The sequence below is a fragment of the Panicum hallii genome, chromosome 5 (assembly GCF_002211085.1).
Source record: "Panicum hallii strain FIL2 chromosome 5, PHallii_v3.1, whole genome shotgun sequence".
Lineage (NCBI taxonomy): Eukaryota > Viridiplantae > Streptophyta > Magnoliopsida > Poales > Poaceae > Panicum > Panicum hallii.
The window spans coordinates 2,254,245-2,377,554 of NC_038046.1; the positions used below are offsets into that span (position 1 = coordinate 2,254,245).

Sequence of the window (123,310 nt, forward strand, 5' to 3'; positions counted from 1 at the left end):
AAGGCGCGGCCGGATGATGGAACGGACGGCCGGAGACAACGCGGATGGACGCTGACTTGCCGAGTCTCAACTCTCAAGCGCAGGCACTCCTAATCGAGCCACCGTGGTTTCCTGGTGCCACATCACACTCGAGTAGCATGAGTATGATGATTGATCGGTCTCGGTCGGGTGCTGCTACGCAGCTCCTGCCTCCGGATCGGACGGCCCATCAATTCCGCTGCTTCAGTTCATCACCAGCAGTCTGTGATCGATAATTGGCAAGTGCCAGCCCGTGACCGACAAGGACGATGCCCGACCTAGAAAGCGACCATGGCGGCCCTGCTGCGGTGCCGTTTGATTTTTCCCTCGCCGCCCTAAAAATAGAGAGGAGACTGAAGAATCAGGAGTAGAGTGCTGGCATGCAACACAACATCTAATCACCTGAGCTCATCCACAGCCGGGTAATAGGCTGACAGGGATACCGGATGCCGCTGCCTGTCCAACGCCAAGCGTGTCTCCGCTGCACGTGGCCACGGTTGGTTCACCACTCTCCAGCTCCGATCAGCGCCACCGCCACTCCACCCCCCCCCCTCCCCCACCCCCCCGGCGAGCAAACATGACCTCGCCCTGCTCCAATCGGCAAACACGACTCGTAAAGATTCCCTCTCCTTTAGTCCTTCGGTTCCTCCATGTCTCCGTCGTCTCAAGCCTTTCTCATTTCTCTCCACTTGGTTGATCACTTGATCCCGAAGCAACAAGCCAACAAGGGGATGGGATAAGGAGGGGGGAAAAGGAACGTTCTAGGCTTCTAGCTAGTGCAAGTGCGGACACAACTGTTAAAATTTGGGATTTAGCTGTTGGCAAATGTGCAGTCACACTTGAACATCATGATGACAAGGCACTGATTATGGATACCTATTTTCTGTCGTTTTGGGTTAACATCATGTTGCTGTATATTGAGTTTCCTTCCTCGGTTTGCAGGTTCAATCAGTTGCTTGGTGCCCACAGTCACCTGAAGTTCTTCTGAGTGGATCATTTGATAAAACAGTTGCCATGGTAATGCATGTGCCAGTTATCATGGGTAATTGATTATTAAGGATTATTCTTTCTTGACATTTGATCCGAACATTTTTATCTACAGAATGGTATGAAAGATGGTCGACAGAGTTGCCACAAATGGTCTGTTGAAGCAGATGTGGAAAGTTTAGCTTGGGATCCACACAATGAACATTCTTTGTGGTGAGTAAATGAAACTCATGGTTTGTTTTCTGCATATCTGAACTCTGTTATCTGTCTAGTCCGGAACATGTGAAATGAAGGACTAGCATAAGCCTTAGGTAATTCATTTAGTGAATCTTCCATCAGAAAACAGCTTAGTTGAAATGTATAGAGTCAGAGTGACATGTAGTTCTGTTGAGAGTTTAGTGTTGAAAATAGGTGTAATGTTAGCAGGCAGGCTATGGTCTCAGATTCATGATATAGTGAAAATTGTTTAGATCCATCTCCTGTGCTTATGCTAACAATACAGGCTACTCACTGTTTTTGGACCCTATAAGAATGACCTAGTGTTGGTTTTGCGAAGGCATTTGATCTGCAGTTTTCTTGCTATATCTGGTGAGCATGCTTAGTTGATATTATGAAATTAGCACGCGCCCTTTTTGAATGTTTTGTATGGTTAATGCTCGAGTCAGTCTGGGGCTCTCTAAGTCAAAAGCTTTTGTTTTCCAGGTAAGTCTTGAAAATGGGATGGTTCAAGCATTTGATAAGCGAACAGTTTCATCAAGTTCTTCTGGCCGATCCACATATACTCTTCATGCACACGAAAAGGCTGTTTCATCCATCTCCTTCAGCCCGTCTACCCCTAATGTACGTTTTCTTTTTTCAGTATGGTTGTGTAGTAAAATAAGAAAGAAACACGTCCATGTGACTAGATCGCTGATGGTACCTTCTTTTCTTGCAGTTTCTTGCAACAGGCTCGACTGATAAAATGGTAAGGACCTTCCAATAGTTGGATGACATGTAGATACTGTTCAGCCAGTGGCTAAACTATTTGTAAACACAGGTGAAACTCTGGGATTTATGAAACAATCAGCCATCATGCATTGCCTCTCTGAATCCTAAGCTTGTATGTTTTCAAATCCAATTGTTCTTTACTTTCAGAAGTAATTGCTTTAAACATCTCGCTTATACACTTGTTTGTTCCAGGGAGCTATTTTCTCGGTATCATTTTCACATGACAATCCCTTCTGGTTAGCCTGTGGAGGATCCAAAGGCAAACTAAAAGTAATCCACCAGGCTCCTCTCTATAAGCTGTCAAAGGTCTGCCTGCGGTGTATAACTGTCTTTATTAAACATTGTTTTGCATGTTTGACAGATCTGGGATACACTAACGGAGCCAGCGGTAGCTCCAAAATTCGGCAGACAGAAGTGAAGGAAATTTCGTCGGTACTGAGAAGCAATGTTTGTGGATCCACGAGCACCATAGCAGCCAAAGTTTGCTGGCACATGTTGTTTCCGGCGTATACATGTTTGGGTAGATTGAAGTCTGAAAGCCCAATTTTGGTGAATGAATGAAATCAAAGCAATTATGGGCTAAACTGATGGGCCTAAAGTCCCGACCTCACTGAGCACGGTGCAATTGACTGCACGGTTGCTGCACAGAAAAAAGAAGTCAAGTGCCCTACTCAAAATCGATATTGCAAAGGCATTCGACTCAGTTAGCTGGTCGTTCTTACTGGCGGTTCTAAAACACCTGGGTTTTTCTAGGAGATGGCTAAACTGGGTGAGCATCCTGTTATCCACCGCGAGTACAAAAATTCTGGCCAATGGCTCTCCAGGGAAAAGGATCTGCCATGCGAGGGGCCTTCGGCAAGATGACCCTTTGTCGCCGCTACTGTTTGTGTTGGTCATGGAAGCGTTGAACGCCTTGATCACGGCTGCTGAGCGCCATGGTCTTCTCCAGGAGCTCTGCCCACAAGTTCTGAACAGAACATCTCTTTATGCTGATGATGTCGTCGTCTTCGTAGCACCCGAAGAACAGCAGCTTGTGGCTATCAGAGATGCCCTAGAGCTCTTTGCTGCAGCTTCTGGTCTGTGCGCCAACCTACACAAGAGCCAAGCAAGCCCAATTCAATGCAGTCTTGAGGAAACCTGCACAATCATAAAGTTTTTCCCATGCCGGCTGGCTGCTTTTCCTTGCAAATATCTGGGAATCCCTCTCTCTATCTACAAACTAAGCAAGGAAGATTTACAACCGCTGGTCGACTCGGTTGCTACTAAGCTACCTTCCTGGAAGGCTGGCTTATTGACGAAGGCAGGTCGTCGAGTGTTAACGCGTGTCACCCTTTCAGCGATGGCGGTTCATACAGCCATTGCGTTGGAACTGTGACCATGTGCAATCAAGTCTATCGACAAATGTAGGAGAGCTTTTCTCTGGAGGGGCACTGAAAATGTTTCACGCGGTCACTGCTTGGTCGTATGGACAAAATGTTGCCGCCCAATTGAATTAGGAGGACTGGGAATCCCGGACTTGAAGCTAGTGGGAATTTCCTTGCGGCTACGTTGGGAATGGTTACGACGGACTGATAACTCTAAATCCTGGGCACTATTACCTGGACCGGTGGGTGCAGTAGCAAAAGCTCTCTTCGATGCTTCAGTCATCATTCAGGTAGGCAATGGCAGAAAAACCCTTTTCTAGACGGATAATTGGCTAGATAGATCATCAATAAAGTTCCTGGCACCTTGCTTATTTGAGGCTGTGCCGGTGAGAATGAGGAAAACTCGAACTCGCTGATGCATTGAGTAATAATTCTTGGGCAAGGGATGTCACGGGCGCACCCACTGTGCAGGTAATCTTGGAATATCTGGCCATCTGGGATTTGGTTCAGACCTGTGAACTCTCAGATGCTGATGATTCTGTCCTGTGGTGATGGACCTCGAATCAACAATACTCAGCCTCCTCGGCATACAAGGCCCTGTTCATCGGTCAGTTTCCCGTCCATGGGGCCAAGGTTCTTATGAAGACTAAAGCGCCACCTAAATGTAAATTTTTTGGATGGCTCGTTCTACACGATCGGTGTTGGACTGCGCACCGTAGATTCAAGCACAATTTGCAAGATGTGGACACCTGCAACCTTTGTGACCAAGACTCTGAAACTCTGGATCACCTGCAGGCCCGATGTTCCTATAGTCGCGAGGTCTGGCATCGTCTGCTGCTGCCCCTTGGTCTCCAAGCTCTGGTTCCTCCGTCGGACACCTTCAGTTTCGTCGATTGGTGGGTTACTGCTCGTAAACGCCTACTGGCCAACTCTAGGAAACATTTCGACTCCTTTGCTCTACTTGTGATCTGGCTACTCTGGAAGGAAAGGAATGCAAGAGTGTTCGACAAAAGAGTGGTAATGCCGTGGGTGCTTTCGGAGTCCATCCTTTCAGAAGGTCTGCTGTGGGAGTTCGCTGATTTTATCTGTGTGGCAAACGGGGTAGCTAGGTCGCAAATTGAAATCATGTAATAGTTTCATGCGTTGTGTTGCCAGGCTCAGTTCACTTTCGCCCTCCTAGCGCTGCTTTGATGGCATGAACCGGACGAGCTGTAACCCTTCTCCTTCTTCTTAAGGCACATTCTCAAAAGTAAATCAAAGCAACTATGTATCCTAGAGCTTGTACAACAAATGATTCCAGGCAAGGCTTTGGAATGGAACTTTCAAGTAATATCCTGTTGCGAATTGTGTGATTCCCTGTTCTCTCAGTTATAAAGAGCTAGCTGTTCTTACAGTATAGTCTTACAGTGAAAGGATAAATGAAAGCTCTCGCTGAATTTCGCGTGGAACAGCTCAGGTGATAAAGTAAAATAGTAAGTCGGTATGTCTTGTGAAACCTAAGTTCTCGCTGAATCTTGTTTGCTAGTATACAAATGTCAGCTGAACTGCAACAACAAAAAAGAATAAATGAAAGTATGAGCATTATCAACAGCAACATGTAGATTCTACTTCTGATGGGGGTTCTTGAAGTTGAAGGTGAGCAAACTAATAAGCTAATGTGCATCTTATTGTCAGAGGCAGATTGACGTTCGGTGAATCCGATGCTAAACAAATTGCAGTAAAAAGCAACTACATCTCCATAAAAAGAAGAAGAAGAAGAAGAAGAACTATCTCTGCCACAACCATCTTTTTTAAAATTGTTCTGGGAAATGCTACACCTATTTTTTTTTCTATACTGATGAGGCTCTACTTTCCACGTTCTAAAGAAGTCCACTTGGAGTATTCTACGTACGCACAGTACGCTAATCCGATCACCTCTCCGTGGGCATGCATTCGTGCACTCTCTTTTCCCACCATTTTTCACTTTCTAATTTCATTTTAAATTTCCTTTTATCGCATCAGCCTCGGCGCTCCTAGTGCGCCTTTTTCGTGTCATGTCGTGTGGCTCAGAAAAGAATAATGTGATCTCATCTCGAAACGGCCGGCAGGCAGAGGCTTCAGGCATGCATGGGACTGACGCCGATCCGATTCAGCAGCCGCAAAAGCTAGCCGAGCCCGGGGACAAATGGTTCCGACTGTTCGTGATAATCTACTCGCTTAACTAAAGTAACAATTGGATTAGTTTTGCAAGCACGTATCAATTTTTAAAATATTCGAGTGAGTGTATAAGTGTTCCTGCGTGTATGGCATCATTTCACAAATATAAGCACGGCGTGTGTGCTAGCCTTTTCATCTTTTTCGCCTTTTCATGCATGAACATTCAGCATTGCGTGTGATTGATCCTATTTTATTTGATCCAACACATGCGACGTTTTTCATCATATGAAAGTATTCGTGTGGAGTGACGAATCTAGAAAACTTCAGAAGGTTACATACAAATTTGTACATGTACATTGGCGGCTGAGAAAAATATTCCAAACACCGGAACTGTGAATTTGCCAGCAGTGTATGGAATGCATCAAAATTTTAACCTCATTAAACACAAAAATTACCATCATAGATATGCCAAGTTTAAAGTGAATTGCTTCAAAAAGAAGATTCAGTAAATCTTTAAATTAAAAAAGTTTTATAAAATTTCAAATAAATCCATATAGACCTTATCATGAAAATGAGAAGATCTTGTGTTGATTTTGTATTATGTAAAATATCGGCATTCAAAACTTTGAGGACTCGAACTTGGGAGATGCGACACCTCCGACGTCCTGATTGCTAAAATCTTTTTAGTGCAAAAGGTGTACATTCATGTGCAAATTTTTGAATTCCAAGTTGTCGCTTCATATGACTAGGCTTTGATAAAGAACCTAAAAAGTAAGCTTAGAAATTTTAAGAATCAGCTAAAAAAAGCCCGAGTAAATTTTTATGTGCTTCTAAGCTAAAAGTATAATTAAGGATTGAGTTGGATTGTTATAAGGAATTAAAGCCATGATCCATTACCACCCAAGTCATCATCCAACTCTCTTAATGCATCAATTTCTTTCAGTTTCAGTGATTAAGTTGTGGTATTGGTTACCCGACAACTTTATAAACATCAGGTTGAGAGTACAGAATCTCTTTGTTCCCCAGCACCGAAGTGCTATAATCATCATCATGGCAGCAAGCCAATCGAGTCTTGACACAAATCAATATAAGAGAAACACACCATGCATCACTTTTCTTCCTTTGTACTTTTCTCAAAGATCACACACATTCCATGTCTCTCCTTTCCCTAATACTTGCCATGGTTACAGTGACACTGTAACTCCTACATTGGAACGGGTTCATCTCCTGACCTCCTCCTTACCTTCGATATTTTAACTAACATAACAAGACATGATCAAGGATAGCAGCACAAAGCCTTAAAGATCTTTTTGGATGCAATCTTGCTTTAATTGGCAACTTCCGGACATAGTTATCGATCAACATCGAAGAAGCTCTTGGCCTCCAGCTTCCTTTGCTTCTTCACCCTTGCAATGAAGTCCTCCACTCTCTTGTGCAGCTCCTCCTCTTCCCCTTCCTCTTCCTTCACCTCCACTTCCTTCCCCAGCCCCACCACTCCTAGAGAAGCACTGTGGTCAGCCACCACCACCGCTTCGGTTGTTGCCTTTGCGACCATTGCCATGTTCGTCTTCACGTGCTCCTCGTGTATCTCATTCACCAAGGAAGGCTGATCGTCGTCCCTCCTAGGTGACAACCTAGATTCGCCAACCAGGAAGGCGACGATGAGGTTGCCGACGACGAAGAGGCACTTGGGGCTGAGCAGGAAGGCTGTGACCAAGCCAGGGAGGGTGGTGAAGAAGAAGAAGCTGAGGAGTGAGCACAGGCTAGGGAACCAAGCAGGGCTAGTGAGCAGCAGGCAGGTGACAGAGGTGGCCACCGCATAGATTGAAAGAGTAGGAAGCTTCTGCAGCCTCCTGCTCTCGCTAAACTTGTTCATGGCCCTGATCTTCTCTATGCTGCTCATGGGATCCATTTGGGCACCAGTTGAACAATCGGGGTCTTGCGACGAACAGCACAGGAACTACTCGATACACGAGATCTGCACAAGAATGTATGTACAGAGAAAGACTTCAGGGGGGTTCTAGAGGCCACAATGAGATGGGATGAAGGGGGTGAGAGGGTTTTATATTTGGAGGAAGGGATGGTAGGCCATGGAAAGTCAGGAGATGTGCAGCGCCCAGGCAAGAGGGCTCATATAACGGTGAGAGGAACAAGACACAGATCTGCCACTGGTGGTAGAGAAGAGATGCAATGCAGACACATGCTGCTTTTGCAAGGGGCATCTGGGATTTGGTAGTGCTTTGTGGGTTGTGGGTGGGGGCAGCTGGTTGTCAGAAAAAAAGGTACTGTGGCTGCTTTTTACCTCAAATACCTTTTTTGCTTTGGGTCCCTTTGCTCTTATGATCCTGATCCTTGACTCGATGCATGGTCTCCTATTTGGAATTTGGATGCCTGAGTGGGCAATGGATTCCATTTGGCGGCCTCAGCACTTCGTGTTTGGGCGGCTGCATACTTGTGACTTGTCTATCTGGTTTTGGCGGCAAACAGCTTACCTTCAAATCTACAGCTATAAACTGTGCCCAAACCACAGAAATGCCATGCATTACGTCTTAGTGTAGCAACTGTTGGTACTTGACAGCAAACCAAGCACTATGTTCTTAGCCTGGCATTGACAATCTTGTGCGGCTGGTTCTATTTTTCTTTCCTTTTCCTTAAAAAAACACATGATAAGTATATCAATGTTATTTAGACACCTCAAAATTATGGCCTTATGGGCATATGGTGGATTCACTATGAGAAAAAAAAATCATGGTGCATGCGTGCGTGTGTTATATAATGAAGCAGGTTTGGCTTTGCATTATCGCGGTAGTCAGGGCAAGGGCGCCAGTAATCAGTTTGGATTCTGTTAAATATGTCTCTGTGTCGGAAGCTGAAGCGCTCACCAGTACGATGGACTGACACATCTGTTTGCTCTTAGAATGGTATGGCAATCTGGAACTTGAATCCAGAAGGTTTGTACTTACTCTTCAGGTAATTTGTAACAAAAATAAATTGTAATACCAAGTTCAAAGATGCAATGCCTAAATACCTCCTTTGACTGTAAGGTTCAACAAAAGGGTGATATCTTTTCATCGAGTCAATCTGAGGATTAAGAAGTCAAGATTAACACACAACAGTCCACACATTAAAAGTTCCTACCAGAATATATGTGTGCACTGGGGGGGATCTGAACCATAGACTTTTAGAATCACAAAGTTCTATCTTTTCCCCTCTTATAGATTAATGTAACATCGGAATTAAGTTCCATCCTGAAATCCATATTTTCTCTGAATTCTAAGAATAACTTTAAAATTATCGTTGCAGCAGCAAGTGGTATCAATACTCAACATAGATTCATCAACCGAGGAACCATTGCTACATCAACTAGCCAAAGACTTAAGGACTAAGGAACGAAGAGGTTAAACTCGGCCCAGTATGTCCAATCCAACAAAACATAGTGCAGTAGTGGCCATTATCCTCTCCCAAGGACCCAGCCTACCACTTGAGTGCAGTGTAGAACTTGTCAACCTTGAGCAAGGCAATCACAAAAGTTTCTCTATGTCTCTGCAAATTGCCTGTCATGAAAATGTGTCATGCATTGAAAAGACAAGGAGGGCTGTAGAATTATGGCTCAGACCAACAGAATATGCTTTAGGATAATAATTGAGCAGAGAAAAGAGATCACAATTGGATAAAAAAAGGGTTTCGTCACCAGTTGGTTGCATCATAGCTTTACTATTATATGGTGTGGACTATGAAGTCTAAGCAAAGGCATAACTTGTGATAAGCATGGCTGCATGGGTCATGGATGGACGAGTCTATTGGTTCTTTCTTGGTTATGAACACATTTTCTTTCTACTGTCCATTCATTTAAGCTTTGCTGTATATTAGGTTTGCCCACTCTCTATGAATAAATGAAGCTTTCTTTTTCCAATCCAAGGCAAAGATGTTCTCCACCAAAAGAGATTCCTTATAAAGATCTCACAAGCTTCTTAGAAACTCTACTGCTCTTGTTTCACAAAATCGAACCTAATAGACGATTTTCCATATGAGGCGTAAATGTTGGGGGAAAGGCTGCAAACCTTATATATATTTTTAGGTTTATGCTATATGAACATGCAAATTATTGTATAACAAGGGAAAAAAGTATTAGAGCTTTTAGGAATTGCATACAGGCTACACCTCTAAAGTCCAAACAGCAAATAAATGTGATTGCTCATATGAATTTTATGTTTAACATGTATTACTGTCAGCAAGCAATAACTGGAAAATGTCTCAAAATCTGTATCCAAAAGATTGACAGGCAATGGCAATGGCTTTTACAGCACAAACAAATGGTTCATTTCAAGCATGCCAGGTCAATTCTGATCTTTGAGGAAAAAAAGGATATTCTTTGAGAAGATCTTAGGCAATATTCTACTCACCTAATAGGGTTAGCAATAATTAAGTTAAAGGCACCCGATGGCCATGACTTACAGCAATCAAAATCACATGAGAAAAACAATTGGAAGGTTCCAAGAAGTGAGAAGGGAAGAAAGATATGACACAAGGTACTCAGTGAGTCTGTGGTACAACTATTTCAGACATCATGCACATGCTTAGCCACCTTACCTACAGCTATTGGTCTCTTAAGGTTAGTGAACAGATGTATGGCCTCAACTATTTAAGCAGCATTACTTTAAATGAACTTTGCAGGTAAGATTAATGGAGCAGTATTTCTTATCCTGCAAGTTGCATCAACATCAAAGAAAAATGGAAAGTAAGTTCTTTGGAAGATAAAATATATTTAAAATGTTTAAGGTGATGCCCCCACCCCCGGCATGGTAAATACTTGATGTCAAAGAGAAACCACGGCATATGAATTTTCACTTCAAGTAGAATGAAAGCTGCGATTGCTGATCTCTTTCAAAGACTCCACGGCACAAAAAGATTCAGCTTCTTGGGAACATTGAAACAGAGGATGATCTAGAATCTGGCATACTTTCTACCTCTATCCACGATTCCACTTGCACAAAGCATGAGGAAAAACAAGGTGGGCTCTCAATAATGTTTGACTTGGCCCCATCATTCATCAGTGCTACCAGCTCCTCCATTGCAGGATGAGACATGGAAGAAAAAGTAAACATGGATCATGCTTCCTGATCTTAATTGTTCTTTTCTTCTTATTGTGTTTCTTGATGAGGACTTGTTGCATTAGAGTTGAGGGGCCAATAAAAGGTCTCAATTATCCTCCGGTAGGCCAGTTTTATTGGACAAATGACAACCTGAGGCTCATGCTCCTATTTGCTTTGCTTAAGCAAAAGCAAGACGACAGAAATCATGAGAAAGAAAACTAGGACCAAAACACTATAGAAATGCCCCCCTTTCCTTTTCTTTTCTTTTCTAAAAAGATGATATCAATGTCTAATCCACAAGGTTCATCAACGATGAGAATTTCTTTCTTATGTGGATTTTAGAAAAGGCATAAATTTTGTTCTTAGCTCCAATAATAAGGATGTTATTCTCCTTGTTTAAGCTGAATTGGTGTTCGCTACTATTTTCATAATTATTTAGGTGAAGTGATATCAGAAAGTATCAGTATTATTTTTTGGTATGACAAAATAGGATTTAGCATCCACACATTGTAGCAAAATTGCATCTTCTGCCTTTTCTTGTGCAAAAATTGAAGGAAATAGAAGAGTCTGGTAGTAGGCCTGCGCCCACCAATTAAACCTAAATCCCTTTACAGCCCTAAAAAAGGATCTTTTTTTTTGCTGAAAAGAAGGTTGCTTCTAATAAGACCTGAACCACATAGCACACCCCGAGTGATGATGACGTTGTTCATCAGTTGACGGCTTGATCTATTGCAACAATGTGGCATCTCTTGGATACCACTAATATCAAGATTCGGGTCAGCTTGCGACAGCATCCATCACACAATTACATGGAGTTTGTGGTCCAGGAAGCTGGAATAGACCCACTGTGACTCTTAAGCATAACAGCCAGAAAAAAGGCACAACAGATAGAACATATCTAAACAGCATCGCGTAATATGGCCTTGTATGGATCATGCAGTCTTACACTTAGAGAGGAAATATCAAATATGGCTTGTGAAAAAGAGAAATACTACACAAGAAGCTTATCAGCAGTCTGCGCTGACCTCAGAGTTTTCGTCTACAGAGGCTAAAACCAATTGAGGCTCAATGGCTCCCTCTGCTCTTGCCCTCTTGCGTTCACGCCGCATGCGGAAGTACTCTCTCTTTCTTGCTCTGTAACTGTTTGGGTTTTCAGGCTGTTTCTCATATGGGTAGACACTTACCTATAAAAGAAAAGCTAGTTAGATGAACACATATATGGCATAAAACAGATGTCAACAAGTAATAACCAAGATACAACTACCTTTTTCTTGTCTGGTCCATATTTCTCAAACTTGACTAGTCCATCAATCAAAGAAAAAAGTGTATGATCCTTGCCCATTCCAACATTATTTCCAGGATAGACCTGAAATGTCCAAAACAAATGCAAGAAAAACTTTAAAAAGAAGAAGGCAAGAACAGGAACGGATCAATCATAAAATGGGTGCACTTCATATACCAAAATGAAATTCTATAAAGGGCACAACAGTATACACCTTATATTAACCCTAATCTATAAATACCTATAACATTGGTAGCAGGCTGCAAGGGTGCCAATTAACTTATGCTGCTTTATGAGGTTGCGTGGTACGTAAGACTATAAGAGGGACCTATCAAACCACAAGCCCATCACATGGTATTCAACTGTCAGCAATGTTGGTTCGTGCATTTTTTTTTCCTTTTACATGACACACATCTGAGTGACTTCCAATACACCTTGTATCGAGAAGTTGTGTCTGATCATGCGTGCAGGGGAAGTTCATCACCAGTCTCTCTAGTGCATAAAGGTGACAGTGTAAATAATTTTGATGCAGATAGATATCCTATATATGAATACAGAGGTTGGTTGTTCCCCTCCCGCTTTCTGAGAAATGCAGAAATGTCAATCTTTTCTGCCTTTGCAAAGTGTTAGAAATATCCAGCGTCGGGAAGTGCAGAAATTGCAATATCCAGCGTGTCAAGCACTATCCTCACAGGCCTGTATTTCTAGGTTCATCATCATACTCCCTACATACAAGTCTTTATCCTTATGAAGCTAGGTAGTTAATTCAGGCTAAAATAGCAGCGTTAGCGTGTAATGCTTAATGCTCCGACGTTTACACTACAAAACTTGCCCGAATTCAACAGTAATTGAACACTAAACGAAGTTATATAAATGAATGATAAAAAAAAACCACAAGCCCTAAGCAAGCGGGAAACCAATAGCTCAGCTCCCCCTGATCCAGAAACAGTAATGGGGAAGCAGAGCAAGTGGAGGGCAGGACCCTGGTGCCGCGCTGGCGGATGATGATGGCGCCGGGCTTGGCGACCTGGTCGCCGTATATCTTGACTCCCAGCCGCTGCCCCTTGGAGTCACGCCCGTTCTTTGTGCTCCCGGCTCCCTTCTTGTGCGCCATTTGGATGGTCAGCCGCCGCGCCGGCACCGGCACGCCCACCGCGGCGCCGCCGACGGAGAGCGCGGGGCGGTCGCCGCGGAGGAAGGACGGGCGCATGGAAGAGGAAGGGGACGCGAGGGAGAGGCCCTTGAAGGCTCCTGCCAGTGAGAACGCCATGGACGCCATGAGCGGAGAAGGCTGGAGGGAGGCAACGGCAGTCTTGAGGAGAAGTGGGAAGGAGATGAGGTGATAACGGAGGAGTGGAAGGGGAGGTTGGGGTTGGAGCTATGGGCTTCTAGTGGGCTCAAATTTCGGGGTTCCGGTATTTTGGGCCTTTACAGATGGGCCTACGGTGCTTACAACGAGTGGGAAAATCTGGTATGGGCTCCTAAGGCCTAAGGGAGATCGATCACTCAGCATGTTATTTTAGGCCCATTCCGTTCTTGTAGCCCACCTGGTAAAAATTGGCATTCCATCTGCAGTTTCTTTCAGAAAGCTGGAGGGAATTATAGCCAGGCAAGCACCAGTACTCATTAGATTTGGATTTCGAAGGCGACAGCAGGCGAATCGAAAGCTGGAAACGTGTGGCGCGAATCGATGGCTACTTCCAACTAGCTGAGGTGAAGTGACGGCAAGGTGAGAGAAGTGCAGTGGAGTGGAGTTTGGGCCACCGGCATGTGAGATGGCCGGGGAAGCTACACGGGCTCTCCTCTCCTGTGGACGCGGGGGGAGCAAGGAGAGCCAAGAGCATGATGATGGCCTTGACCGGATTCCGGCAAAGGCAAAGCTGGAGGAGAGGACCGATTCCTTGCATGGACACGGAGCATCATTGAGATCCTTGACCAAAGCGTTTGGAGTCGAAATCATGCCCCCGAACCCCACCACCACTACCTCGTAATCTTCCGTCCTGTGGTTCCTGCTGCTGTTGGACTCTTGGTTCTCTGTTCTATACGAGAATTTTTTTCTTTCAAGACTTGTGATCGGAGGCATGGCTTGGAAAACCTGTACGTTTAGTTTAGTGCGAGCACTACCTGACAGCGATTTTCAATTGGCGGCCGGTCTCTGAAAGCCAGGTCTGATGAACATTTTTTCTATGGACACTTTGACTGTCAGTCGGCCTGAATTTTTTCAGCACTTGGGCAAAGACCTGAATGAAACCCTGCACTTGCTGCATTGCTCATCTCGCCTTCCTGCTGATGGATTCTTGAAAAAGGAAACCGGAGGATTTCAAAACCGAGGAATGCAGACTGCAGCCATCAGTCATCGCCATCATCAAGATCTCGGTCGAAACGAGGCTCCATCACCTCGCTCGCCCGCTGCCTGCAGCGGGGCACGTCTCTCTCTCAATCAGTCAGCCATTCAGTCATATCAATCCGTCCGTCCATCTGTTCGCGTCCGCCGTGCAGGGCCGTCCATCAGCTTTACGGTACACCCTCCCCGCTGTTTTGACGGTGCTGCCGGCGGTGGGTCGCACGCTCGATCACAGCGCGGCAACAGCGACATTGACCGGCCGGGAGGGTGATGCGACGCCGGCGATCATTGCTTCATCCGACGATTAGCCGGCGAGGCCCGAGACGAACAGGCAAAGCTTCAGGTCCTTCTAGCACACGCGGTCGCCACCGACGCGTCCGATCCGCTCGGTGATTCTTCCGCCACCGAGTTTTTTTTCTCTCGTTTTTTTTTACCGTTGTTGAAACATGCTACCATGCGGGGCTGCTGATCCTACTTGAGTTTCATTCAGCTGTAATAAGAGCTAAAACAGCAAAAAAAATTTACAGAAACGTCGGTGAAAAAGAAGGATCAATCATCTTTGACGGTGGATTGGAACAATGATCGTCAAAAGGCAATTAAAAGGCGTGGGCGAAAAGGAAAAGGCTGTCTCTGTCTGGGTCTAAATGAGAATGATGGGGAATCAGATAATCGAACCCGTGGCTGTAAAAAAAAAAAGGATCAGGTAAACAAACACTCGATGCGTGATGGGTTTGCACTGCACCAGCCTTTATTTGGTCTCTCGGCGACATTAGTCACCGGCCATGATGGTCGATGTGATCCCCCGCTCCATCTTAATCACTGTCACTGAGGTTTGATAATTCCTCTGGGCTGGCATTTCAACCTCTTGGTTGGTGTACCAAGTTGTTCAGTAATTTGTAGAGAATACTACTACTATGTTTTGAAATCCTTCGTTCTAAGGATCCTGTGATAGCACAGCACTAGGGACCAATCATGTTGCTACGAGGTCCGACCGAAGCTCGTCTCGGCCCGGCCCGGCCCATGTCTTTAAGTACCCCTAGACAATCACCAGCAGTTCAACTTTTTTTTTCTTTTTTTTTTTATAATGGCCAACAGTTCAACCTGGCCTTTGCGTATAAGCTTGAGAGATCCCCTGCACCCTAGAGGGTGCCTTGTGTGTACCGGAAAACATTTCTGCACTCATGCTCTTCTCTTCTTGTGTATCGCTTACTCACACGTGAAAATAGCTTTGGATATGTCTGAACTAGCAGTGGCAGTTGGTTGAAGAGGATCATGCGTCGGATTACGTTCCTCGTGTCCTTCTAGACGCGACGGGATGCACTCTGAAACGTGACGCAAAGCAACGGTTAACCACCAGAGAGGGTGGGATGGCCACCGGCACCCATCGCAACCAGATGACAAATTTACCTACCGAGACCACAGCTCCACCATATGTTTTCTCTGGCAGGGGGGAGATTGGTTGGGTTGGCTGATGCCTCCTCCTGCCTTGGTTGGGTTAGAGGAGGAGTAGAGAAAGAATAGAATAATGGAGTGTGCTTTTGTTGGCCTGGCCATCATCATGATCCATCATCACATATCCATGGTTAAGCCAGTAGGAGAATCCTGTGAGTTGGAACCACTGCTTACTACTCCGGTTTGTGTTCTCTGGTTGACAGGTTGAGTTTTGCCCAACCCAAATTTTCTGGTCGGACTCAACCCACCACCAGTGTTAGGAGCTAGAGAGACTGGTAGATTATATGTACAAAATAGTAGCAGATAGACTTCAACTTTCGGTAGATGAAACATCTATAGGTAGGAGAAAAAAATATATGCTATGTGTTTCTCCAGGTCCAGGGTAAATTATGGTCATGTTTTGATCAATAGTAGTAATCCAAGCGACTTTCTTTAATTGTCTTTCCAATGACAATAATGTGTCATGAAGACATAGGCCCTGTGAAAGAAGTACTTTAGTAAAAGGAGGAGGAGAATTATCATTGCTAATTATTATTACCACACGCTAGCTCCCTAGGGGCGCAAGGCAAAACCTTCAAGAATGCAATGATCCAAGGCATCCATCCAGAGGGGAGATGTCACAGTAGATCATCAAAGGGGCAGGGGAAAAGGTAGGGAAGAAGTTCCCAGGAAGAAATAAAAGGGGGGGGGGGGGGAGAAAATGATAGCTGGCCATGAGAGTGAGAGGGAGGGAGTACTGAGAGCGAGCTGAGGTTCAACAATGCAATGATCCCATCCGACCCAAAGCTAGCTAGCTCTCGGCTGTTAGATCCGAGCAAAAAGGAGTGCTGGTATTGAGCAGCGAAAAGAAGAAGGCTTTAGGGAAAGTAATCTTTGGATCAAGCCCTACTAATTAGCAGCCCGGCCGGCCGTGGTTAAGGAAATCTACCTCTTCATCAACCGGCCGGGCTGGGGCGTGTGAAAAGAATAAAGCGGGAAATAAAAGGGCTTGCACGTACTGTTGGGGTCACAGCTAGCTGATGCTGATGGCACACCTCGGCCTCGGCCTCCACACGTGTGAGGGCCACCGTGCGGAACTCCTTTTGCTTTGCGATGTCCCGTCCTGCATTCCTCTTTAAATTGCACGAATCTATCGAAAAACTCTCTGGGGCAAAAAAAAAGAAATATGAAAGAGTGGCACTCCAAGCATGGACATGCGGTGACTGTTTATTTGATATTGCAGTGGTTTACTACTCCCTATGTCCTAAAGTATGGCTACATTTAGATTTATCCTAAATTAAACTTTTTTTAACTTGATTTTTAATTACCCCTAGGTGTACCTTTCCTTAATTAGTTCCAAATTATTCATAGGGTTGAATGATATGCTAAATTAAAAAGGAAGGTTGTGAATCGAACGAAACTATTTAGAATAATTGCACTTGATTATCGCGTAGACAAATGCGATGGGGTCGACACATTATGTATAGGGTCGGAGCGTACACTAAACTAAAAGAAAGGTTGTGAATTGAGAACAACTATTAGTAAAAATTAGAATTATTACACTTAATCAACGGATAAGAGAAATGCGATGGGATGGACACAACATTGTGTATTATGAATTATGATGACAATGCCATGTACGTATCATTGTATCTTGGCTACCACTGCATCCGTGTGTGTGCGCTGAATGCTTGGATTGTCGTCGTTGGTATTGATGATGGTGTATTATGCGTGGCTCGTATTATATATACACCCCTCCTGCTGTCATCTTCTAGCTAATAATAATCTATACGCAGCGCTGATGGATGGTGTTTTGTTCGTTGCGTGGTCGATGGACGGATGGATCGTATCAGATGGGCTTGATGATGATGATGATTACGTTGAGCTAGCGGGGAAGTTACCGCTGCGGTTTCATTCCAATCTGCCATCATGGCGAATGAGTAAATCCGATGCATCCGCAACGGCAGGCGTTCTCTTTATTATTTAGCTGATGCCTGCCGCTTTCCTCATCATGGAAAGCTCCCTTGGACGCTAGAACTTGGCCATCGGATCAACCACCTCCTCGTGTAAATGCATTAGCATCTGCCCCATCTGTTCTAAATTGTATATCATTTTGATAAATCTAAATACGTAAATTTTATTATGCATCTAGATAAACACTATATCTATATACATAACAAAAACTACGTATCTAGATTTGCGAAAATGATTTATAATTTGGAACGAAGGGATCAGTACATATCCTTCTAATTTACTATTAGGAATAATTGTATGTGAAATCAAATTAAAATCAAATTACGGTATGGTAGCATCGTAGCATCCATCATGCTGAAATATGAAGAAATAAGAAACTCTTTTGTACATGATGTGTTATGAAAGTAAGTCTTGGGAGCAAGTAGAAATTGCTCTGCTCGTCGTTGTTGGTTTTTTCCATACGATCTTCCCCACCGGATCAAAATCCTAGAGCACTTTGAAGTTGTTGATGGCCTTGATTAGGCGCGCGCAGAGGATCAGGCTGGATGGAGACAAGTCTCTCACTCGATCGAATCTGCTCGGTCGATCGAAAGCACTCAAAGCTACGCAACGAAAGATCGCCACGGGGTTGCCATCTCCCATCATTGTGTCCATCGATACCATCCATCCAACACGAACAACAATAATCATGCTATTCGACTATTTCTTTCCTCTCGTGCATCGATAACATTATTCGATAATGGTTAGGATGTATTAGTAGTTAAGTTGACATCTCCAACTATATACTATAATTATTATTATCAATAAATTATTGTATTATACTGCAAAATTTTCTATTACTTACTCGTGAAACCTTTATTAATTACTCGTGGAACCTTTTATCAATACATGTATTGATCACATTACCTACACCGTGGTCCAAACAAACAAAAGCAAGCAAACAGATAACACCTTTGTCTATTCTACACGATGACGACACCCTCCAAAAGACCATGTCTACAGCCGTTTTTCTATCAACCTACATAGCCAACACATTCGCAATTCCGCATTCTAATCCCTCCATCCCCATTTCTAAACCTCCACACAGTCCATCCATCCATCCATCTATCCATAAAACAAAAAGACATGCTGCTTACTTAAACCGCACCACACCCAACCCAACCCAGCAAGCCGAGCGACGGACCCGACCCCGACCAACCGCAACACAGCAAAGCATATAGCCCAGGCGGAGGCGGGCGCACACGCGACGCACGCGCTTCATCAGCCTCAGCGGCCGTGTGCGTCAGCTGCGGCCGCATTTAGCGAGGCGGAAAGGGGGCCGACCCCGAGCGGAGCCCAACCCCAACTCGACCCGGGAAGGAGGGAGGAGAGAGAGGGAAGAGAGGGGGCGCGGCGAGGAGGCCGGCGGCGGCCGGAGATGGGGGAGGTGGCCGCGCTGCGCCAGCTCGTCGGCCAGGTGCAGGAGCTCTGGGACCTCTACGGCGCCAACGCCCACCCGCTCCCCAGGCAAAACACCTACCTCCTCCTCGTCCCTTTGGTTACTACTCCGCTCCCCCCCCCCCCTCCCCTCCTCTCTCTCCCCCCCTCCGCCTCTCGTTCTCGTTCGCGCCCTTCGTCTCCCTCCCCCCGCTTCGCTCGGATCTGCTTGCGGCGGGGTTTACCCGGCGGGTGCCGCGGGAATTGGCTGGCCTTGCGAGTTGTTGTTTCTGTTTGTTGATCTATCAGAATCGGATAGGCACCTCGGTTTTGTTCTGGGGAAATTCGGCCGCGCAGATCCTTGGCTAGTATGTTCAGCACGCAAGCTTTCTCTTGCGTCTTTGTGTCGCACGCGCTTTACCTTTCCGATTCCCTGTTTCTACAAATTTGCCTACCTGTGTTGCCTACTTTGCTAGATTTGTCCGTCCTTCCCGGGTAACTTGGAGGAACATGCCGTGCGCCGTAGAAATGGACAATCCCGTGGCTCCTTTAATTGTAGACTTGCTGTTACTAGTTAATTATTACCCGGTTTCCGCGGTCACAAGTTTTGGAATTACTTACCCGGTGTCACGGTTTCCGTGGTCACAAGTTTTAGCATTGCCCCAGGCATAGGACAAAATTAATTACGCATACCCACCCGTGGAATAGGGCACGAGAAAGTCCACAGCCCGATGTTATGCTAGGGTATGCGACACCGATAATAATGTTAATAAATCCTGGTCAGTTTGACTTTGGGGCGCGACGTTTGCACAGCTTTGTTGGCAAGCGACCAAAAGAAAGGAAACGAGGGAATCAACTTACCTAGTGTGTAGTTTTTAAAGGCGGACCTGGTAAACATGGTCACTAGGCTTAGCCGGAAATGCGGCGAGAACATGATTAGTCGTGCTAAACTATCCTTTCCACTGCCGAGGCTGATTCTGGCAATCTGGCTCTTATGTCACCACTATTGTTCTTGTGTATGTTATGTTTGTATGTCAAGCAATTCATGCTATGCTTCATTATGCATTGTACCTGCATTACTCCTCTTTGCTAAATTGTATGGACATGTCACATGAAAGATTACACGCCAATCTGTAGCGTATATATCCGTTTTTTTCAATAAAGAACTCATACTCCATAAGAAGTTTCAGTGATGGTTGAATGTCTGCTTAGATTATTCTCTCACTGCATTTCTTATTGAACCATAAAGAACATCCTTCATTCCCTTCATATAAAATCCAGTCTGTTAAGTTTACATTTCCCCTTACTATAGGATGTATGATTCTCTGGATAGCAATTCTAGACCAGCTGAAAACATATGATTGACTTCGTGTGGTATAGCTTTGGTTTAATCAGGTTCCCTCTAATTACCATGGCAGATAATATAAATATTATATGTAGGATTCAGAGCGACATGATGGATATTAGTGGGAAAATGGACGAGTAGTCTGATAGTTGTGCACTATAGAAAGCCAACCAGTCAATCTGTTTGTATTTCTTGTTCAACAAGCTGGAGGAAACCGTTGCAATGCCCTTATCTTCCGTGCGTTGCTACTTCTACATGAATGGATCATACATGCAGTCCTTTTTTTTGTATGTAACTACATATGCATGAATGAATTGTACATGTAGTTGGTGTTTTTGTTGATATGCAACTATACGTAAAAAGGTATTTTGCTAACTTGGTGCTTTTGTACTGTTATGCCCATTTTTGTCTAAAAGTAGTGCTCAAATTTTAGTCTGGGAAATGGAGCTGTAGCTTCATCTTATACCCTTTCCTTTGTGGCTGGCCAAAATTTCTTGTTCAAGCGCTTTCCAGAACTTTTTCCCCCATAACCATGGTGGACTGATTGGGCTTATGCATGTTTTACAGATGGTATTTACTTGACTTTGAACATGGTTCAATCAAAGATGATTATTGTGGAGGACGGACTGGATACAACTCGGAATTACTGAAGATCATGGAGACTAACCAATCTCCTCCTCGCAAACGACCGCGGAGGGATCGAAACCGCGAGAAGGCGCCCTGCTCAAACACAACTGAGGTAATGCAACAGGAGATTTGGAAAGAGTTTCCTGAAGATCTTTTCGAAACTGTCATTGCAAGGCTTCCAGTTGCTGCAATTTTTCGATTCCGCACTGTCTGCCGAAAGTGGTCTTGTCTTTTGGGCTCAGACAGTTTCTCTCATCAGTACTCTGAAGCTCCACGTGGACTGCCATGGTTCTATACAATCACCCATGAGAATGCAAACAATAATGTTGCAGTGTATGACCCTTCACTGAAGAAATGGCACCATCCATCTGTTCCTCTTGCTCCTACAAAGATAGTTATTCCAGTGGCATCTGTGGGTGGCCTTGTCTGTTTATTGGATCTGAGCCACAGGAATTTCTACGTTTGCAACCCTCTTAGGCAATCACTCAAGGAGATCCCACCCAGATCAGTCCAGGGATGGTCAAGAGTCGCGGTAGGGATGGTGTTGAACGGAAGAAGTTCTAGTCATGGCTACAAAGTAATGTGGTTAGGAAATGATGGGACTTATGAAGTGTATGACTCTACAAAGAACACGTGGTCTTGTCCAGGAGTTTTCCCTACAAGCTTCAAACTGCCACTTGTTCTGAATTTCAGGTCGCAGCCTGTGGCGGTTGGCAGCACGCTGTACTTCATGTGTTCAGAACCAGATGGTGTTTTGTCATATGATGTAAGCACCGGGATTTGGAGACAGTTTACCATCCCACTGCCACTGCATCTGACTGACCACACACTTGCCGAGTTCCAGGGAAGGGTCATGCTTGTGGGTCTGCTGTGCAAGAATGCAGCGACCTGCGTCTGCATATGGGAGTTGCAGAAGATGACTCTCCTCTGGAAGGAGGTGGACAGAATGCCAAATATCTGGTGCTTAGAGTTCTACGGTAAGCACATGAAGATGACATGCCTGGGCAACAGTGGTTTGCTCATGCTCTCCTTGAAGGCGAAGCGGATGAACCGCCTTGTTACATACAACCTTTTTAAAAGGGAGTGGCAGAAGGTTCCTGATTGCATGCTCCCATGCAGCCGCAAAAAGCAGTGGATAGCATGTGGCACAGCATTTGATCCGTGCCCCTCTGCCTTGGCCTGACAGGTCTTTTACCTTCTTCAGCCAAGCACGTTGAAATTTTAGCGATTTCATATCATTGGCCAATGTTTAGATATTTCTATGTTATTATGACAAGGTTCTGTGTTGCATACAAATCCATGGCACTGTGGTTTGTTTTGTATCACGCTCAAGCAATCAAACTGTTTCTTTTATCACCTGTCAGAATTTGGGTCGGGAAGCTACGATGTCAACTGGGCAAGCTGACCTGAATATGTTAAAGGTTATTGTTGTCGAAATTGGGAGTCATGGTTTTTGTATGTTTGGTTATCATCTCGTTAAGTTTGTAATGTTTCTGGATATGCAGTCATCTGCCCAGAACTGAGTTTATACAATAATAACCGGGATATTAATGTTTTGATTCTGGTGCATGGAGATGTCAGCCTGTACCTGTTGATTAGCTGATGCAGTTTTAGTTTTGGCGCATGAGATGTTTGGTGAAATATAATACAAATTCAGCGGTACCATTTTAAAATCCATCAGCAGCTCCCATGCCAAAGCGTCGTGGGAGCTGCTGTTACTGCCAGAATTCAGAAGTGCAGGACTGGACTATCCCTGAATTAACCTTTTGTCATAAACTATTTAACGAGCGCAGCAGAAACCAAAAAATGCTGGAAAGCCCGCTCTACAACTAACCGAAGCCGTGGAATCGGCATGTAATCAAACTGTGCTCTTTATCGACTGATACAACGATATGCAATTCTACATGATCAAGAAAAAAAATGCAACTAAACGAAACGTATTTCAAACTGGGGATAAAAAACAAGCGCACCTTTTTACCCACTGCAGCAGAGATCAATACACGGAAACAGTTTAACAGCATAATTAGCAGTTAAAAGAATGTGGAAAAATTCGCAATTGTGTCTAGAAGGCATATTTGTCATGGATTTCTTCAGCTTTGATGCTTAAAGCATCGAGAACGAGAACTGAGCACATTGTACATTTAAGTCTGCAAACTCTTGACAGGAAGCTGCTACATCAGCACAACATGGGCTGTATAATGTACATTTCAAAAGACACCAGCATGACCCAACTGATGACAGGTTCAAAGAAGAAAACAGTTCCTAACAAAAAACAAAAACACAGAGGGAGCGCCAGCTTCAAGGGCAAACTTATTTAGCATCACCAGACGGCTGAACCACTTGAAGAAGTTCCTGTGGAGTTGAGCCTGGATCCAGTTCATAGCACCCCTTGGGAGCATTAGGAGCTTCTTCTCCGGTAAGGACATGGAATGGCACTTGGTGTGAAAACCGCAGCATCTCCTCCTTCAGAATCCTCCAGGATTTTTTTGCATCATGAAAGGGCTTAAACACCGACACAAACCCAGGAACTTTCACAATAGGAATTACAGAAATGCCTTCAGCTGGGTTGTAGCTATCAGTGACCTCTACCAGTTCATACTTGTACATTGTATCATCAGGTGTAAATTCATCCCAGTCAGGGGACCAGTTCTGGTACAGAGCCCAGATATCACCTTTTTTAGGAAAAATTCTGATGATGCCACCAGGACCTTTGTCACACTTGACCTTATGTGAGAATATATTCACTTGGTCAGTACCTCTGGACGCACCAACCTTGAACTCACCACAGGTCTTGGAGTATCCATATGAGATCCAATTGGAAGATCCAAATTCATTGCAGTCATTTGCTTTGAGGTAGGCCAGTCTAGCTTTAAAAGGGTGAGTGGAGAGAACTTTTCTAATCAAAGCATAGTAGCGAGGCATACCATCTTCTTCATCATACATGGCCCATACTTGATCATTTTGAAAAGAACTTTCAGAATGATCACCGAAGTTGAAGAAATCAGCATCAGGAACAGACATTTCACCAGAGCCTTTATCAGGAGATTCCTGGTTCAAACAGCCATTTTTGTCAGCCACATGGTGCTCTGTTGCTGGATTAGCACAAGTTGCGTCATTCCCTAGTTCTTTCTCTTGTGCCTTGCGGTTTCTCCTTGTATAAACTATATGTACTTCACGTGACCTCCACTGCCATGACGTCAACTTTTCTTCTAAGCCAACCTGTTTGCTGCACTTCTCCCTCTGCTTTTCTTCTGAATCAACTCTTTTGCTAACCAGCTTCATGAAATCATCTTCTTTGGGATCAACTGAACTGATGCTTGGTTTCATCTCAATTTTATTGACATCAATTGCTGTGTTGCATACGCTTTTTGTGCTGCTTTTCTTGCTATTCTGGATCTTTTCTTTATTTTTCACATTGGCTTTCTTGTTGTTCAACTCTTGCAATTTCTCCCGAATCTGAAGCTTCCCACTTCCAACCAGGATGCCACGGACATCTAACTGCATCAGCACTCTGCCAAAACTTGTCCTTCCAGCAGTACCAGAGGATTCACAGTTAAGATCAGCAGAAGACACTTTACGTTTCTTGGCACCTGAGGTTTGAGCTGTGGAGCGAGGCCCTCTTTTTGCTGCGGGGATTGGTTTGCATCCATCACCATCAGGACAAGAGCTTGCTGACTGCCCGATTGCTTGCTTGCCACCATTGACACGTTTTCTCTTAGCAGCTTCATGTCCCCTTGTCGCTGCATTTGCTCGTCTGACAGAAGGGACTGCAGGCGCATGTTTCCTTACATCCTGCATAACCTCTCTGGAATCTGCTGCTTCATTTGTGACTATATTAGCCTCACCTGCATCCTCTTGGACTGTATATCGAGTACGATTTGCACAGGTTGTAGATTTGAGCACTGCTGGATAACCATTCTGGTTGCTACCTGAAATTCCTGCATGTACTCCTGGTGTTGCCATGCCAGGAACTGTATTGCCACCAATGTCATTATTAGTAGCCATTGCCATTGGCCCATTAGGGTAAATCGGAGAGCTTGGAGGTGGAACTTCAGCAGCAACAAACACCTCATTACAAACTGGACACTTCAGAAGCCGGTTGACATATTCCCTGGAGTACTGAATGCTCCTAAAACATGAACCGCAGTGTGTCCAGAATGTGTCTGGCACTTGGTGGGAGAGGTGGGGTGCCACCTTTCTAGGTCTGTCGCAGAAGCCATTTACACTTGATGTAGAGGAATTGGAAGTGTTACGAGCACTTGCTTTGTAGTTATTCTGCAGGCCACACACATGCCTCTTACGGTCATATACCATCCTCTTGGTAGTATCGGACAACACACTCCAAGCATCTGAGATGAGGTTAAATGCAGCTTCAGCGCAGATAGAGGTGTTCTTGTCAGGATGAGTTTGGAAGGCCAACTTCTTGTATCGCTTCTTGATTGCCTCCTCATCAGCCAAGGGTGATACTTCTAAGATCCCATACCAGTCATTCTCCCCTCCAATCTTTTGCTGTGCCCTTATGTGGACATCCAAAGCTGCAATCATCTGATCAATTCCCTCAAGAGGCTTAAAAAGAGCCCTTGCTTTCAGGGCAAACCTCTTGGCACCTGCAAAATCATTCTCCCTGAACTTCCTTTCAGCAATACTCTTTGATCGTGCAGCGTCATCTCTGTTGCACTCCATATCTGCAGATAATTTTATGAGTGTCGTTTCATAAGGCTAGAACACATCGAAAAAAATATGACATGACATGGAAATCAGGTCTCAATCAGAACGAAGAAACAAGTGGGTTCAACACGCAATGAAGGGGTTGACAAATGTTCAGTACACTGCACATACATGATTCTCAATAGTGTGAAATCCAACATTCACAGGAGCTCCACATTTAAGGAATATAACCAGGCTTTCACACTTTTCACTGAAATAAGATTCATGTTGCCATTAAAATCGATTCCGTTTCCATTATAATCAGCAGAAACTGGATTCAGACATCAACACACACGTTTGGGTGCCATCTCGAATTTTAGGAAGAAATTGTTTCCCCAAATTCACGATTGAAAAGAACAATGCAGCAACCGGATTAGAAAATACTCAACTTCCAAACAAGATCGAAGTCCAAACAGACTACATATATCAAGATAAGCAATGCAATTTGGATCGCAACGAACCGAATCGGTGAGGAGCTGAATCGCCTGCGCGGGTGAGGACTCCTAACATCCGACGGGACCGGCCTGGGCGCCCGCACTGCGCGACGGCGCAACAACAGTGGTCGCTAATGCGAGCGTGACTGGGAGGGCGGCGGCAGGGGACGACCATGAGGTCGCCGGAGCGAAGGGGGAGGAGGGGTTGCGCTCACCTGATCACCTCGTCGGCGATGAGGAGGGCCTCATCGTCCGGGAGAGGAGCACTAGGGCGCCCGCGTCGCGGGGCGAGCGCGCCGAGGGCGAGATCGATTTTTCAGACGAATTGTGGGGAGGTATTGGGCTAACTGAGATCGGGTCGTTCCAAATTTAGAGGCTAGACCATAGGGGGGCAAACTAGGTTTTGCAAATAAGAACCACGGCCTAGGGAGAAAACATCTTGCGTGGAGTTTTCAAAATTCTAGAAAATACTATTACTCACACCTTTCTAAAACTACAAAATTCGTGACTTCCAAACAACTCCTGGTCTTCCACAACCGAAATCTAATAAAACGGAAATGGCATTTCATTAATTGTGTGTTGCGTCATGCGAAGTTATTCACTAGGCAGAATATTTTCTTGTGTTTTCCATGTGGCAGTCCAATGACACTTTGGCACTTTGTCAAGTAGGCAGCATTCTTGGTACAAATGATGAGCACACTTTGATTAAAACCATTTATGGTGTTACTACGGTTTCTATCCCACTTCGGCAATTAATCACTTTCAATTTTCATAATGTTATCTGTGTACTCGGTGAGAGTGTGAGATGTCTTGGATCATGAAATTAATCACTTTGTTAAGAAAGAAAGTGCAATCAAGCGCAACCTTTTCTCGAAATCAGAACAAGGAATGCTAGAATTCGCTTCAAGTGGGCTCAATTAAAACCAAATCAAATTCCACCCGGCCTGTTGCTGAGTGAACTCCTCCAGAAAAATAGAAGCGACTGAGTTCGGTTTTCAGGCACATGGTCACATGGACAGTGCGTCGTCCTAGCTAGGTTTCTTGCACGACCACCTGCTTGTTGCTAGGGTAGCCCGCGGTATTGCCAGAGACAGGCAGCGTCGGCAACCTGCGACCTTTCCGCTGGCGTAAGCGTCGGCAAGGTGCGCGCGCAGTAGCCCCACGACGAGGAGGACGGCACGGCCACGCGCGAGAACGAAATTGGAGAAGGCGTTGCAGGTTGCTGCAGCGTGTACGTGCGCGATCTGTCGCCGCAGTAGTAGTACATGCCGCGCATGTGGTGGTTCCGCATGAAGACGGCCGGCCTGCCGGCCGCCTGCCTACGCGTGCGTACGGCACAAGCAGCTAGCTAGCGTCGGCGAAGGCGTGCCAGCCCCAGCCTGCTGCATAGGCGAGATGAGATCGACCCGGCCGGAGAGGAAGATCTGGGCGGCCGGCCGGCATGGTCGATCTATCGAACCAGCCGCAGCAGCAAGCACTGTGTCGAGTGTCGTCGGCCGGGGCAACAGCCGGCTCAGATCAGCCTGCTGAACCCCTGCACGTCGCACCGTGTCCGGTGTCCCCCTGTTTGTGAATTGCGATCGATCCATCCGTCCGTAGTACGTGTTCGTTTTATGCCTCCCCATGCAAATGCGCAATGCAACGCCCGTGTGGGCCGGGGGAATACGAGAGAAATAATGAAGCGCGCGCGTGTGTATACCGGTCCTGTACGTATGTACGTATCCGGTGTGTGACAATGCATGCATGTAAGTCAACAACCCTTACTTGAAGGACGGACGACAGATCACGGACACAGATGGAAGCGTGCATAAATTACAGTATGCATACATTCCTGCTATACGCCAGCGAGATGAAGAAATGCTAGATAGCTACACTAGCATTCCGACGAGCTAGGACGGACGGGCAGGTGCACTAGCTAGCTACAAGCAGACACGGTCGATCCCCTGCCGTCGGTTCTCGGCCGGCCGGTCGATCACATGGCGGCAGCATGCGTACACATTCGTGTACGCACGCGTCCGGTAATAGCCGCGTGTACGTATATACGAACAGCGCCGTAATAGCTGCTGGGTGCACGCGTCACGGCGCGCAGCTGCAGCACCATACGTACGTACACATACAGTATTCGCACATGATAACCCGGCCGCGGTCGCAGGCATCCATGAGGTGCAGCGGCGTACGGCCGGGCTGCCTGCTCCGGTGCGGTGCTCCCTCCACGCCCCGTCCGCGTGCGCGGGCCGGGTGAGCGCCATGCATGGATGCATGCGCACGGCCATGGCTTGGTCGCCGCGCCCGCGGGGAGGCCTGCCTGCACGCATGCTGGGCTGCCTGGCCTGCTGCCCGGCCCGGCCCCCTGTACGTGTACGTATCGATGATGCCTGCTGTATTGTACAGGTGCTACGTACGGCGCTACATCGCTGTGCCAACCAGCAGCAATAAATGACGACCAAGAGGAACCGGCTCACGCACCCTGGACTGGATCAAACTCGTCTCCAAACCGGAGGAGGAACAGAACAGATCGATCGAGAGGTCCAAATGTCCGATCGATGCCGCCGCAGTTGCGAGCCTGATCGCCGAGACCCGAGATACTTTTGATTTACTCCTCACCCTGCGTCCAGACGCAGCAATCATGACCGACTCCATCCGATTCCGAGCGCAGGCCAGGCGACCATGGATGCCGCTGACGCTGTCTCCAACGGTGCTCTCTAAATCGTTCTCTACCCTATATATAGAGAAGATTCCGTTCTCTATTGCTTCGGCAGCGTTCTCTAAATGGTCCTCTAAAATAGAGAAGGCTACAGGTTTTCTCTATATATAGAGATTCTCTCTCCTCTTCTCTATTTTTCTTTACATTTTAAACACTGAATTAAATAAAAATAAAATATGTCCATAGCATTTGAGGTATGATAAATACGTACGTACAAAAATTTGGAATAAAATATATTTTTAATATAGGGTTTAATGTATAGAGAACGAGATTTAGAGAACGTTGTTGGAGAGAAATGAGATAGCCAGTGCCTGGGCGAGGCCTGAAAAGCGGACCGACGGCACTCCAGGCAATGCTCATCGCTCTGTCAGAGATCGAAGAGTGGCAGGAGCAGCTCTAGCTCCCTCGATCGGTGCAGCGGAACGGCCAGAGATCCACGCCTAGCTAGCAATCGAGTATGGCCTTGACTTTCAGAATCTTCTTCAATTCAGTCACCACGGGCTGCTGGCATTAACGAGGAAGATGTACAGTGGTTACTACTGCTCTGACTCGAGATAACTACTACTGTATATCTTTTCCGGCCTCTCTCGCTATCTCTCTCTCTCTCTCTCTGCAAAGATCCAATGAATCGCCTGCGCCGTATGCGATACTAGTACTAGCTTACAGTTACTTGGCAGATCGATCGTCCTCTCTCGATCAGTTCGAAACGGGATGTGTATGGAGGAGCGTGGCATGCAGCATGCATGGGAGAGTACCCTGTCTCCGGCCTGCCAGCAGTCGGTGTACTCCTACCTGTAGCCCAGCTGGCTTGTTCCCTATCGAACTAACCATAAAACGCACCAACGGAATTAATCAAGTCGAGAGATTCCAAATTCCACATAAATTTGTCGGTTGCACAAGCGATTTGAAGTGAATAATGGAGCAGCCATGTCCGTTCTGAAATTAACCTGAATCCAAGCTGCAGCAAGCTAAGCTAATCATCATTCATGTGTGCTCCACTGCTCCCATCTGGGAGGCAATTAGCAAATACCCTGCAGCTACCAGGAGGCCATGCATTATTGGTCAAAGCTCGAGAAGGCAGCGCGCTTAGTTTACACACGCGATGCCTCCCTAATGCGCGCGGCTTGGATGATGCTCGGTCGGCTGGTTGGTATACGAACAAAACTGACAGGGATACACACACACACATGATCCATGCATGCATGATGACGAGATGATATGAGGAATCTCCGGCCCTGGATTGCCGGAGGGATGCCATGCATGCATTGACCCGATTGTATAATGGTTGGTATTCGTACACGCGCGCGCGCTGGATCAGATCACATCTCTCGAGCAACCAAACCCAAACGTGCGTGTCGTCTGATCTCCCGTGTTCTTTATGCATAAATATAATGGTCGACAGGAGTTGCTTAATCTTATCCGCACAGATCGACTAGAGTAGTCACCAGCAGGAGCAAAGATAGATGCCACCGTACGTACACATCATGTGCCAAACAGCAGCTCCCGGCTGAATCACTGTCAGCAAGTGTTTACCATCGATTTTTTTAAGATGATCTGTGCATCTAGCTAGCTGTACGCGTGTGCGTCAGTGTGTGGACGACATTAGATGGACGAGAATGCATGGTGGTGATCAGAAGGTCTTCTTCTATGCATCAGTTGCATCAAGGTGCTGTGCTGCATTATATATTGGGCATCCTGTTTGGGTGGTATAGGACACACTATATATCTAGTAGTATAGCTACAGTTGAGCTGCACAAATAATGTACGCTATTTGTTTACTCCTTTTCCCCACAAGCTGCTGTCCTAGTGCAATCCTGCAAACTGCAATGCATTTGTTCGGAGATGGTACGTGCTACTGACAAAGTCTACGAGCTTGAGAAGGACTGATCTTTTTTTTTTCTGAAAGAGATCGAGGAGGACCCAGCAGACTCACAAGCAAAAGTCCAGAGCAAAAGGAAGCTACGGCGTGCAGCTACGGCATGTTGCATCTGCCCGGGAAGAGAGCAAACTGAACTGGAAAAGCATGCATTCAGCAGGCAAATCAAAGGAAAGGAACTGAGACAGTAGACGAGCAGGTAGGCTCGTTTTGGTTCGGAGAGCTGAACTTTAACTCCACAACAAAATCTTACTATTTAGAAGTATTAAATAAAATATATTTACAAAACTTTTTCACAGATGGGTGCTAATTCGCGAGACAAATTTAATGAGTCTAATTAATCCATAATTTGCAACAGTGGTGCTACTGTAAACATCCGCTAATTATGGATTAATATACCTTATTAGATTCGTCTCGTAAATTAGCTTAGGAAATCTGCAATTAATTTTATAATTAAATTTTATTTAATATTTCTAAATGATAAGATTCTCTCAGGATCAAACAGCTGTAAGCTCCCTCGGTCCTTGCCATCGTTGCATTGGATCGACTCCATCATCGATCTGCCTGCTTTTCGGTTGCCAAGCAGTGAGTGGTAGATGGATGGATAGGAAGGCCGGGTCTGAGGGGGATGCGGCTGCTGCCTGCAGAGAGATCGATGCAGAAACACATATAATACAATGCAATGAAGCTAGCTAATAGCAAGCTGAATGCTTTCCTGACCTAAAACTAAATGGTCCATCCAATGACCAAACTCCCGGCCTCCCTCCCATCTTTAGGTGGCTTGTCCCTGTTCGCTTCACCACACATGCATGATATAAAAAGAAAAGGCCAAGGACGGGAGTGGAGGGACCCTCTCTCACCTCCCGACCTATAAACCCTCGGCCTTTTCTCCCCTCTCCCATCTCTATCGCCGTCTGCATCTGCATCCCCATCTCTTTCTCCGCATTATTACCTCCACCGCGTTGAGTTGCATGATCCTGTTGCATCTATCACGCATGAGAATTCAGACCGGAAGGAGCAACTAGCAAGGGGGATGGAGGAAGAAGAATGCAGCATGCAGGGTTGCAACCTGCACTGCATGTCCTGGGACGACTCCATCGATGAACATTGCTGGTGCATGCACATGTGCTTTGCATGGGTTTATTTGCGTGGCCGGGGCCCCGGGATGACGAGGACAAGCTAGCTACATGCTCGCTCGTGTACTTCAACTATTTGTCTCACGGCATGCAATAATCCAGAATGATAATCATGCACAAAAAAAGCAACATGATGCTTGGGTAATTAATAAACGCGTCAGTGCATCGGTCACCTTTTGCAAGCGCTACCTAATGCTGCTGTCACTGTAATTTGTGCTGAAACCTTTCTTATCCTCCTCTAGACTGCATGGGATCATCATCCATCATCTAGTTGAGTTGTGTGTGGAGCTCGATCTCTAATCTTATCCGGTAATGTATATTTGTTTTTCAATCTGCTGCTTTTTGACAATGTCCCCTGGGTAATAATGTAATACAAACGAGCCTCTAAAATATCCGGGATAGATAGAAATGGTTTGTTTTTCCTTTACAAAGGACACATGATTAGAACTAGCAAACTCTCCTCATAATTTGATGCCTTCTCCTGTTACTTTCACACTATTAATCTTTTGGACATCACATCACGCCATGAAAGCAAGCCTAACTTGGGGAAGAAAACTAAGAAGAAGAAGAAAAAAACATGCTAATGCTTTGTAGACCATAGCAGCAGCTACTTTATGACAAGTTAGGTACTGGAAGGAACATTCTTAATTCTATTGTAGTGGGCGAGTAATGCAAGTAATCCATGACCACGTGTCATAATTCCTGTCGAATGCGTGCTTTTAAGTAATGCTTTACATCTCTATCACCACTTGGGCATTAAGACACGTACTTAATCCAACCGCTCTCATGACGTGTGCTCTAATGCTTGCTGTCGAACGGATTCCATTAACCCAGTGGGCACTTTATTTTCTTAAAATTCAAACACCATCAAGACAAAAGCAAATGCTAGAAATTTAGTATGCAGCTATATATAGGTCTTGAACAATTCTCGTGAGTGTATATATTTTACTAATTGGTAGTGGTAGAATAATGTTTAGGACCCTAGGAGGTTGCATATGTGTAGGTCTCCATTGCAAGCCAAGGTTAGGTTTGATAAATCTTGTAGGAAGTAGTCGCCCCATTCGTTTTCAAATTTATGCAAAGACGCGGGACGGAAGGCAATGGTCTTGGATCCACTTGGTGTCTTGATTGTGGCCGGATCAAAGTAGCCTTGTATCCTCATGGATGCTTGTGAAAGCAACCAGTATGGGGCTTTAGGGATTAACAACATGATTAGCACTAATTAATAGGGCTTTCTTGGAAGTGAGGTCCCTAACTTTAGCATCAACATCTTGAAAAGACAAAGGGGTTGGATCAATAAATAAACAAGTGAGGGGGGCAAAAGACCCATATGCGTGTTTATTAGCTAGCTAGGCCTAATCAGCAAGTAAGCATCATGAATGGCCCAAGTTTTTCCAAGCCAAAGAATATTGTTTCCGTGCTTTGCTGTTGCTTCCTTGTGAAAATCTGGTTCCAAACGCACCAAACAGCTTGGCCCTACAGGAGAACAAAAGCCCCAAACACCACTGCTTGGATGGAGCAGAAAGAATGAAAAGGAAAGGGAGATGAATGGAATGGTGTAGCTAGCTAGCCCAATAATACGATAAATCAATGCCTAAAGTACATTAGGAATAAAGTTGAGCCCTTACAGCAAGCTACATATGTATACTCAAAATAAGAGCACAAGTTTTATTGTAAGAAAAGAATGATCATGGTTCAGAAAGAAATACATTATAATTTTACGGTATCTCGGAACTAGCGAGCAAGGTGGAGCGCACTATCGTTATGTATCTATTAATTCTTGGGCTCTTGGCAAGGGAAAACAAGAAGAAGAAGAAATTCAGGAGCATTAATTAGTTTTAGCAAAACCAAGCAGACTTTAGGATTGATAGAGGAAGCAGGCATGACACAAAAGCATGCATGCTTTGGTAATGGAAGAATCATTGTCCCTTGACATGGATTCTTTCAGAAGTATCAATCTTCCACAAGCATAAATGCCATGGTAAAGCTTTTGTGCTAATGCGTGAATAGCAAATAACAGACATCTATCGATCGGCATCGGTGGTAAAGGCGCGTGCGTGTTTGGGCATATAATGGGAAACTGATATGGATCTCGGAATTCCCCCTACTAGTTCACTGCAAAACGCACACAGGCAGGTAGCAGAGTAGAGAGAAGCAGGATGCATGCAGGTCAGTTTGGTGGATAGATCGTTCCTGTGGCATACTACTATGGAGCTTTCAACATCATGTCACTGATGGCCTCCTCTCGCAATTAAATGCCTTGCAAGGGACTCAATCATCACGCACAGCAATTGGCGGGAAAAGAAAGCAGCTAAGGTGTAGCCAAGGATGCCACCAACCATGGCGGCAGTGCCGAGCGCATAAAGCTAGCAGGGCCTGGGCTAGGGCCAGGTCTAGGGTTCTTCTTCCTCCTCTCCGGCCTCCTCGGGTTCCATTGGGTTTGAATCTCCGGCGGCGCCGTCCTTGTTACGTACCCCTTGCCGGAGAGTAGATAGTATATATCCTATCCATCGATATATCCCATCGTGCTCACGATGCGAGTTCACATTCGCAGGGGCGCGACAGGGACGCGAGAGAAGCCACTTGGAGGCCGGACAACGAACCAGATAAGCACGCCGGCCCGGGCCCGGCCTCCGTCGACGACCGTCTGTCCCTGTCCGCGTCAAACTAGATAGAGGACCACACGGCGGGGCACAGGGGCTCGGCGGCGCAGCCGGGATCAGCGGATCCGTCCGGCCGGGGTGGTGGCGCCACGCGTCGCGAGGCGAGTGGGCGGGGAGGTGGTGCGGGGAGCCCGCGTGGAGGCATCTTTGCGGCCGTCCGGGGGAGTCGCTGTCTGTCCTGGATCGGCTGCGATGAGCCGAGAGCTGAGGAGGGATGAGGAAGATGGATGGATGGATGGATGGGTTGGTGATGAGCTAATCATGAAGCAGGACCATCAGCTCCCCCAACATTTATATGAAACCTAAAAAGAGAGGCTTTCTGGAAAGGTGGCAGAATTATGCATGCCGTGAGCAGGGGTTGACAGGGATGATCTCATCTCATCCATCGGCCTCCACAAACCATGTGGTCAATTCTAGTTGTCCAAATTAGATTTGGTAGTCTATGTCGCGCCTTTGGGTTGAGTTTTAATATAGGTTCTATGTTTACAAGGAAAAAGGAGAAATGATAATAATTATAAAAGGTTGGTTATTTTACTCCAGATAAAATGAAAGACATCTTCCTATTGTTATAGATTCTGTGACGTCAAAGTCTAAACCTAACTATTTACACAAGATTTGAGAAAGAAAATTGATAACAGTAACTACTAAGGCATCAAATCCTCCAAGGTAGTAGTTTGAAGAGATGCACATATTTTAAAGGCCTTACTCCAATGGTTCGAAATATAGATCGTTTGGCATTTCTTCTGGTCACGTTTTTTAATTAGATCGTTAATATATTTCTTTAGTTGATAATATAAAATAGATATTACTAAAATTTTAGGTTATTTTCTATATAATACGGGCAGATGTTGGTGATTTACAAGCAAATTAGGTCCGATTAATGTTGTTGTGAACAATGATTAAGCCTACAAAATTAGTCGCAAAATGTTTTTCTTTTTTGTTGGTTTTTTTTTCTAGACTAGATCGATGCTCTTATGACGATTAACTCCTTCAATTAATAGTTGTAGTAAGATGTCAGAATAATTTAAGTTGGTACTCTTTTTATAAGAAAAATAATAAGCTGGTACTATAGTTCACTTGAATAATGAACATGCCTTATCCAGCACTAAACCCCTTCACCCCATCCGTCTATCTTTTTACTATTCCCGTCAGCTTTTTTGTGCATGGTACTACATACGTGTGCAGGCCGCGTACCATGCTTGCGTGCTTTCGCTTTTGCCTCGCACCCCGGCAACCTTATCCACGCACCAAAGCAACGCACAGGAATCCAGCGCTGCATCCACCTGTTGCCGATCCAGTGGACACACCACACGCCGGCCGGCCGGCCGGCCGGAGGAAGCCGCGGCCACACCCCGGATCCATGCATCTCCGCCCTCCGCCTCGCCCCCCGACCGCCGGCACGGCGGAGGATATATAGAACGAAAGGTTTCGTTCCCGGCCGGCGGCCAGCCAAGCCACAAGGCACGGCACGCACATTCAGGATGAGGAAAGCACAGCACACAGACGATGTCGTGGTGCGCGAGCGCTGAAAACGACCAGTCCGGGCAGCCACGCACGCACGGGCAGAGGGGAGGCGTGTCATCTTTGGAGGCGGACGTACACATCACACATGCGGCCATGCCGCTCTCCTCCGCCTCCGGGACCCTTTTGGTCTGGTCGCTTTCCCAAGTTACCTTGTTGCCCCCGGGGGGAGAGGGCGATTTACGACTCTGCCCTCAACCAAGCAGCGTCTACTAGACTCTCGAGGAAGAGGACGGACTGGGACGTTGAACCAAAAACTCGCTGGTGCGCACGTGATGGTGCTGCCGAACAGTTCCTCAGTTCCTCTCTCTCTCTCTCTCTCTCTCTCTCTCTCTCGCCCCCCCCCCCCCCCCCCCTCGATTCTGAGGAAACACCGAACCCTCCTCCTCCTCTCCTGTTCGTTCGTTCTAGCCTGTGATGATGTGATCACAAGACCCTGTGAAAACTACTGTAGCATTTCGTTTCGCCTATATTTTTCTTTCTTGTATGGTGTAGTGTATGGTCTTGGATAGAAAATAAGCAGCATGATTAATTACGGGGAGCTAGTACATACGACATTTTCTGCCTAATGTAACTGTATATATAACCGACTCTGATCGGGAAGTGCTGAAATTAGGCCATGCATGACGTGCATCTGCCATTGACTTTCTGCGCTCCTCCAACACATTAAATCAAATCATCAGGCAGACTTCCATCATGGTGCAAGAGAGAAAGCACTCGGTTCGGAGAGTTCATAACACGTCGAAACAAGATGAGCTAGGTGACAACGACTTCAACCTGATGAATTCTAATTCTAATTCTACGGCACACCATGCGCACGGATCACTATATTGAAGTAGTACTAGTTTCAAAGTCAACGAGAAATGAGTACTCCGATCCGTACGATACAGCCATTTTTTTTTCTTTCAAAGCATTTAATATAATTACATATCGTAAGAAAGAGTATTACAATAATTCTATCTTAAATTTTTCTCAGCAGAAAATAATTAATTAAACTTCTGTGGAACTAAGGTTTTCTCCTGAGATCGATCCTAGTCTAGAGAATCATCGTGCAACGGAGGAAGTGCTTAAATTATCGTCGTTTGATGAATCACATCTCAAATTAAGAAGCCAATAAATTAAGAAGCAAGCCGGCCTCGTATTCGTCCATGCGCGCCATAAATTATGCTCCTAAAGCACTGTTGGTACGTCCGGGCCGGGGGAATTTGACGCGCTCCAACAATAAATCAATCCTCTCGAATTTAAAATCGGCACGCCACTGGGGACGGCCGTCTTTAATGTTCGCTTCTTTGTTCCCATTGTTAGGTTTGCCCATCCTTGAATGTTCTTCCGTGATTTATTTTATTGTTTGTTTTATTTTCGCTCGCTTATTCTGCCATGTGCGTGTTTGCGGGCAATGTTGATTAGGCGCCACGTCCGCTTCGTGCTTTACCTTTTACTACTCTACTACTATATTTTTACTATTTTGTAACTATGACTTTAACTATGCTCCAGACTCGTGTATTTTTGAGACTGCTCGTTAATGTGAACTAGAGCATGCAAATGATGCACCAAGTGTATTTATCGGCTCAGTCTTCGAAGATGCTTATAAGAGTAGGGTTTGCGTACGTGCGTTCATAGAGGGAGTGTGCCTGCGTTCTGAGTTGTATTGTATAATTTAAAAAATGATGCACCAAGTGCAGAACCTCGCAAAAAATATGTTTATTTAGTAGTCAATAAAAATGTGTTCCAAATCGGAATTAATTTACTCCAATAAAAATGCTGTTATTTTCCCACTACCATCATTCAGTGATGTGTGCTACCACCTTATCTCATTTCCATGCATTAATAACCATCATATCATATGAAAAAAAGTCGGAGAAAGGGAAAAAAAGTTCAACAACTTGTTTTATTGGTGCAGCCAAATATACTAGCTAGTGTCGATTTATCAAAGTTGTCACACCCGTGTAAAAACTCAAGCTTTTCAGTTATAGGTATCCGATCGGTGCGCCTAGTGAATGCGACTTCTAGAATCTAGCCGTGCACTTGCACGATCCATTTCCACATGTTTTTTTTTCTAAAGAAGAGAAAGGAGCGAGGGCGCGGTGAGATATTAGCAAAGACAATTATTCCCCCCCATGGCAAGTGATTCCTGCCCAAAAGAAAAGAAAAGAAAAGCCAACCCTGGGTATCTATCCATCCATCCATCTAATCTATCCTGGGTTGCCAGAAGTGACCAAGAGATAGGCTTAAAAAAGGGCAGTGCTGGTATCATCGTCATCGATGAGGCAGAGCTATCAGACTGGTGAGCAACGAGGGGTGCGTGTGCAAATTATGCAGCCTGCCGTTTGGTCCGGGCAAAAGGGGAAACGAGAAGGAAAGCAACAGCCCCGGCCTGTCCTCCTCCGATCCCCAACAGGATAATGTGAGGGGATGCATGCATCTAATTGGAGGAGCAGGGCAACACCAAAGCCTCCACAAAAGCTAAGGCATCCATGATTATTCCACTCACATTACTTTCTCTCTCACACACACTAGTACAGAAACCGGATTTAATCCTGCTTGGTAACCCCCTTTAGTCCCGGTTGTAGCTCCTACCGGGACAAAAGGCCGGGACGGGACTAAAAGGTAAGTGACGCTTAAAATTTTTCATTTTGGTTGGTAGCTCCTACCGGAACTAAAGATTTGTTCCGGTTGGTAGCTCCAATCGAAATTAAAGAGCACTTACGCCCCTTTAGCCGTTGGATCCAGAACACAACCCGGCCGGAAATAACGAAGTGGATGAAAGACCTTTTCTGTCCCGGTGTGTCTCTCTCTAACCCGTCCTGATTTACTAAGTAGTATCTAGTTGGGAGCCAATTCTAGATGCCAAATCCTTCACAAATGCTAATGAATTTGCATCATTGATCCTGTGGCACACAAGCAAGTACTGGTACACTCCAGTCTCCGGTGGCCGGCATCATCTCACACATCAATTTACCGCGCAGCCTTATTTCCTAGCTACTCCCTCGTGTGCTAACTTTTCAACGCCTTCCCCCCCTAGCCTGCTGAACAGAACCAGCTGAGATAGAGAGGCAGTAATAAACCCAAGATGAACAAGGGGGTAATAATGGTAAAATAAACCCCGCGTTAATTACTGCGCGGAAGAGTAGGAGCAGTAGCACCCTGCAGCAGTTAATTTTCGGACTAGTAGGAGTGGTAGCCTTTTTTACCGGATCTTAAGCTGCAGCGGCGTGAGACCGTATGCTGATCCTGGTTACAGAGGGGTAATAATAATCCCGGTCTCGTGTCAAAAGCTGGCGAGCTCGAGCGCTTGATTAATAATGACCGAGGGGGGGGATTAATGCAACAGTGCGCGTCCTTTGAACTTGCAGGAAGGGCCCAGCAGGCTGCGAATCACAAGCTCGGATCGGCTGCCGAGCACTGTGCACTTCACAGGCCGTGAGATAGCAAATCAACGACGCGGATCGGGTCGTTGACCGTGGTCGGATGGCAATTTTTGACTTTTGACTCGTGCCTCGCCCTGCTCTGATCGAGAAGGAAGTTAATAAATCCAGCATTATAATTATTATCTCAAGAAGTGCTTGAATTTGAATGGATCCACCCCTCCTGTACTGTTCCGGAAAAAAAATATTGCAAGGGGAGAATTATATTTAAGGTGAGCCATAATAATGCGCAGTACTCCAACTATATCCTATGCAACTTGCATTGTTTGATGATGCAGACAGAGCTGAGAATAATGGCCCATACATGTTATCTAACTCCAGCATGGTACTACTAAGGTTACTAGATTCCGCACACATGTACATGGCCTTGCGAGACGTCATTGGCAACTGTAACGAGCGGCACCTGATGCTAATACAAAAGACACCCAAAAGCACGACGCCTCCCAAATCAGGTGCCAACACACAAACCCTAAAAAACACACGACCCAATCCAAAACACTGTTGACTAGCTAGAGAGAGCCACAGGGGCAGCCTTGATTGCATCATCCACGCGCAGCAGCAACCACACACACACGCTACAGGGTTAGTAATATAATATTTAATGGCGGCTTGAGCCTTCCTTGGCACGGCGCGCTCAAAACTTAGCCATTGGACGGGCACCCAGCCGAGGAGAAAGCTGGTTACGTTAATCACTTCCGGGGCATGGGCATTGATGAAGAACAAATCCGGATGGATCTTTCGCTGCTGCAGTGCGAGCAGCCAAGTAACTCGCCCGGTCAGCTTTTGTCGTAGCCTGCGCTTCCTTCCTCTGTGGAGGAGAGTACTGACTGGGAGCCATGAACAGAGGCCTTTTCTTCTTCCTTGTTGGAGCTCGAACAGCGACGCCACCACGTCACTGATGGTACGATTAATCTTCCTGGTCTCGTCGTGGTTAAATGAATAAATGATGTCAGGAGTAGATATGTGTGTCCATATATATATATATAATTCTACATCTTCTATTACTAGCAAAAATAATCGTCAAATTACTGGACTAAATTTACCAAGTTACTAAACGATGTTATGATGTTCGGTAAAAGCTCGCCGATTACTCAACTAATAAAAATCTGTTCAGTAATTCTGTTCTGTTTAGTTATTGGTGTAGAATAAACTGCTGCATCCAAAGCGTATAATATCAGGTGCATATATATATATATAAATATATAATAAAGATATAAGGTTGGTGTCCACATGCGCCGCAGCACGAAGGGGAGGAAGAGAGGGCACATGTGGCGTCCTGCGCGGAGGAGCAGTTGCGCTCCTTGTGGAGGAAGCAGGTGGTCTCGTCGGCATTCAAGCCGCGGGAGGGTACTCGGTAATAATTGTAACTCGGGGCATTGTAGGATATTACATTACTGCTCGTGCTCGGATTTGACGTGCCATGCCATCAAGCGGCTGCTCGTACTGCAGCGGCGCAGATGATCTCCACTGCCGCCGCTGCAGCTGGCGGGCCTTGTTCGTTGGGTTCCCTTGACCGTCCGAGCTGGCGCTGTCGTGCCACGTCAGGGAAGGAAGGAGGGAAAGGGTAGCAGTTCTAGCTAGGTTTCCTCCCGTACACGAACCAAGGCCCTTGTCGGCACATGTCACGGTCCGGCCGGCGCATGCCCATCCTCTTGTTGCTGCATCCATCCGGGAACCGAAACCAGATGAGTAGGCGAGAGCTCAGCTCGGAGCGATCCACCATCCATCCTTCCACGGATCGGTTTCACTTCACCCTACGCTACGATCCCCCCCCCCCCCTCTCTCTCTCGTATAATTTGGGGAAGACGGCGGGGGCAGGGTAGCGTCCAACGGGGGCGGGTGGCTTCTCCTCCGGCGCTAGGGTACAAGGCGGCCGAGCTCAGGGTCGTCAGGGATGGGGGCGACGGCTGCCTGCCCGCGGCCCAGACGGCGCACGGATTGGAGGAGCCCGAGCTAAAGCTAGAGAGGCGGCCAGGCAGGAGAGGAGTGGAGCAGCCAAGCCAGCGGCCGGCAGCGGCAGCTGATCGGCGTCTCGCCGTCTCCTCCTCCTCCTCCGCCTGTGGAAGGAAGACAACAACTTGTCCCCCAGTGCTGGCGGCCGTTATGCGGGGCCCACCCGCCCTCCCCTTATCGTCTCGTCCGCTTCCTCGCCCCGCCGCTCCGTCCACCACCGCGCTCTACACGCGTATCATCCTCTCAGCTCCTGGCCTGACGCTCTCACACAGTCACATGGATGGCTTGCTGGCTCTCTTCTCTGGGTTCCGTGCGGTTTCTTTGGTTTACGATAATCAGTTTACGATAAAGGCTCCGTTTAGATTGCAAAACTTTATAACATTTGGAACTGTAGCGTTTTCGTTTGTATTTGACAAATTTTATCTAATCATGGACTAACTAGGCTTAAAAGATTCGTCTCGTGATGTACAATTAAACTGTGCAATTAGTTATTTTTCTTACATACATTTACTGCTCCATGCATATGTTCTAAAATTGATGTGATGGAGAGAGAGTGTAAAAATTATAACATTTTGAGTGCATCTAAACAAGGCCAAAGTACGGCTGTGCTGTAAAAGAGTAAGAGTTTGATCACGAGACGTGTTATACGTGCCATAGAGCACACCAATCGTACTTTAGCTTTGTTTATCGCTTTCTCTTTAATATAAACAATGTCCTTGTGGTCAAACATCAGCATAAACTAGAATTGCTACTTATGTAACGGAAGTATTGTTATTTAGCATGTGGTGTATCAAAAGGAATGTTTATAATAAACGTGAATGGATAAATCTGGCGCACAAACTCGAGTTCTTTTAGAATTACAATTTATAAACGCGTTGATACTTTTATTTGAGAAATGATACAACAGCTTGATATCTCATCTATGGCTGCATATATTTTTACGGTACAATTTCTTAAACATCTACTTTCATGGTATGTTAACGTATGATAAACTTAGATGTTAAACCTGTTAATTGTCCTCCGAGTTACAGACTCGTAGATTTCTCAATGCGTCCACGGTTATGTGAAATTTGATCTAATAATATAGGTTCTAATAATGATACTAGAAAGAATACGGCACCGAGACATTAGATCGATCACTTGTTGATGGAAGAAGCTGAGCTGTGAATGGAAACCACTCGGCCTTTGTTTTGAGGTGGAAGTCATGGAGTGAGATTAGTGAGAGAGAGGAGGAAGGGGATAGAGCCAAAGGGTGGTGGGAGGGGAAGAGGAGGCGGCCCACCCCACGGAGAGGAGAGGAGCCGCCAGCCACTTGCGTGCTGGCCTCTCCCACTGTTGCGAGTTGTGACTGGTGCCACCTCCCCTTCCTTTCTTCCCCAATCCCACCCTCCCTCCCCTCTCCCCCCTACCGGCCTACTGCGGGCGGCTGCTCTGCTCCCCCTGCTGCTTTTCCACCTCCCCCCACCCTCCCCTCTCACCTCACCTGCTTTTCTCCTCCCGCTTCCAATCAGCCCAATCTCATCTCCCCCCAATACCATACCGTCCCCCCCGTGTCCCTCCCTGTTCCGGTGTTCCCCTCTCCCACCCCTCCCTCCTAGCTTAGCTTCCTGTTCAGTTCTACTTGCTTGGGTGCGTGGTTCCTGTTGCTGTTCTCTCCCTCCCTGCTCACCTCCTCCTGCCGCTTCCCTTCACAAGGTCAAAGCGCGCGCCTCCAAGATTAGCTGCTGCTTCCTGGAGGAGAGGAGCCCGAGCGGCAAGAATCAGGTCGAGAGACAGGAGGGAGAAAGGGGGGCAAGAGACTACTGCTGCTGCTGGTGGTACTGGACAAGGGAGAGGCCGGAAGCGCTCGCCTGCTCGCTCGGGGCATTCAATTGGAGGCAACAGTGGGCGGGTAGGCGGCAGCTACAGCACGGCGGCATCCATAAATTAGCGAGCTCCCCGCGTCGGTCCTGCCCTGCCCCTGTCCGTCGACTCCGTCCCGATCGACTCCTCGATCACGCGGACGCCCGCCGGAGCATGCGCGCGGCGGGCCTCGGCCGCCGGAGCAGCCGCACCACCACCACAGTCAGGAAGGCGATGTAGCTCTGCGACCCGCGAGGAGATGACCGGCACAGCTCGCGGGGGCAGGGGCGGCGGGGCGGGGATGGAGGAGAAGGGCGAGGCGGCGGGGCTGGGCTTCCTGGGGCTCGACAGGATGAGCCTCCTGCTGCCGCTGCCGCTGCCGGAGAAGCTGTCGGCGAGGACGCTGCGGGCCCACCTGTGCAGCTACTACCTCAACTGGCGCTGGGCGGCTGGCGCTGGCTGCTCCCGCTCTGGGTGCTCGTCTGGGTAGTCGCCTCCTGCTGGATCCTCTGGTTCATGAGCAACCAGGCCGTCGAGAAGCGCCGGGAGTCGCTCGCCAGCATGTGCGACGAGCGCGCGCGCATGCTGCAGGACCAGTTCAACGTCAGCATGAACCACCTCCAGGCGCTCGCCATCCTCGTCTCCACCTTCCACCACTCCAAGAGTCCGTCCGCCATCGACCAGGTTGATACCTGGTTCTTCAATCCCCCCCTTGGCAGCGCGTTCTTGCTACCCCCTCACTTTCCTCGGCAAATCGATTTGATTTACGCCATGAATTTTGCTTATTCCTGCTGCAGATGACGTTCGCCAGGTACGCGGAGAGGACGGCGTTCGAGCGCCCGCTGACGAGCGGGGTAGCGTACGCGGTGCGGGTCACGCACGCTGAGCGGGAGCAGTTTGAGCGCCAGCAGGGGTGGAGCATCAAGAAGATGTACTCCTCCAAGAAGCAGTCGTCGCCTTCGCCGGGGCCGGGGGACGCCGAGGTGCGGGAGCCGGCCGAGGAGTACGCTCCCGTCATCTTCGCGCAGGACGCCTACAAGCACGTCATCTCCTTCGACATGCTCTCCGGCAACGTGAGCACCCTCCTCTCCGCCTCCACCCCTCTCAAGATTTCATCTTTTTTCACAGCGCAGGCCCAGGGCCGTAAAAAAAGCTGCAATCTTTGGTGTTCACCATGTGCTCACCAAATTTTCAAAAAAAAGAAAAGATGTGCTCATCAGTCATCTTCTGTTGCTACATCCTTTTTCACCACAGATTTTTGCCCCTTCTTTGTACTCCGGGACAGAATTACTGATGGTTAAAAAAAATAGTTGTGTCATGAGCAACAGGGTTTGTCCAGCAACTAATCCTTTGCCCTTTACAGGAGGACCGCGAAAACGTACTCAGAGCAAGAGAATCTGGGAAGGGTGTTCTTACTGCTCCTTTTAAGCTGCTCAATAATCGCCTCGGAGTAATCTTGACCTACACCGTGTACAAGACTGAGCTTCCCCCAAATGCCAGGCCGCAAGAGCGCATTCAGGCTGCTATAGGGTAAGCTTTCATGAGTCTACCTGCCCTCCTATCACGATTCACGCAGCTGAATTCCCATTGACTTCTTTTTTCTGCAAACAGCTATTTAGGCGGCATATTTGACATTGAAGCACTTGTTGATAAGTTGCTTCACCAGCTCGCAGGCAAGCAATCTATCATGGTGAACGTGTATGATACTACTAATGAGAGGCCAATCAGTATGTACGGTTCGAATGATACTGGCAGTGGCATGTACTATAAGAGCACACTGAACTTTGGTGACCCATCAAGGAAGCATGAGATGCACTGCAGGTGATTTATTTGTTCTTCTATGAATCCTGTAGATGGAATGCGTTCAGCATGGCACGTTGTCTGTGTAGCCTGTTGTTTGAAAGACTATGTGTCTGATCCGGTTCTCTTTAACAGGTTCATGCAGAAGCCACCATGGCCGTGGTTGGCAATTACGTCATCGTTTGGAACTCTTGTGATTGCTTTACTGATTGGATACATATTTCATGCTACTGTAAAACGGATTGCCAAAGTTGAAGATGACTTTCAAAAGATGACTGAGCTCAAGAAGCGTGCAGAGGATGCAGATGTTGCCAAGTCACAGGTGATTAGCCTCACTGCACATAATAGCTACATGTGTTACTGTTGCTCCTCATGACCAGATGATTACATATTACTTATCTAAGTTAAAAGGACATCTTATTAATTCCATGTCATTGTTTGGATGCAGTTCTTGGCAACTGTTTCTCATGAGATCAGAACTCCAATGAATGGTGTTCTAGGTGAGTGCTTAATCTATCATCCGTACAATAATCTTCATTGTTAGATGAGTACAAGGATATGAATGATTCCAATTTTTCAGGGATGCTCCAAATGCTCATGGATACTGATTTGGACACAACACAACAGGATTATGTTAGAACTGCGCAAGCTAGTGGAAAAGCGTTGGTTTCACTCATAAATGAGGTTCTTGATCAGGCGAAGATCGAGTCTGGTAAACTTGAGCTTGAGACGGTGCCTTTTGATCTTAGATCAGTTTGTGATGACATTTTATCTCTCTTTTGCGGGAAAGCTCAGGAGAAAGGACTGGAGGTAATCAAGAGTATATCCATGCTGTCATGCACTGCAGTTTTACTCTATTTTTTCATAATGGCACTGACTTTATATTTGCTGTTTTTTTACTATGGCATACGATGGGAGCAGTTGGCAGTGTATGTTTCTGATCAAGTTCCAGAAACACTAATCGGTGATCCCGGCAGAATAAGGCAGATAATTACAAATCTTGTCGGGAACTCCATAAAAGTAAGATATTTGCTCCACATGGATAGTAAATGGAAATATGATCCGTTTGTATATTTGTATCTATATTTTTATTGATTCTTTGTTGGCTAAGAGTTTTATTATTTTCCACAGTTCACAGAGAGAGGTCATATTTACTTGACAGTTCATGTCATTGAAGAGGTCATGCCTTCTTTAGATGTTGAGACAGGAATTCAGTACGCAAATACCTTAAGTGGCTACCCTGTGGTGAACAGGAAGCGCAGTTGGGAAAACTTTCGATATTTTAATAGGGAACTGAACTCATGTGAGATGCCTTTTGCACCCGGGGCATCTGACTCAGTAAGCTTGATAATATCAGTTGAAGATACTGGTGTTGGTATTCCGTTTGAAGCTCAGTCCCGTGTCTTCACCCCTTTCATGCAAGTAGGTCCGTCCATTGCTCGCATCCATGGGGGCACTGGCATTGGATTGAGCATCAGCAAATGCTTGGTCGGTCTAATGAAGGGAGAGATTGGATTTGCAAGTAAACCCCAAGTTGGTTCTACTTTCACCTTCACTGCAGTGCTTACGAGGGCCCGTTCTAGCGGAAATGAAAATAAACCATCAGAATTTAAAGAGATCAGTGCATTGGTGTTTGACCATAGACTGGCTCGAGCCAAGGTTACCAAGTACCATTTGCAGAGACTGGGAGTTCAGACTGAATTGACAACTGATCTAGATCAGTATATTTCTAAAGTAAATTGTGGATTACGGGTTGCAAAGCTTGTGCTGATTGACAAAGAAACCTGGCTGAAGGAATCCCATTCCATGCCTATGTTGGTTAGTAAATTGAGGAACAAAGATCAGCCAGACTCTCCGAAGTTATTTCTTTTGGAGAACCCTAAAAGTTCTGTCAGGAACAGTTCACATATATCCAGGGAATTCCACTTGAATGTAATTATGAAGCCACTTCGTGCGAGCATGCTTCAGGTCTCTCTACAGAGAGCAATGGGTGGGATAGATAAAGTCAACTGCAGGAATGGAGTAGTTGGCAATTCAACATTGGGCAGCCTTCTTCACAAGAAGCAAATCCTCGTGATTGATGACAACATTGTAAATCTCAAGGTTGCTGCAGGTGCTCTTAAGAAGTATGGTGCAGAAGTAACTTGTGCTGACAGCGGGAAGAAAGCAATCACACTGCTGAAACCTCCTCACTGTTTTGATGCTTGTTTCATGGACATACAGATGCCAGAAATGGATGGGTGAGTCTTATCCTTGGCTTCTCGTCATGTCACCCTACTTTAGCTATTCAGTTGATACACATTATTTGCTCTTGTCATTGATTGCTTAGGTTTCTTGCGCGACTCCTTTATCATGCATGTGGTACCTTTTGCAGATTTGAAGCCACGAAAAGGATTAGAGTGATGGAAAGAGATCTCAATGAGCAAATAGAGCGCGGAGAAGTTCCGCTAGAATGTGCAGACGTTCAGCGATGGAGAACTCCAATATTGGCCATGACGGCGGATGTTATCCAAGCAACGTATGAAGAATGCTTGAAATCTGAAATGGATGGTTATGTTTCCAAGCCATTTGAGGGCGAGCAATTGTACAGAGAAGTAGCCCGTTTTTTTCTAAATCAAGACCAAGTTCAGTAGGTAGGCTCATATGGAGTGTAAAATAGTGGAGGATATCACCAACTGTTCACCCGTCGAGGCACAGAGAATTTTGTCAAAGATTCCGTGTTCTCAAGAGTAAGTGCTTGACTTCTCCGTGCCTCAGGAGTTCATTTCCCTAGTTTCTTTTCTTTTTTTGCTGTAACATGTCTGATTGCTGAATGCTTATACTTAGCACAATATAATTCATAATATGCTGTGGAAAATGCTTCTCTTTTTATCTGTTTCTTTTCTTTTCACTTCTGTTTTTAAACATAAACACTGACACAGTCACAGTGCATGCTAAAATATAAATAAGTAGTAAACATTGTTGCTTAATATCGTTAAGTTTTTGCATCACCGTGGCTTCACATTGCTATACAGGTGGGCAGCAATTTGCAGAGTTAGGGGCCCTGTTAAACGCTAGAATGCTGGGATGTGGCCTGCAGTTAGGTAAACTTATTCAAAACCACCGTTTAATAGGCATGTCATGGTGGATATTAAGCAAAAACATGACTTCATCAATTTAAGAATCAAAATAGTGCTGCTAGACAATTATCAAGATCTAAAAAGCTTAATATATCTTAGCACCACCTTTTTTGCTGAAGTTGTTGGTAGGGGTTCTAAAGAAATGTGATGCTTTCTTAAAGCAAGCTCTGGTGTTGATATTTTTGAGCTTATTGTTATGTTGATATTTTTGAGCTTATTGTTATAAGTGCATGGAATGTAAAGTCCAATGTCATGATTTTTCTCGTCCTTTCAGGTGGAAAGACTTCAGGCTGGAGATGAAACCACCCATGTTCAATTCCATTGTGCACCATCGGACCAAGCTGCAAAACTGAGTGTACAAGCGACGCATCCCATTCCACCGACAAATCCGGAGGAAGAGTATATGGCCAAATCAAACTAGCAACCATATCCTCAAAAATTTCACCTGAAAACAAAGCCACAAGCAAGGAGTATATTAATACTCAGTAAGGCTTACCCGACTAGTGGTATATACTTAGCCGACTTCTAGATATGCAAAACTTTTGGCTGAGGGTTGTTTTTGCTAAAAAGCATCTAAGAGTGAGTCCTTACTTTCAAGTTTTAGGATCAAGCTCTAGTTGATTAAGCAATCTAGGTAAGCAACTATCCAGATCACGCATGGTGGAAATGATTAATTGAGCATCTAACCAGATTAATCATCATCATTGTTCCTCTTCTTTCTCTACGTGGTAAAAGGATTAAGCAGTTTCAATGCTGCGAGAAACAGACGATTAATGAAATCAAGATGCATGTGCAGCAGTTTACTCGACAATTTCTTGAAGTCAAGGCATGTGAAAAAGTCCAGCAGCATTCACTAACTGCAGATGTCCTCTGCCGCTGTAATATAGCCGTAGGGAGAGAAATTTTCGTTCCACTTTTTGCCCGGGAACTTACAGCTGTACATAGTAGGTGTTAGTTGTTTGTGCAGGCATTTATTGGCATTTTTGTATGCATCTTCTTCACGATGTATGGGGTCGAAACTGTAAAATGTAAATGACATATTCAAAGATGGAGGTTTTGTTTGACGAAAACATCGGTCGCCATCGTCGTCCCTCAGCTTGTCGTCCTGAAGTTCTCACCAGCCGATTATTCTACTGAAAGCTGCCTGTTGGTGTGGCTTTATCTGATGAAATGCCTTTTGCCTGATGTCACGGAGCTTGTTTAATGTGTGGCCTGTAGCGTATTGCGACGGTACCTAACTGCTGCAATATGTTAATCGCCCCGAAAGGTCCAAAGTGATGCACTGATTGCTGCTCTTTAAACTAATGCCAGTGGTTACAGGCGCCTAATCCTCTGGTTCCTGCACCTTCAATGGAGCCTGTCAGTCGCCTTGTGTTTGTCTGTCCAGTCCAGCGCTTACACCAGTGGCTCGCACCCTGCCTGATTGTTTATTCTGTTGGTAGTTGCTTGAGCCATTAGAATTCTGATCAGCGAGACAAGTTTAATGCGACGAGTCCTCGTTGATCGTTGCTCCATTTGAAAGCTGATGCCAAAAGCACGAAACCACTGGTGTTGAACTGTTGGCATGTCATTGTCTTGAAGAACTGGAGTGGGATTAGAGTTTAGCATATTTAATTTTATTAATCTGTAGTGAAAAAAAATGCAAAGGTGATCATCGTTCATCATTTGATCCCATGTGTAAAAGGGATGGGAGAATTTCTCGTTGGCAAATGGTAACTGAGATTCCTTACATGATTCATTGTGCTACAGCAGCTTTGCCCATATTTACTACTACCATATAGTACGAAGTTACTGAAAACCTACTCGTGAACACACGGTATATACACGATACGTCGACCTTCACCCTTCTCGACTTTCAGCCGAAAGTCAGCCGTTTTGCACATGACGCTGCTATGTACACTCAGAGCGTTCAGCATGAATTGGAGACGGTACTGAATCACTTTCAGTTTTTTCCTCGGGATCCACTGTCCTTTCAATCACCACGGGTTTACTCTTCACCAAGGCAGACTGTTATTTAGATCCTTCAACACTGGAGATAAGAGAATAGTGGGTGGCTTGTGCGTTGCTCCATCACTGTAGGCTTAACACAAGCACTACTTTTCATGGTCACCCTGCAATCGGGAAAACCTCCCTAGTTAGCCCGAAGTGAACAATAAAGCTACCTTTTCAATTCAAAAATCGTTTCACAGAACTTCTCATGCAAGTTTGTAATGGCACACCATTAGTAGATTTCAAGCTTGTGACTAGAAATTCACCTTTACTTGTTGGAACCTCTGAAGCATCCTTTGGTATATTCACCTTTGCTTGTTGGTACCTCTGAAGCATCCTTCGGTACTGCTGCATTGCTTTAGGACTCCCGATGATGCATGATACCCTTGAAACAGCTTCATCAATCGCTGTTTCCACTCTTAGCTTCCGGAAAACTTTGGCAACGTCTTCTTCCACCTCTTCATCAACTGGCATTGCTCCAGAATTGAATCCCCGCAAACCAACCCCTTTTCGGTACCAACGAAGCATCACCTTCTCAAGGACACCAACACTTCGAATTAGTTCCTTGTACTTCTTTCTTTCTTGATGAGCTCTCACCCGTGCCTATCAGGATAAAGATAAGAATTAGCCTATCAGATGTACAAAACCTTTTGATGTTTCAACCAAGGTAGTACATAAGGTGATTCCTTTGCGCATGTTGTATTGTGCAAACTTACCTGTATCTTGATCACATTTTTTCGCAACTTCAGGAATTCTTTACGTTTTTTCCAGCACCTGAAGTTCTTCTGGATAGATAATGCAGCTCTCTCCAGCATACCATGTGAAACTGCAACTGTCTCATGAACGGACAAGCAGCTGTTCTGAAGAGCCGTCTCTTTCTTTTTCTTAAAGGAAAACACTCTGAACGCGGCTTGTATGCGCGCAGCAGCTTGAACAGCATTTCGGACAGCTCCTAGGGAATCCTTAAGCGCAAGCTGATCATCAGTTCCACCATGCACATGGGTGCTTTTATCCGATATTCTGTCCACAGCACTACGTATTCCACCGCCACTAGCATTGCCTTCGCACTTTCCATTTTCTTTGGATTCAATAGAATCAAGATGAGTTGTTAATTGTTCTTCTGAAAGGAATGCGGAAAGGCCCTTAAAACCAAATGCCAAAGCTATTGAAGCAGGTGTTTTGGCAGCGGGATCTTCTGACGTTGGATGTGAAAGTGCACCAGCTGCAGCCCCGGCAGTAAGAAGAGCCACAACCATATCCTCCCTGTTTTTTTTTATAATTATGACAAAGTCAGGGTGAAACACAGATTAGAGAAAGCCATAACACAAGAGATCAACTGCCTAGATTATGCAAGGAATATTTTGTGTCCACTTGCAGAAGTAAAAAGGTTACTGGCAATTGATACATGGGAATGGTAAACAGCAGGAAATATGTAACCAGCAAGACCCCGCTTGAAACTTGACCATGAAAATAAGAAGTTAGCATTATACCGCATATGATGTAGAGAGTTTTGTATACCTGCCAAATCTTGCAGCCCAATGTAGAGCAGTCCATCCATTTCCATCACGGTAGTTTATAGGTACTCCAGAACTAAGCAGTGGCTTCAAAGCCAAGTCATATCCCAAGGCTGCAATTGTATGTATAACACCATGGTATTGCTTAGGAAGCAAATGATTTCCATCACTATTCTGTTCACATTTGGATAACAGCCACTGCTTAAACTTGTCATTAAGCAATACTTCCATGACACTATATACTGTCTTCTCAGGGTCCAGCTGCTCATATGTCTTCCGCATAATATCCATTTGGTTAACTAGGAATCCACAGCCAGGATTTGGGAGTTGCGGGCTAAATTTTGAAAATACGTCACAACCATGACCAAAAAGGATCTGCACATAATTGAGCAGCAACAATAGCTCATCATTACTTTTGGTAGGTGTCTTATGGACTTTGATATCTTGTGCTTCATTGCACGGTTTCTCATTTCCATCAACCATGCTCTTGGTAGGCTTCTCATGGAATTCGAATTCTCGTGCTTCACTGCAGGGTTTCCCGTTCCCATCTATCAAGCACATTGACACTTTTCCAGCATTAAGGCATGGAGTGTGGCAACGGATGGCACCTTGCTGGATAATTTCCACGGGTACCTTAACATCACCAAACAGCATTGCCAATGAGCTATGAGAAGGATTGCAAAGGAAGTCTCCTAAAACAATAACCTGCATCAAATTTACATAAGTCTCCAGCCATTGTAGTAATATCACTGCGAAAATAGTCTTGATGCAGGTTTGCCCTAAGTAACAAATTCTTCTTTTTCATGTCCTTGAAGACCATAGAATAACTTAGGCTTCAAGCACACTAAGATCATGATAGTTTATATATTATATAGTATTACACCATCCAATTCTAAAAGCAAGCCATTTTTTACTTCAGCACTCCTGTCTAAATGTAAGACATTATAGCATTGTAGCACCCTTGCTAATTAAGTGCTATCACTCTAACGAACAAATGATGAATCCTTTCTAATGTATCATAATCGCAATACCCAATAAGGTTCTTAATTCCTTTGTACAGGTCTAAAATAACTTACATTTTCAATCAGAGTATACAAATACCACATGAAGATGCATGAACAAATGACCGCATTTTCAATATCTAGCCAATAGAAAAGAAGAAAGGATTGCATGCTGCAGTATTTAATCTAGAATATCTGCTTATAGTTCCATATGGTACCTTTGTAATTTCAGAAGAAAATGCCGATTCTGGAGAAACCTCATGGATATTGAACCATAGGTTTTCGGTCGGTGCCATAGAAGCTGGATGCAGAATTGCCTCAAGTTGATCCTCCTCCAACCACGTGTCTGATAATCAAGAAATAAATGCAAAAGCTACCAATTTTAAGAAAGATTTCAATTATCTCTCAGCCAGTTCTTAGCAATTAAAGAATCGGAATGCATGGTGTTTTACTAGCATATGAGATTACTTCACCTGAATTTTTTAACACATCAATAGCACTGGGACATGGGTCAGTTCCATTTTCTTTGGTATGATCTCTACTAAAGTCCAGTACATTAAAGATATCCTCAAAATTTGCAGAACTGCCTGGCTCCCCAGTCTGAATTCCAGGGACAATAACATGCTCAATATTTGTTGGAACTTCCTCGGCTAGAACATTGGAATCTTCTTTGTCTTCCAGACTCAGCTGCATTTCAAGTTTCCGCAAGGCTGCCTTATGTTGAATCCAATCAGATCCACTTCTATTTGTTTCATTGTTTATGGTCACAGTTCGGGAACTAACTTCTTCTGCAGATCCTGGACTGGATGAATTGGGACATGGCAAAACAAACTCACTTGTCCAACCGGGTGAACTGTGTACTTCAGCTCTGCTAGCACTGCCATTCTGATTCGATGTTGAAGAATCATTTCGTGCTGATACTGAAATGCTTCCCTGGTAAGCAATCAACAAATTAAGGTGAGACGTCCAACAAATCATTTCGTGCATGATGCATCCAATGCAAGTCTTGATCTGTAATATTGTTGACTACCAAAGTAGAATCTTGTCTGGCTAATAGTGCCAAAAACGTCCTAATTGTTAATGATTGAAATTGCATATTTGCATTGACAAAAGAAAGAGAAAAGGAGTCAAACCTCTAGAACATCTCTATAGTGGACAAGAACAATGTGTTCATAAGCCCTGCAAAGATGAATTGCTCTTATCAAGAGGCAAATTGATTTACATACTGGCCAATGAGTTTCAACAAAATAAAAGGAACAGATCATAATTAAAAGTAGAAGTCATAGGTCATAACAACTCAGGTATAATACTATCATTTCAGCACTGTATTATGACTGGTACACTACCATCAGCGCCTGGAATTTGTTAGTTCAGGAAATGCAACAGCTGGTTGGCAGATCCTAATGAATGTAGGTTTTAGATTTTCAAAAACACAATCTCCACATCATTTTGCAGCACCCAAAAAAGTGTAAAAAACTGGTATAATATTGTATAAATCATAACGGTTCTACAAGGAGGCACATAAAGGTTTCTTCAATAAAATGGACTCAGGGCGATTTCTAGCTCTTGGGAATCTCAGATGTAGAAGTCCAAAGTAACACAAGCGCACCAAGTCAACTAAGCCATTGGCATGAATAACTTGTGAATGTGAGTTAATGCAACAACATATAAGACTCGAATATAAGTACTGTGTGGATTTATGAAAAATGTAAATACTGCATGTAGTTATGAAGACGAAATGGTCATATATTCCTCCATGAGTGAAAAGACCCAGAGGGCAAGAAACATCTTTATGAAGACTTTCAGAACCAGAAAGAACACAAAGAGAAAAGCGACTAAATAATTCTTACGGATCAAGCATCCAATATATCCGCCTCTGAAATGTGGGATTTTTGTCTCCACGAGCATAGTAGCAATTCAGCGCATCCACGTTATCAACCTGAAATTTCAAGCATCAAAACATAAATGGTCTTAGCTAGAAATTTTAGTATGGAAGTGCCTATTGCCTGCGTAATTCATTTCTAACCACAAACCTATTCCCTGCCTAATTCAGAACCACAAACACCTATCAGTAACCTATCCTCTTATCAAGCTGATTACTCCTGAACATACTGTTATTAGCAAAAACACATCTATTAACTTTATGAAAGATCTTTAACATAGACATGACCGTGGGTTGGTGTTCAACAAAAGATAAATGAACGAACCTTGAGGCGCTCATGGGCTTCATTAACGGTCTTCCCATTCTTCTTCTTTTGCCATTCATATCCATCATTCCGGAAGTACCGAAGTACTCTTCGGTTGAAAAGAAACCAAGAACCACCTGCAGTATCGGGAACCGGGATTGGTTCGATGAATCACATTCAGGATTAAAGCAACCAAGCACAGGCTTTGATCATATTTACAGGCTAAAACCAAAGGATGCATTTATTACTCGGTGGCTTCTGTGGGGGCTTATGTGAGACCATGAACAGGTCATGATTCCGTAGTATCTGCAGAACTTCTTGAGGCTTCAGCCAGCGGGTCTTCACTACCTGTTGTAGCTTGTGTACGTCTAAGCCTGAAACAGTAAAACCATAGGCAAAATTTGCTGATAAGAGATAGGAAATGACAGCATGCCATACGCAAAGCAACTAAATGCTATCACATAGAGGCGTCATTAAGACTACAATTCAATTTGGTACATTAATTGATGGACAAATTCATAACCCTAAATCCTATCACTACTTCATAATGGCCACTTGACAAGAGAGGCGCCCACCACTAAAGTGAGCGTCAGAAGTCCATCCCAAAACCACCCCCGTGGTTGTCTTCTCTCAGAGGCGACTCGGGCGGCACCCCCCTCCCTCCCCCCCGCATCCTCCTTTCCACCTCGCCGCCGCCGGAGCAGGGTGCTGGAAGCCCGTGCACCTGCTGGGAAGGCGGCAGCGGAGCCTCTCTTGTGACCAGGGTGCTACTAGTCAACGATGCTCCTGCACCGGTGCCGGGCATGGAGTCGCCGGCGGTGGCCCGGGGCAGCGGATCCGGCGTCCTAGGGACCGGATCCGGCGCCCCCAGGGCTGGATCTATGCGGAGCGGCGGCGGCGGCCTCCCCCATGGCGGCTCGTGGCGGTAGGCGTCCAGGAACCAGCGAGCTTCGACGTCACCACCAACAAGGTGTCGTGGCGAGGATGCTGAAGCAGCTCACTGCGTGCAAGGCGGTCTTGGAGATGGCGCACCTCGCGGGGCCCCTCTGGGCGGCGGCCCTCCTCTCCCTCCTGCTCAGCTGGGACTGGCACCCGCGCTGGGCCGCCGGCCTGGTCGCCACCGTTGACGGCAACGCCACTGCAGCGGTGCTGGCACAACCGACCTTCGCCACGCTCGACTTCTGGAAGGCCAAGCTCCCCGCCCGCCTCTGGGCGTGACGAGCGGCGGCGCTGCCCTCTAGGAAGGCTTCCATGGTAGTCGCCCCAAGTATGCCGGGTCTGAGTACATGCAGGGAGATGCTCTAGGCAAAAGCCTTTGCCGGCGATCTTGCTGGTGCCGATGGCGGCGGCATCCTAGGGCGTTGTTCTCCCCGTTGGGGGCGTTATCTTCGAGCCCGATCCCTACTGCACGGGGGGCTCTGGGTCAAAACCCCGTCCATACCTGGATAAGCGATGGCGGCGCCACCAGCGTTGTCCCCTCTTTGTAGGAGTCGTCTCTTGAGATCCAACTCGGCCACCAGTGGTAGTGGGGTGGCGGCCAGGGGTTGTCTCATCATTGTCGGGTTGGCTGCTTGCAGCGAACTGCGGAGGTTGACGTTGCTTAGCAACTGTCAATGCGGCGTGAGGCTACGTCGAAGGACGGCGCTTGTAGCACCAGCATCACGGAACGACTAGGCTTGCAACGGACTAAGGCGGTTGGCTTAGCTTTGCTGGGCTCTTCCGGTGCAGTACATCGTCGGAAGACGGCGCAAGCGACTACCCTAGCTTTATAACACCTGTGTTGTTGCTATCGGTGGTTGTGCCACATTCCACCCTTATGCCGGGGTGCAGTGTTTTTCTATTCGTGGTTATGCCACAAATTTGCCCTTGTGCTTGGGCTTGTGTTGGTTTAGACCTAGTTTAGTTAGGTTGTTGTTGAGGTTTTAGCCCGGTTTTTCCAAATTAGCCTAGCAATAGGGTTTTGTCTCATTTCTCCTAAAAATAAAGCCTTTAGTCTGTGGTTTGCTACACCATTTCAATACAATTCAGGGCCGGTGACCATTAAAAAAAAACACCACCGTGGTCTCTCTTAAATAAAAGAAATAGATTTTTTTTCTGTTTCACAGCGACTACACTTACTATCATCGGCCGTCAAGAACTCAACTTGTTAAAAGCCACATATATTATGAGTTATAGCATTCCGCTCCTACTAATAGCATAGCCACAAAATCCAAGACAAATCGGTTGCATTTTTTGGGGCCTGGCTTAATCTCCCCCTTCCCCCATCTCCTCAGGCCCGAAATCGCACTCGAGGATCGCTCAAAAGCATCGAAAGGTTGCAACTTTGAAGCGAGGCGCCACGGGATTCGGCCTTACCTTGCTGCTGCATCGCGCTGGCCCGACGAGTCCGCGCTCCGCCCCCAGCGAATCCAGCAAGAACTCGCGGCGGTTCGGAAATCTGTGGCGCTCCTCAGTTGGGAGTCAAGTCGGAGTCGCCGAGTGGCAGTGCCGCCTGCCAGCGATTAGTTCCCGCGACGCGCAAACTTATTGAACGTCCCGCGACAGCAACGCGCACCACTGGCCGCGACCGATTGACGGGGGAGAGGAACTGGGGGCGGAGCGAGAACCAACGATGAACACGTGAGCCGGCGTAGGAAAAGGGGGGGAAGTGCCCGACAGATTCCTCCCTCCCGGCGCAACGCGGCGGTTGCTGAACATGTGGGAATTTCTTTTTAGCGGAGGCGGATAACTATACTAACAGCATCGATCTGCTGCTGGTGGTTAGGCCCCGTTTGGCATAAAACAGCTTCATCTGACAAGCTAAAACCGGTGAAACCTGAAAAAATTACTTCCTATGGCTTCTTATTTATTTTAGTATAAGTTTATAAAATACAGCTTCACGCTACATTATTTCAATTTGCGTGAGCTGAAGTAAAATAAGCTTTACCAAACGAGTACCCTACCGCAGGCTCGCGGCACGCACGTCGCCTTCTGAAGCACAGAATAATTGCTGGTCGCCTGCCCGCTCCAGCTGGAGGCGAGCGCAACCCTACTTGGGCCATGGCAATCGCCATGAGAAGGACAGTAGGTAAGGTGACGGGCATGCTTTAGTGAAACTTTATTTGCAGGTGTTATCCGGTGCATGATGTCTTTCTTAATCAGAGAACAGCATTAGCTTTTCTTGACAGAGTGTGATCAAGTAGCACACTAAAGCTTGTCGAAAAGAATGAAGTAGTATACGAAAGTGGTGGACAAGGTGGCGGCGGCGGCGGCGGCGGCGGATAAAGTTGCGTTTGTGGTTAATGATTTCACAGTTCACACGGGGATGCGCTTAGCCGTTAAGAGCTTCGTGATGTTTCAGATCCATCCTCGTTGCACTGATTCCATGTAACCGCGTGTTTGCGGCGTCTGAATCCATCGCGAACACGAGCAAACGCGGTGTCCTTGGCCGAGTTCGACGACTTGGCATCTCCCTCTCTGTGATGTACTAGACTCTGCTAGTGGTCTTGAGGGCTGCCTGGAGCCACGCACGCACACACGACGAGACTAAAATGCATCAAAATGTATTCTCTATACAAAATATATTGATCCTGCAATTGCAATTGAGAGACTACACTGATTGCAACCAATTGTAATTGGATGGAAATGATTGCAACTGGGCACGAATCAGTTGCAACTCAGACCGATCCGGTTGCAACTAGGTTGCATCACGAACTGATCTAGTTGCAAATGGACACAATCATTGAACAGAATTGATTGCAACTGGGTACAAACCATTTACAACTCAGACCGACCAGTTGCAACTGGACGTGAACCGGTTGCATCACGAACCGACCTAGTTGCAAATAGACACAATCCAGTTACAACTGAGAGGGTGAGTGCATTCTCTGTACAAAATGCACCCAAGTATATTATAACAAAACATTATATATGTACATCATTTTCTTATTTTTACTGTAGTATAGCTTAATTATCCTGGCATACATGCATATATGTACATCATTTTCTTATTTTTACTGTAGTATAGCTTAATTATCCTGGCATACATGCATGTATAGAAACCGCAAAATGAGGTGAGACTGCATGCCTGCGGTCGATTTCAGCAAACTCTCGGCGTCGTCGTCTCCACGTACGTACGGCATCACTAGCTAAGCAGGAGTACTAACTACGGCTAGCGTTTTACTTTTACCTTGTCGCCAGCCCCTAGCCCCGCGCGCGCCTCTCAGCGCTGTTCGTTTCCTACCCTCTAAACTTTAGACCCATCACATCAAAAATAATCTTGCTATTTAGAAGTATTAAATAAAATCTGTTTATAAAATTTTTTGCACAGCTGGGCGCTAATTCGCGATACAAATTTAATGAGCCTAATTAATCCATAATTTGCCACAGTGATGCTACAGTAATCATCCGCTAATCATGGACTAATATACCTTATTAGATTCGTCTCGCGAATTAGCACTAGGATTCTGCAATTAGTTTTGTAATTAGACTTTATTTAATGCTTCTAAATGATAAGATTCTCTTTGATGTGACCCCTCGCCTCTTTGACGTGACCCCTCGCCTCAGAAAAGGAACACACCCTCGGACTCTCGGTATACTCTGACGATCGTCCGAGTCATGGTCGATGCACGACCGTATTCGATCGTTCCGTTATCGCCGTACGTGCGTATACTATGATAGTATTAGTATAGGATGCATGATGGGACGGCCGGTGGTTACGATTGTCAGTGGTTAATGGATCGGAATGGCTAAAGTTAGGCTGGTTTCAGAGTACTGAAGTTTAGTTTTATCACATCAAAAACAATCTTATTATTTAAAAATATTAAATAAAATTTATTTATAATTTTTTTCAGATATGGGTGCTAATTCGCGAGACAAATTTAATAAGCATAACTAATCTATGATTTGCTACAGTGACAGTAACCATCCGCTGACTATAGATTAATATATATCTTTAGATTTATCTTGTAAATTAGTCTAGAAATTCTGTAATTAGTTTTGTAACAGTGGTGGGCCCTGGGATCGAAAAGAGCTTGGGCCAAGTTTGAGATAATTTTATTGTCATCTCCGGTAGAAGAAGATTGCGATCACAGCCGATCAAATTTGAACAGTTAACTATTCGAATCAACCTATTCTAGTTATCAGCCACTCTCTTCCAATTTTCTGATCTCTAGTGTTTTTTTTGAACACACGTACAAACTAGTTGCATTTGCCTTGCTTCTCTCTAGGGGTGGTCAAAGCATATAAGAACTTCACCCATACTTTTACCATTGTGATTTGCTAGCACGAGGGGTGTAAATTGGTGATCCTTAGGTGCATCTTCAATCCTGTTCAGTTCAAATATTTATACTAATTTTTTAAATTAAAATTCTATTTTAAAGAAGTAGTATAAATATTTGAACTAAAAAAAGTTGGAGGTGCATCTAAGGATTATTAATTTACACTTCTAGCTAGTTTCTTAAATCTTAATGGTATGGCAATGGGCGACGGAGCCCGGGCCGTTGCCCAGGGTGGCCAGACCCTGGGACCGTCCAGTGTTTTGTAATTATACTTTATTTAATGTTCTAAATGATAATGATAAAATTCTTTTTATGCGCCGCAACCAAATATCCCCTACTAATCGTGGATGTGATCACACCATCGTGCTAGTGCGTGCCCGCCCGCCACCCAGCTAGTAGGGCTGCATGCAGCACTGCGGAGGCTTGCTAGAATAGCTAGCTTTGAATTCCCCGATGATGCAACATGCATGGGGGCGATCGGAATTCATGGCAAAAGCTCTGCATAGCTAGCTAGGGACCATTCATGCATGTAGAACGATCGATCGATCGCCCAGTCGCCCACTAGCTAGCGCTCCATTTGCATTGCATTGGTCCCGTAGATTTCGGATCTGTTCATAACTGATCGTCGCCCAGTGACAGAGTTCCAACAGCTAGCTCGGTCGTCTTGTCCGTCGTCGTCGCTGCGTCTGCGTGATCGCCGATTACTGATCGACCAATGGATCGGAATGCCGCCAAATTGGAATCCAATTCAAAGTGTTGCTATGCGCGCGCAACGGCCTTTAGCTAGATTCCTGGCAGCTGGTATATAGTACGGTTTATAGCACACGGCAAGTGAGTTGCCAACACGACACGACACTGCACGCACGGCCGGACCACACGACGTACGGAAGCGGAAGTAAAGAGGGGAGATCCGGATGCTGCGTGGCTCCGATCCGGCCGGCGATGACGTCATGGGGATGGAGGCGCATGCGCATATGACATCAGCAGACGACAAGCAGCCGGTATACTAGAAGCGGCGCGCGTGCACGGCGGGTGGCGCTGGCAAGCGGCGCGCGCGGCGGCGGCGTTCGACAAGCTAGCGCAGCATACGGGCGGCCGGCCGGCGGCCGAGGCGCACACGCCCGCGCACAGCGCGGTGACCGGTGAGGTGGGCACACGCGCAGTTCGGGTATATGGTGGCCGCGTGCATTCAAGGAAGGCTAGCTCGGCCAGCTAGCTTGCTTGTATTGTCGCCAGCGACACACGGATAGATAACCTGAGATGGCCGGGCACGGCCTGCTCGGCGCCAGCGATCCCGTAAGGCCGTAACGGGAGCGGCCGTGCCAGCAGAGGATATGCATGCCATGTGTGGCGCTAGCTAGATCCGGGGACCCGGCCATGCTGCACGCAGGCGCAGCGCCTCCTCCGCCGGCACACCCAGCTCGGCCTTGTCTTTCTCGCCGTCGTCAAGCTCTCGACCACTGACCCGGCCGGCCGCAGTATAGCCGCCGCATAGGACCGTGCCCACCCTCTGAATGCTCCTGCGCTGCCAGAGCATGCAGCACACGGCGCGACCTGCGCGCGCTCTCGGTGATGAGCAACCGTGCCTGCCCCCCTCATACATGTGGGTGGTGCCGGATCTACGCCATGGTCCCCTGCCGGCGGCGGCACATGGGTCTGCACTTCCGGTCGTCGATCGGCCGGGCCCCGGCCAGGCTCGTGCCGTTTTGCTGGCCGGATCGTGTGGAGCAGGCGCTGTGGCGCACCGAAACGTAGGAGGATACGCGTGCCGGCCTGACCCTTGCCGGCGGGCCACGCGCCGAATCGTACGCCGATGCCAACTTGAGCTAGTGGAGCTGCTGCTGCAGCAGCGCCGTGGCACCACCGTGCCGCTGCCGCACGCCGACTGCGCGGGTCGTACCGCGCTGTAGAGGGATTGAATCAACCACGCATTGTATTGATTCAGAGTGTAGTATTTATACACGTTACAAGCATGCATAAGGCTAACTAATCTCTGCTAGATTACAGGAGAGTCGCGGGGAGCCATGCGGAGCGTGGCGAGCGCGCGCGGCGCGTGGAGCATGGAGCGCGTGGCGCGGAACGGAACGCGTGCAGTTGCATGAGATCCAACACCCCCACCCCCCGCAGTCTCAGCTTGTCGATCCGACGCAGAGGCTGGACCTGAAATCTTCAAACAACGCTGTCGGGTGCCCTTTGGTGAAAATGTCTGCGAACTGGCGAGCGCTTGGAATCTGTAGAACGCGGAGTTCACCGATGGCCACCTTGTCCCGAACGAAGTGTATATCAATCTCGATGTGTTTGGTTCGCCGGTGATGGACGGGGTTGCGAGCCATGTACACACTCGAGATGTTGTCACAGTACGCCACCGTCGCCTGAGGAACAGCACATTGGAGCTTGCCAAGAAGCTGCCGGAGCCAAGAGCACTCTGCCACTGCGTTGGCCACGCCGCGGTACTCCGCCTCGGCAGATGATCTGGAGGAGACGGTGGTCTGTCGCTTGGACGACCATGAGATGAGCGTGTCGCCGAGGAAGACAGCGAACCCAGAGGTAGAGCGGCGACTGTCGGGGCACCCTGCCCAGTCGGCGTCCGTGAACGCGGTGATCCTTGGTGTCTTGGTGGCATGGAGATGGAGCCCGAGCATTGTCGTTCCCTTGATGTAGCGAAGAATCCGCTTGAGCATCGCACCGCGACACTCCATGGGCACGTGCATGTGCAAGCATACTTGTTGAACGGCGTAAGCTATGTCGGGCCGTGTCAGTGTCAAGTATTGGAGTGCACCAGCCATGCTTCTGTACCAGGACGCGTCCTTCATAGGTACACCGTCAGTGCTTGAACACTTGGACTTGTTGTCGGCTGGGGTCGTTGCTGGTTTGCAGTTAGTCATGCCGGCGCGTTCCAGGATGTCCAGAGCATAGGCGGACTGGGAGAGAGTGAAGCCGTCTGCAGTGCGCCGGACGTCAACACCGAGGAAGTAGCTGACGGGACCCATGTCCTTGACGGCGAACGTAGACTTGAGGTTGGCGATGATCTGTTGTAGCAGTGTCATCGTGGAGGCAGATAGGATGATGTCGTCCACATACAAGAGTAGGTACGCCATGGATGTGCCGTGGCCGTAGATGAACAGTGAGGAGTCGGAACGACATTGCCGGAAGCCAAGAGAGATGGCATGCTCCGCAAACCTGGTGAACCAGGCACGAGGTGCTTGACGGAGACCGTATAGGGAATGGGATAGGAGGCACACGGCATTCGGATGCGTCATGTCCTCAAACCCCGTCGGTTGCTGGCAGTGAACGCGTTCCGTGATGTTGCCGTGGAGGAACGCGTTCGAGACGTCCAGCTGGTGCGCGGGCCAGTTCTTGGAGGCAATCAGCGTCAAGACGGTGCGGATGGTGGCTGGCTTGACGACCGGGGAGAAGGTCTCGCCGAAGTCGATCCCCAACCGTTGATGAAAGCCACAAACCACACACCTGGCCTTGTAGCGTTCGAGGGTGCCGTCGGACCGGTACTTGTGGAGAAACACCCATTTGCCGGTGATCACCTGGGCGTCTGGAGGTCGGGGGACCAGTGTCCAGGTTTTGTTTCAAAGAAGGGCGTCGTACTCGAGCTGCATCGCCGCACGCCAGTTGGCCTTTTTTGAGTGCTTCGCGCACGGAGCGCGGGATGGGAGAGATGGCCGACGCAGTACCGGCAAGGGCGTACTTGGGGTTGGGCTTGTGGATCCCTGCTTTGGCGCGAGTCACCATGTGGTGTTGTGGTTGCTGCGGTGCGTCGCGCGCGGTAGCGGGTGTGAGTGACGGCGTGGCCGTGACTGCGGCCGGCGAGCAGGTGGGGGCGAGCTCTGGCTGTTGTGGTGCCCCTAGAGATGATGGCAACGAGCCGGTGTGGACTGTGGGAGGCGACCCCGCCGCAGGCGGTTGCGTGTGGCGATGGGTGCGCACAGGCCCAGGCACCGTACAGGGGCGCGGGTCATCATCGTCGATGGGTGCTGCCGTGGACGTCGACGTCATCGGTGTACAGGCCGGCGTCGCAAGCCGGAACGGGAAGACGTTCTTGACGAAGGTAACGTGTCGAGAGGTGTAGACACGGCGCGTTGCGATGTCATAGCAGCGATAGCCACGATGGTCGCCGGGGTAGCCGAGGAAGACGCACGCCACGGAGCGCGGGCTGAGTTTGTTCGCGGTCGTTGGTGTGAGGTTGGGGTAGCAGAGGCAGCCGAAGACGCGGAGCTCGTCGTAGAGGGGTGGGGAGCCGAGGAGGAGCTGGTGGGGCGTCACGGTTCCAGTGGCGCGGCAAGGGCGCCTGTTGATGACGTACGTCGCCGTGTTCAGGGCCTCCGCCCAAAACGAAGAGGGAGTTGCACTTTGGATTAGTTGGAGTCGAGGAGGTCGAGGAGGATGGGGACGTGGTTGCAGATGTTGACCATCTGAACCATGGCGAGGGAAGCAGGTTGAGGCGCGCCGAGAGGGAGGCCGGAGTCGCCAGAGTTGGAGGAGGAGTAAGAGTGTGCCGGTGAGTGCGCCATGGCGCTGGAGCGAGCGGAAGATGGGATGTAGGATCACACGGTAACTGATACCATGTAGAGAGGGATTGAATCAACCACGCATTGTATTGATTCAGAGTGTAGTATTTATACACGTTACAAGCATGCATGAGGCTAACTAATCTCTGCTAGATTACAGGAGAGTCGCGGGGAGCCATGCGGAGCGTGGCGAGCGCGCGGCGCGCGGAGCGTGGAGCGCGTGGCGCGGGACGGAACGCGTGCAGTTGCATGAGATCCAACACGCGCAGTGGATAGGAGCAGGAGCAGCAGCAACAGGGCCATGAATAATGGCCGATCGGTGCCCAGGGCTAGTGCAGGCCGCCATGGTGACCGACCGGTGGTCCGTGCGGAAAGCGTTACTAGGTTCACACGGTGAGAGCTGCATGAAGTTTTCAGGGTCGGGAAAGGGACGTTCCAAGTTGGGCCATATGGCAAATGAACCCACCGGAGTTCGCATGATGATGGGTTGGTCCTGCTTGGGCTGTCATGGTAAGCTTGAATCTTTTCTAGAGAGAGGCCCAGTTCCGGTACTGCTCATGCGACTTCACGCCCATCTTGAGTTTCCCCATTTACAGTTGCTAGAAGTAAGCCAGATGCGACCGAATTTGAAGTCAGGTTCAACGAGACCCAGAATTGCAACCGAAGGAGCACTTGCCACAGGAAGGTCAACCACAATTTAAGCAAACAGATGTCTTCACTTGCCACAGATAGATCAACCACAATTTAGGGTGCCTTTGGTTTGGTTTCCAACCGGCCGTGGCTTTCAAAGTATTAGAAATGAAATTGTAGAGACAAGAGTGCTCTCAATAGGAGCTGTGAAAATAGAGAATTACCCATTTTCTCATTGATCTCAAGGTCCCTTATATAGGAAGATTACAAGCACACTAATTCTAGGTATCAGTGTAGTACATCAATTCTCTTTATAACATCAGCAATAAGGTAGATTCATGGCCTTAACCATGGCTGTTATCATAGTCTTAACTCCATGACTGTTGCTCACTCCATGGCTGCTGCATTGACGAGGATAAATAAAGATGTTATGTAACACTCCTCTTTTGACCGATGTCAGATCCGGGGCTACGGGACTGTGTACATAACGTAGTTTAAAGAGGTTTAAGAGATTAAGTCCATCTTATCTCTTATTTATCTCGTTTATCTCTTATTTATCCCGTTTAAATAGGAGATAAAGCTAACCGATACAGAAGGAATCTACTCGAGATATGTTCTGGTACGATTTCTTGGTTGGTGTTGGTTAGGATCCTTGTAACCCTGACCTCCCGGATATATAGAGGAGGACAGAGACCCTCTCAAAACAGGATCATCAAGATCATTCTACACCCAAGGGAATACAAACCACCATACATGACGTAGGGTATTACGCACCTCACGGTCCGAACCTGTCTAAATCTTATGTTTCTTGCACCTTCGAGTTCCTGATCTCGGCGTCTCCTTACCTAAACTTACCACCTTGGTTATACCCTTCGATGGGCAGCCGGAAAAACACCGACAGCTAGCACGCCAGGTAGGGGAGCGCATCGAAGATCCATCGGCGAACTCGATGGCATCTTTCCAGTTCACTAGAAGGCCGTGCTGGCGCCCACCGTGGGGCACCTTGACTTCGCGAGGACGATCGGCGGCCCGCCGACGAATACTTCGACTACTCGCCTCGACTTGAAAACTAGTCGGAATCGACTCCGACTAGTCGAGCTTCATCAACAAATCATCACAGCTCCATCAATGAGCTCCACGGCTTCATCGACATTTGCCCACGAATCAAGATAAGTGACTTATACCTTTTCCGACTTGTTCTTCACAGGACCGGCTACCTTTTTGGGTACGCCTCTCGACAGGCATGAAACCCTCGGGGGCTACACCATGATCGGCTACCTTTCTGGGTACGCCTCTCGACGGGTATGAAACCCTCAGGGGCTACACCATGATCGAATACTTATCTATGTACGTCTCTCGACGGGCATGAATCCCTCCAGAGCTACACTTCGTCGACTACTTTTGCACACTGCGCATCCTCTTTATCGCATGATGACTACTTTCTGCTCGTTGTCTCCTCTTAATGGTCGCTAATCTACTTGAGTAGCACATACCTTAATCCATGAAACCTCGGCTCTTTTGTCACGCCTAATGCCTCTACGCGTACACGAGAGAAAGATCTCATACACGCTAGGAGCAATGGCTAAAACAGGACCAGGTGCTTAAACGTAACAGGTGGACTGCTCGGGAGATTTAAATGGCCTAAAAAAGAGCTCGACACATCAATTTTTATACCGAATAAATTTTGGTGTCTTCACATTATTACTGAGTACTACTCGGTATCTTCGTATTATGCTACATAATGTATGCATTTTCTTTTTTCAGATCAAGCTTCGGCAACAACCCTCCAGGCAGCACGGTGTGCCATCACAATTCCGCTAGTTCCTAGGCTCGGAGGCTGGGCGATGCACACTACTCGACATGGCTCCTTCGGCTCTCATGGCTCGTAAGCTCGGGGGCTGGACGCCGCAAAACTACTCGAAGACGACTCATATGAAGACTGAGAGTGCATGTGACATTCAGGTATTAGGATTATAAACACACTAAATTTTAGTATAAAGTATGCATGTTTGGTCTCGTATATGGGTGTTCAAATTTGAATACAAAAGGAAAAGGATATTTAAGTAATTATGAGAAATTTAGGTCCTTTAGTGCTAAATGGGAGAAAATGGGAGGTAAAAATCAAAACATATGAAGGTTATTTTGCAAAAGTCAAAAACTTGCTTTTAAATCGCAAATATAGGTGAAACTACACATAGAATGTAAGTGTAGTGTAGTTTTATGTTAGTTTCAAATTCTTAGATCTTTTGCAACTGAACCTTAAAGAAAAATTGTAGATCTTGCTAAATCCTACACTTTTTCTTTTGGGAACTTTTTCATTTGATTTATGGTTTGAAAGTTATCTAGCATTACAGAGAAGTCCCTGCACTTTTGGAAAATAGCAGATCAGTCCCCATCGTCTACCTCCAGCTCCCTCCTCCTCTGTTTTCTCTGCGCCCGACTGCCGCCGCCCTCGCCGGCCATGTGCCGCGCACCGGCCGCCCCCGCGCCGCTCTAAGCCGTGCCACGTGCCACCCCAGCACCCGTGCCGCCGCTCCCCGTCCTCGCGCTGGCCTGCTCCTACATCTCCACGTCGCGGCGCCGCCGCCGCCCGAGCCGCCACGCGTGCCGCCGGCATCGCCAGCTCCTGCTCACGCACGCTGTGCCTCTCCCAGCCTTAAGACATGCTCAGCTGCTGCTCTGTGATCTTCTTTACTCACCCGAGCACCTCTAGTCCACATCATTTTCTCTTCCCGAGCGCAGCCCCTCGCCGGACCTCCGCCGCAACCCCTGGTCGCCGTCGTCAGCCGCCCACACCGCCTCCCAGCCACGATCCAGTGCTCCTAGAGCACCACCGCAACTCCCTGCAGCTCACTGACCCACCCAATTTCCCTTTCCCGCATCTGAGCATCGCCTCTCGCAGCGCCGGTGAGCTCAAGCTCCGCCGCCGCTCGGCCTCGCCGTCGACCCGACGCGACACCGCCCCTCAGCCCCAACCAAAGGTACTAGCAGCACTGCATCATCCCGCAGAAGCGATCTAGCTACTCCTTCACTGCCCTTTGACACCCCAGCCAGCAGAACGCCGTGCCGCCATCGCCGCCGGTGAAAACCCAAGCCGCCTCACCGTCGACGACTCCCTTCCGCCCCACCTCCGGCCAAATTAGGTATGGTAATCGCACCCCCACACCTCCAGGGTGCTCATGCGCGTCCCAGCCACCCACGTTCGCCGGCCCCTTGCCGGGAACATGTACCCGCCGCCACGGCCGCCGCCACTCCTCGCCGTCGGCCATGCTCCACCACTTTTCCTGGTGCACATCACCCACCTTTGAGAACAGCAGGTCATGTAGGACCTGTTCCTCCCCGCCATAGACCTCGCCGCCGGCGAGAACATACCGGACAGACACGCCGGCCGCCGTCGTGGGCTGTCAAGGACTCATTTGCAATTTAGTTTTCTATTTTAGGGACCTTGATGCTTAAACCCAAGGGCCTCTCTGTAAACCCCTATTTCAATTCGTGTTTATAAAAGCTGTCAACTTGTAAAATCCATAGGAATGTGTAGAAAAATCCAAAAATTGCCAAACTAGTTTTGTTGGAATCCAGAAGTCTAATCCTACAACTTTTATTTATAGGGTCTGGTTTGAAACTAAATAATTTGTGATTTATTTTAAACTTTAGCAAAAGGGTATCTTGAATGTAACTTTTGCATATTAACTTTGTTACCTGTGAAATTTGGTGAGTAGCCTATTTAAGGTATAAGTAATCTTGTGTGAAAAATTAAACTATAGTGCTACACTCTAGCTTAAGTTAATTTAAACTATTGCAATTTAAGCTTGAAAGGGTTTAAATTTAATTAAGCATGTTACTAAGGATTTTATACCTAGATCTATTTACCATGTAATGATCTACAGTAGAATAGTCTATAGTAAATATTTTAGGAATTTACAATACTGTTTTGCTTAAAATTTGCATTTAAACTTGAAATTTGAATCTAATTCAAACATCATAACTTTTGTTTTCAGAAAATTATAAAAAGTTCAAAGTAAGCTTATCCACTAGAAATAAGCTTATCCACAAAAATTTAAGGCCATAGCCTTTATGAATCTAAAATTAAAAATCAAACCTGTTGATCCAATTCAATTAATTCAACTAATTAAGGTAATTGGATTAGAGAACCCATAATGAGTTTATATTTAACCCTCTTGCTTTATGAGTTTGAGTGTATTAACCTGTTGGATTGCAACTTTATTGTGAAATAAAACTCTTAACTCGAGAACCAATTAATTCAAATCATTGCATATCATGTAGAGTCAACGACACTCGACGACGGAGACTACGAGCTAGCCCCAGAACAAGAGCAAGGGTTTTCTGAAGATCCAGTGAACATCGTCGAGACTCTAACTGAAGCTCCGAACCAAAGGTCGGAAATCCTTGACACTCGTGGCCCCAGCCCCGCTCAAGAAGGCAAGCCCCGGTGCATAACCCAGTATTTCAATTTACTACAATTCTATAATTATATATTATATCTTGCATCAAGTCTAGGAGTTGAAATGGAACCCTAGATGCATTGATACTAGGAACCTATGTATTGTGCCTAAGTCCTTATCGAATAGATGCTCTGCTAATAGGACCGGCAGAAGTCGGGTGATTTCCTGTCACTCGCGCGATATAGGAGTTGAATGTTTACTATTCTGCAATCACTATAAGGATGATGGACGGGGTCATGTGCAGTATCATGACTCGGAAGGTTACCCTGTCTGTGTTGATAAAAGCGATAAGGTCGTAGTGTGTGGTAGTAGTGGCTAAGCGTTTGAAAGTACTAGCCACATACCGCGAAATATGGTAAAGCGGTAAGCCTAGTAACCAATCGGCCCGAAGTGTGGAAATACCTCCCACCACTCATAATTTGGTTTTTCTCACGCACCGACGTGCGGGAGTATATTCCGCACAGCGGACAAGGGTACGATCATGTAGTCGCGCTACAGACGTATGTCCTGCACAATTGGTGTGAGTACGGTCCTACAGTCGCTTGTGGTGGCCCTGTTCCACGAGTCGGAATGAAAGGCAAACGGTTGCTTCGGAACTATCGCTGGATGTTCCAAGCGTGTGAGTTAGGTTTGCCTTGCAAGGTCTGGAAATTCGATTCAGAATCGTCCGTTTCTCGCGGAGATTGAGACTGCTTATTCCTTCTGCCACATAGAGTAAGAACAGTAACCATTATGGAATAATCTGGATGGAAGTTAATTTCTACCTTGTTTGTCTAAAATAGTTGTTTACCTAGAATGGTTAATGAGACTAGAATCTGAAAGCTAAAATATGAAAGCCAGCATAAGTCTAGCTACATGGCTAGGTATACCATGATCCGGTTAAGTCTTGCTGAGTATTAGCATACTCAGTCTTGCTAGTCTATTTTCCGCATGGCCAACTTCTGTCCCGTTTGGCTGGTCCGTGGAGTGGGATCCGTCCCCGGCTGGCAGTGACCCTCCTGAATGACGCCATGCTTCGGGCTGAGTGTGGTGTCAACCTTCACGACGTGTGTAGTCATGTGTTACTTTCTCTTCCGCTATGAACTTGACAAGCATGTTTAGCTTGTCGTTTTAAACAATGTTTGTTTATTACTTTAAGTTTGAACCGAGTTGTAATAATGTTTAATACTCTGTGAATTAAAAGTTGATAAGTTGTTGTGTGACTGTAAACTCACCTTCCTGCGAGGTAAACCTGCTTCGATCCTGTTGAACCGTGGTTGCATCAGGCGGAGACCTGACAGACCAATGGGTTGTTCCGTTTGAAGTGCGTTGAGTTAGTATCAGCTGTAAAGCGATGACTAGCACACTTGAGCTGGAATAATTCAGGTGGTTCTGCCATAGTGCAAAAGAAACCCTAAGTCACCGCGCGGTTAAATAAACCAGCGGGAGGCTTAATTTCACTATGCAGAAGGCGAAGAGTTTTTCTCGGGATTTCAGAGTAACACCAATGCCACGATCCTTGGATCCTTTTTCCCAATCCTGGGAGATTTGGGTTCAAGGCTCGGGGGCTGCGGGATACGTGGCATCGACTACTTATTTTTTTGAATTTATTCGAAGAGTAAGTAAGGAAGATTCAAAGGTACTCGATCAACCTAAGGCTCGGGGGCTACTCCATATGGAGTGCGATTTTTCAATCGCACACCATACCAAAGAAATAATTCGGGGCATGAGCACCTCATAGCTTCGATGCAGCCAAATAAGTACTCGAAGAAGAACTTCAAGGCGGAGCTTTGCAGGAAGCCGAAGACTACTTCGAAGGTACTCGATAAGCCTGCAGTACTCAGCTACAAAGAGCTCGGGGGCTTGTCAGACCCGGAGCCACTGAACTGTGTACATAACGTAGTTTAAAGAGGTTTAAGAGATTAAGTCCGTCTTATCTCTTATTTATCTCGTTTATCTCTTATTTATCCCGTTTAAGTCGGAGATAAAGCTAACCGATACAGAAGGAATCTACTCGAGATATGTTCAGGTATGATTTCTTGGTTGGTGTTGGTTAGGATCCTTGTAACCCTGGCCTCCCGGATATATAAGGGAGGACAGGGACCCTCTCAAAACAGGCTCATCAGATCATTCTACACCCAAGGAAATACAAACCACCATACAGGATGTAGTGTATTACGCACCTCGCGGCCCGAACCTGTCTAAACTTACCACCTTGGGTATACCCTTCGGTGGGCAGCCGGTAAAACACCGAAAGCTGGAGTTCCTCCTCAGAGGCACCATCACCATGCGTCGTAGTGCCCCGCCCTTGTACATGGCCGCGGGTAGCTCCAGCAGCATGGCCGCAGCTGTCCTGCCCGGCTTCGCCGAGCCCAAGCCCGAGCTCGCACCGCCATCGCCACCAACGTTACCTTGGTTCCCTGGCCGCCCAACCGCAGCCGCGGCGGGCAACATGCACCCGGCCTCTGCCACATCATCAAGACCGGGCATGTCTTGGCTGAGATGAGCATCGGCGGTGAGGCCTGCTGCCCCCCACCCTCAGGTGAGGGGGAGGCCTGAGCGCGGGGATGAGATGAGGTATGGGAGGTGCGGGAAGGCGGACCGGCGTGGTAGCGGCGAACCTGCGCGGTGACGGCGAACCGGCACGACGGCGGCAGCACACTTGGGCGGCGGCGGTGGCTGAGAGGTGGGGAGGCGCATGCGGGTTAGGGTTTCAACCCTAACCGCCGCCTGAACCAGCCTTTAGGCCACGGCGCCCGCGGCAGGCTTGGGCCGGCATGCATAGGCCACAGGCTCACCAGCGCCATCCACCCCCCGCTCCCGCCCCCACCCGCATAAGCCTCCTAGGCCAAAAGTCGCGGTGGGCCGAAATCGAGATTGTCTCGACCCACTCCCCAATTATCTTTGCTATTTTCCAGAATTTAATTTTCTCAGAAATTTATATTCTAGCCTCTGAACTTTGTTTTTTTACATTCCGCAAATAATCAGAGAAAATATATTTGCTTTTAGCACCCTGTAACTCTCTGTTATTATATATATATGAGTTTGTTTCAGCACTTTATGCATTCCCATATTTTTTACTTTTACAAGTACTTTGCAAATTTATATTCTCACTCTACTTTAATTTTATTTAATGCAATACTACCCTCTAAATTGGAAGAATTCTTTGAAGTTTGAGATCATATGGATCTACGCATGCCTCCGCATAGCGAATATCCCTCCAACTTAGAATTTCTACCAAAAATGAAGGAAATTTACCTTATTGTTCGAGTCTATATTTTTGAATTCATATAAAATTGCATAAATATGCCATAATTTCTCAAAATTTTTGGCTATCACAATGTAGGTGAGATGGCAACCAAAGAGTTTGATATCCTCGCTCTTTATGCTTCCAATTTCCCTGCTTGGGCGGTGGATCTCAAAGTGAATCTGTTGACACTTGGACTATACAGATGTATAAATGAAACAGTTGCAGGGACTGTTACGCCCTCTAACATGTTTAATTGCTCCGCCTTGAAAGTGATGAGGAATCATATCCATACGGATTTGAAAATGGAGTGCATTGATCAGGAGGATCCACGAGCTTTGTGGACAGCTCTTAAAAATAGATATGAACAGCATAAAGCGATTATCCTCCTAGAGGCAACGCATGAATGGAACCACTTATGCCTACAAGATTTCAAAATTGTAGACGAGTTCAACCATTTTGTTCATAAGATATGCTCTAAGCTCCGATTTTGTGAGAGAGAACCTTCTGAAGCAGAAAAAATTGAAAAGACTTTGTCTACAATGCTCCCATCAGAAAGGATTATTACTCAACAATACCAGGAGAAGAATTTCATAGTCTACTCTTCGCTCATTCAAACATTGAAACAGGCAGAAAAGAGCCATGAGCTTACTGTGTGGAACTCAAACCAGGATCCATTGGGCACTGCACAACTCCCTAAAGTCCCAATGGGAACACACAAACTGGAAATTCTTCAGGCAAGGGCAAGCCCAGGAGAGCCAAAAACCCACGTGGGAACTTCCATACGGGAAAAGGTATTTCTAAGCCCAAAAATGATAGTGGCAACAAGACCGCCTGTTTCAAGTGTGGAAGCTATAATCATATTGCTAAGAAGTGTAGGACCCCTAAGCATCTTGTTGATGTGTACATGAAGTCTATGGGTCATACACAGAACCCTAGAAGTATGAAGCACACTTTGCCTCTCAAGTGTTGGAGACTGGAGCTATGGATCCCATCCGTGAATAAGCGGGACCGAGCAACACCAAGACTCCTCCAAATGAAGAGGAAGGCTCCATAGACATCGACAACATGCTCGTGGAATATGCTTCCAATGATATTTTTGGAGATCTCAAATAGGCTTCATAGCTTTAGTGTTTAAATTTGAAAAGTATTCCTTGTAATAAAGATATGATGTTGCTACAATTTTATCAGTTGTAATATTGCACCTGCTACCTTAATATATTCATATGTTTTCTTCTATATTTTGCATTTATTCTTATGAATTTAAAAGTTTTGCATTATATAGATTGTTATGAGATTCAATTCAATGGAAGAAGAGATATGCCTAGTGAATAGTTGTACCACTATCACTACACTTAGGTAAGTCAAATTTTTGCAAACTCTCACAAAGAGAGAAGGACAAGTTTTGACCATCGCAGGACGCGATGCTATGCAAACATACCTCGGTGGAATCAAATATTCTTATCACCTTTCAATCGATTGTTGCATATCATAAGATCGAGTCTGCCTCACCTGCTACCAACTTGTACAAGGACTTTCATGCTATAGTCGATTGAATACTCTTACTTCTCATTGACACAGACGAGAAAGAAGTAAGGAGACGGTTGAGGTGGAGACGGAAGAGATAGTAGAGGTAGAGAAGGGGAAGGCTTGCCTGTACACTTCTAATGGGTACACAAATCAAATTGAGGAGGCATTTTTTTTATCCCGACTCAACACGTACCCTACTAAGTTATCTGGAAAAATAGGATTCATGTGGAAACATATTATGAAAACAATGAGGAGTTCCTCCTCTTTACCAAAGATACTAGATATGGCAAACAGACACTTGAAAAGGTGCAATCTCTCCCGTCTGGATTGTACTACACATACATCAAACCCGTACCATATATTGCATACAAAGTGATTTTTTAGAATGTCAATACATTCAAAACTTGGCATGAACGGCTTGGCCATCCCGGCATCGGGATGATGAGAAAAATCATGAACAATTCAAGTGGATATGGTATGAGCGATAGAAAATTCCTAAAATCCTCGGATTTTGTGTGCACCTCATGTGCAACTGGAAAATTAATTTTGAGACCATCACATCTTAAAAAAAAGGTTGAACCACTAAAGTTTCTTGAACGCATTTAAGGTGACATTTGTGGCCCTATTCAACCATTGTCTGGACTATTCAGGTACTTCATGGTTCTAATGGACGCATCCACAAGATGGTCTCATATGTGTCTCTTATCGATACAGAACCATGCCTTTGCAAAATTGATTGCACAAGTCATCAGATATAGAGTAAGTCAACCTAAACACTAGATAAAATCAATCAGATTGGACAACGCTGCAAAATTTTCTTCCAAAGCCTTCAATGATTATTTTATAGCTTTAGTAATTGAAGTTCAACATTTTGTACCATATGTTCATACTCATAATGGTTTAGCTGAATCTCTTATCAAGAGAATAAAACTCATTGCCATACCACTATTGCAAAATTGTAACCTACCAACCTCATGTTGGGGTCACGCAGTCTTACACGCTGGTGACGTAATACAGTAGCGCCCAACTGCATACCATACAGCTTCCCCGCTGCAATTGGTTCGTGGTGATCCTCCTAGTATTTTCCATCTATAAAACTTCGGTTGCGCTATATACTTACCAATCTCACCACCAAAGCGTACATCAATGGGCCCTCACAGAAAAATAGGGATCTATATGGGGTATTTATCTCCATCGATCATTAAATACCTGGAGCCTCTTACAGGGGATTTAGTCACAGCCCGGTATGCCGATTGTATCTTCAATGAAGAACATTTCCGGGTATTAGGGGAAGAATTCAAGTATCACACAGAATGCCCGAAAATAAATTAGGATGTCTTAGACACCCTAAAGGAGGATCCTCGTACCACAGAATCTAAACTTCAAGTTCATAGGATCATTAATTTGCAGATTGCTGCAAACAATTTGCCAGACTCATTTACTGTGAGTAAAAGTGTCACAAAATCAAACATTCCTGCAAGGAATGTGCCAGAAATAATAGAGGTACAAAACAAAACTATTCAACTCCCTACCTCAAAAGAGAGTGGGAGAAATACGGCAAATCTTCGCAAGCGCACGAGGAAACAGAGGAAAGAATCCTCTAAATGAAACTCAACCTCAAGTTGAGAGACACCAAGTGGATTTACCCGATCCACCTCTCACATCAACAGTGTACTCAATTTCTGATGATGGGATATTGGAATGCCCCGACGCTGTCGTCTTGGGAAATACTGAGCCGTCAACTGGGGTACATGAAATTTCCATAAACTTTGTTGATTTTGGAGAATCATTCGATCGTAAGACTATAATTATCGACATATATGCCTCATCAGTTGCAGATACCATCCAAAATGATCTAGATCCAAAATCTAGGGTAGAGTGCAAAAAATGCTCGGACCGGAACAAACGAAAGGAAGCAATTGAAGAAGAGTTAGCTGCCCTCAATAAAAGAGAGGTATTCTCATCAGTGATACCTACACCTCCAAAAATCTTCCCTGTGGGTTTCAAATGGATTTTCGTTTGGAAGCGGAATGAGAATAATGAGGTGGTGAGATATAAGGCGAGGCTTGTAGCACAAGGGTTCACGCAGAGACCTAGTATTGATTTTAATAAAACAATTCTCCAGTCATGAGTAGAATCACGTTCCGATATTTAATATCACTGGCATTTCAAAAGCGTCTATCTATTCAGTTGATGGAGTCGTGACAGCATATTTATATGGGTCACTAGATTTGGACATATATATGAAGGTCCCCGATGGGATCCCTGCACCGAATGAAAGCGCAAATCGCAATATGTATTGTGTAAAGCTCAAAAGATCGCTCTATGGTCTTAAATAGTTGGGAAGAATATGGTACAACCGGCTGAGTGAGTACCTTCGGCAAAAGGGTTACTCCAATAATGATGATTGCCCATGCGTCTTCATCAAAAGATCCTCCACAGGATTTTGCATTATATCAGTGTATGTAGATGATTTGAATATCATTGGCAACACACAAGATATTGATGAAGCCTGAAATCATCTTAAGATGGAGTTTGAGACGAAGAAAAACCAGATTTTGCTTAGGTTTGCAAATCGAGCACCTTCACTTAGAATTTTAGTGCACCAATTTGTCTATGTTTAGAAATTATTGGAGAAATTCAACATGGACAAAACATATCCAAATAAGACTCCCATGGTTGTTCGATCTCTCGATAAAGAAAATGATATTTTCCGACCACGGGAGGAAGGAGAAGAGATATTAGGACTAGAATATCCCTATCTCAGTCTTATTGGAGCACTCATGTATCTTGCAAATAGTACCAGGCTTGACATTGCATTTGCAGTGAATCTATTGGCAAGATATAGTGCTGCCCCAACTAAGCGTCATTGGAAGGGAGGAAAATAGATCCTTAGGTACCTAAATGGCACTAAGGATCTTGACTTATTCTTTCAGAAAACTGATGATCCTAGCTTGGTTGGATAAACTGATGTTGACTATATATTTTATCCCCATAATGCCAGATCACAGACAGATTTTGTATTTCTTCATGGAGGAACTGCCATATCATGGACGTCATCTAAACAAACATTAGTGGCTACCTCCACAAATCATTCTGAAATCATTGCACTATTTGAAGCACCACATGAATGCGTGTGGCTCCGCAGAATGATAAACCATATTGAACAATCTTATGGTATTAGTTCCTTAGAATCACCTACCATTATCTATGAAGATAATGCTGCTTGTATTACACAGATGCAAACGTGCTACATCAAGAGCAATATCACCAAACATATTGCTACTAAGTTGTTTTATCCCCACGAGCTTCAGCAAAGTGGAGAAATAAACATCTTACAGACAAAGTCTTGCGATAATCTGGCAGATCTCTTCACTAAATCCCTACCTAGTTTCATATTCGAGAAATATGTTAAAGGGATTGGTATGAGATGGCCCAGAGACCTGCAAGCTTGGGAGACTCTCTGAATGATGGGTACAAGACGCTTCACATTGTACTCTTTTCTTTTATGAATTTTTGCCATCAAGTTTTCTCATACAAAGTTTTTAATGAGACAATGATCGATGCAAACATATGCCTTATCTCATATTTTTTCCCCACAGGGATTTTTCTAGAGATAAAACAAGGCATGGATTACTCCTTAAATCTTGCAGGTTCATGGTAGAGTAATCACAAATCAAATTATTCCTATTTTTTCCATAGGGTTTTTCAAAGAAATTAAAGGACATGTTAATATCAAGATAGCCTCGGTTGTCGGTGTTTTACTGGCTGCCAACCGAAGGGTATACCCAAGGTGGTAAGTTTAGGTGAGGAGACGCCGAGATCAGGAACTCGAAGGTGCAAGCAACACAAGATTTAGACAGGTTCGGGCCGCGAGGTGCGTAATACCCTACGTCATGTATGGTGGTTTGTATTCCATTGGGTGTAGAATGATCTTGATGATCCTGTTTTGAGAGGGTCCCTGTCCTCCCTTATATATCCGGGAGGTCAGGGTTACAAGGATCCTAACCAACACCAACCAAGGAATCGTACCAGAACATATCTCGAGTAGATTCCTTCTGTATCGATTAGCTTTATCTCCTACTTAAATGGGATAGATAAGAGATAAACGAGATAAATAAGAAATAAGATGGACTTAATCTCTTAAACCTCTTTAAACTAAGTTATGTACACAGTCCCGTGGCCCCGGGGCTAACAAGCCCCCGAGCTCTTCGTAGCTGAGTATTGCAGGCTTATCGAGTACCTTCGAAGTAGTCTTTGGCTTCCTGCAAAGCTCCACCTTGAAGTTCTTCTTCGAGTACTTATTTGGCTGCATCGAAGCTATGAGGTGCTAATGCCCTAAATTATTTCTTTGGTATGGTGTGCGATTGAAAAATCGCACTCCATATGGAGTAGCCCCCAAGCCTTAGGTTGATCGAGTACCTTTGAATCTTCTTTACTTACTCTTCGAATAAATTCAAAAAAATAAGTAGTCGATGCCACGTATCCCGCAGCCCTCGAGCCTTGAACCCAAATCTCCCAGGTTTGGAAAAAAGGATCCAAGGATCGTGGCATTGGTGTTACTTTGAAATCCCGAGAAAAACTCTTCGCCTTCTACATAGTGAAATTAAGCCTCCCGCTGGTTTATTTAACCGCGCGGTGACTTAGCATTTCTTTTGCACTCTCAGTCTTCATCAATCGCAAGATCCTCATGCTCCTCCCGAAGCCCAAGTATAACATTATCAATGCTATGCTTCAAAAGGAGGATCTCGCCACAATGGAAGTAGGAGAACTTGTGGGCGAAATTCGCGCTCATGAAATGAGCATTCTTGGTATGTCCGAAGAGCCAACATCAAGCAAATCAATTGCTCTAAAGACCAAGACAAACAAATCCCACAAGCTCAAGATGGTCAAACAAGACTCAAGCTCAAGCAATGAAGAAGATGATCATCATGAGAGCTCATCCGATGTTGAAGATGATGGAGAACTTGCTCTCATGATGAGAAAGTTCACACGCTTGAATGAGAAGATCAATAAGAAGGGTTTCAACTTTGACTCCAAGAAGGGAATGTTCCGGCCAATGGATGTCAAGAACAAGATTTGCTACAATTGTGGCGAAAAAGGGCACATCCGTCCAAATTGTCCCAAGCCGGATAAAAGAAACAAGGACAACAAGAGCAAGCATCGCCATGATTCAAGCGACGATGAAGAAGAGGAAAGAAAGAACAAAAACAAGAGATTTGGGAAGAAGAAGACCCATGACAAGAAGACCAAGCTCTTCCCAAAGAGGAAAGGGCACACCAAGAAAAGTCTCTTGGTGGAGAAACAAGAGTGGGTGACCGATGTTTCATCAAGCGAAGATTCAAGTGATGAAGAAGACATTGTCACCATTGCCCTCACCAATGAAGAACCATCTCTACCTCCGCCTCCTATATGCCTCATGGCAAAAGGTAACACCAAGGTATGTGAGGTGGATAGTGAAGATGATAGTGATGAAGAGTTTGATCCTAATGAATTCACTAACCTCATCAATGAGTATACATCCGTCATCAAGAGGGAAAAAGGCAAAGTCAAAATTCTTGAGAGCACTCATGCCAAGTTAGAGCTTGCCCACTCCGACTTACTTAGTAAGTACAATGACTTGCTCAAAAAGCATAATGAGTCACTTGTACTTGCTAAGCAAGTTGAAGAGAGCCACAAAAAGCTCAAACAAGAGCATCGGGAGTTGGCTCATAAGTATCAAGAACTTGAATTTGCTTATGAAGTTATTGACCCAAGTCTTGAGAAAGTTGTTCATGAAAAGGTCAATGCTTCTACTTCATGTGATGACCTACTAATTGATGCATATGCCACTAATGTTGTGCCCAAGCTTGCCTCTTCTAGGGAAAAGGAATTGATGGATCAAGTGGCAAGCCTCAAGAGTAGTGTGGAGAAACTCTCAAGAGGAGAATACATTCACAAGGAGATTCTCTTCAACAATGCCCGTGACTATGGCAAGAGAGGTCTTGGTTCATTTCCGGAGCCAAACATGGCTACAACTCCTTCTCCGGAGATCAAGACAAGCTTCATCAAGGAAGTGGGCTCATATTGCCAACATTGCCAAGTCACCGGGCACCACACTAGGGAGTGCACTTTACCATCACGTCCTCTTCCTAAATTACCCAAAAATTACTCAACAATGTTTCAAAATAACCATTTTCTCTTGAGTAAAGTGAAGGGCTAGGTGAAGGCCAAGTTCATTGGCAAAATTGCTAAGGAGTCGAAGAAGAAGCTCCCCAAGCAACTTTGGGTCCCAAAAGCTCTTGTCACACATGTGCAAGGCCCAAAGCTTGTTTGGGTTCCGAAAACTCAAAAATAAATTCTCATGTGTGTAGGTGAACTACAAAGCCGGTGGAAAATATTGGGTACTTGATAGCGGTTGCTCTCAACATATGACCGGCAATGATAGCATGTTCACCTCACTTGAAGACCCCGGCGATCATGAACATGTCACCTATGGTGATAACTCAAAGGGGAAAGTCTTAGGTTTGGGTAGAATTGCAATTTTAAAAGATTTATCCATTTCAAATGTGTTGTTCGTAGAAGCACTTAGTTTTAATCTTATTTCTATTGCACAATTATGTGATCTTGAACTAACGTGTGCCTTTGACAAGAATGGTGTTGTAGTGACTCATGAAAAAGACAAGTCATTGGTATTCACGGGGTTTAGGCATGGCAATATCTATTTGGTGGATTTCTCTTCAAAGCAAACAAGCACCATGACTTGCCTCTTCACCAAGTCGTCTCTTGGGTGGCTTTGGCATAGAAGAATTGCTCATATTGGCATGAGCAACCTCAAGAAAGCCCACAAGAAAGGAATGATCACCGGCATAAAGGACGTCACATTTGACAAGAACAAGCTATGCAAAGCATGTCAAGCCGGGAAGCAAGTTGCAACTCATCATCCTATCAAGACGATGTTGTCTACCTCCAAGCCGCTCGAGCTACTACACATGGATCTCTTTGGTCCAACTTCCTACAAGAGCATTGGTGGTAACCTCTATTGCCTAGTAATTATTGATGATTTTTCACGTTACACTTGGGTCATGTTTCTAGGCGATAAGGGTGAAACTCCGGAAATCTTCAAGTCATTTGCAAGAAAAGCTCAAAGGGAATACAACTCCCCAATTGTGAAGATTCGGAGTGACAACGGCACCGAGTTCAAAAATATGAAGATTGAAGAATGGTGCGATGAAGAAGGAGTCAAACATGAGTTTTCCGCCACCTACACGTCTCAACAAAATGGTGTGGTGGAAAGAAAGAACAAGACACTCATCACCCTAGCAAGAGCAATGTTGGATGATTATGGCACATCCGAGAAGTTTTGGGCGGAAGCAATCAACACGGCGTGTCATGCATCCAACCGAGTGTATCCTCACCGACTCCTCAAGAAAACTCCATATGAGCTCATCACCGGGAGGAAACCAAATATATCATACTTTCGGGTCTTTGGTTGCAAATGCTTCATTTATAAGAAGAAAAGGCTCGGTAAGTTTGAAAGTAGATGTGATGAAGGTTTCTTTCTTGGTTATGCATCAAACTCCAAAGCATATAGAGTATTCAATCAAACCTCCGGGTTAGTTGAAGAAACATGTGATGTGGAGTTTGATGAATCTAATGGCTCCCAAGAGGAGGTTGTTGGCTATGAAAATGTAGGGGATGAAGAGATTGAAGAAGCCTTAAAGAAAATGTCCATTGGGGATATCAAGCCGGAGGAGGTGCATGAAGACAATGAACAAGGGGGAGGAACTTCCTCATCTTTGCCAAACACCTCCACGGCACCCCAAGTGGATGAAGATCAAGATAAAGTTGATCCACTACCTCAAGAAAATGTGTCAACGCCAACACCCCAAGTCCAAGAATAAGAAGAGCAAAATGTTCCACCACAAGCACAAGTCACTCATGATCCACCCCAACAAGCGTCCACGCAAATACCGCTAGTGAAGCATGGTCGCATCTCCAAGGATCATCCAATTGGTCAAATTATTGGTAGTCCTTCCAAAGGAGTAAGAACTCGCTCTAAGTATGCTTCATTTTGCGAACATCACTCGTTTGTTTCTTGCATTGAACCCACTAGCATAGAGGAAGCCCTTGAGGACTCGGATTGGGTGATGGCCATGCAAGAAGAGTTGAACAATTTCACCCGTAATGAAGTATGGGTCCTCGAAGCTCCTCCGAAAGACAAGAACATCATCGGCACAAAGTGGGTCTTTCGAAACAAGCAAGATGAGCATGGGGTGGTGGTACGCAACAAAGCAAGACTTGTGGCAAAAGGGTTTTCTCAAGTCGAAGGTTTGGATTTTGGTGAAACTTTTGCTCCGGTCGCAAGACTTGAAGCTATCCGCATTCTTCTTGCCTACTCTTCACATCATAATATTAAGTTATATCAAATGGATGTGAAAAGTGCTTTCTTAAATGGCTTCATTAACGAACTTGTTTATGTTGAGCAACCTCCCGGGTTTGAAGATCCGAGGAATCCCAACCATGTTTATAGGTTGCACAAGGCACTCTACGGGCTCAAACAAGCTCCAAGGGCTTGGTATGAGAGGCTTCGTGACTTCCTAATCATGCAAGGCTTCAAAATCGGGAGGGTGGACACCACTTTGTTCACAAAAGACGTCAACGGGGATCTTTTCATTTGTCAAATTTATGTTGACGATATAATCTTTGACTCAACTAATGACTTACTAAGCCATGAGTTTGCTACCATGATGTCTAGGGAATTTGAGATGTCCATGATTGGCGAATTGACTTTCTTCCTTGGTTTTCAAGTCAAACAAATGAAAGAAGGGACATTCATCTATCAAGAAAAATATACTAAAGATATCTTGAAGAAATTCAAGATGGATGAATGCAAGCCAATTCAGACTCCTATGGCTACAAATGGGCATCTCGACTTGGATGTGGACGGTAAACCTGTTGATCAATCCCTCTATCGTTCAATGATAGGGTCTTTGCTTTACCTTACCGCATCTAGGCCCGATATAATGTTTAGTGTGTGCTTGTGTGCCCGTTTTCAAGCTAACCCTAAGGAATCACACCTTTCTGCTGTGAATAGGATCCTTCGGTATCTCAAGCACACTCCTAGCATAGGCTTGTGGTACCCCAAAGGCGCTAGCTTAGATCTCTTGGGATACTCGGATTCGGATTTTGCCGGAAGCCGTGTGGATCGCAAGAGTACCTCCGGGGGTTGCCACTTGCTTGGGCGTTCTCTAGTTTCTTGGTCGAGTAAGAAGCAAAATTCCGTGGCTTTGTCCACCGCGGAAGCGGAATATATAGCAGCCGGTGCATGTTGTGCCCAAATTCTATATATGAAGCAAACCCTTTTGGACTTTGGTGTGAAACTAGGAAGAATACCACTCCTTTGTGACAATGAAAGTGCCGTAAAAATTGCCAAGAATCCGGTTCAACACTCTCGCACAAAGCACATTGATATTCGCCATCACTTTTTGCGTGATCACGAAGCCAAGGGGGACATTTCCCTTCAAGGTGTGAGATCCGAGGAGCAATTGGCGGATATTTTCACAAAACCTTTAGACGAGAGTACCTTTGTTAGGCTAAGAAATGAGCTAAATGTGTTAGATGCGGCAAACGTCATGTAAGTTGCCATGTCATATAGAAAAATGCATACATATAGGACACTTGTCTAACCATGGTAAGATAGTGATGAGCAAGGGTTTAGCTAGAGGTGGTGGTCCACTTGTTTTCCTCTAGGCTTGTAGAAAGGCTCATCATGATGAAGCTTTCCGTGGGATCAAACTTGACAAGTAGATTTTAAATTCTCGCCATGCATTTGCTTGTCATATAGTTGTGCACTTTATGTTTACCTTTCCTTCGCATGTGGTTGTAGTTTGCATTATCATTGCATGTGTAAGGGTCACAAAGGAGATCACTTGATGAAAATGAGACTTGTTTTACGTGCAAGATCTTAACTCATGAGAAGTGAAAAGAGTAAAGTGTTAGGTGCGTTATTGCCTAGTGAGCAATGTCATGGTGAGTTTGAAGCTTTCCTCCTTCAATATTCCTATGACATGGCTCATACATTTTAATTTGGCGCTTTGTCTCTCTTGCGACTTATCCTTGATTTTGAAAAGAAAAACTAATTAAGTTATTAAGCTATCCTATTTACTTTGAGGGGTAAAGTCGCCTATGCAAGTCCATTAACTTGAGTTTAGTTGAATCTTATAAGTTCATTGGGCTTAGCATAGAAAAGTAAGCTGAGAGAGGGTTTTTAGGTTCACCGGTTAAACCGACGTTCAATGGATCTATACCCATCGGTTTAACCGGCGTTACTAAGTGTCAGCTTCAGCTCAGTCATTTCAGGCGTTCAACCGGTGTATACAAAGTTCGCAGCATCGGATCAACCGGTGAACAGATCACAAATTTGACCTGAAAATCAACTGTTATTTGCATCGTTCAACCGACGAGTTCACTTTTCGGAGCATCGGTTCAACCGGTGTACAGATGCAGTTTTGGCAGAGTCCCTGGTAAACTACACCGACGCAATCAACCGGCGTTCAAAACCTAAGCGTCGGATCAACCGGCGATAAGAAAATCTGCGGGGTCCACATGTCATGTTACTCTCTTGCCGGCTCACGACCCTCTGCTCACTTTCGTTTCTCAGCCGTCGTTTCGCCTTCGCTCTCACCACCGTCGCCTCCGCAGCCGACGTGCGCCGCCGTTCGCCGCCGTCCACCGTCCGCATCATCCGCCGCCGCACCCGCACACCTTGCGCGCCGCCGCCGCCGCCTGCCGCCCGCGCATACGCGCACCACCGCTCTCACGCCTGCGCCCGTGCGCCACCGCGCCGTCGCCACTACCACAGCGCCACCCACGCTCCACCGTGCCACCACCAGTGCCGTTCCACGCCGTCGCCTGCACGTCCTGCACCTCCACCGTGCCGCTGCCCACGCGCATTGCACTACATTCACGCATCCACGCCTCGCACGCCACGTGTTCGGCATTTTGCCCGAACCATCACGCTAGCCCTAGCTCACCGCTTCGCATTCTTGTTTCTGTTGTTTGTCGAGATGGGTCGTGACAAGAGGAAAGGGAAGGAGATCGTGGTCGAGGAGCCCGCTCGCAAGCGGACTCGCGCAGCGAGAGAGGCCGAGAGGGCCGAGATGGTGGCTAAGGCCGCCGAGGAGCAGGCATCAGGCCGTGCTCGTCCGTTTGCTATCAGGGACACGCCAGCCAGGGGCAGAGGCAGAGGCAGAGGGATGGGCAGAGTCCGAGGTGCCAGGGCCACCAGAGCCGCAGCAGCAGCAGCAGAGTCAGAACAGTCAACTTCAGCGGCAGAGTCCGATTCAGATTCAGATATAGAGTATCTCAGAGGACAGACGCTCAGTTTCAGCAGATGCAGCAGGGCATGATGGCGATGTTCAGGATGATTTCACAGCTATATTCTCACACCGGACTCGCCCCACAGCAGCCAGGACAGTCAGGCCTTCAGGGCGCTGGAGCACCACCACTTGCAGTTACACCAGCTCCAGCCTCCACTGCTCCAGCTTCTTCCGCGACCCCGGAGATTATGTTCTCACTGTCAGCACTACTTGGGTCTGCGAGTCGTCCACTCTTCTCTCCACTGCCTGCGACCTCACTCTTCCAGGAGTCACCCTCAGCAGTGCAGTCTGCCGGCCTCCCCGTCGTTCCACAGACACTACCTTCAGGGGGAGGAGGGGAGGTCTCTTTGGTTCAGCAGTCGTCTCAGCCGACAGCATCAGCACTCACTACTTCAGATGTTGACACATCTTCTGCTGAGCCGGCTACTACTTCGACGGACCTTCCTCCAGGCAGCGCCAGCACACGAGCCTCCACGACAGCTACTCCTCCAGTCAGCTCAGCGCCTGCCGGCAGTTCAGATCAGCAGCTCCCTTCCGTCACCGAGGATCCACCGTCCGACGACGACGACGATGATGATGACCCGGATCGCTTCCTCGCCGTCCCTCGTCAGCCGGATCAGTAGCCCTCCTTTTTGTGCTTTGATGCCAAAGGGGGAGAGGGAGTCAGGGGGAGGGTAGCATTAGAGAGAGCTCGTGATCAGGACCTTGATGTTTCTTAATGTACTATATTTGGTGTTAGTTCATGGATATGTACATCTGTCATTTGAGCATGCTGAGCTTTTGAGACATATCTATAGATTTTGTTTGAGCCATTGAGTTCCTTGATTCTCTCTTTTCGAGTTTGCTTGTGTTTATTCGTGCTTTATCTTTCTCGCTCTCTCGTTATCTATGTTTATGTTGTCATCAATCACCAAAAAGGGGGAGATTGTAAGCATCTAGGCCCTCAAGGTATGTTTCGGTGATTAATGACAACCATTATTGTGACTAATGAGTTTGTGCAGATTTATAGATCATTATCGCTCATTTGGATATATGTCAAAAGAGGTGTCTAATTTTCATTATTCAAAAAGGCGATCTCGGCATTCAACTCAATAATATGTCAAGACTAAGGATCTTTCTAGTCCTAAGTGTCATAAGGTTGAGAAGGACACTTAGGTTAGTATAGGTTTTATAGTTTTGTAGTGATCGCACTATTAAGAGGGGTTTAGGCTTAGTAACTTGAGCATGGACATGGTCATTTGAAAATGGATGCACACAATGGTCACTCAGGTTTCTAGAAGCTCAAATAAGTGGTTCTCAACTTATATCTCAAGAAATATTTGGATTTCATTCAAGACTCAAGTCAGAAAAGGCAAAATCAGAAAAATCCTTATCACCGGATTAACCGACGCCTCAAGTTTTCTATACGTCGGTTAAACGAGGTCAGCAGGTCTGGACGAGTCAATACACCGGTTAAACCGACGATATTTGAAATTGGACGTCGGTGCAGTTGTCCAGAGACTTGGTTTTCAGTTGATCAATGGACAACTACACTCACCGGTTAAACCGACGATATTTGAAATTGGACGTCGGTGCAGTTGTCCAGAAACTTGGTATTTCAGTTGATCAATGGATAACTACACTCACCGGTTAAACCGATGGTACGACGGTTAATCTGCCCAAGCTGTAACGGCTAGTTTTCAGAAGGGGTAGTTTACATTCACCGGTTAAACCGATGATGGCTATTGGAGGGACATCGGATTAACCGGCGCTACGCAGTTTTCTGGCAGCTTTTTCTCCAACGGCTCTATTCGTGTGAGCTGCCTATATATACCCCTCCAATGGGTCATTCTACTACTCTTGACACCAGGCAACACCCAAAACACTTATACTATAGTCAAGAGCCACCTTGAGCTTCATCATTTCATACACTTGTTCATTCAATCATTCAAGAAGCAAGATTAAGGACTTGAGTAGAGAGAAGCTTGTGTGCATCCATTCTTGGTGATTGGTTCTTACTCAAGTGAAGGTCTTAGCTTGTTACTCTTGGTGATTGGCATCACCTAGGCGATCTTGGTGATCAAGGTGATTCTCGCGGAGCTTGCCAAGGATTGTGGAAGCCCGGAGAAGAGAATTGTACGTGGCTTGATCTCCACCACACCGGGATGGTGAACGGAGACTCTTAGTGAGCGCCCTCGTCTTGGTGACTTGGGAGGTGACAATACTCTTTGTGAGTGTCACAACGTGGATTAGGGGTGTGTGCCAACACATCGATACCACGGGAAAAAATCCGGTTGTCCCTTGTCCTCTTTACTTATTCAAGCATTATCTTTCATGCAATTCATTCATGTGCTTGATTTAGGGATCACTAGTTAGCTCTACCTTGCTAGGCTTTATCTCTTTTTATCTTTCCTAGCTTGCGTAAGTAGTTTAGTTACCCGGTTGGTGAATTAGTGCCTTTCTAGTTTTGCATAGGTTAAGGTTGCTTTATCTTGTTTTAGAAATTGAAAAAGGCCCAATTCACCCCCCCTCTTGGTCCATCGATCCTTTCAGCATCACCAGAAGTCCGCGGCGGGTGGCGAGGGTGCTTGAGTCGCTGCTAGCAGCTCTGGTGGCTCTCAGGGCTGCGGCATCATCGTCCTCCAAGGCTGGCGAATCCAGAGGGAGGAGATCGGGGGCCACGGTCGGCAAAGCAAGCACCACGACCACTGCCGCGTCAAGGACGGCGCACTGGAGCCCGGAGAAGATCGACGAGCTACTTGTGCAAGAGGCGACGCAGATGGCGAGCATGAATGTTGCGAGGAAGAGAAGAACCAGCATCAAGGGAAATCGGCAAACGGCGAGCCATCTGAAGCGTCCCAGCGTCCCCTCATCAGAGGTGACTAAATGTGATACAAATATCAGTCCCAGGAGGCTGATAATACATTTATTATATCACATGGTTCATTACCGTACAAACCGTCGAGGCAGCGGGCACTGAAGCGCCACTATCACGAGGGATAACATAAGGACTAAAAGCCAAACTAAAGTGCCAACGATATCTAAGATAATATCAGAGTCTTGCGCCATGGTAAGCTTCCTGTGGAGACCCTGAACCACAGGCAAGGTTGGGTGCAGGATGGCGACTTACTCGACGTCTTCAGGAACGAAGTTCGAATCCTCCTCTATAAAAACTAAGCAAGAGTGAGTACATACGTACTCAACAAGTCCGACCACACCCACGGAGCGGGATAATAAAGGTCATGCACAGGATATATTAAGGATAAGGCTAGGGTTCATTTGCGATAAAGCAAGATTTTACACATGCAAGGGTTCATTTAATAAAAGAGTTTTCTCAAAATATTTCTGTAGTAATCGAATAATAAGTGGTGTTGATCCTACACAAAGGATCCAAGTTTTAATGCTACCGGACTCCACATCCACAGTAGCTCACAGCACAACTGCCGGACACTTTCAAAACAACTCACGCCACAAAACCAACCATCCCAAAATATCTATTGAAGTGATCATGCCATAACTCGTCCAATACCATCGACACGGCCATTCGAATAGATTTTACACTCTGCAGAGGTTGTACATGTGATATCCAGGTAGTTAGTCAACTAGATACTAAGTTTAGGTGTAATAAATGTAAGTAGGATATAGTGTATACAACTTGTACAAAGCAATAAGGGTATATTGTAAATTATAAGTTTTATAAATTATCATGAGCAAATGTGTGAAAATGTTCTTAATGTCAAATTTCAGATGGCTATAACTAATAAAAGATCAAAAGTTAAATAAACACTAAGGGGAATGGACTCTATATGAAATTAAGGACCTTTATGTAATTAATACAAACATATAAGGACTTACATGTGAAATGGTAAAAAGATAAAAGTAAAACTTAGTTTTACCTAAGGACTAAAGTGTAAGAAAAGCTAGTCATGATTATTACAGAAAGAATCACAAAAAGGACCCCAAACATTAGGGCATTTTGTTTTAATTAACACATAAAGGTTAAAAATTGAATTGTGTTCAAATTCTCAAAATAAAACTGTACCCTTTAAGATTTCAAACCCAAGCCTTAAAGCAAAGATGTAGAGTTTGAAAAACTCTACAACTTTCATGTTGAGCACTTTTCCATTTGACCCTTGTAGCAGTAGGAAAATTTTAGATTACAGTGGGGTCCCTGAATTCTTAGAAATTACGAACAGGTCCTCCTGACATCTCTCTGCTTCTTCCTCCTCTGACCACCGCCGCTTTCCCCTTCTGCGCTGCTCCTGCCACCGCCGCTCGCCGTCGATCCCGCGCCCCGAGCGCCACCTCCAGCTGCAGAACTCATCCACGCGTCCTCCCCTCCCGGTCTCGACTTCTTTCCTCTCCCCTGGTGGCTTCTCCCACGCGCGCCACGACGTGCCCGAGCCATCTCCGGCCGCCACCTCCTCGCCATCATGGACAGCTCGCTGCAGTGCCTTAACTCCCTCTCTCTCGCGCACAGCAGCACCACACCCACACTCATTTGCTGTTTTGCTAACCCCAGCGCCCAATTCCCAGTGACCGAGCTGCATTCCGTCGCCGTCGTCCTCTTCTTCTCCGGCCGTGCACCACCCGCCCGTGGACAGCCCACACCGGACCACCTCCGCCCCAGCCAGCACTCGCACAAGTTTACCCGTAGTCCATTGGTGCTCCCCGACCACTCGTGGTCCTCCAATTTCTGTTGAAACCTCGTCGCCGACGATCGCCATCCGCCGCCGCCCTCGGCCTCACCGTGGGCAGCTCGTTGCAGGTACTCCCGAGCCACCACATCACCCTTAACAGAACCACATCATTCCCCTGAAGCTGTCCGACCCATCCCTTGACCCTCTGGTGCACCACAGCGCCTCCCCGACGCTCGCCGGCGTTCATCCTCGCCGCCGCCGCCTCGGTCTCCGTCGAACTCCCTCGATCCAGCATGAATTCATCCAATTGATGACACGTGCACGTTCCCCACGACTCACTGGTTCTCGTGCGCAGGTTGTTGGCCGACGTTCATCGCCGGAGCACCCTCGTCGCCGTTGGCCCCTCCGCCGTCACCTCGGGCTCAAGTCGAACTTCACTGTTCCGGCCGTCCTCGTCCACGACACGTAGCTCAACACGACCGCAGTAAGCCCCTGACCCGATTCCTGCCCTTGGACCTCGCCGCCGGCGACCACCGTCGCCGGAACACGGCCGTCACTGCTCTGCTCTGCTCGGTTCCCAGCCCAGGGACCTCGGGTTAGAAGGAAAAGAAACCCAGGGGGTTTCTTGCAAAGCCCTAGACTCAGTGGAATAGTAGCCAAGGACCTCCTTATGTAATTTTTGGCTGTCAACTTAGAAATGCCATATCTCTTCAAAGAAAATTCATAAAATAGTAAACTAAATTTTGTTAGAAACTTTAGACAAGGATCTGTAACTTTGCTTTAAGGGTCGACTTCAGTTTTTGAATGTTTGATGACCTAATTTAAATATCAAAGTTATTTGCTTGTAGGCTTAAGAATTACATAGTAATTCATAGAAAAATAATAAATTAGTAAAACCAGTGCCAATAATTTTCTTTTAACATGTGGAATTGAAGAAAAATAATTAATCTTGTACTCTAGTAATATTTTCTTCTTGTATAGATTTTGTTAGAAATAATGTGTAGTCTACATAGTATAACTAATAAATATAGTTTTAAATGTTCTAAAATCATGAAAATAGATTAAAGTTCTGTTTGTAATATTATAACATCTTATTAAAATTTTCAACCAAGAATTAGATGATAATTAAATTAGATATAATATATTAGCTTTATAGGGGAATGGCAAATTAAAAGGTTAATATGTAAAGCTTTTAATATAAATATTAATGGAAACCACACCACCTGCTGCTCCATGCTACTAATTGAACACTTAACTTAGCTAAATTTATTGTTTAATAAATCTAAGTAAATTTATTAGTACTCAATAAATGACTGCCCAGTACAAAGTAATTAGGAAATATATCAAAATAAAAGGTTATTGATAATGGATTGCAACTTTATCGGAAAGTAAACTAAAGGTAAAGGCATTCTATAACTTATAATTTGCATCTCATGTAGACTCGACCACTCTCGCTGACGGGGATTATCAGTTGATCCCGGAACAAGAAGAAGGTTATTCTGAAGACCCCGGGACTCTTGTTACGGATTTCTCTGAAGCCCCGAACCAAGGTTCGGAAGAAAATAATTTGACTAACCCCAACCCCACCAGCGAAGGCAAGCCCCGGACATAACCCTATCTTATTACACTGCAACCTATATTATTTATATATATTTCTTTATGCATTAGGTTCTTAGGAGTTGTTTGAAAACTTAGTTGCATCACTCTAGGAACCAATGTAATGAATACTAGAACTGGAGTCCGACTAGCTGCTCTGCTTATAGGACCGGTAGAAGTCGAGTGATTTCCTGTCACTCGCGCGATATAGGAATTGTAATGTTTACATTCCTGCTATCACTATAAGGATGCCGGACGGGAGTTTTATGAGGTATCATAGTTGAGATGATACCCCGTCTGTGTTGTGGAATTGATAAGGTCGCAGTGTGTGGTAGCGGTGGCTAAGCGTTTGAAAGTACTAGCCACATGCCGTGAAATATGGTAAGCGGTAAGCCTAGTAACCGATCGGCCCGAGGAGTGGACATACCACCCACCACATGTATTTGCTTCTTTTTGGTTACTTAGTTCGACGTGTAGGCATATGTGTTGCTGGGCAACCAGGAGTACGGGTTTTGTAGTCGCGCTACAGACGTACGTCCTGCACTTTTGTAGTGCATATGACCTGCAGTCGCTTGTGGTGGCACTGATCCACGAGTCGGAATGAAAGGCAAACGGTTGCTTCGGAACGACCCTGTGGTGTTCCAAGCGTGTGTGTTAGGTTTACCTTGCAAGGGTTGAATCTCGATTCAGAATCGTCCGCCTCTCACGATGTATGAGACTGCTTATCCCCTTTATCACATAGAGTAACAAGAGTAATCATGTGATTATTAAAGATGATGTTTGAGAAAAGATTCTACCATGTTTGGATAGTTATAGGTGCTTACTTAGAATGGTTAATTCAACTAGAACCTGAAAGCTAAAAATTGAAAATAAGGATCTACTCTTTGTTGCTTTTCAGCTGAAAACCCTACCCAAAGCTAAAAGCCAGCATGAGTCTAGTTATGGGCTAAGATATACCCAATTCCGGGTAAGTCTTGCTGAGTATTAGTATACTCAGCCTTGCTTTCATTTATTTACTCCAGGTAATCCTTCTGAGGAGCCCGCGTTCATTACCCCGTGGCCTTACCCTTTGCCTGATGGTTGGTCCGTGGAATGGGATCCGTCCCCGGCCAACACAGACCCCGCCGAGTGATATTATGCCAGGGCGAGCATAATATCTGTAATGACGCCAAGTATAATAACTCCGCTTTTCAAATTCCGCTGCTTTAATCAGAAACTCGAACTTGTGATGTAATAAACTCTCTTCTGTAAGAACAAATGTTATTTTGTATATTTTTGTAATATAACTGCCTGTGGTGTAAATTATTTTGGGCATTGTATCTCTGGACTCACCTTCGTGTGAGATACCTTGTTAGATCCTGCGTTCGGTGGTTCATCGGGACGTTACCCGACAGACCAATAGTTTTATACCGTTTGAAGTGCGAGGTAGCCCTGCATTAAGGACTCGCGCACTTGAGTCGGTATAATTCAGGTTGGTTCTGCCACAGCTGGTATCAGAGCTAACAAGTATACCCTGGAGATATAATTAGCCCTAAAAAGTAATTTTCAGTATAAAAATTGATTAATCAAGTATTTGGCAAAACTACGTTTGATTCGTTAAGGATTATGTATAGTACGTAAGCCCTAGGGTAATACTATTATGGGAATTAAAGGTGGCTGTAATATATATAAGACTCTGACTTCCAGCATTACTTTTCTGTTGAAACTTAAATTTGTGCACAACCCAACCTTACTTTCTGTAACGACATCTTCGATCGGGAGGTAAGAAGGTAAGAATCCTCAGCCAACTGAGAGAGCTTGGCCTTCCCGTCGGTGATGCGAACCGAACGCTGTTTCTCAAGCAGTGGCCTACTTGAGATGCTGCCAATGTACCAACCTCGGTTGACTACATTGGGAGTATATGGTTCGGCGCAGGGTATGGCGATCGCTGTTCATACCCCCGCATTTTGCGGTACCCCCGTGAATACGTTATTCAAATAACGTATGTTAACGTTGTCTGTACGGCGGTAATTGTACAGATACTGTTTCTATAGTGAGCAGTAATGAATGGGGACGCTTTCATGACATGCTGGCATGAAAGGTTCATTGGATATATATATATATGCATTGTGGTTTTCTGCAGGTACACTAACCACGATTCCGAAACTAGGACGGATAGGGTTTATCGACTAGTTAATAATGAGAGACGTATTTATGTTATGCCACCGTAACTAACCACGTAAGACCAAGATTACTTGGCAGTTAATTTTTGTTTGTGAGATCGGTTAGTACGTGCATGCATAATCCATTAATCAACTAAATTGAATGCTTGTTTAATGCTTCCTAAAGAAAATGGACAACATGTTGGTTTTTCTTAGTTGGGTAAGTAAGAATCTTAGTGGGGTATCTTAGGCATCCATCTGATTTCCAGCCTTTGCTGTTATCAGAATTAGCTATCTTAATCCAATTTTACCTTGTAAATTTTCTCAACAGGGTAAAAATATCTTACCATTTGCATTATTGTCGCAGATGGCTGCTCCTGCTAATACCTTTTGGGATCAGGAGGGGCACTTTCACACCAATGGTTTACATTGGGAAGGGTTTCCTCGTCTTTTGTGGGAATCCTTGAGTATGTTTCATTATACAGAGCCTCCTCTGTATGATGGGGTAGAGTATCGTGAAGAAGGAGTTTTCCGCTGCAGGGTTAAGATGATAATTCCTCAACACCCTTTCCGCTCCTTATGGCCTCCCATAGAAGTAGAAATGGTTGGATATCGTCTAGTGGATACTCTTGAAACTGCTGCTTTAGAAGGTATTAAACTCTTCTGCAATCAACATCCGATTGAAGCTGCTGCATATCCTATTGGGTTATTTCCTACCATAGACCCGGGTAATTCGGACTGGGATTTTCGGACAGACCATCATGGTCATCTGCTAGGAGATCTGGCTGAAGAAACCGTCCGTATCATTACCAGGTTTATGGATGTGCAATACCATTACCAGATGCTACTGCGTCATGGGGTAAGTCAGATAACTGGTGTGGCTCAAAGTCACTATCGGAATGCTGACCATCAAGTAACCCAAATAGAAGAATTACAAGCTTTGGTGACTCAGAAGGATGAAATTATTGCAGCAAGAGATGAGACAATCCTCCATCGTGAAGATCAGATCAATGAGAGTGATCATATTATCACTCAGCGTGACACTGTTATTGAGTTCCTACAGGCACAAATTCATGATCTGATACTTGTGGCTGATGATGCCCAGGCTCACATTGAGGAATTGCAGCAGCAACCGATACTTCCCGCTATACCCATAGTACCTGAAGAAGAAGAAGAAGATCCAGAAGAGATTGAGGGTGTTTCAGAGATTGACTCTGAGCATGGGGATCCAGTTCTTAGTCCCTATCACTCTTCTTCTGGCAGTCAGTCTTCTGTAGGAAATTTCGACGATTTTTAGTAAAATCGTCAACTTTCGAGATGTAATCTAAGGGAATGTAATAGTTTAAGTAGTCAAACTTCAAGCCATTTGATGTAACATAGATGGCCTATGTAGTAAACTTTCGACATGCGATATGAGAACTATTGAGTTAGCAATGTAATATAATTTCCGGTTTCATCATCTTGTTCATTATCTTTAAATTTTGAGATGAGATGATTTGCGGAATATATGCATTGATTATGTCTTCTGAAATTGGGAGTAAGGATATATGGTTAATAATGGACATCTCCTTTATTTCAGATGGTTGGAGCTACACGAGGAACCCCGGAGGGTTTCAGGGCTGATCAAGCCAGTGGTTCTCAGCAACCACCACCACCTCCTCCCAACCTTGCCGAAGTCATGGCTCGGCAAACGGAATTACTTAATATGTTGGTTCAAGCCCAACTGAATCAGCAGCAACAATTCCGAGGAGGCCGGGATGATCGTAATCCTCCTGTGGCTAGCTATCAGGATTTCCTCAGTACTCAACCGCCTTTCTTCAGTAAGGCCGAGGAACCATTGGATGCCGATGCCTGGCTCCATATTATTGAATCAAAGTTCGCTCTACTGACCATACCATGTGCGGATTCTAGCAAAGCTTCCTTTGCTGCTCAACAACTTCGTGGTGCTGCTAGAATCTGGTGGGACAATTTTTACGCCATGCAACCTGCAGGGCATGTCATCACATGGGATGAATTCCGGGTTGCCTTTCGAGCACATTACATACCCGCAGGGTTATTGGAGCGAAAGCTTAACGAGTTTCTGGCTCTCACCCAAGGTGCCAATACAGTTTTGCAGTACGCACAGAATTTCAATCATCTGTGCCAGTATGCAGGGTATCACGCAGATAATGATACCAAGAAACAAGACCGTTTTCGCCGAGGCCTGAACACCAAACTCAAGGAACGCCTGAACCTTGTGAGGGCTACTACTTTCAGTGAGTTGGTCAACATGGCCTTAACTCAAGAAGACTGCATTGTGGCGCATTCTGCCGAGAAGAAGCGGAAGAACCCTGCTGGGACCTCGAGTGCGCAACCACCGAGGTATCGGGTTGTTCCCAATACGCCGCCCAGAGCACCACAACGCAATGCCCCTACGGGAAGATTGGTTTTTAGGCCGCCTCAGCAGCAAGGAAGGTTCAGACCTCCTGTGCCCCCGCAACCAGCACAACAATCTGGCCAACGGCCAAATATTCCGCAAGTGCCACAGAAAGGCAACAACTATCGTTGCTACAATTGCGGGAGTGCGGATCATCTCATCCGAGATTGCCCGCGGCCTAAGAAGCTTAATCAAGGGCAGAGCTCCACCCAGGGAAACCAGAATAAGGGAAAGAAGCCGGTGATGCAAGTTCGTCAAGGACGGATTAACTTCACCACTCTTGCGGAACTTCCAGATGGAGCTCCTGTCATGTCGGGTACATTTTCTATACATCACAAACCAGTTGTTACTTTATTTGACTCTGGAGCAACACATAGTTTTATTAGTAACAACTGTGGAACCCGACTAGGACTTGAATCTTGTCCTATCCAGGGGTCATATATGATCACTACCCCTGGAGGAAATATTACTTCCAACCGAATAAGTAGATATGTGCCAATTCAGTTAGGTAGTAAAGAGATTAAAACTGATTTGGTTTTACTCAGTTTAGAGGGTATTGATGTCATACTTGGGACAAACTGGATGACTGAACATCGAGTCCAGTTAGACATATCTTCCCGGGTTATCGAAATTGATTCACCATATTGTGGAGCCATTACTCTTGTTCTGCCTCCACCAGAATGTCTACACCCTTGCGCATATGCTATCACAGATATCAAAGTCAAGGATATTCCGATAGTATGTGAATACCCCGATGTCTTTCCCGACGATCTGCCTGGAATGCCACCGGATCGAGACATCGAGTTCATCATTGAACTTCAACCGGGTACTGCTCCAATTTCCAAGAGGCCATATCGCATGCCTCCAAACGAATTGGCAGAACTGAAAATTCAGTTGCAAGATCTTCTTGATAAAGGTTATATCCGCCCTAGTGCTTCACCTTGGGGTTGTTCTGCTCTCTTTGTCAAGAAGAAAGACGATAGCCTGAGATTATGTGTCGACTACCGTCCACTCAATGCGGTTACCATCAAAAATAAGTATCCTCTTCCCCGCATTGATATTTTGTTTGATCAACTAGCTGGAGCAAAGGTCTTTTCCAAGATTGATTTACGCTCTGGTTATCATCAAATCAAGATCAGGCCTTGTGATATTCCAAAGACGGCCTTCTCAACTAGATATGGACTTTATGAATATCTGGTTATGTCGTTTGGACTCACAAATGCACCGGCATATTTCATGTATCTCATGAATTCCGTATTTATGCCGGAGCTCGATAAATTCGTCGTGGTCTTTATCGATGATATTCTGATCTACTCCAGAACCAAAGAAGACCATGCTAACCATTTGCGTGTCGTTCTTCAACGATTACGGGATCATCGCCTTTATGCCAAATTTTCAAAATGTGAATTCTGGCTGGATAGTGTGAAATTTTTGGGACATACTATCTCCAGTCAAGGCATATCGGTTGATCCAACCAAAGTTCAAGAAGTTTCCTTGGATTGGCCGGATACTATCGCCGATTCATTCCAGACTTCTCCAAGATAGCTAAACCCATGACCGAGCTACTCAAGAAAGAAGTTAAATTCCATTGGGATGATAGGTGTGAGGAAGCATTTCACGCCTTGAGAAAACTTCTGACGACTGCTCCAGTACTAGCTCAGCCGGATAGTACGCAGCCTTTTGATGTCTATTGTGATGCTTCGGGAATTGGCCTTGGTTGTGTCCTTATGCAAAACAACCGGGTTATTGCTTATGCATCCCGAGCACTTCGGACTCATGAGCAAAATTATCCAACACATGATCTTGAATTGGCAGCAGTTATTCATGCTCTCAAGATCTGGAGACATCATCTTATGGGTGCTAAGTGTAACATTTACACTGACCACAAGAGCCTCAAATATATTTTCACTCAAGCTGATCTAAATATGAGGCAAAGGCGTTGGTTGGAGTTAATCAAAGATTATGACCTTGAGGTACACTATCATCCGGGCAAAGCTAATGTGGTTGCGGATGCACTTAGCCGCAAGTCACATTGTCACTGCTTAACCATATCCACCTTTAATGACACTCTTTGCCATCAAATGAGAAGACTCAATCTTGAGATTATTCCCCAAGGTAGTTTAAACTTAATTTCCATTGAGTCTACTTTGCGGGATAAGATCGTCATGTCGCAGCTACATGATGAGGGTGTCAAAATTATTAAATCCAAGCTATCCCTGGGAGAAGCTAAGTATCGGTGTTTTCACACTGATCGTCAAGGAGTCCTATGGTTCAACGATCGACTTGTTGTCCCTAAGGATCATCAACTTCGTAAGCAAATCCTCGACGAAGCACATTTGTCCAAATTCTCTATTCATCCTGGTAGCACCAAGATGTATCAAGATCTTCGGCAACATTTTTGGTGGACCAGAATGAAGAGAGAAATTGCCAAATATGTGTCCGAGTGCGATACATGCCAGAGAGTCAAAGCCAGTCATCTCAAGGCTTCTGGTACACTTCAGCCATTACCCATTCCGTCATGGAAATGGGAAGACATTAGTATGGATTTCATTGTCGGTCTTCCCAATACATCTCAAAAGCATGACTCCATATGGGTGATCATTGATAGACTCACGAAAATAGCTCATTTTCTTCCTGTGCATACCACTTACTCTGCTAAGAAGTATGCCGAAGTCTATCTGGAACAAATCATTCGATTGCATGGGGTTCCAAAAACCATCATCTCTGATCGAGGACCCCAATTTATTGCACGATTTTGGGAGCAATTACAATCAGCTCTAGGGACCAAATTGATTCGAAGCTCTGCATATCACCCCCAGACTGATGGGCAGACTGAGCGAGTTAACCAAATTCTTGAAGACATGCTCCGAGCTTGTATTATTCATTATGGTACAAGTTGGGACAAGTGTCTTGGTCTAGCTGAATTTGCTTACAACAACAGTTACCAAGCTAGTCTTCAAATGGCTCCTTTCGAAGCGTTATATGGTCGTAGATGCCGAACTCCTTTGAGTTGGTCAGAGACCGGTGAACGCAAAGTCTTCGGACCAGACCTAGTTGTTGAAGCCGAAGATAAGATTAAGGTTATTCAATCTAATCTTAAAACCGCTCAGTCCAGACAAAAGAGTTATGCAGATAAGAGAAGGAAACCTCTGCAATTCCAGATAGGAGATTTTGTCTATCTCCGAGTATCACCTACCAAAGGCGTCCAACGCTTTGGCATAAAGGGGAAGTTAGCACCTCGGTATGTCGGACCCTTTGAAATTCTTGATGTTTGTGGCCCAGTGGCTTACAAACTTCGTCTTCCATCTCAATGGGCAGCTATTCACGATGTCTTTCACATCTCTCAACTTAAGAAGTGTGTCAAAGTACCCACGGAAATTGTTGAAACATGTGCCATTGAGATTGAACCCGATCTCTCGTACATCGAGCAACCTCTTTAAATCCTGGATACTAAGGAGAGATTCACCAGAAGAAGGACAGTTAAGATGTACAAAATCTTATGGGATCATCACACCGAAGAAGAAGCGACTTGGGAAACTGAGTCTTATCTTCAACGGAATTTTCCAGACTTCCTTCAAGCCAATCCCCAAATCTAATCATTCAATTCTGTTCAGCTTCGGAATCTCGGGACGAGATTCTTTTTAAGGGGGGAAGGCTGTGATATCCAGGTAGTTAGTCAACTAGATACTAAGTTTAGGTGTAATAAATGTAAGTAGGATATAGTGTATACAACTTGTACAAAGCAATAAGGGTATATTGTAAATTATAAGTTTTATAAATTATCATGAGCAAATGTGTGAAAATGTTCTTAATGTCAAATTTCAGATGGCTATAACTAATAAAAGATCAAAAGTTAAATAAACACTAAGGGGAATGGACTCTATATGAAATTAAGGACCTTTATGTAATTAATACAAACATATAAGGACTTACATGTGAAATGGTAAAAAGATAAAAGTAAAACTTAGTTTTACCTAAGGACTAAAGTGTAAGAAAAGCTAGTCATGATTATTACAGAAAGAATCACAAAAAGGACCCCAAACATTAGGGCATTTTGTTTTAATTAACACATAAAGGTTAAAAATTGAATTGTGTTCAAATTCTCAAAATAAAACTGTACCCTTTAAGATTTCAAACCCAAGCCTTAAAGCAAAGATGTAGAGTTTGAAAAACTCTACAACTTTCATGTTGAGCACTTTTCCATTTGACCCTTGTAGCAGTAGGAAAATTTTAGATTACAGTGGGGTCCCTGAATTCTTAGAAATTACGAACAGGTCCTCCTGACATCTCTCTGCTTCTTCCTCCTCTGACCACCGCCGCTTTCCCCTTCTGCGCTGCTCCTGCCACCGCCGCTCGCCGTCGATCCCGCGCCCCGAGCGCCACCTCCAGCTGCAGAACTCATCCACGCGTCCTCCCCTCCCGGTCTCGACTTCTTTCCTCTCCCCTGGTGGCTTCTCCCACGCGCGCCACGACGTGCCCGAGCCATCTCCGGCCGCCACCTCCTCGCCGTCGTGGACAGCTCGCTGCAGTGCCTTAACTCCCTCTCTCTCGCGCACAGCAGCACCACACCCACACTCATTTGCTGTTTTGCTAACCCCAGCGCCCAATTCCCAGTGACCGAGCTGCATTCCGTCGCCGTCGTCCTCTTCTTCTCCGGCCGTGCACCACCCGCCCGTGGACAGCCCACACCGGACCACCTCCGCCCCAGCCAGCACTCGCACAAGTTTACCCGTAGTCCATTGGTGCTCCCCGACCACTCGTGGTCCTCCAATTTCTGTTGAAACCTCGTCGCCGACGATCGCCATCCGCCGCCGCCCTCGGCCTCACCGTGGGCAGCTCGTTGCAGGTACTCCCGAGCCACCACATCACCCTTAACAGAACCACATCATTCCCCTGAAGCTGTCCGACCCATCCCTTGACACTCTGGTGCACCACAGCGCCTCCCCGACACTCGCCGGCGTTCATCCTCGCCGCCGCCGCCTCGGTCTCCGTCGAACTCCCTCGATCCAGCATGAATTCATCCAATTGATGACACGTGCACGTTCCCCACGACTCACTGGTTCTCGTGCGCAGGTTGTTGGCCGACGTTCATCGCCGGAGCACCCTCGTCGCCGTTGGCCCCTCCGCCGTCACCTCGGGCTCAAGTCGAACTTCACTGTTCCGGCCGTCCTCGTCCACGACACGTAGCTCAACACGACCGCAGTAAGCCCCTGACCCGATTCCTGCCCTTGGACCTCGCCGCCGGCGACCACCGTCGCCGGAACACGGCCGTCACTGCTCTGCTCTGCTCGGTTCCCAGCCCAGGGACCTCGGGTTAGAAGGAAAAGAAACCCAGGGGGTTTCTTGCAAAGCCCTAGACTCAGTGGAATAGTAGCCAAGGACCTCCTTATGTAATTTTTGGCTGTCAACTTAGAAATGCCATATCTCTTCAAAGAAAATTCATAAAATAGTAAACTAAATTTTGTTAGAAACTTTAGACAAGGATCTGTAACTTTGCTTTAAGGGTCGACTTCAGTTTTTGAATGTTTGATGACCTAATTTAAATATCAAAGTTATTTGCTTGTAGGCTTAAGAATTACATAGTAATTCATAGAAAAATGATAAATTAGTAAAACCAGTGCCAATAATTTTCTTTTAACATGTGGAATTGAAGAAAAATAATTAATCTTGTACTCTAGTAATATTTTCTTCTTGTATAGATTTTGTTAGAAATAATGTGTAGTCTACATAGTATAACTAATAAATATAGTTTTAAATGTTCTAAAATCATGAAAATAGATTAAAGTTCTGTTTGTAATATTATAACATCTTATTAAAATTTTCAACCAAGAATTAGATGATAATTAAATTAGATATAATATATTAGCTTTATAGGGGAATGGCAAATTAAAAGGTTAATATGTAAAGCTTTTAATATAAATATTAATGGAAACCACACCACCTGCTGCTCCATGCTACTAATTGAACACTTAACTTAGCTAAATTTATTGTTTAATAAATCTAAGTAAATTTATTAGTACTCAATAAATGACTGCCCAGTACAAAGTAATTAGGAAATATATCAAAATAAAAGGTTATTGATAATGGATTGCAACTTTATCGGAAAGTAAACTAAAGGTAAAGGCATTCTATAACTTATAATTTGCATCTCATGTAGACTCGACCACTCTCGCTGACGGGGATTATCAGTTGATCCCGGAACAAGAAGAAGGTTATTCTGAAGACCCCGGGACTCTTGTTACGGATTTCTCTGAAGCCCCGAACCAAGGTTCGGAAGAAAATAATTTGACTAACCCCAACCCCACCAGCGAAGGCAAGCCCCGGACATAACCCTATCTTATTACACTGCAACCTATATTATTTATATATATTTCTTTATGCATTAGGTTCTTAGGAGTTGTTTGAAAACTTAGTTGCATCACTCTAGGAACCAATGTAATGAATACTAGAACTGGAGTCCGACTAGCTGCTCTGCTTATAGGACCGGTAGAAGTCGAGTGATTTCCTGTCACTCGCGCGATATAGGAATTGTAATGTTTACATTCCTGCTATCACTATAAGGATGCCGGACGGGAGTTTTATGAGGTATCATAGTTGAGATGATACCCCGTCTGTGTTGTGGAATTGATAAGGTCGCAGTGTGTGGTAGCGGTGGCTAAGCGTTTGAAAGTACTAGCCACATGCCGTGAAATATGGTAAGCGGTAAGCCTAGTAACCGATCGGCCCGAGGAGTGGACATACCACCCACCACATGTATTTGCTTCTTTTTGGTTACTTAGTTCGACGTGTAGGCATATGTGTTGCTGGGCAACCAGGAGTACGGGTTTTGTAGTCGCGCTACAGACGTACGTCCTGCACTTTTGTAGTGCATATGACCTGCAGTCGCTTGTGGTGGCACTGATCCACGAGTCGGAATGAAAGGCAAACGGTTGCTTCGGAACGACCCTGTGGTGTTCCAAGCGTGTGTGTTAGGTTTACCTTGCAAGGGTTGAATCTCGATTCAGAATCGTCCGCCTCTCACGATGTATGAGACTGCTTATCCCCTTTATCACATAGAGTAACAAGAGTAATCATGTGATTATTAAAGATGATGTTTGAGAAAAGATTCTACCATGTTTGGATAGTTATAGGTGCTTACTTAGAATGGTTAATTCAACTAGAACCTGAAAGCTAAAAATTGAAAATAAGGATCTACTCTTTGTTGCTTTTCAGCTGAAAACCCTACCCAAAGCTAAAAGCCAGCATGAGTCTAGTTATGGGCTAAGATATACCCAATTCCGGGTAAGTCTTGCTGAGTATTAGTATACTCAGCCTTGCTTTCATTTATTTACTCCAGGTAATCCTTCTGAGGAGCCCGCGTTCATTACCCCGTGGCCTTACCCTTTGCCTGATGGTTGGTCCGTGGAATGGGATCCGTCCCCGGCCAACACAGACCCCGCCGAGTGATATTATGCCAGGGCGAGCATAATATCTGTAATGACGCCAAGTATAATAACTCCGCTTTTCAAATTCCGCTGCTTTAATCAGAAACTCGAACTTGTGATGTAATAAACTCTCTTCTGTAAGAACAAATGTTATTTTGTATATTTTTGTAATATAACTGCCTGTGGTGTAAATTATTTTGGGCATTGTATCTCTGGACTCACCTTCGTGTGAGGTACCTTGTTAGATCCTGCGTTCGGTGGTTCATCGGGACGTTACCCGACAGACCAATAGTTTTATACCGTTTGAAGTGCGAGGTAGCCCTGCATTAAGGACTCGCGCACTTGAGTCGGTATAATTCAGGTTGGTTCTGCCACAGTACAGTTTATCCACAAGTAGGGTACCGCACTACGAACACCTTAGTGTCGCTGCGGATCCTAACAAAGCCATTACCCACCTTATCTAAATCTAACTAGCCAACACAGAAGCAACCATAGGGTTAATGATCTATCAACAAAGTCATAACCGGGACATAACTCACACAGATTGTATTCCTTCTCCATGATCTCCCGTTGCTCACCAGCTCTCCTTTTGGCTAGCAGAACAACTAGTGGGGTTTATGCTAAGCCGTTGCCTACACAACGGTCGTGTGGTTGTACGAAAAGTGGGTTAGGCAAGATAACACCTCAGTTCATCCTTACATTGACAAGACGGACATCTCCCAACCATGCTCAACCACAAAGGTACAAGCTCACCAGTGGTATTTCACATAGGAAACACTATCCATCTCATCAGGTTATATTTTTCTTTTATTTTTCCGAAATCCCGTCTTATCTTTTAAAACACTCACACCTTTATTTTCGATAAAGCGCGTTGTGGTCATGATTAAAATGTAATAAAGGGAATAAAAAGTCCTAAGCATCTCTAGCAGTAGTTAACGTCCAACAGAGCAAATCTTATATAGACATTAACCTAGATCATCAAGGAATGGTCATAACAATCAAGGGGTGGCTATCCAACCATGTCTTGCAATAAAACAAAGCAACGGGCAGCAAGCACGTAGTGGCACAACGAGTAGCAGCGGCCGTGGCGTGACGCGGGCGGCGCGATGCGAGCGCGCGTGCACAGCCAGCAACGGGGGCAGCAGCGAGTCGTGCGCTGGCCCGCGCGTGTGCGCAAGGAGCGGGCTACAACTCGAGCAGGCAGCACGCATGTGCTCATTTAAATAATAAAAAAAATATTTTTTATTTTAAATTTTCACACAGTAGCTCAACAATTTAAATAAGCAAAGATATGAAATTTAAATTGTTGCGTTGCACAGTCTCTTCAATTTTCCGGGCGTTACACAAAAAAAATTATTGCGTTACTCAACAATTTAAATAAGCAAGCGGGAGAATTAGAAGAGAGAAATAAAATGGATTTGAACAAAATATGAGAAAAGAAAACAGGGGACGCGCGCGCGGCACCGACGATCGCCGCCAGGCAGGCGCACGCGGCCGACCACGACACAATGGTGATTCGACGGGACGGCGGGGCCGGTGGTAAAGGAAAAGGAACGGGCGGCTCCACGGAAAAAGAGGAAGAGACTGCGCGATGTCGGGACGGCGGAAAATCGGGAGGTGGGCTTCGGGAGCTCGAGCGGCCGAAAAGGTTTAAAAGATTTTTAAGCGAGTGATTAGTAATGCAATTTAAATAAGATAAAAATGCGGGCGTTACAAACCTACCCCACTTAAAATGAATCTCATCCTCGACTATGTGTCTACTCCACTGGACTCTGCAAATCCGTACTTTAGAGTTTCTTGTCCTTTTTGTGACACTGTCCAAAATCTTGACACGTACTTCCTGGTACCGAAGATCTGTCTGTAAATCTATTTCTTCTTCCGGCACACACTCTTTCTCGGGTACCCTCACACATATTGTCAGTTGGGATACATGGAATACTGGGTGTATGTTAGCCATTCCTTCGGGTAGCTCTAGACGGTATGCTACAGCTCCAATTTTCTTCTGTACTCGATACGGTCCAATGTACCGAGGGGCTAGTTTCCCATGTACGTGAAATATTCGAGTCCCTCGAATAGGTGAAACCTTGAGATAGACGAAGTCTCCTGGATTGAAACTTACTTCTCGTCTCTTCTTGTCTGATTAACTCTTCTATCGAGATTGGCGGTCTTCAGTTTTTCTCTAATTTCGGCCACTCTTTCTTCCGCTTCCTTTATGACTGTGAGTCCAACTAGGGCACGCTCTCCAACTTCTGACCACATCAGGGGGGTTCTGCACTTTCAGCATCACCAGAAGTCCGCGGCGGGTGGCGAGGGTGCTTGAGTCGCTGCTAGCAGCTCTGGTGGCTCTCAGGGCTGCGGCATCATCGTCCTCCAAGGCTGGCGAATCCAGAGGGAGGAGATCGGGGGCCACGGTCGGCAAAGCAAGCACCACGACCACTGCCGCGTCAAGGACGGCGCACTGGAGCCCGGAGAAGATCGACGAGCTACTTGTGCAAGAGGCGACGCAGATGGCGAGCATGAATGTTGCGAGGAAGAGAAGAACCAGCATCAAGGGAAATCGGCAAACGGCGAGCCATCTGAAGCGTCCCAGCGTCCCCTCATCAGAGGTGACTAAATGTGATACAAATATCAGTCCCAGGAGGCTGATAATACATTTATTATATCACATGGTTCATTACCGTACAAACCGTCGAGGCAGCGGGCACTGAAGCGCCACTATCACGAGGGATAACATAAGGACTAAAAGCCAAACTAAAGTGCCAACGATATCTAAGATAATATCAGAGTCTTGCGCCATGGTAAGCTTCCTGTGGAGACCCTGAACCACAGGCAAGGTTGGGTGCAGGATGGCGACTTACTCGACGTCTTCAGGAACGAAGTTCGAATCCTCCTCTATAAAAACTAAGCAAGAGTGAGTACATACGTACTCAACAAGTCCGACCACACCCACGGAGCGGGATAATAAAGGTCATGCACAGGATATATTAAGGATAAGGCTAGGGTTCATTTGCGATAAAGCAAGATTTTACACATGCAAGGGTTCATTTAATAAAAGAGTTTTCTCAAAATATTTCTGTAGTAATCGAATAATAAGTGGTGTTGATCCTACACAAAGGATCCAAGTTTTAATGCTACCGGACTCCACATCCACAGTAGCTCACAGCACAACTGCCGGACACTTTCAAAACAACTCACGCCACAAAACCAACCATCCCAAAATATCTATTGAAGTGATCATGCCATAACTCGTCCAATACCATCGACACGGCCATTCGAATAGATTTTACACTCTGCAGAGGTTGTACATGTGATATCCAGGTAGTTAGTCAACTAGATACTAAGTTTAGGTGTAATAAATGTAAGTAGGATATAGTGTATACAACTTGTACAAAGCAATAAGGGTATATTGTAAATTATAAGTTTTATAAATTATCATGAGCAAATGTGTGAAAATGTTCTTAATGTCAAATTTCAGATGGCTATAACTAATAAAAGATCAAAAGTTAAATAAACACTAAGGGGAATGGACTCTATATGAAATTAAGGACCTTTATGTAATTAATACAAACATATAAGGACTTACATGTGAAATGGTAAAAAGATAAAAGTAAAACTTAGTTTTACCTAAGGACTAAAGTGTAAGAAAAGCTAGTCATGATTATTACAGAAAGAATCACAAAAAGGACCCCAAACATTAGGGCATTTTGTTTTAATTAACACATAAAGGTTAAAAATTGAATTGTGTTCAAATTCTCAAAATAAAACTGTACCCTTTAAGATTTCAAACCCAAGCCTTAAAGCAAAGATGTAGAGTTTGAAAAACTCTACAACTTTCATGTTGAGCACTTTTCCATTTGACCCTTGTAGCAGTAGGAAAATTTTAGATTACAGTGGGGTCCCTGAATTCTTAGAAATTACGAACAGGTCCTCCTGACATCTCTCTGCTTCTTCCTCCTCTGACCACCGCCGCTTTCCCCTTCTGCGCTGCTCCTGCCACCGCCGCTCGCCGTCGATCCCGCGCCCCGAGCGCCACCTCCAGCTGCAGAACTCATCCACGCGTCCTCCCCTCCCGGTCTCGACTTCTTTCCTCTCCCCTGGTGGCTTCTCCCACGCGCGCCACGACGTGCCCGAGCCATCTCCGGCCGCCACCTCCTCGCCGTCGTGGACAGCTCGCTGCAGTGCCTTAACTCCCTCTCTCTCGCGCACAGCAGCACCACACCCACACTCATTTGCTGTTTTGCTAACCCCAGCGCCCAATTCCCAGTGACCGAGCTGCATTCCGTCGCCGTCGTCCTCTTCTTCTCCGGCCGTGCACCACCCGCCCGTGGACAGCCCACACCGGACCACCTCCGCCCCAGCCAGCACTCGCACAAGTTTACCCGTAGTCCATTGGTGCTCCCCGACCACTCGTGGTCCTCCAATTTCTGTTGAAACCTCGTCGCCGACGATCGCCATCCGCCGCCGCCCTCGGCCTCACCGTGGGCAGCTCGTTGCAGGTACTCCCGAGCCACCACATCACCCTTAACAGAACCACATCATTCCCCTGAAGCTGTCCGACCCATCCCTTGACCCTCTGGTGCACCACAGCGCCTCCCCGACGCTCGCCGGCGTTCATCCTCGCCGCCGCCGCCTCGGTCTCCGTCGAACTCCCTCGATCCAGCATGAATTCATCCAATTGATGACACGTGCACGTTCCCCACGACTCACTGGTTCTCGTGCGCAGGTTGTTGGCCGACGTTCATCGCCGGAGCACCCTCGTCGCCGTTGGCCCCTCCGCCGTCACCTCGGGCTCAAGTCGAACTTCACTGTTCCGGCCGTCCTCGTCCACGACACGTAGCTCAACACGACCGCAGTAAGCCCCTGACCCGATTCCTGCCCTTGGACCTCGCCGCCGGCGACCACCGTCGCCGGAACACGGCCGTCACTGCTCTGCTCTGCTCGGTTCCCAGCCCAGGGACCTCGGGTTAGAAGGAAAAGAAACCCAGGGGGTTTCTTGCAAAGCCCTAGACTCAGTGGAATAGTAGCCAAGGACCTCCTTATGTAATTTTTGGCTGTCAACTTAGAAATGCCATATCTCTTCAAAGAAAATTCATAAAATAGTAAACTAAATTTTGTTAGAAACTTTAGACAAGGATCTGTAACTTTGCTTTAAGGGTCGACTTCAGTTTTTGAATGTTTGATGACCTAATTTAAATATCAAAGTTATTTGCTTGTAGGCTTAAGAATTACATAGTAATTCATAGAAAAATGATAAATTAGTAAAACCAGTGCCAATAATTTTCTTTTAACATGTGGAATTGAAGAAAAATAATTAATCTTGTACTCTAGTAATATTTTCTTCTTGTATAGATTTTGTTAGAAATAATGTGTAGTCTACATAGTATAACTAATAAATATAGTTTTAAATGTTCTAAAATCATGAAAATAGATTAAAGTTCTGTTTGTAATATTATAACATCTTATTAAAATTTTCAACCAAGAATTAGATGATAATTAAATTAGATATAATATATTAGCTTTATAGGGGAATGGCAAATTAAAAGGTTAATATGTAAAGCTTTTAATATAAATATTAATGGAAACCACACCACCTGCTGCTCCATGCTACTAATTGAACACTTAACTTAGCTAAATTTATTGTTTAATAAATCTAAGTAAATTTATTAGTACTCAATAAATGACTGCCCAGTACAAAGTAATTAGGAAATATATCAAAATAAAAGGTTATTGATAATGGATTGCAACTTTATCGGAAAGTAAACTAAAGGTAAAGGCATTCTATAACTTATAATTTGCATCTCATGTAGACTCGACCACTCTCGCTGACGGGGATTATCAGTTGATCCCGGAACAAGAAGAAGGTTATTCTGAAGACCCCGGGACTCTTGTTACGGATTTCTCTGAAGCCCCGAACCAAGGTTCGGAAGAAAATAATTTGACTAACCCCAACCCCACCAGCGAAGGCAAGCCCCGGACATAACCCTATCTTATTACACTGCAACCTATATTATTTATATATATTTCTTTATGCATTAGGTTCTTAGGAGTTGTTTGAAAACTTAGTTGCATCACTCTAGGAACCAATGTAATGAATACTAGAACTGGAGTCCGACTAGCTGCTCTGCTTATAGGACCGGTAGAAGTCGAGTGATTTCCTGTCACTCGCGCGATATAGGAATTGTAATGTTTACATTCCTGCTATCACTATAAGGATGCCGGACGGGAGTTTTATGAGGTATCATAGTTGAGATGATACCCCGTCTGTGTTGTGGAATTGATAAGGTCGCAGTGTGTGGTAGCGGTGGCTAAGCGTTTGAAAGTACTAGCCACATGCCGTGAAATATGGTAAGCGGTAAGCCTAGTAACCGATCGGCCCGAGGAGTGGACATACCACCCACCACATGTATTTGCTTCTTTTTGGTTACTTAGTTCGACGTGTAGGCATATGTGTTGCTGGGCAACCAGGAGTACGGGTTTTGTAGTCGCGCTACAGACGTACGTCCTGCACTTTTGTAGTGCATATGACCTGCAGTCGCTTGTGGTGGCACTGATCCACGAGTCGGAATGAAAGGCAAACGGTTGCTTCGGAACGACCCTGTGGTGTTCCAAGCGTGTGTGTTAGGTTTACCTTGCAAGGGTTGAATCTCGATTCAGAATCGTCCGCCTCTCACGATGTATGAGACTGCTTATCCCCTTTATCACATAGAGTAACAAGAGTAATCATGTGATTATTAAAGATGATGTTTGAGAAAAGATTCTACCATGTTTGGATAGTTATAGGTGCTTACTTAGAATGGTTAATTCAACTAGAACCTGAAAGCTAAAAATTGAAAATAAGGATCTACTCTTTGTTGCTTTTCAGCTGAAAACCCTACCCAAAGCTAAAAGCCAGCATGAGTCTAGTTATGGGCTAAGATATACCCAATTCCGGGTAAGTCTTGCTGAGTATTAGTATACTCAGCCTTGCTTTCATTTATTTACTCCAGGTAATCCTTCTGAGGAGCCCGCGTTCATTACCCCGTGGCCTTACCCTTTGCCTGATGGTTGGTCCGTGGAATGGGATCCGTCCCCGGCCAACACAGACCCCGCCGAGTGATATTATGCCAGGGCGAGCATAATATCTGTAATGACGCCAAGTATAATAACTCCGCTTTTCAAATTCCGCTGCTTTAATCAGAAACTCGAACTTGTGATGTAATAAACTCTCTTCTGTAAGAACAAATGTTATTTTGTATATTTTTGTAATATAACTGCCTGTGGTGTAAATTATTTTGGGCATTGTATCTCTGGACTCACCTTCGTGTGAGGTACCTTGTTAGATCCTGCGTTCGGTGGTTCATCGGGACGTTACCCGACAGACCAATAGTTTTATACCGTTTGAAGTGCGAGGTAGCCCTGCATTAAGGACTCGCGCACTTGAGTCGGTATAATTCAGGTTGGTTCTGCCACAGTACAGTTTATCCACAAGTAGGGTACCGCACTACGAACACCTTAGTGTCGCTGCGGATCCTAACAAAGCCATTACCCACCTTATCTAAATCTAACTAGCCAACACAGAAGCAACCATAGGGTTAATGATCTATCAACAAAGTCATAACCGGGACATAACTCACACAGATTGTATTCCTTCTCCATGATCTCCCGTTGCTCACCAGCTCTCCTTTTGGCTAGCAGAACAACTAGTGGGGTTTATGCTAAGCCGTTGCCTACACAACGGTCGTGTGGTTGTACGAAAAGTGGGTTAGGCAAGATAACACCTCAGTTCATCCTTACATTGACAAGACGGACATCTCCCAACCATGCTCAACCACAAAGGTACAAGCTCACCAGTGGTATTTCACATAGGAAACACTATCCATCTCATCAGGTTATATTTTTCTTTTATTTTTCCGAAATCCCGTCTTATCTTTTAAAACACTCACACCTTTATTTTCGATAAAGCGCGTTGTGGTCATGATTAAAATGTAATAAAGGGAATAAAAAGTCCTAAGCATCTCTAGCAGTAGTTAACGTCCAACAGAGCAAATCTTATATAGACATTAACCTAGATCATCAAGGAATGGTCATAACAATCAAGGGGTGGCTATCCAACCATGTCTTGCAATAAAACAAAGCAACGGGCAGCAAGCACGTAGTGGCACAACGAGTAGCAGCGGCCGTGGCGTGACGCGGGCGGCGCGATGCGAGCGCGCGTGCACAGCCAGCAACGGGGGCAGCAGCGAGTCGTGCGCTGGCCCGCGCGTGTGCGCAAGGAGCGGGCTACAACTCGAGCAGGCAGCACGCATGTGCTCATTTAAATAATAAAAAAAATATTTTTTATTTTAAATTTTCACACAGTAGCTCAACAATTTAAATAAGCAAAGATATGAAATTTAAATTGTTGCGTTGCACAGTCTCTTCAATTTTCCGGGCGTTACACAAAAAAAATTATTGCGTTACTCAACAATTTAAATAAGCAAGCGGGAGAATTAGAAGAGAGAAATAAAATGGATTTGAACAAAATATGAGAAAAGAAAACAGGGGACGCGCGCGCGGCACCGACGATCGCCGCCAGGCAGGCGCACGCGGCCGACCACGACACAATGGTGATTCGACGGGACGGCGGGGCCGGTGGTAAAGGAAAAGGAACGGGCGGCTCCACGGAAAAAGAGGAAGAGACTGCGCGATGTCGGGACGGCGGAAAATCGGGAGGTGGGCTTCGGGAGCTCGAGCGGCCGAAAAGGTTTAAAAGATTTTTAAGCGAGTGATTAGTAATGCAATTTAAATAAGATAAAAATGCGGGCGTTACAAACCTACCCCACTTAAAATGAATCTCATCCTCGACTATGTGTCTACTCCACTGGACTCTGCAAATCCGTACTTTAGAGTTTCTTGTCCTTTTTGTGACACTGTCCAAAATCTTGACACGTACTTCCTGGTACCGAAGATCTGTCTGTAAATCTATTTCTTCTTCCGGCACACACTCTTTCTCGGGTACCCTCACACATATTGTCAGTTGGGATACATGGAATACTGGGTGTATGTTAGCCATTCCTTCGGGTAGCTCTAGACGGTATGCTACAGCTCCAATTTTCTTCTGTACTCGATACGGTCCAATGTACCGAGGGGCTAGTTTCCCATGTACGTGAAATATTCGAGTCCCTCGAATAGGTGAAACCTTGAGATAGACGAAGTCTCCTGGATTGAAACTTACTTCTCGTCTCTTCTTGTCTGATTAACTCTTCTATCGAGATTGGCGGTCTTCAGTTTTTCTCTAATTTCGGCCACTCTTTCTTCCGCTTCCTTTATGACTGTGAGTCCAACTAGGGCACGCTCTCCAACTTCTGACCACATCAGGGGGGTTCTGCACTTTCTCCCATAGAGAGCTTCAAATGGTGACTTGCCCAAGCTTGCTTGATAACCGTTGTTGTACGAAAACTCAGCATAGGGTAAACTTTGTTCCCAATCCTTGCCATAAGTAAGGACACATGCTCTTAGCATATCTTCCATAATCTGGTTCACCCTTTCTGTTTGACCATCGGTCTGTGGGTGAGAAGCCGAACTGAAGTCCAACTTGGTGCCCATGGGGTGCCCATGGTCTTATGCAAACTTTTCCAAAACCTAGAGGTGAATTGGGTTCCTCTATCCGAAACAATTCTGCTAGGCACACCATGCAGCTTCACTATGTTGTCCACATAGAGCTGGGCTAGCTTTTCTCCACCATAATTGGTCCGTACGGGTAGGAAGTGAGTGACTTTTGTGAGCCGGTCCACTATCACACATATGGAGTCATATCCTTTCTGTGTCTTGGGTAAACCCACTACAAAATCCATTCCTACCTCATCCTATTTTCAAACCGGGATGGGTAAAGGTTGCAGCAATCCTGCTGGCTTCTGATGTTCGGCCTTGATTCTTTGACAAGTATCACAATGGGCGACGAACCGTGCAATGTCCGCTTTCATTCCACTCCACCAATACTTTTGTCTTATATCCACATACATCTTGGTGGATTCTGGATGGATGGAATATGTTGAGTTGTGGGCCTCATCCATAATAGTCTGCCGGAATTCTCCTTCCTTAGGTACGCAAATTTTATCTTTGTACCATAAGGTTCTTGTGACACTCAGGTAATTAGTATTGTCACACACTACATTTTAGTGTGGAATTGTGTGCAAAATGTGGAGAAAGTGTGTTTAAAAAATTTAAATACTAAGGAAAAGGGGTGGTTTTATATAATTATAAATTAATAAAGGTCCTTTAGTGTTAAATAGATAAGAATGGGAAGTGGAATTAAAATACATGAAGGTTGTTTTGGCAAAAGTCAAAAACTTGTGTTTAAATTGCAAATATAGGTGAAACTACACATAGGATGTATATGTAGTGTAGTTTTTAAATAGGATTTATATAAAGTTTAGAAATTTTGATAAGTTTTATATTAACTTCAAATACTTAGCTTTTCTACGAATGAGCCTTAAAGCAAAGTTGTATATTTTGAAAAATCCTACACTTTTGCTTTTGGGCCCATCTTCATTTGAGCATTGGTTTAAAAGTTATTTATGCATTACAGTAGGGTCCCTGTCCTTTCTGAAAATTGCAACCGGGTCCTCTTTCGTCTACCTCCCTCCCTCCTCCTCTGTTTCCTCTCTGCGCCGCCGCCGCTCTGGCCAGCCATGTGCGCCACCCCCGCCGCCTCAGTGCTGTCCTGCACCGGGCCACATGCCCTTCCCTGCCTCGCCGCCGCCTTCCCCGACCCCGCGCTGGCCGTCCCTGCTTCTGCCACGCCGCCCGACTGTCCGCCCGAGCCGCCCCTCGCCGCTGCTCGCCATCGTAGCAACCCCGCGCTACCTCCTGCTTCCCGGCGACCCTACGTGTCGCTCTCCGGCCGGCCGCCGCCGTAGCCTTCCCCAGCTGCCGTCCTCCGCGCGCGCCACGCCAATCCCGCCGCTACCGAGCCTCACCGTGCCGCCACGCGCGCTGCCGGTGTGCCAGCTCCTGCTTGCGCGCAGCCACATCCTCTCCTGGACCCCGAGCACCTCCTACTGCTTCTCTAGCACTCGCCCTTGCATTTGCACACCTCCATTTCGCTCAATTTCTCCTGCTCCAATCACCTCCCTTCACCCCACCCCTGCCGCCGTCCCTGGTCATCGTCGACAGCCACCACCATCATCCCCAAACCCCGATCCAGTGCCTCAGCAGCATTGCCACGACCCATAGAAGCTCACAAAGCAAACCAATTTCCATTTCCTCCACCAGAACTGCCAGAGAGCAGCGCCGACGAGCTCCTTCCTCCGCCGCCGCTTGGCCTCCCGTCGACCCGCCGGTACAGGGCCTCACCACCCCGACCAAGGGTACCAACAGCACCACGTCATCTCCCTGAAGCGATCCCGCCCCTTCTTCACTGTCTTCCGCCGTCCCAGCCCATGGAACACCGTGCCGCCCTCGCCGCCAGTAAGAGCCCGACGTCCACCCCACTATCGAGCACCACCCTCCGCCCTATCTCCAACCAAATTAGGCACGGGGAAAGCATCCCCACACTCCTGTGATGCTCATGCGCGCCCTTGTGGTCCATGTTCGCCGACCCCTCACCAGGACCACGAACACCCCGTCACGGCCGCCGCCACACCTCGCCGCCAGCCCTGTTCCACCCCTGCTCATCGAGCACGTCACCCCCCAACCAGCACTACATGTCCCGTAGGTCATGCTGAGCCAGTCCAGCCTCGCCGGAGACCTCGCCGTCGGCGAGAACGCGATGGAGCAGATCCACCAACGACGTCGGGGAGAGTCAAGGGCTTAACTGCGAATAGTTTTTCTGTTCTAAGGGTCCATATGCAAGAAACCAAGGACCCCAGTGTAAACCTCCTTGTTATTTCATGTGGGCAAGCTGCCAGTTTGTAAAATCAATAGGAAATTGTAGGAAACTCCAAAAATTGTCAAACTAGTTTTGTTGGAAACTAGAAATCAAGATCTACAACTTTTGTTAATAAAGTTTGGTACCAAACTAAATGAATTTTGATCTATTTTAAACTCAAAGTAAAAGAGTATTTTATGCATAACTTTTGCATATTAACTTATTTTCTTATGATTTTTGGTATGCAGCATCTTTAGGTCATGTATGAGCTTGTGTAAAAGTTTCAAGCTTAGTAATGTTTTGTAGTTAAATTCTTTTAAACTTTTGCAAATCAAATTTGAAATAGTTTAAATTTAATTAAGCTAAAGCTTCTATGATTAACTCTCTTTACCATAACTTAATATGTTGACAATTAGTTCATAATTAAATTTTCAAGACTTTATAGTTCTATTTACTCAGGGTTTGAATTTAAACTTAAAGTTTGAATTCAAATTCAAATGTTTTAGTTTCTGTTTCCAGAAAATTATGAAAAATTCACCATAAGCTTATTTATTGAAAATAAACTTAACCACAAAAATTCAAGGTCAGAATCTCTATAGTTTTCAAAATAAAATTTTAAACTAGTAACTTAAGTATAGATAGTAGTTTGAAACCCCACCCCCTTGTTACATGAGTTTATGTGCGCTAATTTATTGGATTGCAACTTTATCGTGAAATAAAATGTCTAACTCAAGCACTATCTCACTTAAATCCTTGCATATCATATAGAATCAACGACACTCGACGACGAAGACTACGAGCTAGTCCTGGAACAAGACCAAGGGTTTTCTGAAGACCCAATAAACGTCGCCGAGACTCTAATTGAAGTCCCGAACCAAAGTTCGGAAGTCTCTGACACTCCTGCCCCCAACCCCACTCAAGAAGGCAAGCCCCGATGCACGCCCCAGTATTTTAATTTATTACAATTTTACTTATATATTATATATCTTGCATTCGTCTAGGAGTTGAAATGAAACTCTAGTTGCATAAATCCTAGGAATCCAATGTATTGCACCCGAGTCCTTATCGCATAGATGCTCCGCTAATAGGACCGGCAGAAATCGAGTGATTTCCTGTCACTCGCGCAATATAGGATTTGAATGCTTACTATTCTGCAATCACTGTAAGGATGATGGACGGGGTCATGTGCAGTGTCATGACACGGAAGGTTACCCCGTCTGTGTTGATAAAAGTTGTTAAGATCACAGTGTGTGGTAATGGTGCCTAAGCGTTTGAAAGTACTAGCCACATGCTGCGAAATATGGTAAAGCGGTAATCCTAGTACCTGAATGGCCCGGCAAATGGACATGTCTCCGGCAAATGGACATGTCTCCGCCACTCAATTATTTTAATTTCTGTTGTATACATGCACCGATGTGTGGGAGTACGTTCTGCATAGCAGACAGGAGTACGATCATGTAGTCGCGCTACAGACGTATATCCTGCACAATTGGTGTACGTACGGTCCTGCAGTCGCTTGTGGTGGCCCTGATCCATAACCTGGAATATGAGGGAAACGGTTGCTTTGAACGACCTTTGGATGTTCCAAGCGTGTGAGTTAGGTTTACCTTGCAAGGGTGAAATTCGATTCAGAATCGTCCGTTTTCTCACGGAGATTGAGACTGCTTATTCCTTCTGCCACATAGAGTAAGAACTATAACTATTGTTGAGATAATCCTGATGAATGCTAATCTCTACCTTGCTTGTCTAGTGTAGGTGCTTACCTAGAATGGATAATCAAATTAGAATTTGAAAGCTAAAATTTGAAAGTTGATCATACTCTTTGTTGCTTTTCAGCTAAATCAAAATTCAGAACCATTTCAAGCCTTCATGAGTCTAATTACGGGCTAAGTATACCCAATCCCGGGTAAGCCTTGCTGAGTATTAGTATACTCATCCTTGCTAGTCTATCTTTCAGGTATGACCTTCGAGAACCCCATGGATAGTTCTGCATGGCCAACTTCTGTTCCGTTTGGCTGGTCCGTGGAGTGGGATCCGTCCCCGGCTGGCAGTGACCCTCCTGAGTGACACCAAGCTTTGGGCTAAGTACGGTGTCAACCTTCGCGACGTGCATAGTCACGTGTTTATTTTCTTTCCGCTGTGAACCTGGACAAGCTGTTAGGTTGTTGTTTTAAACACTGTTTGTATAAGTTTACATTAAATTTAAAAAAGGTTTGTAATAATATTTGCGTTTCTGTAAATTAAAAGTTGATGAGCTGTACTGTGATTGCAAACTCACCTTCGTGCGAGGTAAACCTGCTTCAATCCTGTTGAACCGTGGTTGTATCGGGTGGAGACCCGACAGACCAATGGGTTGTTCCGTTTGAAGTGCGTTGAGTTATTATCAGCTGTATAGCGATGACTAGCGCACTTGAGCCGGAATAATTCAAGCGGTTATACCACAGTTCCTTTGTCATCCACTCTGAAATCCAGTACCTTGTTTTCTCCGGTATGCATGCTGATTTTCATCAAGTCCTTGTCTGAACCTTGGGCCTTTCTGATCTTATCCTCCAGAGTGGCTTGAACACTCAACTTGCGACTGGAACCATGGGGGCGATGTGTACATTTAATCGTGCCATTTCTTCTTGTAGGTGGGCATCCTTAGGTCCATAAGATTTTTGGCTTAAGGCATCTGCTACCACGTTTGCTGGTAATGAATTTTCACATTATAATCCTTAACTAGTTCTAACCACCTTCTTTGTCTTAAGTTCAAATCTGGCTAGGTGTAGATGTACTTCAAGCTCTTATGGTCTATGTAGATTTCACACTTATTCCCAATTAGATAGTGTCTCCAAATCTTGAGGGCATGTACTACGGCCCGCAAACTCCAAATCATGGGTTGGGTAATTCTCCTCATGAGGCTTGAGTTGTCGGGAAGCATATGCCACTACTTTCCCATCTTGCATAAGGGCACATCCTAATCCTTGACGGGATGCATCACAATAAATGACAAAGTCTCGTTTAATATCCGGTAAGGTTAATACCGGGGCGGTTGTGAGTCTCCTCTTTAACTCCTGGAAGCTTCTCTCACGTGACACGGTCCTGGTGAACTTCTTCTCTTTCTTGAGTAATTCTGTCATGGGTCGGGCTATCTTGGAGAACCCTTCAATAAATCTCCGGTAATATCCGGCTAAACCGAGAAAGCTCCTAATTTCACTGACATTGGTTGGTTGCTGCCAATTGGAGACTGCTTCGACTTTTTCAGGGTCCACTGCTACTCCTTCTGCGGTCAAGATATGATCAAGGAATGCTACTTTCTCAAGCCAAAATTCATACCTGCAGAACTTGGCGTAGAGCTTGTGCGCTCTCAACTTTTCCAAAACCACTCGTAGGTGTTTCTCATGTTCTTCGACACTCTTAGAGTAAATAAGTACGTCGTCAATGAAGACTACGACAAACTTATCTAACTCTTCCATAAACAACTTATTCATGAGGTTCATAAAATAAGCAGGTGCATTGGTGGGTCCAAAGGACATCACCGTAAACTCATATTGCCCGTAGCGGGTGACGAAGGCCGTCTTCAGAATGTCACTTTCCTTAATCTTGAGCTGATGATATCCTGACCTTGAGTCTATCTTGGAGAAGTACTTGGCTCCCTTCAGCTGATCAAAGAGGTCATCAATTCTAGGAAGAGGGTAATTGTTCTTGATGGTGACTTCATTTAGTGCTCGGTAATCCACGCACATCCTCATGCTTCCGTCCTTCTTCCTGACGAACAAGACTGGAGCTCCCCATGGTGATAAGCTCGGTCTAATTAAACCACTTTATTTTAACCCTTCTAGTTGTTTCTTTAGTTCTGCCAATTCAGAGGCTGCCATCCTATAGGAGAGGTTCCAGGGATAAGGTCAATGAAAAACTCTATATCCCTATCTGGCGGTATTCCCGGGAGTTCTTCAGGGAAAACATCTAGGTATTCATTTACTACTGGAACTTCTTCCAAGAATTTAGCTTCCATACTAAAAATCATTGGGTCCGGTCCACTTCCCCGAGTATGGCAGGTTACTTGTACTCCTTCTGGATTGGTTAGGTGTACCACCTTGTCAGCACAACTTATAAGGCCATTGTGCAGGCTTAGCCAATCCATTCCAAGGACAATAGGGGAGGTTCCAGGGACAAGGTCAATGAAAAACTCTATATCCCTATCTGGCGGTATTCCCGGGAGTTGTTCAGGGAAAACATCTAGGTATTCATTTACTACTGGAACTTCTTCCAAGGATTTAGCTTCCATACTAAAAACCATTGGGTCCAGACCACTTCCTTGAGTATGGCAGGTTACTTGTACTCCTTCTGGATTGGTTAGGTGTACCACCTTGTCAGCACAACTTATAAGGCCATTGTGCAGGCTTAGCCAATCCATTCCAAGGATCACGTCTATAACTTTAGACTTAATTACTACTAGGTCTGCTAGAAACTCTACCCCACTTAAAATGATCCTTACCCGAGAACAACCCAGTTGACACTTAATGTCACCTCTAGGCGTTCGGGTTAATAGGGGTGTTTTTAGTAGTACTGTAGGTATATTGTTCTTTTTCACAAAACTTGAGGATACGAATGAATGTGATGCTCCAGAATTAAATAATATTATTGCCAAAACTGAGCTGACTAGAAACTCACCGAGCACTACGCCCTAAGCATCTTGAGCCTCTTGCACGTTGATGTGGTTGACGCGGGCTCGTCCGAAGGACTGTTGGGGCGGCCCCATCTGCTGGTTGTTGTTGCCGGTGTTGTTGCTGCGGATGGGTACATGATTGACTCCTGATAGAGCTGACCTTGGTCCATTCACCGAGTTGGAGAAGGCTGATGCTGGCGGCTTGTTGTTGGCATATGGACAGTTGGCAATAAAGTACCCTGTCTCACGGTAGTTGAAGCATGCTCTAGCATTGTTGCTGGCAGTAACTTGGCTTGCATTGCTCTGTGGGGCCTTCATGATGTTCTAGCTCTTGAACTGCCTGAACTGGGTGTTGGGGGCCTGAGAGCCAGTAGCTTGTGACTGGGTCCTGTATTGCATAGGGGCTTGGGACCTAGGCACTGGAGGGCTGAAGTGCCTCGGCTTCTGGAAACGGTCCTGCTGGCGAGCCTTGGTTTCCAGAAACTTACGCTTATTGTCTCTCTTTTTCTCTACCATGGCTCTCTCGGTGATGATAGCCATGTTTATTAGTGTGTTGAAGTCTGGGTAGATGCATGGGGAAAGTAGCTTCTAAAGTTCTGCATTCAAACCCTTTCTGAACATATCCTACTTCTTTTCGTCCTTGTCTACTTCCTCCGGTGTATAGCGAGCTAGTTCTGTGAACTGGTATGTGTACTCTTCAACGGACTTGTTGCCTTGTTGCAGCTCACGAAACTCATCTGTCTTGCGCTTCATGGTGGCTGCTGGGATGTAATAGCGACGGAACTCATCCACAAATTCCTTCCAAGTGATAGTGGAGGCATCCTGAGCAGCTGCACAGTAGTTCTCCGACCAAGCCAAAGCAGTTCCGGTGAGCTGGTGAGCAGCCAAACGGACCTTGTCACGGTCTCCCTGCTCAAATGGCTCAATTTTTCTCTTGATAACACGCAGCCAGTCATCTGCATCCAAGAGTTTGTTGGATCCTGCAAAGGTGGGTGGCTTGGTCCTCAGAAAAGCTGTCAGTTTGACATTTGTACTCTGCTCACGGGGCCTTGGGTTGATAATGACATTGGTCAAAGCTTCCAGTAGGAGGTTCTGGTTGCTCAACACTTGCACCAGGTCAATGGCTGGTGGGGGTGGGGCCGGACGTGCTCCCACTTAGCTTTCTCCTCCCTGCTGGCTTACTTCCTGATCTTCATGGCCGGGGGCTTGTCCTTGCACACCCTGCTGCCTCTCCACACTTGGAGTGGTACGTGCCTGAGTTTGGGAGGTCCTGGTGTTACGCCTGGGGGTCATCTGTGGATTGGGTAAAACTTTTATGAGACTTAGATTTGGAATTAAGTGATGTTTAAGTTATTTATTTTCGTATTTTTGAAAAGGCATAATCCACCTCCTGCCGATAAGCACACAGACTAACAAGCATCAAGCACAAACAGTTTTATTTATTAAGCTGCGGGTACAACATTTGGGAGGGTACAGCCAAAACACGCACTACACGGTTCGGTACAGAGGGTACAATAGATGGGAGGGGCACAACTCTAAGCTTGGGGTCGGGACGGCTTCATTCCTAGGGCATCTCTGAGGCATGCTACTCGCGGGGCGAGCCGTCTTCTGGGGCGGAGTGCACTTCCAGTGGGATGAGTAGCTCTTCCTCGTCGTCCTCAAGGATCCCATTTTCTCGAGGCTGTTCGACAGCTCCTTCTGCGGCTGCAGCTAACCTTTCGGCACCTTCAGGTGGAGCTTGCAGGGTCCCAAAAAGTCCTCCCCATCCTATGATGGGTGTTCCAATTAGGACTTGGGTCTCCCCAATTGCCGGGATGGGCGTTCCACTGCTGGTCTATTCTTGCATACGTCGATCCTGGATCTGCCTGAGGTTCTCATGAGCGACGGCTTCGCTACTTATAGCGGCCGCGGTTCTTGCTTCGGCTTGAGCCACCCAGATTTGGTGCATCCTCACTACAAGCTCTGCTTGCTCGGCCCGATGGGTTTGCTCCCTTAGGAATCAGGCTTGCTCGTCGAAGAGCTTGTCCAAGGAGACGAGGTAGGCGACCACATGGTACAAAAAGTCTTCTTGATGGCGGCGCCATTCTAAGTTTCTCATGCGGGCCTGCCAGACTTGCGTCCTGATGGCCGGGGGAAAAAAGCCTCATTGGTGTGGGAATGAGGTGTTCCTCGAAGATCCGGCACAGGTAGCGGAGAGCCTTTCTGATGGCCAAGGGATAGGCATCCCGATGTTGAAATCCTGTGGCAGTCACTCGCCACGGCTCGATGTCGGGGTAGCGGGTGCTTCTAGCGATGGAAAGAACCACCCTACAGTGAAGAGTGCCAAGGTGTTCGTACTCTCTGCTGTAGTACCTTGGGTGCTCAGTAACACCAAGGCGCTCCAGGGAGTTGATCAAAAGGCCAGGGAAACCAGGCTCTTCTTGGCAAACGCCCTGGGTCCAACTATTCTTAGCCATCTGAAAACAAAGGTAGAGTGAACAACCCTTGCACACATGGTAGGGTACAAAAAGGATAGACGGTCTTTATTTTTGAACAGGGTCGAGTACATCTCCCAAGGATACATTATTACTAGGATGATAGCTCTAGCTTAGGTACTCTACTCTTCCCAAGGGGATTCTTCCTCGATCCAGTTAGGGCACTTCTTTGGTGGAAGACATTGCTCCAATACCTCATCTTCGGTCTGAGTGCCCTTATCCCAATATGTTTCTTCGGGTTCTCCTTCAAGTAATCCAGCTTCTCTTCTACGTGCCTCAATACATTCCCTTTCTCGAGCGTTGC

At 45.9% G+C, this 123,310-nt stretch overlaps 6 protein-coding genes and 1 pseudogene across 8 annotated transcripts; 3 read left to right on the top strand and 4 right to left on the bottom strand.

The window, feature by feature from the left end:
• The first annotated feature begins 309 nt into the window (after positions 1 to 309).
• LOC112895919 lies at positions 310 to 2,425 on the top strand (annotated as a pseudogene).
• A 4,114-nt stretch (positions 2,426 to 6,539) lies between these two features.
• On the bottom strand, positions 6,540 to 7,793 carry LOC112894519. Its single transcript, XM_025962265.1, has one exon. It carries the CDS (start codon positions 7,402 to 7,404, stop codon positions 6,844 to 6,846), a length of 561 nt encoding a protein of 186 aa, XP_025818050.1. The 5' UTR covers positions 7,405 to 7,793; the 3' UTR covers positions 6,540 to 6,843.
• A 3,521-nt stretch (positions 7,794 to 11,314) lies between these two features.
• LOC112891464 (50S ribosomal protein L27, chloroplastic) lies at positions 11,315 to 13,202 on the bottom strand. The gene is made up of 3 exons (XM_025958344.1): positions 12,850 to 13,202; positions 11,850 to 11,951; positions 11,315 to 11,769 (listed from the first exon to the last, which is right to left on the bottom strand). The coding sequence occupies exons 1-3, from the start codon at positions 13,144 to 13,146 to the stop codon at positions 11,593 to 11,595; spliced, it is 576 nt and encodes a 191-aa protein (XP_025814129.1). The 5' UTR covers positions 13,147 to 13,202; the 3' UTR covers positions 11,315 to 11,592.
• A 5,619-nt stretch (positions 13,203 to 18,821) lies between these two features.
• LOC112893667 (F-box only protein 6) lies at positions 18,822 to 22,602 on the top strand. 2 transcript variants are annotated; one of them, XM_025961120.1, is made up of 2 exons: positions 18,822 to 19,122; positions 20,945 to 22,602. In XM_025961120.1, the coding sequence occupies exons 1-2, from the start codon at positions 19,034 to 19,036 to the stop codon at positions 22,185 to 22,187; spliced, it is 1,332 nt and encodes a 443-aa protein (XP_025816905.1). In that variant the 5' UTR covers positions 18,822 to 19,033; the 3' UTR covers positions 22,188 to 22,602. The 2 variants fall into 2 exon arrangements, with proteins under 2 accessions (XP_025816905.1, XP_025816906.1); XM_025961121.1 differs by lacking the exon at positions 18,822 to 19,122 and adding an exon at positions 19,135 to 19,153.
• A 480-nt stretch (positions 22,603 to 23,082) lies between these two features.
• On the bottom strand, positions 23,083 to 25,687 carry LOC112894870. The gene has a single exon (XM_025962699.1). It carries the CDS (start codon positions 25,685 to 25,687, stop codon positions 23,315 to 23,317), a length of 2,373 nt encoding a protein of 790 aa, XP_025818484.1. The 3' UTR covers positions 23,083 to 23,314.
• Positions 25,688 to 43,524: 17,837 nt separating this feature from the next.
• LOC112893205 (probable histidine kinase 3) lies at positions 43,525 to 49,274 on the top strand. Its single transcript, XM_025960404.1, is given in 13 exon segments — positions 43,525 to 43,693; positions 43,696 to 43,949; positions 44,063 to 44,338; positions 44,629 to 44,795; positions 44,877 to 45,086; positions 45,201 to 45,387; positions 45,514 to 45,565; positions 45,646 to 45,875; positions 45,987 to 46,085; positions 46,197 to 47,305; positions 47,440 to 47,794; positions 48,080 to 48,148; positions 48,459 to 49,274. Coding segments are annotated over 11 exon segments (3,012 nt in total). The 3' UTR covers positions 47,699 to 47,794; positions 48,080 to 48,148; positions 48,459 to 49,274.
• Positions 49,275 to 49,845: 571 nt separating this feature from the next.
• Positions 49,846 to 57,597, bottom strand: LOC112893206 (calmodulin-binding transcription activator 4-like). Of its 2 annotated transcripts, none has more exons than XM_025960407.1 (11): positions 57,230 to 57,597; positions 55,123 to 55,248; positions 54,896 to 55,011; positions 54,539 to 54,627; positions 53,822 to 53,867; positions 53,162 to 53,621; positions 52,907 to 53,034; positions 51,692 to 52,320; positions 50,890 to 51,436; positions 50,440 to 50,776; positions 49,846 to 50,295 (listed from the first exon to the last, which is right to left on the bottom strand). In XM_025960407.1, exons 1-11 carry the CDS (start codon positions 57,240 to 57,242, stop codon positions 50,291 to 50,293), a joined length of 2,496 nt encoding a protein of 831 aa, XP_025816192.1. In that variant the 5' UTR covers positions 57,243 to 57,597; the 3' UTR covers positions 49,846 to 50,290. The 2 variants fall into 2 exon arrangements, with proteins under 2 accessions (XP_025816192.1, XP_025816190.1); XM_025960405.1 differs by having other exon boundaries at positions 51,692 to 52,392.
• Positions 57,598 to 123,310: the final 65,713 nt, after the last annotated feature.

Coding starts and splice junctions, on each gene's coding strand:
- LOC112894519 (XM_025962265.1), bottom strand. CDS start 7,404: ATGGATCCCATGAGCAGCATAGAGAAGATCAGGGCCATGAACAAGTTT.
- LOC112891464 (XM_025958344.1), bottom strand. CDS start 13,146: ATGGCGTCCATGGCGTTCTCACTGGCAGGAGCCTTCAAGGGCCTCTCC. Junction 11,952..12,849: donor TCCGCCAGCGCGGCACCAGG/GTCCTGCCCTCC, acceptor TGGACATTTCAG/GTCTATCCTGGAAATAATGT. Junction 11,770..11,849: donor ATGGACCAGACAAGAAAAAG/GTAGTTGTATCT, acceptor TTTCTTTTATAG/GTAAGTGTCTACCCATATGA.
- LOC112893667 (XM_025961120.1), top strand. CDS start 19,034: ATGGGGGAGGTGGCCGCGCTGCGCCAGCTCGTCGGCCAGGTGCAGGAG. Junction 19,123..20,944: donor AACGCCCACCCGCTCCCCAG/GCAAAACACCTA, acceptor CATGTTTTACAG/ATGGTATTTACTTGACTTTG.
- LOC112894870 (XM_025962699.1), bottom strand. CDS start 25,687: ATGGAGTGCAACAGAGATGACGCTGCACGATCAAAGAGTATTGCTGAA.
- LOC112893206 (XM_025960405.1), bottom strand. Junction 55,012..55,122: donor GCCCCCACAGAAGCCACCGA/GTAATAAATGCA, acceptor CCGATACTGCAG/GTGGTTCTTGGTTTCTTTTC. Junction 50,777..50,889: donor AAAATGTGATCAAGATACAG/GTAAGTTTGCAC, acceptor TTATCCTGATAG/GCACGGGTGAGAGCTCATCA.